This window comes from Equus quagga, chromosome 4 (assembly GCF_021613505.1).
Source record: "Equus quagga isolate Etosha38 chromosome 4, UCLA_HA_Equagga_1.0, whole genome shotgun sequence".
Lineage (NCBI taxonomy): Eukaryota > Metazoa > Chordata > Mammalia > Perissodactyla > Equidae > Equus > Equus quagga.
The window spans coordinates 72,143,296-72,287,474 of NC_060270.1; the positions used below are offsets into that span (position 1 = coordinate 72,143,296).

Genomic DNA, 144,179 nt, shown 5'->3' on the forward strand with positions numbered 1-144,179 from the left:
TCCCACCAGGCAGGTGGCAAGAGGCAGGCAGTGGGGTCCAGGATTGCACTCTGCATAAAAAGTTCAGCATTCAGCAGAAGTCTATTCTCACAGCACCCTTTCCAGTCACCACAAGAAGAAGCTGCACAGTGAGCTGGGCAACAGGACTTGAGTAAGTTTGTGGAGACCCCTACAATGACAATTCGCATGTCATCATTCTTCCCTTGGCCTTTGGAGGGAGCTCCAACGCTTCCTATAAAGATTCATTCTTTCCATACACACCAAATCTCTTCTGAGTGCTGGGTACAGCTGCAATCCCACCGTCCAGTAGGCAGCGGGGGTGACAGACACATGCACAGATCATTTAAATTCCATGCACCTGGGCAGTCTTTTGAGAGACACATGTGGCATATCATGGGAACTCAGAGGAGGGGTCAGCTCTGTGTCCATCGTAGGGAGGGATTTCTTGTCCTCACCTTCTAGAGTTTGTACACCAAGTCCTTGTTCCCTCCACACAATAGAAATTTCCCTGTTTATTGAGCAGATGCTGGGTGCCAGGCACTTTATACATCTGAGCACCTGTGATTTCATTCAATCCTGGTAACAATTCCCTTTCTGGTTGAGTAAATGGAGTCTCAACGAGGTTAAGTAGTAAGTGGTAGAGCCAGGATTTGAATCCAGGCCTATTGACACTGAAGTCCATCCCATACTTTAAGCATTCTGCCCTACGGCTCCCTCCCTGGGGGCTGCACACTTTGCTCATCAGGCCTCTGCCTGCCTTCCTTCCTCCAGACCTGGGCTCACCCCACCCCAGGGACAATTACACCATCTTTCTGCCTGTCCCTCTGAGAAGCATAGGTGGCTCTCTGTACTGTCGCCAGCCCTACTCTGCCTTCCTGTGCAATAGTGGGTAGGTCTGCCCATCCCCTTCCCGGGGTGCTGGCAGTCAGCTCTCCTTGTGACAGCCCAGACCGCTCCTACTGCAGATGTTTCATGGCTACTGTCACCTGCACAGCTTTAGGCTGGGTTTTCTCCCACCTCCAATACCGCCTTCCACCTCTCACACAAATTGTACTCAATGTAATGTCTGCCTTGATTTCTGCCTTCTCCACAGTCATAGCTTCCTGGCTCATAGGGACCTCTGCCTTTGAATTATCTATTGCCTCCATTGCTGGAACACTAATTAATTGAATTCCATATGTTGCCCCAAGACATCTCTCTTCTATAATACTTTATTCTAGTGCAGTTATCACATATGTGACAGCCTTTCTTACTTTAGCAAGACTGGAACTATATCCAAATTTTAATACGCTTGAAATGTAAGATGTAATTAGAGTAAAACTTTATTTTTTGTCTCTAATAGTGCTTTTTTGTTTTTGTTACTTTGAAAAATATTAACTTTATTGAGGTATAATTTAATACAATGCCCCATTTTAAATGTATATTTTGATGAGTTTTGACAAATTTATATAACCATGTTAGATCACCACATCAAGATAGAGGACATTTATATCACCTTAAAGAATTCCCTGTCTCCTTTCTCAGTCAGTTCCTCACCTCCTTCCCAGCCTCAGGCAATCACTGATCTGGACGCTGACACTAGAGGCTAGATTTGTTTTTTCTAGAGTTTCGTATATGTGAAATATAAAGTATACACTCTTGTGTCTGACTTCTTTCATTTAACATATATTTTTGATGTTCATTTGTGTCTCAGTAGTTCTATCTTATTGCTAAATCATAGTTTCACTATATTAATACACCACAATTTGCTTCTCCATTCTCCTGTTATGGACATCGAGTTGTTTCTTGGCTGTTGAAAATAAAGCTGCTATAAACATTTGTGTACTAGATTTTGTATGGACATCTATTTTCGTTTGTCTTTAGTCAATACCTAAAGAGAGGAATTGGTTGGTTATATGGTAAAGGTTTATTTTACTTTATAAGAAAATACCAAATTATTAAGTGAATGCACCATTTTACATTCCCAGCAGCATGTATGAGAGTTCCAGTTGCTCCGCATTTTCTCCAATACTTAATAGTGTCAGTCTTTTTAATATGAGCAATTTTAGTGGATATGTAATGGTATTTCATTGTGGTTTTAACTTGCATCTCTCTGATGGCTAATGGTGTCAAGCATCTTTTCTTGTGTTTTTGGCCTTTTGTATATCTTCTTTTGTGAAGTGACTGTTCAAATCTTTTGCTCATTTTTAGAAATTGGTAGTTTTTCTTCTTTTTATTGAGTTGTAAGAACTCTCTGTATATTCTAGATACAAGTTATTTGTCACATAAACATATTATTGATATCTTTTTCCCAGTCTAGGTTTGCCCTTTCATTTTCTTGTGTCTTTGAGAAAGTAAAGTTTTTAATTCTGACGAAGTACAATTTATCAATTTTTTTCTTGTATACTTTGTGCTTTGTATACTTTTACCTGTATACTTTGTGTGTACTTGTGCTTTTTTTGTCCTTTGGTGATAAATCTTTGCTTACCCCAAGGCTTCAAATATTTTCTCTTATGTTTTCCTCTAGTAGTTTTATAGAGTTTTACCTTTTATATTTGGGTCTATGATCCATTTTGAGTTAATTTTATATATGGTATGAATAAGGGACAGATTTAATTTTTTTCCACGTGGGTATACAGTTGTTTCAGCTTCATTTGTTAAAAAGTCTAGCCTTTTATCCATTGAATTATTTTGAAAGCATTGTCAAAAATCAATTGACTAATAAGGCTACAGTAATCATGATGGTGTGGTATTAGGGAATGAAGAGGCAAGTAGAATAATAGAACAGAATAGAGCCCAGAAATAGAGCCACACAAATAGCCAATTGATCTTTGACAAAGGATCAAAGACAATTCAACGGAGAAAGTGTAGTCTTTTCAACAGATGGTGCTGGAACTACTGAATATCCACATGCCCCCCGCCCCAAATTATTCTAGACAATGACCTTACATTTTTCACAAAAATTAGCTCAAAATGGGGGCCAGCCCAGTGGCATAGTGGTTAAGTTCATGCACTCTGCTTTGGCAGCCTGGAGTTAGCGGTTTTGGATCCCAGGCATGGACTTACACACCTCTCATCAAGCCACATTGTGGTGGCATCCCATATACAAAAAATAGAGGAAGATTGACATAGGTGTTAGCTCAGGGCCAATCTTCCTCAAGCAAAAAGAGGAAGATTGGCATAGCTGTTAGCTCAGGATCAATCTTCCTCACTGAAACAAACAAAAACTTAACTCAAAATGGGTCATAGACCTAAATGTAGAATGCAAAGCTATAAAACTCCTAGAAGATAACATAGGACAAAATCTAGGAAATCTTGGATTTGGTGATGACTTTTTAGATACAAAATCAAAAGCACAATCCAGGAAAGAAAATTTGAAATGTCTGCTTTGTAAAAGACACTATAAAGAGAATGCAAAGACAAGCTACCAACTGGCAGAAAGTATTTGCAAAATACATATCTGATAAAGGAATTTTATTGAAACTATACAAAAAACTCTTATAACTCAACAATAAGAAAACAAATGTACTGATGCCAATACTATACACACTATTTCCCCAATTAAAAAGTGTGAAAAAATTTGAACAGTTACCTCACCAAAGAAGGTAAGCAGATGACAAATAAATATATGAAAAGAGCCTCAACATCATATGTCATTACAGAACTGAAAATTAAAACAAGAAGATACAACAACATGCCTATTAGAATGGCAAAAATCCAAAACACCAACAAAACCAAATGCTGGCAAGGATGTGGAGCAATAGGAACTCTCATTCCTTGCTGGTGGGAATGCAAAATGGTACAGCCACTTTGGAAAACAGTTTGGCAATTTCTTACAAAACTAAAGATAGTCCTATCATAAATCCAGCAATTACCCTCCTTAGTATTTACCCAAATGAGGTGAAAACTAGGGTTCACACAAAAACCTGCACATGGATCTTTATTCATAATTTATTTATAATTAGCAAAACATGGAAGCAACCAAGATATCCTTTAGTAGGTGAGTGGATAAACTGTGGTAAAGTTATATAATGGAGCATTATTCAGCAATAAAACGAAAGAAGCTATCAAGCTGGGAAGATATGGAGGAGCATTAAATGCGTATTGCTAAGTGAAAGAAGCCAGTCTGAAAAGGCTACATACTGAATTATCCCAACTATATGACATTCTGGAAGGGGCAAAATAATAGAGACAGTGGAAAGGTCAGTGATTGACAGGGAGGAGGGAGGGATGACTAGTTGGGTCCCAGGATCTTTTTAGGGCTGTGAAACCCTATTGTATGATACTGCAATGATGGATGCACGACATTATACATTTGGCAAAATCCGTGGAACCATACCATACCAAGCATGAACCTTAATGTAAACTATGGACTTTAGTTAATAATAGTGTGTCGTTATTGGTTCATCAGTTGTAACAAGTGTATCATACTAATGTAAGATGTTAATAATAGGGGAAAATGGGGCCTAGTGTGTGGAGGGAAAGGGATAGGTGCAAGATCTTTGTACTTTCTGTGTAATTTTTCCATAACCTAAAAGTGCTCTAAAAATAAAAGTCTATTAAAAATTAAATAATCTATTAAAAGGATCATACACCATGATCCAATGGGACTTCTTCCAGGGATGCAAGGATGGTTCAACATACACAACTCAATCAATGTGATAAATCACGTTAATAAAGTGAGGATAAAAGTCACATGATCACTTCAATAGATGCAGAAAAAGTATTTGACAAAATTCAACATCCATTTATAATAAAATTCTCAACAAAGTGGATATAGAGAGAATGTACCTCAATATAATAAAGGTCATATATGACAAGCCCACAGCAAACATCATACTCAATGACACAAAGCTTGGAGCTTTTCCTCTAAGATCGGGAATGAGACAAGGATGCCCACTGTCACCACTTTTAGTCAACATAGTATTGGAAGCCCTAGCAGTCGCAATTAGGCAAGAAAAAGAAATAAACGGCATCCAAATCAGAAAGGAAGAAGTAAAACTGTCACTAACTGCAGATGACATGATATTATATATAGGAAACCCTAAAAAATCCACCAAAAAACTGTTAGAACTAATTAACAAATTCAGTAAAGTTGCAGGATACAAAACCAATATACAAAAATCAGTTGCATTTCTATACACTAATAATGAGCTAGCAGAAAGAGAAATTAAGAAAACAGTCCCATTTGCAACTGCATCAAGAAGAATAAGATATCTATGAATAAATTTAACCAAGGAGGTGAAAGACTTGTACACTGAAAACTATAAGAAATTGAGGAAAGAAATTGAAGCAGGCACAAATGAATGGAAAGATATTCCATGCTCATGGATCAAAATAATTAATATGGTTAAAATGTTTATATTACCCAAAGCAATCTGTGGATTCAATGAAATCCCTATGAAAATTCCAACGGCATTTTTCACAGAAATAGAACAATTAAAAAATTTGTATGGAACCACAAAAGACCCTGACTAGCCAAATCAATCTTGAGGAAAAAAAACAAATCAAAAACAAAGCTGAAAGCATCATGCTTGCTGATTTCAAACTATATTACAAAACTCTAGTAATCAAAACAGTGTGGTATTGGCATAAAAAAAAGACACGTAGATCAATGAAACAGACTAGACATCCCAGAAATAAACCCATGCATATATGGTCAATTAATTTACAACAAAAGAGGTAAGAATATACAATAGGGAAAGGACAGTCTCTTCAGTAAATGGTGTTTGGAAAACTGGACAGCCACATGCAAAAGAATGAAACTGGGCCACTGTCTTACATTGTACACAAAAAACTAACTCAAAATAGATTAAAGACTTGAAATTCAGACCTGAAACCATAAAACTCCCACAAGAAAACATAGGCAGTAAGCTCCTTCACATTGATCTTGGCAATGATTTTTCAGATTTGACACCAAAAGCAAAGGCAACAAAAGTGAAAATAACCAAATGGGAATATATCAAACTAAAAAGCTTTTGTTCTGCACAGCAAAGGAAATCACCAACAAACTGAAAAGGCAACCTAATGAATGAGAGAAAATATTTGCAAATCATATATCCAATAAGGAGTTAATGTCCAAAATAAGTATAGAATGGATACAACTCAATAGCAAAATGACCCAAACAATCTGATTAAAAAATGGGTAGAGGGAGAGTGATGTCAGCATGATAATGGAGTGAGCTGTTTCCTTAGTCTCTTCGCCCTAAGTTACAACCAAACAGATATTCATTAACCAAGAGAGGATTCCCTACAAAGCACAGTAGGACATCTGAAAGATCCATGCAGCCATATATCTGAAGGTGGGGGGACTGCATTCCTAGGAAGCAGGGGAAGGAGGTGAGTGGACCCCCTCCCCCTCCCCAGAGGCAGCGATCTAGGTCGTGGGTCCTAACACAGCAGCCCACACGTGACTGTAAGAGGAGGCAGGGGAACAGGCAGGGCTGCACACAAACGCTTTCACTTTCGGAGTTGCAGTTCAGCCTATGGGAATGCTCCACACTGAGTGGCACAGCTTAGCCACTGCATAGGCACCCCCTCCAAGGGCAGCAGCCCAGGTGAACCACCTGTGAGCACAGAGTGTGCCTGCACACCAACTCAGCTGGTCCCCAGCAGTTCTGCACCAGAGCGCACGTGCATGCATGTGTGACCCACCAAGCAGCTAAGGCCAGTGGGCAAACACAGATAAGTCCTATCAGAACAGCTTCCAGCAGATGTAGTGGGTTTAGAAAACATAGCTCTTGCCCCGCTGGATGTGGCAGGTGGAATCAGCAACCTGACACTACCACTATGTGCCAGCAAAGGATCACCTCATCAAACACCATGAAGAACTACATTAACAATCCAGAGAAGTAAAATGACAACTCTCCAGAAACCAATCCTGAACTCACAGAAATTTACAAACTAAATGACAGAGAATTCAAAATAGTTGTCATAAAGAAGCTCAACAAGTTACAAGAAAACTCAGAAAGATAGTTCAATAAACCCAGGAATAAAATTAATGAGAAGAAGGAATTCTTCGCCAAAGAGATTGAAACTCTAAGAAAACAAACAGAAATTCTGTAGATGAAGAACTCAATGAATGGGATAAAAAACATTTTAGAAACTGTAAAAAGTAGAGCTTATATTGTGGAGGACATAATTAGTAATTCAGAGGACAGAAATATAGGAATGCTTCAGGTGGAGGAGAGAGAACTAAAACTTTAAAAAAATGAAGAAACTCTTCAAGAAATACCTGACTCAATTAGGAAATGCAACTTAAGGATGATGGGTATTCCAGAGGGGGAGAAAGGAGCAGAGAGCTTGTTCAATGAAATGACAGCTGAGAACTCTCCAAACCTGGGGAAGGAACTGGACTCACAAGTATACGAAGCCAATAGAACTCCTAATTACATCAATGCAAACAGACCTCCAAAGCACATAATAGTAAAACTGGCAAAAGTCAGTGACAAAGAATAAATATTAAAGTCAGCAAGGAAGAAGAGAATAATCTACAATGGAACTCCTATCAGACTTTCAGCATGTTTCTCAGCAGAAACCTTACAGGATGGAGAGATTTGAATGATATATTCAAAACACTGAAGACAAAGACTTTCATCCAAGAATACTCTATCCAGTGAAACTATCCTTCAAATACAGTGGAGAAATAAAAGCTTTCCCAGATAAACAAAAGCTGAGGGATTTCATCACCACCAGCCTCCCTTACAAGAAATGACCAAGGATGCCTTCATACCTGCAACAAAAAGGCAAAGGTTTACAAAGCCTTGAGCAATGACATAAATAGACAAAATCAGGAAATTGCAGCTCTCTATCAGAATAGGTTAGCAAACAATTATAAAAGATAAAGGGAAGGAAAGCATCAAAAATAAGTATAAACACTTCATTTTAATCACAAATTCACAACAAAAAACAGAATAATTTTTGACAACAATAACTTAGAAGTGGGTAGAGGAAAAGGATGGAACCTGCTTAGGCTAATGGAGACAAGAGGCTATCAGAAAATGGACTATCTCATCTATGAGATCTTTAAACAAACCTCACAATAACCACTAAACAAAAAATCAGAGCAGGGACATAAATAAAGAGAAAACTGAGAAAACCATCACAGAAAACCACCAACCTGAAATGGCAGTCATAAATACAAGGGAAGAGAACAAATACAGAACAACCAGAAAACAAGAGCTAAAATGGCAGTGTTAAGGCCTCATATATCAATAATCACTCTAAATTTAAATGGATTGAATTCTCCAATTGAAAGACAGTGACTCGATGGATTAAAAAACAAGATCCAACAAAATACTGCCTCCAGGGAACACATCTCAACTCTAAAGACAAACATAGGCTCAGAGTGAAGGGATGGAGAATGATACTCCAAACAAATGGCAAGCAAAAGAAAGCAACTATTGCTTTACTTATATTATGCAAAGCAGACTTCAAGATAAAAAGGCAATGAGAGACAAGAGGGGCAGCATATAATGATAAAATGGACAATCCACCAAGAAAACACAACACTTACGAATGTATATTCACCTAACACAAGAGCACCAACGTATATAAAACAACTATTAACAGACCTAAAGTGAGAGATTAACAGAAACACAATAATAGTAGGGGACCTCAACACCCCACTTATGTCAATGGATAAATCATCCAGACAGAAAGTCAACAAGGAAATAGTGGATTTAAATGAAACGCTTGAGCAGATGGACTTAATAGATATATATAGAACATTCCGTCCAAAAAACAGCAGAATATACATTCTTCTCAAGTGCACATGGAACATTTTCAAAGGTAGACTGTATATTTGGAAACAAGGCAAGCCTCAATAAATTTAAGAAGATTGAAATCATTTCAAGCATCTTTTTTGACCACAATGCTATGAAACTGGAAATCAACTACAAGACAAAAGCTGAGAAAGTCACAACTATGTAGAGACTAAACAACATGCTATTGAACAACTATTGGATCAATGAAGAAATTAAAGGAGAAATCAAAAAATATCTGAGGGGCTGGCCCTGTGACAGAGTGGTTAAGTTCACGCGTCCACTACTGCTACGGCAGCCTGGGGTTTTGCTGGTTCGGATCCTGGGCGCAGACATGGCACCACTCATCAGATCACGCTGAAGCGGCATCCCACGTGCCATAACCAGAAGGGCCCACAACTAAAAAATATACAACTATGTACTGGGGGGATTTGGGGAGAAAAAGCAGAAAGGAAAAAAAAAAAGATTGGCAACAGTTGTTAGCTCAGGTGCTAATCTTTAAAAAAAAAAAACCTGGAGACAAATGAAAATGAAAATTCATCATAACAACATGTATGGGATACAGCAAAAGCAGTTCTAAGAGTGAAATTCATAGCAACACAGGCCTGCCTCAACAAACAAGAAAAATCTCAAATAAGTGATCTTAAACTACACCTAATAGAACTAGAAAAAGAAGAATAAACCATGCCCAAAGTCAGCAGAAGGAGGTAAATAATAAAAATTAGAGCAGGAATAAATTTAAGGGCATTCAGACACAGACGCTGGCAGATGCCATTGGAGTTCTTCCCCTGGCCTGTTAGTTCAGGGATCTGCCCCACCCACTAGAGCACCAATTTAATCCAGCTCAGCCAGGGCAGGCAGCCCATCCTAGGGACTGGCCCCACCCAACAGAAGCCCTCAGTCAACTCATATGCCTGCATAGGCAGGGGGCCCAGAACCTCCGCAGCCAGGGGAATGGGTCCACCTCTACAGGGCAGAGTGTGCTTGAGGGGTGGGCCTGCATAGGTGGAGTATGTGGGGCCTCTGCAGCCAGGCGACTGGGTCTGCTTCAGTGGGTCAGGGCATGCACATGGGGCAGGACTGTGTTGATGTGGTGAGTGGCCCTGTGGGCAGTGGGGCTTGTCAGCTGCAGCAGTCTCATGCTTCTCAAACAGCCACATAGTAATATTAAACCTGAAGTGAGTTTGCTCACCTGTCATGCAGCAAGCCAATCTCTGACACCTGGTATAATGGAAGAAAGTAGGACTTTTATTGCAAAGTGCTGAGCAAGGAGAATGGGCAAGTAATGCTGTAATCCCAAACTCCCTGAAAGCTACAAACAAGGGTTTTTATTTGGGGTTTTAGGTAGGGGAGGGGGAGCATATTGTCTTGGGGGCTGAAGTTCTAAGGGTCCTCTGCACAGGCATGACTGTTCATTCTATGTGTTGCATGTGGTGGCTTTTTAGTCTTTGATGTCTAAAGTTTACAATAAGTCATTTTAGCTTCCCAATGTTCCTGCAGGATGCTTATTTAGGCAGGGGGCTGTCAGCAAGTTGCTGTCTTGTCAGCAGTCCTCCTGGTGTTCTGCAAGGCAAGCTCAGAAACTTTGGTTATTTTGTTTCCCACATTAACCTTGTGGGTACAAGGCACAGTTTCACCATAAGCCAGGGAATTTTTAACTACTTCATCCTCAGTTTCAATAGGGGATCTGCCCCCACCTTCCAAAGCCTGAAATAATTGGGTGCTCCCATGCCTGGGGATGGTCCCACTCAGGTGCACTGCTAAGAGAACTGACAACAGCCTTGCAAGCTGGAGGCCTACAGGAATTGTAAGCCCCTGAGCCTAACAACCAGCCATACTGAAGGCCTACTCACTTAACAGAAAAACTGCAACAGGAATGTGCTATTAGGCCTTGCAGCAAACTGTGCTAGGGCTCCCCACACCTGATAAAGTGACTGAAGGGACCATAGCAGCCACAGGCAGCTGAGCATTACAACCAACTGGCCAGGGGACAACTGAGCCTCCCTGGGTACCTGCAGCAAGATCAACCCTGCCACAACAGAAGGACACATGAAGCCCTCACAGGGGGCACTCCTGAACATTTGGAACTGGTGATGAGAGAGAAGCACATTGCTGGGCCTCATAAGGCATCTCTTACATAAGGCTTTTCCAAGACTGAGAGACATAGCTGATCTACCTAATGTATAGATATAAACACAGAGAAAGAGACAAAATGAGGAGAAAAAGGAATACATTCCAAGTAAGAGAACAAGACAAATCCTCAGAAAAAGAATTAAATGAAATAGAGATAAACAATCTACTTGACAAAGAGTACCATCTAATAGTCATAAGGATGCTCACTGATCTTGGGAGAAGAATGGATGAGTGAGAACTTCAACAAAGAGTTGGAAAATATTAAAAAGGACAAAGAAGAAATGAAGAATACAATACTTGAAATGAAAAATTCACTAGAGGGACTCAATAGCAGTGTAGATGATACAGAATAATGGATCAGCCAGCTGGACAAAGGGCTAGAGGGAATCACCCAAGCTGAACAGATAAAAGAAAAAAGAATTAAAAAGAATGAGAACAGTCTTAGGAACCTCTGGGCAACATCAAGAGCACTAATATCCATATTATAGGTGTCCCAGAGTGAGAAGAGAGAGCCAAAGGGGCAGATAACCTATTTGAAGAAATAATAGCTGAAAACTTTTTTAACCTAAGGAAGGAAAAAGATATCCACATACAGGAGGCACAGAGAGTGCCAAACAAAATAAACCCAAAGAGGCCCATACCAAGACACATTATAATTAAAATGTCAAATATTAAAGATAAAGAGAGAATCCTAAAAGCTGCAAAAGAAAGGCAACAAGTTACACACAAAGGAAACCTCATAATGCTATCAGCTGACTTCTCACCAGAAACCTTACAGGCTAGAAGGGAGTGGCATGATATATTTAAAGTACTGAAAGGAAAAAACCTACAGCCAAGAATACTCTACCCAGCAAGATTATCGTTCAGAAAGGAAGGAGAGATAAAGAGTTTACCAGAAAAGCAAAAACTAAAGGAGTTTATCACCAAGAAACTAGCCTTACAAGAAATGCTAAAGGGATTTAAGTGGAAAAGGAAAGACCACAAACAGGAATAAGAACCTTATCAAAAAACAAAAGCAAAACAAAACAAAAACAAATCACTGGTAAATCACTGGTAAAGGCAAATATACAGTAAAGGTAGCAGATCAATGACCTATGGAGCTAATATGAAGGTCAAAAGACAAAAGTACTAAAATGATCTATTTCCATGATAAGAGGGTAACAGATGCACATGCACAAAAAAGAGCTCAGCTATGATATCAAAAACATAAAATGTGGGAGGAGGAGAGCAAAAGAGTAGAGCTTTTAGAAAGAGGTCGAACTTAAGGGAACATCAACTTAATATAGATTGCTATATACATAGCTTGTTATATATGAATCTCATGGTAACCACAAACCAGAAAGGTATAATAAATACACAAAAATTAAGAGAAAGGAACCCAAACATAATACTAAAGAAATCCATCAAATCACAAGGGAAGAGAGCAAGAGAAGAAGAAAGGAAGAAAGAAGTACTAGAACACCCAGAAAAAAGTAACACAATGGCAACAGGTACATTCTTATCAATGGCTACTTTAAATGTCAATGCACTAAATGCTCCAATCAAAAGGCATAGGGTGTCTGATTGGATAAAAAAACAAGACCCATATATATGCTGCATACAAGAGACACACTTCAGACCTAAAGTCACTCAGAGATTGAAAGCGAAGGGATAAAAATACTCCATGCTAATGGCAATGAAAAGAAAGCTTGGGTAGCAATACTTACATCAGACAAAATAGATTTTAAAACAAAAACTGTAACAAGAGACAAATAAGGGCGCTACATAATTATAAAGGGAACAACTGAGGAAGAGGATATAACACTTGTAAATACGCACCCAACATAGGAACACCTAAATATAGAAAGCAATTATTAACAGACATAAAAGGAGAAATAGACAGCAACACAGTAATAGTAGGGGACTTTAACACTCCACTTACACCAATGGATAGATCATCCAAACAGAAGATCAATAAGGAAACATTGGCCTTAAATGATATATTAGACCAGATGGTCTTAGTAGATATATACAGAACATTCCATCCAAAAACTGCTGAATACACAGTCTTTTCAAATGCCCATGGAACATTCTCCAGCATGGATCACATATTAGGCCACAAGACAAGCCTCAATAAATTTAAGAAGATTGAAATAATGCCAAGTATCTTTTCTGACCACAACAGTATTAAACTAGAAATCAACTATAGAAAGAAAATCAGAAAAGCCACAAATATGTGGAGACTAAACAAAATGCTGCTGAACAATGATTGGGTTAATGAAGAAATCAAAGGAGAAATAAAAAAATACCTCTAGACAAATGAAAGTGAAAGTACAACATGCCAAAATTTATGGGATAGAGCAAAAGCAGTTCTAAAAAGAGAACTTTATAGCAATACAGGCCTCCCTCAACAAACAAGAAAAATCGCAAATAAACAATCTAACAGTGCACCTAAAGGAACTGGAAAAAGAAGAACAACCAAAGCCCAAAATCAGTAGAAGGAAGGAATAATAAAAATCAGAGCAGAAATAAATGGAATAGAGACTAAAAAAAACAGTAGAAAAAAATCAATGAAACTAAGAGCTCGTTCTTTGAAAAGATAAACAAAATTGACAAAGCTTTAGATAGACCCCCCAGGAAAAAAAGAAAGTAAGCTCTAATCAATAAAATCAGAAATGAAAGAGGAGAAATTACAATGGACATCTATCTCAGAAATACAAAATATTATAAGAGAATACTCCAAAAAGCTATATGCTAACAAATTGGATAATCTAGAAGAAATGGATAAATTCTTAGAATCATACAATCTTCCAAAACTGAATCAAGAAGAAATAGAGAATTTGAAGAAACCAATCACAGGTAAGGAGATCAAAACAGTAATCAAAAACCTCAGGAAAAATAAAAGTCCAGGACCAGACAGCTTCCCTGGTGAATTCTACCAAACATTCAAAGAAGACTTAATACCTATCCTTCTCAAACTCTTCCAAAAAATTGAAGAGGAAGGAAAGCTTCCTAACTCATTCAATGAAGCCAACATTACCCTGATAGCAACCAGACAAGGACGATACAAAAAAAGAAAATTACAGGCCAATATTACTGATGAACATCAACGCAAAAATCCTGAACACAATACTAACGAATCAAATATAACAATACATTACAAGGATCATACACCATGATCAAGTAGGAACTATTCCAGGGATGCTGGGATGGTTCAACATCCACAAATCAATCAATGTGGTACAACATATTAACAAAATGAAGAATAAAAATCACATTATCATCTCGATAGATGCAGAGAAAGCATTTGACAAGATACAGCATCCACTTATGATAAAAACTCCAAATAAAGCGGGTATAGAAAGAGGTCGGCCCTGTGGCCAAGTGGTTAAGTTCGCTTGCTCCACTGTGGCAGCCGAGGGTTTTGCTGGTTTGGATCCTGGGTGTGGACATGGCACCACTCAGCAAGCCATGCTGAGGCGGCATCCCACGTGCCACAACTAGAAGGACCTACAACTAAAAATATACAACTATGTACCGGGGGGCTTTGGGGAGAAAAAGGAAAAATAAAAAATCTTTAAAAAAAATGGGTATAGAAGGAAAGTACTTCAACATAATAAAGGCCATATATAACAAACCCACACTAATATCATTCTCAATGGAGAAAAACTGAAGATATCCCTCTAAGAATAGGAACCCGACAAGGATGTCCACTGTCACCACTCTTATTTATCATAGTATTAGACATTAGTATTATTTATCATAGTATTAGAAGTCCTAGCCAGAGTAATCAGGCAAGAAAAGGAAATAAAAGGGATCCAAATTGGAAAGGAAGAAGTGAAACTGTCACTATTTGCAGATGACATAATTTTATATATAGAAAACCCTAAAGAATCCACTAAAAAGCTTTTAGAAATAATAAATGAATACAGTCAATTTGCAGGACACAAAATCAATGTACAAAAATCAGTTGTGTTTCTATACACTAACAACGAGGTAGAAGAAAGAGAAATTAAGAATACAATCACATTTATAATTGCAAAAAGAAAAGAATAAAATATCCAGGAATAAACTTAACCAAAGAAGTGAAAGATCTGTATTCTGAAAACTATAAAACATTGTTGAAAGAAATTGAAGAAGACACAAAGAAATGGAAAGATATTCTGTGCTCTTGGATTGGAAGAATTAACATAGGTAAAGCGTCCATACTTCCTAAAGCAGTCTATAGATTCAATGCAATCCCTATCAAACTTCCAACAACACTTTTCACAAAAGTAGAACAAAGAATCCTAAAATTTATATGGAACAACAAAAGACCCCAAATAGTCAAAGGAATACTGAGAAAAAGAACAAAGCTGGAGGTATCACACTCCATGATTTCAAAATATACTACAAAGCTACAGTAATCAAATAGCATAGCACTGGCACAAAAACAGACACACAGATCAATGGAACAGAATCGAGAGCCCAGAAATAAACCCACACATCTACAGACAGCTGATTTTTGACAAAAGAGCCAAGAACATACAATGGAAACAGCAAAGTCTCTTCAATAAATGATGTTAGGAAAACTGGACAGCCACACACAAAAGAATGAAAGGAGACCATTATCTTATACCATACACAAAAGTTAACTCAAACTGGATTAACGACTTGAAAGTAAGACCTGAAACCATAAAACTCCTGGAAGAAAATATAGGCAGTACACTCTTTGACCTCAGTCTTAGCAACATCTTTTTGAATACTATGTCTACTCAGGCAAAGGAGACAAAAGAAAAAGCAAACAAATGGGACTACGTCAGACTAAAAAGCTTCTCCAAGGCAAAGGAAACTATAAACAAAACGAAAAGACAACCATCAACTGGGAGAAAATATTTGCAAATCATATATCCAACAACGGATTAATTTCCAAAATACTGAAAGAGCTCACACAACTCAGCAACAGAAAAAACAAAGAACCCAATCAAAAAATGGGCAGAGGATATCAACAGACATTTTTCCAAAGAAGATATACAGATGGCCAACAGGCATCGTCACTCACCATAATATTTGTGAATTCATCCATATTGTTGCATGAGGTTTTAGTTTGACCATTCATGACTGTATATTATTCCATTGTGTGAATATTCCATATTATTTATCTATTCTCCTGATGATGGACATTTGCGTTGTTTCCAGTTTTTGGCTATTATGAATAGTGCTATTATGGGCATTTTTGGACAAGTCTTTTCGGGAACATGTGTATGTGTTTCAGTTGGGTATATACTCAGGAATTGAATTGCTGGGCTACAGGCTATACATATGTACAAAGTATTTGAGCTGAAATGTTTGTGCGGATGGAACACCAGCAGTGTGCGAGAGTTCTGGTTGTTCTACATCCTTGCCAACTTTTGACATTTTTTTCTTTCTTATTTTTGCCATTCTGGTGGCTGTTTACTTGTATCATACTGTGATTTAAAATTTCCCTCATGACTAATGAGGTTGAGCACCTTTTCATGTGTTTATTGGACATTTGGGTAACCTCTGCGAGAGGCTGAAGTCTTTTGCTCATTTTCTCATTGGGTGATCTGTCTTTTTACTATCAATTTGTAGAAGTTCTTTATATATTCTAGATATGAGAATTTTGTAGGGTAGATGTATTGCAAGCATATTTTCCCACTCTGTGGCTTGCCTTTGCCCTCTCTTAATGGTGTTTCCTACTATTTTAAATTCTGTTTAATGGAAAAGTTTTTCCTTTGTCCCTGAGTGAAAACTTGGTTTCCACAGCCCCTATTGTTTGCCAGTTTCCTCCTACATAATGAAGAGTCCTTAAATGGAGTGAAAGAAGCCCACACAAAGATTCACCTATATGAAGTTGTAGAACAGGAAAAACTATCCTAGACAAAAATGAGAGTAGTGTCACCTCTGGGAATGTGACGACAGATATTGACTGGGAAGGAGCATGAAGGAACTTGCTGGATTGGTGATCTGGTTCCATACTTTGATAGGGATCTGAGTTGTACAAGTATATGCATTTGTTAAAACATCAAATGGTACATTTACAGTTTTTGTATTTTATTGTATATAAATTTTATCCCAAAGTAATAATAAAACTGACTGTAAACGAATGTTGAACTCTAGTTAATAGTATACACACTAAAGTATTTAGGGGGAAGCGTACTGACGTCTGCAACTTACTTTGAAATGCACCAAAAAATAATTCAGGTTGTTGGATTCAGGTAGATGGATACATGGCGTGGAATCGAAAAAAGATGGAATCTCTCATGTTAAGGCCCTAAAATGGAGCCGGGCAGACACGAAGAGGAGAGGAACAAGTTCTTCCTTCAGGATGAACTCTTGAACTATTAGATCCTGAGCTGCATGTGGATGTCTTCTCATGGATGATGAGATTATCGAGACAGAAACTTCATTTCCAAGGGCGATAAGATTCTTGGGATAGAGACCTCGTTCCTGTCAAGGTCATCTTCTACGTTCCTAAATTTAAAGGCTTGTTTCAACAGACCCTCACCCCATGACTGTCTCGCACCTGGAATTTGTTAAGAGAGCTTCCTTTCCCTTTTTTCTCTTCGCCCTCCTTAGCCATGACTATAAAGCCTTCCTTCTCCCTTTCGGCGGCACACAGTTCAGGGGCTACTTGAATTTGTGTTTTTCCCAGTCTGCAACCCCAACAAACCCCAAGTAAACGTCTTTTTGTTGAAGTCTATCAGAGTCTACCCCATATTCGGTCGACAATGGATTGCTGTCTGATAAAGCAACTAGAGTGAAATGCTCAGGTACAATCTATGTAGCCGACACATGGGTATCCTCTGTAGAAGTCTTTCCACTTTTCTGTATATTTAAAAGGCTTCATAGCAAAATGGACAGAAAGAAATAAAGAAGTTGAAAGACCTCAAAGTCCTTTAAAGTTTGATGTGGCTGAAATAATAGTCTGTTTTGGTCCAGGCCAGCTTTTCTTGCTCTGCAGTCTCCTGCTTCTGCAGCTCCCCGCTTCCTCTCTGTGCCCCACGGTTCTGTCCTGTGGCTGTCTGAGTTGGACAGTGGCTTCCTTCCTCAAGGCCCCAATGCCAGTCCCTCTGCCCCCGCAAGAGCTCAGGTTCCTTTGTAGGCATTTGAGTCTTGATTGTGTGTGTGTGCGTGTGTGCGTGTGTGCATGTGTGGTTCAGGGAGGGTTGCTTCCTCACATACTGCCTGTAGTGAGAAAATCTTGGCGTTTGGTGTGCCCTTGCGGCACAGCCCCACTCAGCACGCCTGCTGCCTCCAGGGACTTCCTGGTTAACCATTTAACACACACGACCTTGGTTAATGGAAAACATCTGGCCCGCTTCCTGGCCGAATTAGACTTTGGAGAGAAGAGCGGGGATGGAGAAAGAAAAAAGTCTGTGAGGAGAGCTCCAAAGTCTAACAGGAAGAAACACAGACAATCAGAAATTATGCACGATTGTGCAAGATGGCCGAGACACACACACACACACACAAACACACACACAGATCGCCTCTGAAAGACCCTGGAGAAGAAAACTGTCAAATCTTCTTCACTTTCAAGGGAAGCTCAAACTGAAAGACATCATTTTTTACCTACCAAATTATAAAAACAAAACAATTTTTTAAATGATAATACTCAATGCTGGGAAGGATGTGATGATGCAAGGTCTCTTTTATGCATTACCAGTAGGAGCTGTTTATGGAAATAATTTAACAATATGTATAAAAGATCATATATATTGCATCAATGTTATATCAAGGATATGTCATTCTAAAGGCGAAAAATCAAAATGTTTTCAAAGATCTACAAATAAAGATGCTAAACAAGTTATAATAATAATAAAAATTGGTATTGCCTATCAGGGTAGTAATTAAATTATAGTTCAACAATGTGATGCAAATATTATGCAGACATTTTTCATGATATACTTTTGCTACTGACGCGTAAGTGACTGGTGACCCACAAGGGGGTCCTTTTGCCGTGAGCGGCTGGCCGGCTGGCCACTAACAGAACGTGATCAGATTCACAACAGCAGAGCAGAAACTGTACTTGTTGACCCACGGGTGGAGGAGGCAGAGCTCGTGCTCTCAAAGACCTTCTCCCCAAAGCAAAAGGGAGCAGGGTTCTTATGGGATGTGAAGGGGGAGGGATCTCCACGTCATTGCTTGGGGCAGGGGCATTTGGGGCATGCGCAGATTTTCCCTTCTTGCACACAGCACCTTTTGCGCATGTTTCCTTTTGCATATGGCACCCCATTGCCGTCTTGGACCTTTCTGGTTTGGACCAATTTTGTGGTTTGGCCATCTGGTAATGTTCTGCCTTGGTTCCTATAAGCAAGCACAACTTCAAAACAAAGCATTAGATTTGGAAAATGTTTGAGGGACTTCTCTGGTTGACAAGTCTATGGCAAGAAGTGATGCTATGTGACTTGCGACGTTAGGTTATAAAAGGTGATACAGATTCTGCCTGAATCTCTTGGGACACTCACTCAGGGAACTCAGCCACCATGCTGTGAGGAAGACCAAGCCACATGGAGAGCCATGTGTAGGTATTCTGGTGGACAGCCAGCATCAACCACCAGAGACTTGAGTGAGGAAGCTCTGAGATGCCTCCATCCCCACCATGGTCTAGCTGCAACCCCACGAGCCATCTTGAACAAGAGACAACCAGCTGAGCCCAGTCAAGCTTAGAACCATAAGAATAATGAAATAATTGTTATTTTAAGCCACTGATTTTGGGGGTATCTTGTTACACAGCAACAGAAAACTTTTTTCTTCCAGTGTCCAAATAAAACCTCAGGGAAGAGCTAGTCCATTGAGTCACATGCCCATCCGTGGAAAATCACTATGACCCAAAGAATGGAGTTCTGTGACCTAGGCTGTCATCTGCCCACTCCAACTAACCCCTTCCCCTGTTAACGATATCCCAATTTTACCTGGGTTGACAATGTACCCAGTCTCTCTCGTAACTCGACACGGCTACGTGCTTAAATTCTGGCCAAAGAGGCATCAGCAGAGATGTGTGTGGTTCTTTAGGGATGGATCCTGTATTAGTTTCCTGTAATCCTGCATATTCTTCTGCTGCTGTGACAAATTACCACAAATTTAGTAGCTTACAACAACACACATACACACAAATTTATTGTCTTACCGTTCTGGCTGTCAGAAGTCTGACAAGGATCTCACCAGGCTAAAGCCAAGGTGTCAGGAGGGCTTTCTTACTTCTGGAGGATCTAGGGGAGAATCTCTTGCCTTTTCCAGTTTCTAGAAGCTGCCGTATGCTTGGCTCATGACCCCTCCCTCCATCTTCAAAGCCAGTATTCCAGTTGAGTCTTTCTTACATTGTATCACTCTGAGATTCTTCTCCTAGCCTCTTCCACATTTAAGGACCCTTGTGATTACATTGGGCTCACCTGGATAATCCAGAATAATCTCCCAATTTTAAGGTCAGCTCAGTAGCAACTTTACTTCCATGTGCAACCTTAATTCCTCTGTGCCATGTAATCTCACATAGCCACAGGTTCTGGGGATCAGGACATGGACATCTTTGGGATGCCATTATTCTGCCTGCCACAGATCCTTAGAAGGGAAAGAGTGACGTTTTGTCTTTTCTGCTGGAATGGACTCATGATCCGTCCACTTCTGGGATGAGGTATCATGGTTGGCAGCCTACCAGAACCATCTTTTGGCAGTTGTTCAAATCAAAGAGGAATTGGTACCAGTAAATTCAGGAGAAAGGATGCTGGACAGACAAAAATGTCTGATGTCTATTACAAATGTCTAGTACAATAATGCTGCATGACCAATACCACCAAGACTCTGGAACTTACAACAATGTTTATTCATCAATGTCGTCATCCAGGTCTTCAGTTGATGGTTCTGCCAGGCTTGTTTGGGATCAACTGGATTTGACTTTAGGTTGTGGATTAGGTTCAGGTATCTCTGCCTGTCTCTCATCCACCTGGGACAGCTGTTCCTCAGGAATATTGTTCTCATGGCAGATGGCAGAAGCACAAGAGGGCAAGCCAACCCAAGAAAGTGCATTTATAGCTCTTGTTTGCATCATGTCTGATCACATTTCATTGGCCAAAGCAAGTCGTGTGACCAAACCCAGTATCAGTGGGGTAGAGATGAGCACCCCGCCCATTCTAGTAGGAGGGTCTTCAAAGAGATACAGCAAAGGGTACAGATATACAATTCCATTACAGGGAGGATGTAAAGGGTTGGCAACAATCATCCAATTTATCACAGTGGCATAAACCCAGCGACTTCCCACACCTATGGGAGAGCTTTCCAGAGATTCTTCTTCATGCCTATTTGACCTGGAGGAGTACTGAAGTGATCTTCTTCTCCTTTTAATTAAAAAAAATCTTTAAAACATATAGAAAAGTGCAGACACTAATGTAACATATATAGAAATATGTGTTCACAACCCAAATTTAAAAAAATTTTCTTACTCAAAAGAATCCCACAGATTCATGTCCTATTCTTTTTCTACTCCTGGAACATCAAATTTTTGAGGCCCTCAGGTAATTATAAATGTCATAGTTTCTGTTCCAGAATCCTGGGTCCCATACAGCAGGATTTTATCTGCCTTACGTTCTATGGACACAGTCCTGACTGATCACCGTACCTGTATCACTTAGCAATTACATTTGGCTGTGAGTAATAGAGCCCTGAAAAAAGGTGGTTTAACACACAAGGGGCTCTCCTCTTACAGAAAGAAGTCTGCAGGTAGGCAGCTCAGGGATCATTTGATACTTCTTCAGAGTCATCAGGAATCAGGATCCTTCTATCTTTCTCTTTCCATCCTCAAGTTCTCTTCATGGTTCAGAATGGCTGCTGGAGCTCCCTCTGTCATGTCTGCTTATGTGTCCGTTTTCTCCCTCATCACTCCGTGTGCCTTCTTCAGAAATTAGGGACTTGATTGGAGAGGATGACCTTTGTAGACCAAGGCGAATGTCCTTTGGTCAAGGGCATTAGTGGTGGAGCTTCGTTTGTGACTTAGAAGTTCCCAGCTCCCAAATCTAGTCCCTTTTCTAGATTATTGTTCTCAATTTTTCTCTTGCTCCCTATAACAGAATTATATATCCATGTCCTTTGCCATGAAACTCCATTCCCATTGGAATAGGCTGAGTGAACATCCCTGCCCTGTGGATTTTGGGCTTGGCCATGAGACTTATTTTGATTAACAAAATGTGAGCAAATACAACTCAAGCAGGGTCTTTGAACGTGCTTGCATGTTTTGGTTTGGCCTCTTGAACTTTCTGCAATCTTCCAGGAGAATAACATGCCTCAGATAGCTGCTGGTTTAAGAATGAGGAGATATGTGAAACAGACCTGAACCCAAACTCCAACCTGGAGTCAAGCTCAGCAGATCTCAGGGAAGTCCATCAGGGCCATAGCTGAACTACAGACCCATGGGTGAGAAATACATGCTCATTTTTATAAGGCAGAGTTTTGCAGATTATTTGTTACAGAGCATCATAATAGCAAAAAACTGACTAATACACTCACCAGGCCGGTCCACTTAGGAGAAAGAGTTAAGGATATTGTTTTATACTCTTTGTGTTGAAAATGACAAGAGTGAGACAATCCCACTCATATCACTTTGAAAAGGGAATGTATCAGCTTATTTATGAAAAACTCAGGGGTGGATCTGGCATGTTGTACAGCTCAGTCCAGAATGCAGATGATATGGCAGAGTTTGAATTTCTTTCTCTCTATCCCTTGCCCCTGCTTCTCTTTGAATATTGGCATCATTCTTTACTGTGGCAAAAACCTTCTTCCATGCTGCTGGGAAAGATGACAGCAAGCAGCTCCAGCTTATGATGTCCCTATAACTAGAGATTCCAGAGGATGGGTGGACTTTCCCCTGAGGTCTGAGCAATCAAGGTGCTCCACGCCCCTGGCCATGGGACTGGTTCAGAAACGGTTAGGCAACGCAAGCACTCATTCTTCCTTAGGATTTTCATGCTGGACCCTCAGGAAAAATAACCTCTCTTATACTCTAGGGTTCTGAAGGGCTAATTCCTCAGGAATAGGGGTGGGGGAGTTATTCCTCAAAAGAAGGGATGAGGGTCCAAGCACAATGAGCACAAAGGATGTACAATTTAAGATTGGGGAAAAGTCTGGGCTACCTCAACCAGAACCTCTCAAATCTTAAAGCACTAAAAAGATGAAATCATTCTTTATTCATTCAAAACTCCTCTGTTGATTAATAATAGCTATCATGTGTTCATTTTCTTTTTGTGTATTAGGCATTTATTCAATCCTCACACACTTCTGCAACATGGAGATTGTCCCTGTTTTATAGACAAAAAATCTGGGGCTCAGAGAACATGAGAAATTTCCTCAAGGTCACAAACAACGAAAGGGGGCATGCTGTGATTCAAGTTCAAATCTACTTGCAAAGCCCATCCCCTTTCTACCGCAACACACCGCCTGATGAACTAACTGCCCTCAGGGCCACACTCAGGCAAAATGGTGTCGAGGGCAGAGGTAATCCACCCTAGCCCCACTTTGCAGTCCCCCCTTTCTTTTGGCATATCTCCCATCAGATGCTGATACCCTGGTGCTGGTGAGCAATTTCTTGGCGTGGTCACCTCGGCAGCAAGCTGAACTCTAGCTTGCTCGTGATTTACATTAAAACTGTGCTCACTCCCATGCTTTGAAGGCCTCTGATCTCTAACAGAGATGAACGCAATGAAGTATTTACAAGAGAGCCCTTCAGGTAATGGCATCACATCATCCTTGATGAAGACCTTCGGGGTCTTACTTCTAAAGAAGGACTCCTGGTGGAAGGGACCAGCCCATTGGCAGCCAGACAAGGGTCAGCGTATTAGTCTCCGGGGGTGATGGCCACAAACCACATAAACTGGTTATTATAAACTGGTTTAAGTTATTAAAACCACAGAAATTTATTCTCCAACAATTCTGGATGCCATAAGTCCAGATTCAAGCTATTGGCCTGCAGGGTTGCTTCCTTCTGGGGACGCTGAGGGAGAATTGTTCCATGCCTCTCTCCTTAGCTTCCAGTGTTGCTGACAACCCCTGGGCATTCCTTGGCTTGTAGCTGCATCACCCCAATCTCTGCCTCTATCTTCACATGGCCTTTTTCTCTGTGTGTCTCGTGTCTCGAATTTTCCTCTGCTCTCTCTTATGGCGACACCAGTCATTGGATTAGGGCCCACCCCAAATCCAGGATGATTTTATTTCAAGATCCTCATCTTAACTACATCTGTAAAGATCCGACCTCCACAGAAGGTCGTATTCACAGGCATGGTGTGTGCGGGGAGTTAGGATTTGGGCATATCTTTCTGGGGGACACAATTCAACCCACTACGCTGGGGTATTTTGGGGCCCCATAATCACACCCTTAGGCTACTTGAGACCACCTCCCCTAAGTGCAGAGTCCTGTGCTTGTTTGATATCGCACCAACTTCCCTGCAGAGGCTTTGTGGGGCTATCTTCACAGCCACATAAAGAAGAAAACATTTGCAGTCTGGACTTAGGCTCTTCACTACTTAGCAAGGATACTTATCAAAAACCATAAAACATAAGAAAAAGATGGGAGTTGACCAATTCCTGGTCTTCCAGGGTATCCACGGCAGGGGGGTATTGCAAAGCAGGGGGATTATCTGTTGCAGTAGTTCAGAGAGGGCATCCCAGGGCAACGCTATTGTGCTGAATGTGACCTCCTGTCCGTTTAGGCCAGGATGGCGTCTGAGCTACCTTTAAACCCCAGGGTCCTGAAGGGGCTTTGCTTATTTTTTGGTCTGTTCTTAGCTATCCCATGTCCTTTCCAAAGAGAGGTCTTCGGCAATCACACAAATATTATAAATAAGGGAAGAAACATTCTGATCCTCTCTTCCCTGGGAGCTGCCAAGGGCAGGTGTGTTGTCTGGCCTGGACCCAGGTCCCAAAGGCACAGCTCTGCCAAACCCCTCCTCTGTTGGTTATTTCTCTTGGCTCATCCTCAACTCCAAACACCTGTAATTTAATTTTAAACACCTTTAATCATCTGGCTGCTTAAACCACCCCCTCACAACTTCCCAGCCTGACTCCCATCAAGCCAGCCCCCTCGGGGGTCTTTTGTTTCTTCTCCTCTGGCTTTCCTTCCTATCTACATGGGACCTTCTGTTCAGCCCCATTTTATTGATAAAGAGACTGAGGAATACAGAAGTGACATAACTTGCCCCATGTCTATGTAACTTGGGCAGTGGCTGAGCCAAGGTCCTCAACTTGCGATCCAGTGGCCTTTCCCCCAAGATTTCTGGTCCCTGATCTATATAGCACTGGATCCTGGAACTACTTCAGTGTGGGGAGAACATCCTGGAGCAACCCAAACTTACTTGTGTGGTTGACCCCCAAATTATTGGAGCCCTGCCAAGGTGGGGAGCAGCGCTTTGTGGTCCCTGGCCAGGACTGGTCCAGACGGTGGGGAGGGCAATACTGAGGGTGAGGATGCACGCTAGGAAAGCCCTCCAGGCTGCCGGCAAGTTGCTGTTTGCTCAGCATTGTGCGAAGCACTTTACCCATTTTATCAGCTCGTTTTTCAGATGAAGGAAGTGTGACTCCAGGAAGACAGGCAATCTAGCACCTGAGAGTCTGAAGTGGTATCCACAGGTAAGTCTCTCACCAAAGGCAGAGTGGAGCTAAGAAGTACCACAGGGGAGGTGTGGGCACCTCCCCGAGGAGAGAGTGGAGACTGGTGTCTCACCCTGCTCCCCACTGTCTATCTCATTTGACACCCCTGGGCCATACATGGGCCTCTGCAGAAGCCACAGGAGCAGGCACAGTCCCTAAGGCTGTGGTGACATGTCTTCAGAACACCACGTTATTTTCTGAGAAACTGGTACCACTACTTTACGGTGAGTGGGGCAGGCCCATCCCAAACTTGGGAGAGCCTCAGAATCACCTGAGTACAGCTCATCTGTGCCCTACTCTAGCCTTGGAGATGTGACCTGCTTTCCTAAGCCACTCATCAGAAAGGAGTTACACAGCAGGTAGGGGATTTCACAGCATCTTGCGCTAGCCCAGCAAGACGGGAGTCAGCCTCATCATCGCACTGACGGTGGAGATGCAGAGCTGAGTGGCAGCCAGTGGTCACGAGAGGGAACGTGACGGAAGGGGATGATCAGGGCCTTCCTGGTAAGAGAGCCCTGGGTTGGGATCCACTCATATCACCTGAGCCTTCATTTCCTCATTTGAATAGTGGGCACAGTAAACCCCATGACACAGCATTGAGGTGTAGTCTCCACCTCAAAGCACTGTGGGTATTAAATTTGAGAACCGAAGCAAAGAACCTGAGTGGCAGCCTGGCCCTGCAGGTGCTCAGCAAATGACAGCCAATAATTGGGGACCATACCAGTGGTGGGGCATATGGGCCTCGGATCCAAGTCCTTTCACTCCTAGACAGTGGTTCTCTCCCATCCAAAGGAGAAGAAATACTGAGTGGTCAAGAGACAATCTTAGCACAGTGTAACTGCAGATGGCCAGACTACACTACCTTTGTCAGGGTTTCCTTACGTTGAGGCCCCTTCTTCTCCGATTCTGGCAGCAGCTAGGCAGTGACATGGTGCCTGAGCACACGTCTGCCAGGCCCTGGCTCTTTCACACGCTAGAAATAGGGCAGAATAGCTGGCAGGCACTTCTCTCATCCAAACCCTTTCCAGTGGTACCAAAGGAGTGAGAATTTGTTCCTGGACTAGGTCCTTGACTCCTTGCAAGGTATTTTCCCAGAGACAAGAATTAGTTTAAAAGTAGGTGAGAGAAAAATTCCTGAGAAAGGGCCACACAGTGGCACTGACTCTATGCCAGGAGCCTCTCACACAGCCTGGCTTAAAGCTCACCACCACCCTCAGGGTAGGTGTGCTAGGCCGACCGTGGAGCCAGGTCTGTTTGGATAAGAACCATGCCTTGGACTCCATTTAAGTTGTTTTCCCTTTGACATATTTCTGAAAGAGCCAATAAGTGAGCAAAGATGATCCAAATATGGGTACAGATAAGTGGCTATGGCTCCCCACTGCCTTCCTTGGGGCTCATAGGTGCCGGTGAGTTCCATGGTCTTGGCAGCCTGGGTGGAGTGGAGCCAGGTGGGAGGATGGCAGGAATGTGGGCTCCCTGCCTCGTATGCCCTCAGTCACATCAGCACCCAGGAAAGAATAACTCCCACATAAACGATGCTGCTACTCAGGAAGTCACCTCATCTGGGCCACATGTCTGGGTTTTGGACCTTGACCCCATTGCTTTGTTGGAGCAACTTGCCCTGTCTCCACCTAAGCTGCCGGGCCTGGTTTTCCATGAGCAGGCTGGGCTGGAACTAGAGGAATTCTCCACAGCTGTTGATACAACAGTCAGACCGACTGTCTGAATGCCTGCCATGTCTCCTGCTCGGCAGCGCCCCATCACCTGTGGTCAAATTCTGTACTTTTCAACTGCATTATCAAGACTATCCACTACCTAGTCCCATTTCACAATGAAGGTACGCCACATCCCAGCCACACCAGAGAGTTGCCCTCCCTGCTGTTCCTGTTTCTCCACTACAGCGCTGGCACACCAGCGAGGCCTTGGGTGGTACAGGCATCTGAACCTGGGAGAGCTGGGCCTGAATGCTGGGTCTTAGTTTATCACTGCTGAGTGATCTTGGGTTTTAAGTCACTGTACATCTCAGGCCTCACTCTTCTTCCAGGTGAGGCCAAACTATGTCTAAGACCAGGGCAGAGGCTTTGGAGGGAAGAACCGAGAGCTGCCTGGCCTCAGAGAGCTTCTCTTTAATTCCTTTCAGCCTCAGCATCCTTACCTGCAAAACAGGAAAACTACCACCTTCCTTGCAGGACTGTGGAAGGGACTGAAGGGGAACACCTGGCAGGGAGGGTCTTGACAGCTGTCTTTTTTCTTTCTTACATTTCAACACCCTACACCTCCAGGGTCAAGCTCCAGCCTTTCTTCTCTGCAGCCTCAACCCCTTGCCCTCCTCGGCCCTCATCTCCCTTCTGCCTGCTGAGCACTCACGCCCCCCACTCATTTTTGCTCACCCAGCTGCCTGGGGCCAAGCTTTCACTGCATCTCTGGGAATCCCCAAGGCAGACGCACATTTCCTCCTGAGTGGGGCTTCTACCCTTGCTCATTTGCTCTGGAACCATGGACTGGTTGGATCTCAGACAGACCTCAAACACCTGTCAACCCTGCCTTCCTCAGAGCAGGAGGCCAGCGATGTCCCCCACAGAGGGTTGGCAGTACCTGCAGACTGAAGTCTCAGCCGGCCTGCCTGACTGGGGGCTGGAATTGGGAAGAAAAAGGAGGTGGGAAAGGCCACGTCTATAATTCTTTTCCTCTCCACAAGAGGTGAGCTCCAGGACTAGAGCAGGTGGGACCACCTGCCTCACACTCCAGTGGAATATAGAGGAGGGTAAGTTCAAACACTTCCAGACGAAATCTTCAGAAAAAGGAAGTGAGGAAGAGAGACTGGAACAGAGTAAGTTATTTCAAGAACCCAGATTACTAAAGACTTAAAGTAACAAAGGTACTTTTAATTGATCTAGAGATAAAAACTACTGAGCAAAGATCAGTAACCATTTCAGTAATCTGTTAGAGCCATATCCTGGACAGTCTTGAGGAACTGGGTTAACTGGTTATTTGCATTATTTCACGTCATCCACAGTATTACAAAAACAAGGCATTTTATCAGTTTAGATGATACGCGTGGCTGGCAGCCAAATCCAGTCCCTTATATTCCATATTTTTTCTTAAGGTCTTCTACTTTGTTGATGTAAGCTTTCATGGCATCTTCCTTGGAAGTTCCTGTAAGGAACCGACAAGATTACTTGTCAGAGAGGCAGCATGGTAGAAAAGCAGCATACTTTAGAGCCCTGGACAGCCCCCGTTTAAGGCTCCAAGGCTCAGTTCCTCATCTGTAAAGTGGGGGTTCTACTACCTACACCTCACGGACCTGGCCAGGATTCGACTTGAAGTACTCAAGGAGCCGGGCCCACAGTGAATGCTCCATAAAGCACTGAACCCATGTGAGTGCAGCTGTCCCAAGGCCTGTCGCTGGCCCCCTGGCCACATGAGTCCTTCACTGTCATGAGTGAGTGGTCAGCCTGAGCCTTGGGAAAAAGGTTGAGCAGTCCAGACAGGCAGGAAAGCCCAACATGGGGAGCCACAGTGACTTTACTGGTCCTGCTGACTCTCAGGGTTGGCTTTGACCTATCACATATTTCTCTGTGGGGCTCTTATCTCCCAGAGCTGTAAAGCTGGCAGTGAAAAAGCAAAGCCACACACCCTCTTCTCCCCAGACAGAAGCTCTGAGATAATTTTTGAGACCTCTGAGTAAAAGCAGCTGGCTTTTGGAGGAGGAGGAGACAAAGTTTTGCCTTCTTGTTGCAGTACGCAGGACACTGACTATATCCCTCAGCGACAGGAACACCCAGGTTCCTGGATTCCACGGAGGACAGGGACTCACTGGGAATCGGAGCACGTTCTGAAGCTCTGGGGAGTCCACAGGGCCTGAGGGTGCCATGGAAATGCCCAATGAAAACAGACAGCCAGACCGGCATTCCTGTTCTAGTTACTCGCAAATCCTAGGAGTATATTTATTGTATTCTGGCCCTTTTTGAATTCAAGGGTTTCTCATTTGCAGGAAGACAGAGGGCTTATTCAGAAACTAGCTAGCGAGAACACAAAAGCTGGGAGGCACTTTCCTGCCAACTTTTGGGTCTTGCTGCTGCAGGTGGCACGTGATTAAGCTGGCATTGGGATACTTCTTGGCTGCTGTTGCTTAGCATATAATAGCTCCATTCACCGAGGCTACGACGTGCCAGCAGCTCGCCATGCATTAGCTCATTCCTTTCTTTTATGTGCCTTTCTGGCTGGAAGGGAACTGGGGAGGGCTGCCTGGGCTAGCGGCAAGTGCCTGGCCTTGGCGGGGAGAGGAAGGTGTGGGCAGGAAACTACCCCTTATTCTGAATACATATAAAGCCTACACCAACTACGTCGCTTTCCAATCTGTTTTTCAGTGGCTTGGTCTCCAGCTGCTCCTCTCCAGATGATACCACTGCTGAGAGGTGGTGCTATTGGAAAAGGCATAAATGGTATTAGGAGAAAAAGTAGGTGGCCCAGTTTTTTTCCATTCTGGCCCAGGTCAAGTTGGTTTCTAGCATGTGCCTCATTCACTTTGTTTTCTCTCCCCATCCCTTATACTCCTTAAAGAAAAGAATTTCATTACTAGGCTTTACAAACTTGGGAAACTGATTAGAACGATTACCTTTCAGTGCATTCCAGGCATCCCATTTGGCCTTGCCTTTGAGGTCCAACATCCCAGGCCGTTCTTAAACAAGACAAGGAAAGACATTAGATCTGCTTCAGGTTCCAGTGGAGAACTTGATCAGCTTTCCTGTCATGAAAGGCATCCTTTATTATCTCTATTCCTTCTACGCCCTGTCATGGAGTTAAATGGATCTAGTACAGTGCACAGAAATCCAAACAATCTCTAGAGAAAACAGGAGGAAGACTGTTCTCATTACCAGATAGTCTTTGTCTTACAAGTTAACGCCAAAATTTCTCCTTTTAAAAACTGTACTGTAATTTTTTTAAACAAGTGTTATCCATTCACATGATTATCCATTCACATCAATTAAAATTCAAATGCTACAAAGAAGAATACTCCAAAGTTCCCCTTTCACCCTGCTCTCAGCCACCCAATTTCTCTCCCTCACACACTACTGTTAGCCGTTTTCTGGGTGTCCTTTTCTGTGAACGGTCTGTTCACATCATTTCCCCATTTTCTACCAGACTGTTTGTCGATCTGTGGTTGATCTGTGGGAGGTTTTTTCTGAAGGCAAGCTTTCTTTAAGTTAGACCATGATTTTATGCATATAGAGCTGTTATCAGCTGCACTTGGCGAAACACACCCGCTGCTTCCCTGCCCACCTATCTCCCTGCCGCGCTGAGAACAAAGCCAAGGGGAGCGGTCACGGTGCCCACTGTGTCTGAGAAACATCAAGTCCCCCAAAAGTGCTTTCAGGGAAGCATTCCCAGGGACCCCCTAGAGAAACCGCCCCTGCAGAGTCATCCTCAGAACCCAGGAGCAGCACACCCCAACAGCCCTTTCTGCGACGATGGAAAGGTACATTGGCACTGTCCAACTCAGGGGCCACTTGTCACTCGTGGCAACTGAGCCCTCGAAATGTGGCTTGTGCGATTGAGGACTGAACTGTGGGTTTTACTTCATTTTAACTATTTTTACTTTAAATGTAGATAGCCGCACGTGGCTGGTGGCTGCTGTACTGGACACTTCAGCCCTAGTGAGCTGACACCTCCCTGATCAGGAAGGGACAGGTTCCCAAGGGGGTCTATCAATACCCATGTGGAAGCAGGGCAGAGGCCAGTCTCTGCGAAAATTGTGTTGGGCAGAAAGGCATCTCAGCCCCTCTGGTCACCCCCACTTCATCGCTCCTCCTCCTCCCTGGGAGGACACAGTTTATAAACCCAGTGTGAAACTTACCTTTGCCAGAAGACCTTTCCCAACTATGCCCTCCCTGTGAACTTATTTAATATTGCCTATAATCCTTATCTCTGGCCACCATCTCCTGCTTCCGGCTGGCTGGCAGCCAGCCCACCGGCTCCACCCTCTACCCCAAATGCACTCGAATTTGGAGCCAGGTTCACTCTCCTGAACAGGGGCAGAGGTGACCTCCTTCTATGCTGCCATGGCCACCACCTCTGAGGCCTTGCATAGACTGCATCGTGCTGTTGCCTCAGTATACACCCGAATCTCCGGGACTTAGTGGCAGAATGAAATCTGTCCAAGGCAGGAAAGATTGTATTACAGGATACGGTAGTCCAAACCACGGCTTCAAAATCTGTACCAAGATTTTCCCACAGGGAAAAAACGTTCATCAGGAACTGTTGTCAGCAAAAATGCTTCTGACCTGCCCCAGGAAGCCAGCTGTTTCTCTGCTCCTGACATTAGGCTTGGCCGGGCTGCCAAGTGCTGCGACTTTGATCCTGTCCATCTGGGGCAGAAGCAGTATGGTTCAACAAAGCTACTACTGAGCTGAGAGCTTGGAGCAAGTCTCTTCCAAGCTGGGGTCTCTCCTTCTTCCCAAGTAGATGGGAAATGCTGGTGACAGTCATTAAAGTCCCTCCAAAACTAGGATTTGAATTCTGCCATTTGAGCAACAAACCAAGGATGCTAAGCCTGCTTTCATGAGTAGGGGCCCTCCCAATCTCGTCTCAGCTTACCTGTATTTACGTCACCCACGGTCGCTTGTTTGTAGTGGCTGTAGATGAACAGCATTTCATCGTCTGCCGGCTTGGTCTTGAGGTTCTTAACCTCCTCAGCAGCTCTGTCAAACTCAGCCTAAATGGGAGGGAGGGGAGAGGACTCAACAGAGCTCAGTAACGCAGATGGAGGGGTTGGAAAGGCAGCACTCCCCCTGCAATGCAGGTGAGGAAAAGCAATGTGTCTCCCCTCACCTCCTCAACAGGACAACTAGAAAGATTCTGCAAAACAAGGAGGGGAAGCACACCCATTCACTCATCATGGACAACTATGTATTGGGCACTCTCACTATACCAGGGATCAGTGAGAAATACAGGGAACAAATGGTCATCAGGAAATACAGTGTGGAGGGAGGCAGGCGAAGATTGCCTGCAGTGGGCATACATTTCACTGGAAAAGACCGGGGTCCCAGTAAAGCCCTGACCTGTGGATAGGGCAGGCACAGCGCGTGTGAAACAGCTGAGAAGGAGACAGGGCATGAATGTAAGCGGCCAGAGCCCGCTGGTCCCCTCCCTCTGGGGCCAGGGCGTCCAGCGCTGACCTTTGTCCCAGTGCTGCAATGGAGGGAGGGGAGAGGAGCCAGGATCGCCCCACATAGCTGGGTCTCAGAGAAGCGTCTACATTAGAGGGATGGGGAAGGCCTCTGAATTACCTCTCCCCAGGCTGCGACCCTCCCCTTCCCGCACGCCGGAGACTTAGCCGGAACTTCCCCTGACCTCCAAGCTCTCAGCCATGGCCTCCTCGATTCTCCACTCTGCATGACGCCCCTAGTCCTGCCCTGTCCTTCCGGATGGGGGCCTCGGTCCCCTTGCTCCTTCAATCCATGCAACCCTCTACCTCCCATTTTCTACCTAGGACCCTCGCCTTCGACCCGTCTTCCTGCTTCACGGCGAAGTCCACTCATGGGCAACTTTCCAGCAGTTGAGGGTGGGTATTGGTTTTGGGCGTCCAAAACCGGAAAATTCCGCTCACAGGCTCTGTCCAGAGTCAGGGCTGGGCATGGGTCCAGGAGGAACTGCAGAACTGGGGAGGGAAACCCGCGGGGTTCTGTCTGTTGGATGATCCCCACACTGGCCTCCCCCCGCTGCACCTTCGCTGCCAGGCCGGGCACGCAATATACCTGAGACATGCCGGCGGGGTTGCAAGGATTCCGGGAAGCGCGCGGAGGCGGCAGAACTAGAAGCCGTGACACCAGACTCAACTGGCAGCGCCTTTAGAGGCACAACCGCAGGCCTCCCCAGCTCCGCCCGGACGAGTGCCGGGCAGCCAATCAGAAGTCGGCTCTGCGCTGGGGGCGTGCCCAGTCTGTGCCGCGCCCCCAGCCTTGCCCGAACCCGCGTGTGTCTGGTCGCGCACGCGCAGGGAGGAGCCGAAGGGGACGCCGGGAGCAGGTGCGGACCGCGGAAGTAGGGCGCCTTTGGTTGTGAAGCGTGGGAGGGCTGTTCGGTCCGAGCGGGGTGTGGTCCCCGGCGGCTGTGCGGGGTGGCCCGCCAGACGAAAGAGGGGGCGCGGAGGCTGAAGAGCAGGGGCTTTTAAATTTCTTTCATTAAATCTTGCGCTCGGCGTGGAGAGGCCGGAAGTTGGGCCTCTGGACAAGTAACCTCAGCCCTGGGGATGGCGAGTGAGTCCCGCTCGCTCACGGGTCTGGAGGAGGCCCCCGGGGGATGCTCTCCGGAGAGCTGCGCAGCGATGGAAAGCAGGGCCGGTCCCCAGGAGGGCGAAGCCCAGGCCTCTTTCTCTGAGCTCTTGGCGTGTTCTGCCACGTGCCTGTGGCCCTACTTTGCAGTCCTGTAGTGAAGCTTCGTGTCTGTGGTGCACTTCTCCTTCTGGTGCATTGAAGGCGGGGACAGTGTCTTATTTGTCTTGACTTCACACACTTGGCCCAGACCAGGTGCCCAGCAAGCATCTGTTAAATGAATGACTCTTTCCTTCATCACACATGCTTACTGAACTCTCGTCAAGTAGCTTGCACTGTGCTAGACCCTAGGGATACGGCAGTGAACAAAACAGATAAATCCCTGCATTCCTGGAACTTATATGGGGAAAACAGTTAGTAGAATAAGTTAAATAGGAAGTTGGTTAGAGGGATAGAGAGTTGGAAGTTTATAGTTTCATGATGAGGGGTGGAGGGTTAAGGGACGGTACCATTTGAGAAAGCCCCTCAAAGAAGGGAGGGAGGATTACAGGCAGAAAGTTAATGTAAAGGTGTGAGCAGGGAGTGAGGGAAAGAGCAGAAAGAGAGGAGGCTGGAGGGTTAGGAAGGTGGCGGGCTGGCTGGACGATGCAGAGCTGGGCCTTTGTAGGGACTTTGACTTTTATTCTGAGGGAGAAGGGAAGTGTCAGAGGGTTTTGAGCGTCAGAGGGTTGGCAAGGTTGTTAACACAGGCTGATGCTCTCCGTGGGAACAGAAGGGAGCAGCACAGGTGGATGAAGAGTTTGAGGGTGATGCCAAAGAGACTAAAGGGAGAATTTTCTGGTAGTGGTTACAGAGGAGCTGGGTGAAGGGTTCGCCGGGTGGGATCCCGGGTGTGGACATGGCACCGCTTGGCAAAAGCCATGCTGTGATAGGCGTCCCACGTAGAAAGTAGAGAAAGATGGGCACGGATGTTAGCTCAGGGCCAGTCTTCCTCAGCAAAAAGAGGAAGATTGGCGTGCCGGGGTCCCGCCCCGGCGGAGTCCAGGTTCCTGAGGGATGGACGGCGTCGGCGCAATGACTGAGGGGGAAATAAGGGGGACGTGAGACTTGGGTTGGTGTTAGCAAGTCCGACTTTACTGTGCACAAGTGTCGTTTATATATTTTTCAGGATTAGTACAGAAATAGTTCTACAAATATTCTCAGAGAGATAAGGAAGTGAAAAACGAGCACAAGAATATTTATTAGCATTCTATTCTATAGAGCATAAGGTTAATGGTAGTCTTCTCTGCAATTAACTAGTGTTTGTTGTCTCTAAGCTAAAGGAGATAGGTACCTAGGCGTCTGTTGTGATTCATGGTAAAGTTAAATCAAAGAGAGAAGGTCCAGGCCTCCGGACAGGACAGCAGTCTGTCTGGTTACATCCTGGTGGAGCCATCCCTGCCTCCCTCAATCATTTATGCCATTAGTGTAGATGGTTAATGGGAACAAAAGGCGACTCCAGGGTGTCTTATCCCCAGGGCTATCTGCATTCTCAGCGGGCAGTTAAACATCTTTACATTTTTGCACCCTTTAGGGGGTGAAAGCATTCCTTTGTCTTTTAGATTGTGGAGCTAACAGTCCCTTAAGCACACTGCCTGAGAAAGTATCATATTGTTAGTAAAGTAAAGGGCTGAAAAGCTAAGCTAAACTGTATATCTTCAAGAATAAAAAAGAGAAATAAGTATACACATAACCTTGATAGAAAGCATGCATATAATTCAGAAAATATCAGGGGTGTCGGCCGGCCATTCTTCACCGAGGGGCATTCTTGCGCCCCTCGGCCCTTCTACTCATCAATTATTTATTATTTATTGCTTTTAGGAGAAAACCTCTATAACATTTTAACAGAAAGCAGAAGGTCAAGAATAATATGTAGATACTTCTTGATCATCCAATTAACCAGCAAACTTAGAAGGACGATGCATATATATTTAGACAAAGAACTGGAGGGAGAAGGAAACATTAACCAGACAGAGGCCATAAACCTAATTCGACATCTTATCTGGGCAGGATTCCTTTCTGATTGTCTCAAATGGGACTGTGTGCTCCTCCAATAATTAACTGAAAAATATCTTGAAAGTTACCTGCAGGTGGTCACATTCTCTTACGATATCTAATTTTCCCAGGAGGTAGCCCCTCCCAAGCAGCCACCCAAAGGAGTGAAAACTGGAGGTTAAGAAAGGAAAAGGAATGAAGGGCAATTAGAAGCAGCACAGGTTTCAGAACTATGCGAGGGGCTGGCCGGTTATTCTTCACCAAGGGGCGACCCTGCACCCCTCGGCGTTAATCGGCTGGACCCTGTCAAACAGCCGATCAAATGATGTAGCCATGGCTCCCAGCATTGGCGGTAGTTAGCTCAGGGCTAATCTTCCTCAAAAAAAAAAAAAAATCGTTCCTCTCCAGTTCCTATTTGTGACAAGAGAACTGAACTACAAATCCTGCCCCCAGTTTACAGCGTAAGTATTTAGAAAGAAACGCCAGGTGGAAGCTTCCAGACATAACCTCCTAACTTAATATAGGTCAGGCTTTATGAAATATTTGGGAAGAGGTGGAGATGCAGTAGCAGAGAACAAATCTAGAGTCTTCAGTTTGAATAATTTTGTCTGAGAAAGCAAAGCCAAACAAGTTAACAAAAATCTTGGAGTGAAATTTGGGGAAATTACATTTGAAGTGTAAGGAATGGAGGTTTCTTCCAAAATGACAGTTCAGAGCTATTTTTCCCTCTGAGGCCTGGATGAAGCCTGGATCCATTTTTGCTCCATTATGGTGCTTACAGCTTTCTTGATGGAAATTCAGATTATTGCCTCTGTGGGTCAGGTTTGTAAGGAAATGTGTCTCCCAGTCAGCAGGTTTGAACATTAGGTTATCATGTTTGGCACATTTGAAAACATTAGGTACCTGTGATAATGTAATTTTCTTATATTCCTCAAAGATTAGTTGGGGTGATTGAGTTTTGATTGGCGTTAAATGTAGAAGGCAACGATAGTGTTTGAAAGTAGCTTGGCAGTCTCCAGTTTAAGTGGGGTTGATTTGTTGGTTGCTTGTTTGGAATATACTCCACTTTCCTAAAAAAAAAAAAAATTCCTCTTACTGTGTTTAGGCCCCGGTGAGTCTACAGAAGTTGCTTAAAGATACTGAAGTGAGGAACTAGTAAGGACGGTGGATCCCAAGGAGCAGGCTGCTAAGTGATTTGACAAAGAGGAGAAGGAAGTGTTTTTCCTTGTTACAGGGCCTACCCTGGGCCAAGTTTCAAAATAGCTGAAGGCGTGCTCTGTGGTCTACCTCCTGCTTCCTTTCCTCACTTCTCAGTGATGTCGTTTGGTCATCTGCACCTGTGGAAAAGCCTACCACTTACCACTTCTGCTCTGGGGAGTTGGAGTGGAGTCCAGCTTTTAACATAAGGAGATGGTACAAGCCAGCATCTGGGACTTAATTTGTAAAAGTAAATTTTAGAATATATTTGGGGTCAATAAATTATATGAATTTTTTATTCTGTATTTTGATGGAACCAGATGGGAAATTGCACTTGATACCCCGAGAAAGTGCAAGTTCCTCAGCTCTGTTTATATCCTTGTTAGCAACTGTCATCCTTTGTAATTATTTTGTTTACAATGACTTCGATTTTAATTTACTCTCCTACTGTCTGAGCCCCCTCACCTACATAAGCTGGCGAGGATCAGAGTCGCTTTGTATGGTCGGTGCTCTGTCTCCAAGCTCCTGGCAGTTCTTAGGCCCTCAACAAATTGTGGTAAATGCACAGAGTACTTTTCACTCTAGGAAGTGTATTCCTTCCAATTAGCTGTGAACTTGGAAACCAGCTATTTTTATTAGAACTGAATGTGAAACTGTGGGCTTGAGTAAAGTAGATGAAGTCTGGTGCAAGGACCGTGTAATCTCTGTCCCACTCCCAGCCTTGGAAGCAGAACACTTGAAATGTTGAGGGAAGACAGGGAACATGATGAGCCAACCAGTCAGCCTGCTCGACCCTGCCAAGAAGTAGAGAGTCTGCTGTCGTTACTGCAGCTTGCCCTGACGTCCTGGGGACACCGGTTTTGACTACTCACAGGTTTCACTTGCTAGGTCTCAGCGTAAAGCCAGACGGGCAAGACAGATTAACAGAGATGAAAACAGTTCTTGCCCTGTGGGTGTGAATAGTAGTCTAATACCAGGTTTCTTCGTGTAAACGAAAGCTTCAATTTCTAAAAGTAAGCTAATCATTTAAAAATGGACTACAGTTACAGTAAAGCCTTACGAGAAGGCAAGGATTAGAATATTCACAAACGATGAATGACTTTCATTCAGTGCTTTTCTTTTTCCTGTTTCTTGGAATGTGACTCCTGAGGCCTGGCTCCAGCAAAGCTGGGAGGAGACTAGTGTGTTTTAAAGGGAAAGATGCTCTTGGGAAATGCGTCTGGGTTGGGAGTGGGGAGAGGCAGACAGAGAGGGTCAGGACTGATAGGAGGGGATAAGGATGCAGCATAGCTTCTCTCTCCTTTCCCTTTCTTTTTTTTCTTTCTTTTCTTCTCTGTTGTCTCTTCCTTTTCTCATGGCACAACTGTAGTGAGAGGAGGCCTGGCAGCTGGAGGTCTAACCAGCCCCTCCCCTCTGCCATTCTCTTCCTTTGAGTGTTCATATGCGGAGGGATCTTGGCAAGTTGGGCTTGAGAGAAGAGTGAGTGTGTGTGTGTGTGTGTATGGATCCCATGTTTGTGTGTATGATTCCCTCCCCCTCGTGTTTCTGCCCAGTCACATTTGGGAGGGTCGGTTGGGCTGAGGTGAAACCCAGAGACCAGGGCTTGGGAGCAGGGGGTTCTGGCAGGGAAGTGCCCTCTGCTATGCATAAGTTGATCATATATTTGTCAGGTGCTACCTATATTCTGTTTAGAAATACTTAGGATTATGGGCAGGAATAATGAAGCACCTTACAAGGATAACTTGAGTTTAGAATGGTAGTTCCTGTTCAAGGTCATTAGAAGTATAAACTTTCTTCTAAATCTATGTTGTCTTCTTCATCTTTGCCTATTTCCCTTGCCCCTAGTTGCACATGATGAGCACTTGGTAAATGCTTTGGAACTAGGTTGTTAAGAGATAAATTTTCTTTCTTTCTTTCTTTTTTTTTTTTTTGAGGAAGATTAGCCCTGAGCTAACATCTGCTGCCAATCCTCCTCTTTTTGCTGAGGAAGACTGGCCCTGAGCTAACATCCATGCCCATCTTCCTCTGCTTTCTATGTGGGATGCCTACCACAGCGTGGCTTGACAAGCAGTGTGTAGGTCTGCACCCGGGATCCAAACTGGTGATCCCTGGGCCGCCAAAGTGGAATGTACGAACTTAACCGCTGCGCCAACAGGCTGGCCCCATGAGATGAGTTTTCTAGTGAGCTCTTGTATTGCCTGTCAATGACAAAATTAGAAATATTAAAATCTGATGACAGATGGGTTGGCTGGTAATTCCTTTGGAGACAATGCCGTTTTAAACTTTGTTTTTATTTTGAGATAATGCCAGTTAAAAGAAAACTTCTAATTTTTATTTTGAGATAATTGTAGATTCACGTGCAGTTGTTAAATAATACAGAGATACCTAGTTTCTCCCAATAGTAACATCCTGCAAAACCATAATACATAACACAGTCAGTAAGATCCAAACATTATTTAAGATATGGACTATTTCTATCACGAAGGATCACTTATATTGCCCTGTGACAGCCGCAGCCGCTTCCCTCCTGCCCTACCCCATCCTTAGCCCCTGGCAACCAGGAATTTGTTTTCTAGTTCTATAATTTTATCATTTCAAGAATGCTTTACAAGTGAAATCATGTAATTTGTAACCTTTTGGGATTGGGTTTTTCACTCACCATAATTCTCTGGTGATTTGTCGAGGTTGTTGTGTGTACTAAGGGTTCGCTTGTTTTTATTGCTGAGTAATATTCCATCATATGGATGAACCAGTTTGATTAACCATTCACCTGTTGAAGGACATCTGTGTGGTTTCTAATTTTTGGCTGTTACCAATAAATCTACCACTAGTCACTCATGTACAGATTTTTGTGTGAACATATGTTTTCATTTTTCTGGGATAAATGCCCAAGAGTACAATTCTGGGCCATATTGCAGTTCCATGTTTGGTTTAGTAAGAAACTGCGTTGTGACTACCATTTTTATATTCCTACCAGCAATGAATGAAAGATCCAGTTTCCCCACATCTTGCAGCATTTGGTGTTATCTTTATTTTTTAGGCATTTTGATAGATGTGCAATTATTGTGGTTTTAATTTGCATTCCCTAACGGCTAATGATGTTAAACATCATTTCATGTGCTTATTTGCCATCTGTATATTTCTTCTGTGAAATATCTCTTCATATCTTTTGCATGTTTTAATTGGATTTTTTTTCCCTGTTAAGTTTTGAGAGTTCTTTGTGTGTTCTACATACTAGTCCTTTGTTGAATATGTGGTTTGCAAATATTCCAGTTTTTAGCTTGACTTTCATCCTTTTAAGAGAGTCTTTCACAGAGTGTAAGTTTTTAATTTTGATGCAATCCAGCTTGTCAGTTTTTCCTTTTATGGATCGCTCTTTTGGGGTCAAGTTTAGTACCTTTTTGCCTAGCTCTAGATGCTGAAGATTTTCTCTCTTTTTTCTTTTTTGGAGTTTTATCGTTTTGCATTTTACAATTAACATAATCCATTTTGAGTTAATTTTTGTATAAAGTGTAAGATTTAGGTTGAGGTTCACATTTTTTTTTTGTTTTTTGCCCCGGATGTCCAATTGCTCCAGCAACGTTTGTTGAAAAGATATCTTTCCTCTATTGAACTGCTTTTGCACCTTTGTCAGCAATTTGTTGGAAATACTTAAGTGGTCTTTTTCTGGGTTCTCTCTGTTCTATTGATCTGTGCATTTATTTCTCCTCCAATCCCACACAGTCCTGATTACTGTAGCTATAGAATACGTCTTGAAATTGGGTAAACTGACTCCTCCTCTTTTTTCTCCTTTTTCAGAATTGTTTTAGCTGTTCTAGTGTCTTCACCTTTCCATATAAATTTTAGAATAATTGTGTCTATATTTACAAAATAATCTTGCTGTGTTTTTGATAGGAATTGTGTTAAACTCGTATATCAATTTGGGGAGAATTGATGTTTTTTATTATGTTGTTTTCCAATTTGCTGACACAGTGTGTTTCTCCATTTATTTTGATTTTATTTGATTTGTTTGATGAGCAGTTTGTAATTTTCAGCATGTAAGTTCTGTGCATGTTTTGTTAGATTTACACCTAAATATTTCAGTTTTTGAGTGATTGCAGATGATACTGTATTTTTAATTGTGTGTATGTGCTCATTGCTAGTATATAGAAATACAGTTGGTTTTTGTATGTTTGTTTTCTACCCTGTGACTTTGCTGAACTCACTTATCCTAGATTTTTGCTTTTTGTAGATTCCTTGGGATTTTCTGTGTAGATAATAATGTTATCTGCAAATAGGGACAGTTTCATTTCTGGTTCATGTGCCGTTTATTTCCTTTTCTTGCCTCATTGCATTGGCTGGTACTTCCAGCACTGTGTTGACTAAGAGTGTTGATGAGAATGGATATCCTTGCCTTGTTCCTTTTCTTGGGGGTGGGGGGTGGGCATTCAGTCTTTCACCATTAGGTGTAATGTTAGCTATAGATTTTGTGATAGATTCCCTTTATCTAGTTGAGGAAGTTCCCTTTTATTCCTATTTTTCTGAGAGTTCTTGTCATGAATGGATGTTGAAATTTGTTAGGTGCTTTTTCTGCCTTGATTGATATGATTATGTGATTTTTCTTCTTTAGCCTGTTAATATGGTAGATTACATTGATCGCTTTTCAAATATTGGATTAGTCGTTTCCCTGGAAGAAGCCCCACTTGGTCATGATGTATATTTCTTTGCATATATTGCTGAATTCTGTTTGCTAATATTTTAAGGATGTTTATATCTATATTTATAAGGGATGTTGGCCTGTAGTTTTCTTTTTCTTTTAGATTGTCTTTGTCTTGTTTGTTAATGGAAATACTAGCTTCATAAAATGAATTAGGGAATATTCCCTCCTCTTCTGTTTTCTGGAAGAGATTGTGTGAATTGCTTTGTAGAATTCTCCAATGAAACCTTCTGGGCCTGGAAGATTTCTTCTTTGGGAGTGTTTAAGTTATGAATTCAATTTCCTTAATAGTTATAGGGCCATTCAAATTATCTATTTCATATTGGGTGAGTGGTGATAGTTTGTGTTTTTCGTGTTTTTCAAGACATTGGTCCATTTTATCTAAGTTGTGCAGTTTGCATATGTAGATTTGTTCATAGTATTCCTTTTTATCCTCATGATGTGTGCAGAGTCTGTGATGATATCCTCTGTTTCTTTCCTGATATTGGTCATTTGCTTTTTTCCCCTGTTTCTTTGCCAGTCTTGTGCAAGGTTTGTCAATTTTTTTGATCTTTCCAAACAACCAGCTCTTGTTTTTCATTGATTTTTCTCTCTGTTGTCTTTCTGTTTTCAATTGTATGATTTCTGTTCTTTATTATCTTTTTCCTTCTACCTGCTTTGGGTCTGTTTTGCTCTTCTTTTTCTGGGTTCTTGAGGTGGGAGCTTAGATTATTGATTTGGGATTTTTCTCTTTTTTAACGTATGCATTTAGTGCTATAAATTTCCCTCTTAGCCCTGCTTTAAATGTGTTGCTCAAATTTTATGTTTTGCTTTCATTTTCATTCAGTTCAGTGTATTTTTAGATTTACTTTGAGACTTCCTCTTTGACCCAGAGATTGTTTAGCACTCTCTTGCCTAATTTCCAAGTGTTTGGAGATTTTCCTATTATCTTTCTGTTTTTGACTTCTAATTTGATTCTGCTGAGGTCAGAGAACACACTCTGTATCATTTCACTTGTTCAATTTGTTGTGGTTTTTTCCCTGTGGCCCAGGATATGGTCTTATTGGCGTATGTTTTGGGCACTTGAAGAGAAGGTGTATTCTGTGCTGTCAGTGCAGTGCTCTACAGATAGCCATTACATCCTGTTGGTTGATGTTATTGTTGAGTTCTTCTTTGTCCTTGTTGCTCTTCTGTCTAGTTATTCTATCAGTTGTTGAGAAAGCGTGTTGAGCTCTCCAACCATAATTGTGGCTTTATCCCTTTCTCCTTTCAGTTCTCTCAGTTTTTGCTTCACATATTTAACAGCTTTGTTATTTGCATACACATTTAGGATTGCTGTATCCTGTCGGTGGATTGACCCTGTTGGTCCAAACTTCCGTCTTTTATCATTTTCTTTCTACTTAGACTTCCTTTATCCATTCTGTTAGGGTAGGTATGCTGGTAACAAATTCTCTTAGTTTTCCTTCTTCTGAGAATGCCTTGACTTCTCCTTCATTTCTGAAGAATATTTTCATGGGGCATGGGATTCTGGGTTGACACTTCTTTTTTTTCAGCCCTTGAAAAATGTTGTGCCACTCCCTTTTGGCTTCCATGATTTGTGATGAAAAACCCACTGTCGTTTGAAATGTTTTTCCCCTATAGGTATTATTTTTTTCTCTCTGGCTGCTTTCAAGATTTTTTCTGTCTTTAGTGTGCATAAGTTTGATTATGATGTGTTTTGGAGTGTATTTCTTTAGGTTTGTACTGTTTGGGGTTCACTTAACTTCTTGAGTCTGTAGGGTTATATCTTTTACCAAATTTGGGAAGTTTTCAGCCATTACTTTTTTAGCCCTGCCCTTTACCCTGTACGTTTGGAACTCTGACAAAGGAATATTATAGTCCCACAGGTTCTGAGGCTCTGTTCATTTATTTTTTTCTTAAGTCTGTTTTCTCCATTGTTCAGATTGGGTAATTTCTATTGTTTTATCTTCCGGTTCACTGATTCTTTCCCTTGTTCCCTCTATTCTGCTGTTGGGCCCATTCACTGAGTTTATAAAATTGCAGTTATTGTATTTTTCAGTTCTGAAATTTCCATTTAGTTCTTTATAACTTCCATTTCTTTTATTAGACCTTTTAATTTTTCATTTGTTTCAAGCATATTTGTAATTGCTTTTTGAAGCATTTTCATGATGTCTGCTTTAAAACCTTGGTCATATTATTCGAACTTTTCTGTCATCTTGGTCTTGGCATCAGTTGATTTTCTTTTTTTATTCAGGTTCCTGAATCAGATTCCTGATTCAGTCCTTGTTGACACCTGAGGTGAGGGTAGGAGTTGTGACTCCCCACAAGGCCTCCAAGGGATACCTCTCTGTATGGGAGGGGTAGGAGTGCCTCATTACTGCTCCCTACGTGTCTTCTGCAGATACTGGAGGGGAGGTGGAGGTTGGCAGTCCAGAGTCAGGCAGACAGGAAGGGCCGAGGAGCAGCAGGCTGAACCCCACAGACACCAGCTGAAGCTGGTTCCAGGCGGTGGTCAGCAGAGAGGATCCAGGGGGAGGCAGAGCAGTTGGAGACCCTGCTGCAGTTTGGAGTCTCTGGGCTCAGGGAAGGCCATGTCCTTCTAGAGGGCTTCTAACTGATTAAGTCAGGCCCACCTAGGACAATTTCTCTTTTAATTAACTTAAGGTCAGCTGATGATGAATTTAATTACGTCTGCAAAATGTATAAGCTTCAAAATGGTTACTGCCCCCTTCTGTTCTCTAACTCTATGGAGAGAATATACCTTGTGGCCCAGTGTAATGAGAAGCATACTGGAAAGGACATTCTGGGGACTGTAGTTCAGCCTGGCCATGCTGACACATCACAAAGCCATCTCAGGAACACACTGTCTCCAGTACCTAAAGAGTCCAACAAGGTGCTGGGCTGCCTTTTGGTGGTGGGAGGCTGAAGAGACAGCTGTTGTTCCTTGATGGCCAAAGGGAGTGGGGGTTATGAGTCCACCTACAGAGTCCCAAGAAACTTTACTTGGCGAGTAGACCCCTGGATTCTGCTGGTGGAGGTGTGATAACAGCATATTCAAGACCTTTGAGACTGAGATTTCTGACTTGCCAACCAACAGGACATCTTTCATGTATTGAAAACTTTAGACATCAGAGGGTAGGGGCACTTGCATGAAATCCTGACCTACCCAGTGCTGACAAATGGCTGGGGGGCTTGTCCTGCTAACATTTCTCTACCTGTAACCCCTTCCTGATGGGGGAGAATCTCCTCTGGCACTATGGGCAGGGGAGTATAAATAATATGTCACTTATACATTCAGATGCAGAAACAACCAACAATACTTTGAATTGCCCTGAAGGACCTCACCCATTAGATCACATTAGTTTTCCTTCCCCACTGTGAATCTAGGTCCAAACCCCATTAGCTGAATCTGAGTACCTCCTTACCACACACGGGTGGGTAGGTGCCGGAGTCCAGCTCCAGCAGAGTCCAGGTTCCTGAGGGAGAGACGGAGTCGGCGCAGTGAAGGAGGGGACGTGAGACTTGAGTCGGTGCAATCAAGTCCGTCTTTACTGTGCACAAGTGTCGTTTTTATATTTTTCAATATTAGTACAGAAATAGCTCTACAAATATTCTCAGAGAGATAAGGAAGTACAAAGCAAGTCTGTCTTACTGGTTTTCACAGCGTTTTTATATCTTTTTTAGCAGGGGATAAATATAGCAGTACAGATGTTCTTGCAGAGTAAACCACAAAGCATTCATTGATAAGTATAATCTTACAGGGAACAGAGTTAACTTTTAGGGGGGGAGAGGTTAACTATCTTTTCCTGCACAAAAGCGACTTCAGCAATTAAGAAAAGACTTCTATAATGTTTTGCCAGACACATGAGGGGAATAATATATTTTTCAATAACTAACATATGGAGGAAAATTCTAATTAACTACCGAGGAAGAAGTATATCTATGCTTATCAGGGAAACTGGAGGAAGAGCAAAACATCAACCAGAAGGAGGCAGCTGCTTTGATCCAGATATTCTCTTTAGTATGAACCCCTCGTTAGGGAGGAAAGTTCTCCCACTGTCTATGTGCGTCAGGGGGAACTTGCCCCTTGCTATGTGCAGGTGGTCACATATTTTTCTCAGTACCAACCCCGCGATGGGAGCATGCTTTTTTCTCTAAAGCGGCCATCTGGAAAAATTACAGCATGAGTAGGAAAATGGGGTATAAGACAAAGAGAAGAAAAACAAGTTTTTAAAGTTCAGCGTAGCTTGGGGGAAGGCCGGCTTTTCATTTTCTTGCGGAGGGCTGCCCTGCACCCCTCGGCTCTTCTCGATCGGCTGGACCCTGTCAAACAGCCGATCAAACGCTGCCTCGGCCCCCGGCAGGTAGGGTGATGACTTGGGTGCCTGTGTCCACAGAGCCGTAATAGTTTGAGTTCCTCCTGTCTCTGAAGTTCCCCAGTGTGCTTGGGTGCATAAGGCCTTCACTCCCTCTTGAGGACCAAGAAACCTTGGTTCACCTCTAATTATCCTTCTTAAAGCAGATGTCAGAGAAGAGGGTGAGGGGAGGGGTCAGGGGGCATGGAGCGGGGAGAACAGCTCTGTGCCAGTAAGCAAGGCACACTTAACTTTTAGTTTCAAGTGTCCTGGTGGCTTTTCATGGCTCAACTTAATGAACTTTTTGGTCACCCAAAGCTCTAGATCCTCGTTGCTGACATAACTTGTTTTAGCTCTGCGGACTCCCTTACTCAACAGCTGTAGTCACATTGCCTCTCATCTGGGGCCATGGGGCTAGCTGCCTCATTGTCACAGTAACATCCCTTCCACCTCCCACCGCAGGGAGAGTGAGCAATAACCATAGTACATTTGGGCAGCTTGTTTCAGTCCTACCGTTGCTGCTTATCCTCAAAGGTTAATTAACCCTTACTCCCCCAAACCCACCACTTGGACAAGAACTTTTGCTACTGGATCCCAGGGAATCTTCTTACATCCCCTAAACCCGTGGGACCTTTGTCTTTTCTGTTCCAGAAAGCCCTGTCTCTGCCAGCATCCCATTTTTGTCACCAACAACTGTCAAGAACTGTGAAGAGTCTGAGATTTTGTCTTACTTGAAAGCTGACAAGTCAGCCTGTCGTGGTTTACTGGACTCTGGCAGAAGACATAGCACTCCTGGGTCAGAGACAGAGGACTGTATTACAGCACAGCCAAAAGGATGAGCTTCATGTCTGTGTCAACTCCTCTTGCCCCATAAGTCCCACAGGGGCAGTACAGAGTGACCCAGATGGATGCTGCCCATGCAGTGTGTTTGTGTCACAGCTGAAGAGCCCTGAGTTTAGGTAATCCCAATCTGGATGCTGGCAGAAGACATGAGACTCTTGGGTCAGAGACAAAGGACTACATTATAGCATAGTCAACAGCCTGAGCTTCATGTTTGTGTCAGTTGCTCTTGCCCCATAAGTCCGCAGCTGTGGAACCCTGAGTTTAGGTAATCCAAATGTTTTATAAAGGGCTGTGAGCAAAGCTGCCCAACCTTAGCCCAGAGGGAGTCTTTATATTTATTAAACAGGAGAGTAAGCAAACCTGCCCTCTAGTCTGGAGGGAGATCATATCTGTCTTCCCAGGCTGTTTGCTGTACACACATCCTTGAAAAGATAGTTCAGAGCGAAAGCAGCCAGTGCCTCTGCTCATAAGTCATGCAGAAGGACAAGAGACCCATGGAGAATTGTCTTCCAACACACCGTACAAGGATTAATATTCTCACTGGTGATTGTGAATCAAGAAAAATAGAATTTATAGTCAGTAAATCGAATTTATACCATGTTTAAGAAGGAAAGCGTATGAAATATTCTTTCCAAATGGTTAAGTCTCTAACCCTTTGGAAAACTCAACTGTCCAGAATAGTTAGAGCTCTCAGAGTCTTACCTACCTTGAGTAGAGAAAACAAATTATGACTTTGTGTATTTGCCCCAAAATGAAGGTCACAAAGACAGGTCTGTGGGATTGTGGGTGTTGATTTGTCAGTGGGTGGTGCATTCAAGGTGAATAGCAATCAACGGTTTATTTATTAGAATTGACTATGGCTCTTCCTCAGGAAAGGCCAGCTGCTGATGTCATTATGTAATGAAGCAGTTACAGAAGTCACACTTGTGAGGGTGTCAGAGTTAGCTAATGTTTATTTTGCATCTCCTGTGTTATCTAAATACCTAGGGTGGAAGACTGTTTTTTTAACCTATCTAAAAATGGTTGAGGTCAAAGATTTTAAAATCATTCATAAGTTAATACATTGAAAATGTCTTCCTCAAAAGTTTTATGTCAGTGAAAGAAGAATAAACTGATTTTCTAATATATGTAATAGGGCTTTGATTTGAATTATGTAACTAAACATTTGGAAGAGAAAGGCCAACAGGTTTTCAAATGTTTATTTAATCCTTACATGGTCCTAGTCTATAAATGTATACTCAGTTGAAAAAATTTAAAGCAAATTCCTGTTAACTTTTTTTCTTTTAATTATAATGACCAGTTTTTGGTATTTCGTTTTTACCGAGATTTACTTTCAACATAGAATTTTGTTCTCTATCTAAAAGTTTTTAAAAAAATATTATGCTTTTGAAGTAGGCCAGAATAAAGTGGAATTATCATTTCACTTTTAGTCATAGTCTTTAAATGTGACCTGATTGTAATTTGTCATTCTTATGAAGTTTAGTTAAATTGTAATTTTGTATGAAGTTAGTAATTTTCTGAGGTTAAGTTCTCTTTGAAAGGTAAACATGTATCCTTCATCTACTCAGCAGTATGCTAGGCGCTCAGTGTTTCCAAGAAGAGTAATAAAAAGAATGTAAGTTTTTCACCTTCCCGCTTTTTTGGGTAAAATGACATATTCAGATGCTAGTTAGCAGTAGATAGGATTATCTACTCCCAAATCATTAAGGTGCAATTTTAGAATCATTTGCACAGTCAGTGATTTGTGTCTTAGCGGAACTCTTCTTTTTCCTACTTTTAAACACGATCATCTATATCAGTTTAGTTTCCGCACATAAGAGAACAATAAGCTGTATTTTTTGTCCTCTTTTTATTGATTTGTTTCAAAAGGAAGGCAAATGGACTCTTTGCCATGTAATATTAGTTCCTAAACATATAGGAAAATTAAGCATTTAGTGTAATATACACATATAAATTTTGTGTGTGGTTAGAACATTGCTTTTTTGAAAGTTGTGCCTTTTTTCATATGGGTAAGACAAGCTTTAAAGAAAACCTGATATATGACGTTTTGATTTTATAGTACTTAAATTTAGGGAGGAGATATAACGTTACAAAATATTTTAGTTGTTCAAAATGATTGATCCTGGGAGTCCGTTAAATTTCAGGTCACATCTACCACTTCTCGGAAGCCTGCCTCTTGCAGGAAGGAAGGCCAGCTGGCCCTGTGGTTATAGAATCTTCTCCGTCTTAACTGCCCAGTGTCGAGTGCTTTTCTACACCTAAAGCTTCTAATCCTTAGGTTATTTGGATTCCATTCTTTTGCAAGAGGATCAAGAGCACGCTTTCTTCAAATACTGGAAGGTACATGTACTTTTTCTTTGGTAATACAGTCAATCCTCATTATTTGCAGATTCTGCATTTGCGAATTTGCCTGCTCACTGAAATTTATCTGTAACCCCTAAAGCAATCTCAGGGCACTTTCTCAGTCATTCCCCGACATGTGCAGAGCAGTGAAAAATTTGAATCAACAAAGTTCACGTTCTCAGCTGCGGTCAAACAAGACGACTTGCTGCCTTCTTGTTTCAGCTCTCAGACTGTAAACACGTGTCCGGTTTGTGCTCTGTTTGGTACCACGCTTTCCACATTTTTGTGCTTTTTGTTGGTGATTTCCCTGTTTAAGACAGCCCCCAAGCGCAGTGCTGAAGTTCTGTCTCGTTTTCCTAAGTGCACGAAGGCTGTGTGTGCCTTATGGAGAAAATACGTGTTTAGATAAGCTTTGCTCAGGTTTGACTTATAATGCTGTTGGCTGTGAGTTCAGTGTTAATGAATCAACAATACGTATTAAACAAGGTGTCTTTAAACAGAAACACACATAAACAAGGTTATGTATTGATCGGCTGATGAAAATGTTGTGAACAGAGGCACCAGAGGCTCACCAGAACCTAACCCTGTATTTCCCCAGGAGCAGTGGCTCAGTGTTCACAACCACTTTGTAAACCACATCCTCTTTGAATAACCAGAATCAGCTGTAGTTATTTTTTGTGTGTTTGTGAGGAAGATTGGCCCTGAGCTAACATCTGTTGCCAATCTTCCTCTTTTTTTTCTCATTAAAGCCCCAGTACATAGTTGCACATCCTAGTTGTAAGTCTTTCTAGTTCTTCTGTGTGTGATACCACCACAGCATGGCTTGACGAGCCAGGATCCAAACTGGCAAACCCTGGGTCGCTGAAGCAGAGCGTGTGAAATTAACCACTGCACACGCCACTGCCCTGGCCCCTGTACTTTTTTTTTTGAGCTGATAAAGATCAATCTAAAGTCAATAGTCGAGTATTTTGTGCGTATCGTGATGCTGGGCTCTGAGCTTTTATGTGCTGTGCCTGTTTTCCACCTCAGGAGCTCACCCCAGCTGGTTTACAGCTCTCTGGCTGGGAACTTTGCCATGGGGGGAGGAACCACTTGAGAAGGAGAGCAGTTGGGCCCTCAGGGAACCTAGCATGCAGCTTGTCTTGGCTTTCCTTGACCATTCCTTGCTGAATTTCCACCTTCCCTGTTCACCCTGCTGGAGCCTGGTCCAGAAAAAGCAGCCCCGACCTGCCCTGTAAGTTCAAGAATTCTGGTCCAGAGGAGGGGCGCTGGGCTGCACCCATTCTTGGCTCTGGTGATACAGTAGTTACCTGTCAGGGACCTGGGAGCTCCATGTGAGGAGGTTCCTACATGGATTTTGTGTTTGTTTTGTTTATTTGTTTTTAAGAGTCTTGGTTTGCTTTGGATTTGGATTTTTCTTCAGTATCCCAAACCAGCTGAGTAAGGTACCAGCCAGAACAGGTTTTTTAGGCAGGCAGGTTTACAGACCTTCCCAAGCCCTCGGCACTGTTGCTTTACAAATCCCCACCCTATATCATGTAAAATGTATTAAAATGTACCCATAGCCTATAGTAAATCTAACATATGTAATTATGAATAGAGTTGGGTTGCTGTTGAAATGTTATGTGTTGTAGATATTTAATTAAATATTAATTTTGATTTAAAAAAATTTCCATATTCTGGAGCAGTAAGGTTTTTTTTCAGCTCTCACCCGTTTTCGTGGGCCCTGGAAAAGCTCATGGACCCTAGGCGCTATGGCTCTAGTGCAGGATGGAGGTGTCAGTGTGTCCTTAGGAAAGGGAGGAATTCTGGTTTTCCTGAGCCCTTCAGCTGCTCTTGAGCTCTGCAGACGTTGATGGGGGCTGTGATGTGCCTCATGCCACACGTGTTGCTGGGTCTACAAAAATAAACCATGCAGCATTCTTTCCCTCAAGGGGCTTGCAAGCTAGACCCCTTAAACAGATGACTTCAGTATGGCATTCAATCTGATGGCCCCTTCAATGTGACGGAGGGACCCTTAGCTGAGCCTGGGGCAGAGGACGAGCTGACCTCAAAGGTGTCTTGGAGCCGATGGCCCTGGCTGAGTTTTGGGGGATGCCTACGTGGTAAGGCGAAGAGGCAAGGGGCAGAGGGAGTTTGGAGAAAAGCCTGGGGTGGAAGGGTGTGGCAGAGGCTTGGAAACAGCATGAGTTGTGTGGGAAACAGTGGGCTGTAATTGCCGCTGGAGTGATATGTGCAAGGTGGATTGTTGTGGTGATAGATGTTGTAAGAGAGGCAGGGAGAGGCTGAGTATGGAAGCCCTTTTGTGCAACCTTAGACGTGTTTAGACTCATTCTGGGATGTGACCTGCTTCTGGTGCCCCTGACGGCTGAATACTTTTTGGATTTATTTGGAATAGCTAAATTTCTAACTCTCTTTGTCCTTTACAGTATTTGGTATGTTCTGTATTGTTTGCATTTGCTCAGTTATCTTTTTTCTTAAAAGAAATGGAAATAACTTAGTTTTAAAAGTAACACATACATCACAAAAGTGCAAATATAAGTGTACAGGGAAATAGCCTAATTTAAAAACACATAATCATTATTAAAACATTGAGCAAGGAAGGGGCGGAGCAAAATGGCAGGGTGAGCTGACCCAGGATTCTCTCCCCTCCAAAATACAACAAAGGATTGGAAAAACTGAATTTCAGAAAATAAACTTAATGCCAGCACGTTAGAGACCTACAATACCAAGAAAGCGGAGATCATAAACCCTACTTACAGCCTCGGAGGCGCTGGAATGGTAGGAGAGAACATCGCTCCCTCCCCTAGAGTCTGTGATCGCTGACGCACGGGTCCGGAAGGAGCGGGGGAGGGGCCACACGACCAGGGATCATCCAGGACTCCTGCCGCTGATTCAGTGGAAACCCGCTGATGGGGGCGGAAAGCTTCCGTCCACAGGGACCCCATAAACCCACGGCCGCGGGAGACCAGAGAACAGAAATGATCTGAATCCAGACCGGTGCGTGAGAATAGCAGCTCCTCCCTCCCTGCAAAGCCAGTGGGCGCAGCCATCTTGCCCCGAAGGCGAAGAGCTAACACGCTGCTCTCGATCCCCATCTAGTGGCGACAGGCTGTAACTGCAACGGAATTCTACCACCATGAGAAAAAACCACTCCTCTACCATCCAGCAATTTATAAAAGCCTCAGACCAGAAGGAAAACGATAAAAACACAGAATTAAGTCCTGAGGACTTGGAATTAGGTAAACTAAGTGATAACGAGTTCAGAGCAGCTATAATCAAAAAACTCAATGAGGTAGAGAGAAAGATAGAGAAACAAGCCGAGTTCTAGAGTTACTTCACAAAAGAGATTGAAATCATAAAGAAGAATCAAACAGAATTACTAGAGGTGAAAAACACAATGGACCAGATAAAACAGAATATGGATTCCCTGAATGCCCGTGTAGACACCATAGAAGAGCAAATTAACATAATTGAAGATAGACAGGCTAAATGGCTCCAGATAGAGGAAGAAAGAGAACTAAGAATTTAAAAAAAAATGAGGAAAATCTCCGAGAATAATGGATTCAATGAGGAGTAAGAACATAAGGATCATAGGAATTCCCGAGAATGTGGAAAAGGAAAATGGAGCAGAAAGTGTACTTAATGAAATTATTGAAGAGAACTTCCCAAATCTAGGGATTGACGGAGAAATGTGTGTAGAGGAGGGTTTCAGATCTCCTAGATTTGTCAATGTAAAAAGACCTACTGCAAGGCACATAGTAGTAAAATTGGCAAAAAGGAAAGATAAGGAAAGAATACTCAGGGAAGTAAGAAAAAAAAAGAGAATAACCTATAAAGGAACCCCTATCAGACTGTCAGCGGATTTCTCTACAGAAACCTTACAAGCTAGGAGAGAATGGAGTGACATATTCGAAGCTTTAAAAGATAAAAATCTTCAGCCAAGAATACTCTATCCAGCAAGAATTTCCTTCAGATATGAGGGAGAAATTGAATCTTTTCCAGACAAACAAAAGTTAAGGGAATTTGTAACTAAAAGCCCTCCACTACAAGAAATCCTTAAGAAGGCTCTCATACCTGAAAAAAGAAAAAAGGGAGAAAGGGGACACAATCCACAGACTAGGGAGACCGATGGATAGAACCAGAACAGGATAGCAAATATTCAACTATAGCATTAGGGTAAAAATAAGGAAACTACCAAAACAAGGACGATCTTAGCACTCTAACTACAAATTCATAAGACGAGTTCGAATAAGAAATGAAAATAATTATTTAGGAGGGGAAGAGCAAAGGGTCTAAATCAGTATTGGTCAAGTGAGTAAGAGACCACCAGAGAATAGATCTATATTATACACGAGATTCTAAATACAAACTTCAAGATAGACACTAAAATAAAGTACAGAACAGAGTCACAAATCATAAATAAGGAAAAATATGAGAAACCCAGCATAAGAAATTGCAGTATTAAATGGGTAGTCTAAAGCACACAGGAAAAGAAACACAGGAAAACAAGATAATAAGTGACAGATTGACAGCATTAAGTCCACATGCATCAATAATCACTCTCAATGTGAACAGATTGAACTCTCCAATAAAAAGACACAGAGTGGCAAAATGGATTAGAGAACAAGATCCAACAATTTGTTGCCTCCAGGAAACACACCTCAGCCCCAAGGACAAACACAGGCTCAGGGTGAAGGGGTGGAGGACAATACTTCAAGCAAATAGCAAGGAAAAAAAGGCAGGTGTTGCAATTCTCATATCAGACCAGGTGGATTTCAGAATAAGACAGGTAAAGAGAGAGACAGAAGGACAATATATAATGATCAAAGGAACACTTCATCAAGAAGAAATAACGCTTATAAATATCTATGCACCCAACACAGGAGCACCAAGATTCATAAAGCAACTATTAACAGACCTAAAGGAAGATGTTAAAAACAACACAATAATAGTAGGGGACCTCAACACCCCACTCACATCAATTGACAGATCTTCCAGACAGAAAATCAACAAGAAAATAGTGGAGCTAAATGAAAACCTAAAACAATTGGACTTAATAGACATATATAGATCACTTCACCCTAAAAGAGCTGAATACACATTCTTCTCAAGTGCACATGGAACATTCTCAAGGATAGACCATATGTTGGGAAACAAGGCAAGCCTCTACAAATTTAAAAAAATTGAAATAATAACAAGCATCTTCTCAGATCATAGTGCTATAAGGCTAGAAATTAATTACAAGAAAAAAGCTGAGAAAGGCACAAAGATGTGGTGACAAAACAACACACTACTGAACAAGCAATGGATCATTGAAGAAATTAAAGAAGAAATCAAAAAATACCTGGAAACAAATGAAAATGATAGCATGCCATACCAACTCATATGGGATACAGCAAAAGCTGTATTCAGAGGAAAATTCATCGCAATACAGGCACATCTTAACAAACAAGAAAAATCCCAAATAAGCAATCTTAAACTACACCTAACTGAACTAGAGAAAAAAGAACAAATGAAGCCCAAAGTCAGCAGAAGGAGAGAAATAATAAAAATCAGAGCAGAAATAAATACTATTGAAACGAAAAAGGCAGTAGAAAGGATCAATGAAACAAAGAGCTGGTTTTTTGAGAAGATAAATAAAATTGACAAACCCCTAGCCAGACTTACAAAGGAAAAAAGGGAGAAAGCTCAAATAAACAAAATCAGAAATGAAAGAGGAGAAATAACAACAGACTCTGCCTAAATACAACGGATTATAAGAGAATACTACAAAAAACTATATGCCAACAGAATGGATAACCTAGAGGAAATGGATAAATTCTTGGACTCCTACAATCTCCCAAAGCTCACTCAAGAAGAAGCAGACAATTTGAGCAGACCAATCACAAGGAAAGAGATTGAAACAGCAATCAAAAATATCCCAAAGAATAAAACCCCAGGACCAGATGGCTTTCCTGGGGAATTCTCCCAAACTTTCAGAGAGGATTTAATACCCATGCTTTTCAAGCTATTCCAAAAAATTAGGGAAGATGGAACACTTCCTAACACAATCTATGAGGCCAACATCAGGCTGATACCGAAACCAGACAAGGACACCACAAAAAAAGAGAACTACAGGCCAATATCACTGATGAACATAGATGCAAAAATTCTAAACAAAATTTTGGCAACCAGAATTCAGCAATTCATCAAAAGGATCATACATCATGATCATGTGGGATTCATACCAGGGACACAGGGATGGTTCAACATCCGCAAATCAATCAACGTGATACACCACATCAACAAACTGAGGAATAAAAACCACATGATCATCTCAATAGATGCAGAGAAGGCATTTGACAAGATCCAACAGCCATTTATGATAAAAACTCTGAACAAAATGGGCATAGAAGGAAACTACCTCAACATAATAAAGGCCATATATGACAAACCCATAGCCAACATCATACTCAATGGGCAAAAACTGAACGCCATCCTCCTGAAAACAGGAACGAGACAAGGATGCCCTCTATCACCACTCTTATTCAACATAGTACTGGAGGTCCTGGCCAGAGCAATCAGGCAAGAAAAAGGAATAAAAGGAATCCAAATAGGGAGGGAAGAAGTAAACTCTCACTGTTTGCAGACGACATGATCTTATATAGAGAAAACCCCAAAGAATCCATTGGAAAACTGTTAGAAGTAATCAGCAACTACAGCAAAGTTGCAGGGTATAAAATCAATTTACATAAATCAGTAGCATTTCTATACTCCAATAATGAACTAACAGAAAAAGAACTCAAGAACACAATGCCATTCACAATCGCAACAAAAAGAATAAAATACCTTGGGGTAAATTTAACTAAGGAAGTGAAGGACCTATATAATGAAAATTACAAGGCCTTTCTGAGAGAATTGGATGACGACATAAGGAGATGGAAAGACATTCCATGTACATGGATTGGAAGAATAAACATAGTTATAATGTCCGTTCTACCTAAAGCAATCTACAGATTCAACGCCATCCCAATCGGAATCTCAATGACATTCTTTACAGAATTAGAACAAAGAATCCTAAAATTCTTATGGGGCAACAAAAGACCCCGAAGTGCTGAAGCAATCGTGAGAAAAAAGAACAAAACGGGAGGCATCACAATCCCTGACTTCAAAACATACTACAAAGCTACAGTAATCAAAACAGCATGGTTCTGGTACAAAAACAGGTGCACAGATCAATGCAACAGAATTGAAAGCCCAGAAATAAAACCTCACATCTACAGACAGCTTATTTTTGACAATGGAGCTGAGGGCATACAATGGAGAAAAGAAAGTCTTTTCAACAAATGGTGCTGGGAAAACTGGAAAGCCACATGTAAAAGAATGAAAATTGACCATTCTTTTTCACCATTCACCAAAATAAACTCAAAATGGATCAAAGACCTAAAGGTGAGACCTGAAACCATAAGGCTTCTAGAAGAAAACGTAGGCAGTACACTCTTTGACATCAGTATTAAAAGGATCTTTTCGGACACCATGCCTTCTCAGAGAAGGGAAACAATAGGAAGAATAAGCAAATGGGACTTCATCAGACTAAAGAGCTTCTTCAAGGCAAAGGAAAACAGGATTGAAACAGAAAAACAACCCACTAACTGGGAAAAAATATTTGCAAGTCATATATCTGACAAAGGCTTAATATCCATAATATATAAAGAACTCTCACAACTCAACAACAAAACATCAAACAACCCAATCAAAAAATGGGCTGGAGACATGAACAGACATTTCTCCAAAGAAGATATACTGATGGCCAATAGGCACATGAAAAGATGCTCATCATCGCTGATCATCAGGGAAATGCAAATCAAAACTACACTAAGATATCACCTTACACCCATTAGAATGACAAAAATATCTAAAACTAATAGTAACAAATGTTGGAGAGGTTGCGGAGAAAAAGGAACCCTCATACACTGCTGGTGGGAATGCAAACTGGTGCAGCCACTATGGAAAACAGTATGGAGCTTCCTCAAAATCTTAAAAATAGAACTACCATACTATCCAGCCATCCCACTACTGGGTATTTATCCAAAGAGCTTGAAGTCAGCAATCCCAAAAGTCCTATGTACCCCAATGTTCACTGCAGCATTATTTACAATAGCCAAGACGTGGAAGCAACCTAAGTGCCCAGCAACAGACGAATGGATAAAGAAGATGTGGTACATATATACAATGGAATACTACTCAGCTGCAAAACAGAACAAAATCATTCCCTTTGCAATAGCGTGGATGGACCTTGAGGGAATTATGTTAAGTGAAATAAGCCAGCCAGAGAAGGATAATCTGTGTATGACTCCACTCATATGAGGAATTTAAAACTATGGACTAAGAACAGTTTAGTGGATACGAGGGGAAAGGTGGGGTGGGGGGTGGGCACAAAGGGTGAAGTGGTGCACCTACAACATGACTGACAAACATTAATGTACAACTGAAATTTCACAAGATTGTAACCTATCATTAACTCAATAAAAAAAACAAATAACAAATTAACAAAAACAAGAACATCAAGCAATATTAGAAATATATACAACAGCTAACAGTCTCTTGGATTTCTACCATTCAGGGATAGCCACGGTCAACATTTCAGTAAACGTTCTCTCTGGACACCTCTCTGTGCTTATGGAGATACTGATCACCTGCGATTTTCTAAGTTGTATTTTCATTCACTTATATGTCATAGCCATCTTTCAAAGTTAGTATCCATGTATCCATATCATGCTTTAATGGCTGCAGGGGATTTTTTTTTGAGGAAGATTAGCCCTGTGCTAACATCTGTGCCCATCTGCCTTTACTTTATATGTGGGATGGCTGCCACAGCATGGCTTCATAAGCGGTGCATAGGTCCCTGCCTGGGATCTTAACTGGCGAACCCTGCGCTGCGAAAGCAGAGCGCACGAACTTAACTGCTGTGCCAGTGGGCCGGCCTCTGGCTGCAGGGGGTTTTATTTTATGGTGTGATATAGTTTACTTAATCAGCTCTTCCATGACGGACATTTAGGTGGATTCTAGTTTTTGTGAACTATTAGAAACACTTCAAGAAAAAAAAGTCTTCCTTGAATGTACGTCTTTGTGCACTTATCTTCTCTTAACATGTTTTTATTATGAAAAATTTTAAGCGTGTACAAAAATAGAAGGGTATGATGAGGTCCCGTATACACCCAGTTTCAGCAGGTAACAACATTCTACCGTTCTTTTCTTTTTATCTTCATCTTGTAATTGTTTTTCTTCTGCCAGGGTATTTGAATGCAAATGCCAGTCATCATATCATTTCACCTTTGTATACGTTGGTCTTTTAAGATAGGGACTCAAAAACATATTGAAGAAACAGAATTAACATTAAATTCCTAATGCATCTAATATGATGCAAGTCAGGGTCCATAGAAGGTCTAAATGTTGCATTTGTTGATATGTCTCTTTTAAGTCTCCTTTAATTTATAATCTTCCCCTCTTCTTTATTTTTCATGGTATTTATTTGTTGAAGAAATCAAGTCATTTATTCAATAGATTCTTCCACACTCTGAACTTGGCTGATGGCCTCCTTGTGGTGCCATTTGACCTGTTGCTCCACGCGCTGACATAGCCCATAAACTGGGGGTTAGATCTGGAGGCTTGATTCATTCGTTGAGGTTGATTGGTAAGTTAAGGTGTTGTCAGCCCCTCATGTATCCCAAAGTTTCTAAAATTTCCCATCAATCTTTTACCTAATGACCCCCTTATGATCAGTGCTTACATTCGTTATTTCATTAGGGTTTTCAAAATGACGATTTTTAGCAACTTTTTTTTTTATTAATGTTATGATAGATTACAATCTTGTGAGATTTCAGTTGTACATTTTTGTTAGTCATGTTGTGGGTACACCACTTCCCCCTTCGTGCCCTCCCCCCACCCCCCCTTTTTCCTGGTAACCACCGATCGGATCTCCTTATCAATATACTAACTTCCACCTATGAGTGGAGTCATATAGAGTTCGTCTTTCTCTGACTGGCTTATTTCGCTTAACATAATACCCTCGAGGTCCATCCACGTTGCTGTGAATGGGCCAATTTTGTCTTTTTTTATGGCTGAGTAGTATTCCATTGTGTATATATACCACATCTTCTTTATCCAATCATCAGTTTCTGGGCATGTAGGCTGGTTCCACGTCTTGGCTATTGTAGATAATGCTGCGATGAACATAGGGGTGCGAGGGACTCTTGGGATTTCTGATTTCAGGTTCTTAGGATAGATACCCAGTAATGGGATGGCTGGGTCATACGGTATTTCTATTTTTAACTTTTTGAGAAATCTCCATACTGTTTTCCATAGTGGCTGTACCAGTTTGCATTCCCACCAACAGTGTATGAGGGTTCCTTTTTCTCCACAACCTCTGCAACATTTGTCGCTCTTGGTTTTGGATGTTTTTGCCAATCTAACGGGTGTAAGGTGATATCTTAGTGTAGTTTTAATTTGCATTTCCCTGATGATTAGCGATGATGAACATCTTTTCATGTGTCTATTGGCCGTATTCATATCTTCTTTTGAGAAATGTCTGTTCATGTCCTCTGCCCATTTTTTGATCGGGTTGTTTGTTTTTTTGTTGTTAAGCAGTATGAGTTCTTTGTATATTATGGAGATTAACCCTTTGTCGGATAAGTGGCTTGTAAATATTTTTTCCCAATTAGTGAGCTGTTTTTTTGTTTCAATCCTGTTTTCCCTTGCCTTGAAGAAGCTCTTTAGTCTGATGAAGTCCCATTTGTTTATTCTTTCTATTGTTTCCCTCAACTGAGGAGTTATAGTGTCCGAAAAGATTCTTTTGAAACTGATGTCAAAGAGTGTACTGCCTATATTCTCTTCCAGAAGACTTATTGTTTCAGGCCTAATCTTTAGGTGTTTGATCCATTTTGAATTTATTTTGGTGTGTGGTGAAAAAGAATGGTCAATTTTCAATCTTTTGCATGTGGCTGTCCAGTTTTCCCAGCACCATTTGTTGAAGAGACTTTCTTTTCTCCATTGTAGGCCCTCTGCTCCTTTGTCGAAGATTAGCTGTCCATAGATGTGTGGTTTTATCTCTGGGCTTTCAATTCTGTTCCATTGATCTGTGGACCTGTTTTTGTACCAGTACCATGCTGTTTTGATCACTGTAGCTTTGTAGTATGTTTTGAAATCGGGGATTGTGATTCCGCCGGCTTTGTTTTTCTTGCTCAGGATTGCTTTACCAATTCGTGGTATTTTGTTGCCCCATATGAATTTTAGGATTGTTTGTTCAATTTCCGTGAAGAATGTTCTTGGGATTCTGATTGGGATAGCATTGAATCTGTAGATTGCTTTAGGTAGTATGGACATTTTAACTATGTTTATTCTTCCAATCCATGTGCATGGAATGTTTTTCCATCTCTTTATGTCGTCGTCAATTTCTAAAAATATGGAACGCTTCACGAATTTGCGTGTCATCCTTGCGCAGGGGCCATGCTAATCTTCTCTGTATCGTTCCAATTTTAGTATATGTGCTGCCGAAGCGAGCACTTTAGCAACTTTTTATTTTGAGATAATTGTAGATTCACGTGCATTTGTAAGAAATAATACAGAGAGATCCTTTGTGCCCTTCACCGAGTTTCTCCCAGTGGTAGTGTCTTGCTCGAGTATAGTCCAGTATCACAACCAATTGATAGAAGGAATTGATGTTGATACAGTCCATGGACTGTGTTCAGATTGCACTAGTTTTACATGCACTTGTGAGTGTTTGCTTGCATGCACACATGTATTTAGTTCTGTGCACTTTCATCACGTGTTGATAAATGTGCATTAACACCACAGTCAAGAATCAGAACATTTCCATCACAAGGATCTCTCATGCGACCCTTTTATGGCCACAGCCACCCCCTTCCCCACCTCCTCTCTAACCCCAGCCACACTAATCTGTTCTCCATTTTGATAATTTTGTCATTACAAGATTAACATATAAATGGAATTCCACAGTATTAACCTTTTGAGATTGGCTTTTAAATTCAGCTTAATTCCCTTGAGATCCATCAAAGTTGTTATGTCTATTAATAGTTTATTCCTTTTTATTACTGAGTACTATTTCATGATATGGATATACCACAGTTTGTTTAACCATTCATGTATTGAAGGACATTTGGGTTTCCAGTTTTTGGGTATTACACATGCGTATGCTATGAGCAGTCATATATTGGTTTTGTGTGAATGTAAGTTTTTAGTTCTCTGGCTTAAATGTCCAAGAATGCAATTGCTAGGTCATATGATAAGTACATTTTTAGTTTTGTAAGAAACTGCCATATTATTTTCTAGTGTGACCATACCATTTTGCATTCCCACCAGCAATGAATAAGAGATCTGAGTTCTCCACACCCTCACCAACATTTGGTGTTGTCACTGTTTTATTTTAGCCATTCTGATAGGTATGTAAATCACGATTTTTAAATTCTATCAATTCTTTCAGTGCTTTTTAGCTGTAATTTTTCCATAAAGAAGAACTTTTCTTCATCAGCTATTTGGTAATCTTGAAATATAGTTTGTATAAGAAAATCATAAAATATTTGATTATGGGTTTCTCATTTCAATGCCCCCTCCCCACCACCTTGGTAAGCCAATTTTCAGAAAAACAAGTAAGTGCCCTGTTACCTTCCAGAGTGACTAATTGGCTTTTTCAGAGTATCATTATGAACTCACGGATTTTTAAAATATTTGATGCAATTATCTTCTCAGGGTAAATGATTGGAAGAGAAATTACCATGTCAATGGGTAGGCAAATTTAGAATTTTGATACAGATTACCTCACTCCCCTCTGGAAAGACTGTACCATTTTATGTTCTTAGCAGTAGTGTATAAAAATATTTATTTCTCCACATCCTTGCCAACACTGGTTTCACCCAATTTTTAATTTTTACCAGTCTGATGGCAAAGTTGATATCTTACTGTTTCTGTTAGCAGTTCTTTATAAAGTTGGTCATCTTTTCACATTATTGACTTTGACTTTTTAAAAATTCGCCAATTGCCTGTAAATTACGTCTACCCACATTTCTATTAGGCTATTTGTCTTCTTTTACATTTTCACGTTGTTTATACCTATCAACATTTTCCTTGATGGTTGCTGATTTTTATTTGCTTAGAAAGGTCTTTCCTACATTGAGATTATAAAAATACACACCCTTTTTTGCAGTGCCTCTCTATGATTTTCCAGTTAAATTTAAATGTTTGGTCCATATGGTTTATTTTTATATAAGGATGAGGTAACAGTCTAGCATTACATTTTGCCAAATGTCTGACCAGTTTTCCCAATGCCATTTATTAAATAAACTGTCTTTTCCCCACTAATGTGAAATGCCACTTTTATCTTATACTAAATTCTCTAATCTTGAGTCTATTTCTGAGTTTCCTGTTGTGTTCTGCTGATTTGTCAGTTTATTCCTGCTTCAGTATCACAGCTTAAATTAACTAGTTTGATTGTCCTTTAAATTTTGTTACTGGATTTTGTAAATATATGAAAATCACTCAAGCTGATTCATGTATTTCTACTATACGTCTGACTGTTGCTTTGTAATGTATTTTAATAGGTGGTGCTCTTTTTTCTTTTTTTATGACTTTGCTGACTAAGCTCACAAATGTATTCTTCCAAATGGATTTTAGAAATATTTGTGACAACTGTCCCAAACCATTCTCTTATATTTTGATTGGGATTTTATTCAATTTGTAGATTAATTTAAGGAGAATTGATTTCTTTACAACTTTGAGCCTTTGTAGTTAAGTACATGGTCATTTCATTTATTCAAATCTTTTTTCAGGTCCTTGAATATTTTTTATTAATTTATCCCGAAATTTTTGTTTTTGGCTTCTCTGTCCCTTCATTTGAAGAATGCCTTTTAAACTTGATCAGATTTACTTTTGTTGTCTGTGTCTGAGGAAGATTGGCCCTGAGCTACCATCCGTCTCAGTCTGCCTCTGTTTTGTATGTGGGATGCCACCGCAGCGTGGCTTGATGAGCAGTGTGTAGGTCTGCTCCTGGGATCCGAACCTGAGAACTCCGGGCCTGCCAAAGCAGAGTGTGCGAACCTAACCACTATGCCACCAGGCCAGCCCCCAGATTCACCTTTTTTAAGTAGGTCAAACCTTCTGGGAAAATGTCACATTTATAATCTACAGTATTGGCTTTCTAAGCTGTCTCTTTAGGGTGTTCGTCTACCTAGACTAACCAGCTGTCTTTCCCACAGCCCTTAAGGCAAATTAGATAATGATTTCATTCCCATAGTAGCTATTATTGTTTAGTTATTGAGTATAAATTATAACAAATTTCTGATGAAGATGACAATACCTTGTTGACCAAAATTAGATATTAATGCAAATTTGGAATTTTAAATTGAAAACTTCGACTATTTAAGTACAACATTTGGGCAGCATTTTGTTAAGTGAAAAAAACAAACCTGCAATTGTAAAACAGTTTCATGATGCATGCATATCCCAGCCTGCTTGGCCTCCTTGGTTAGGTCATTTATATGATTCATTTCATGCACTTGGGATTCTGGTATCTTAATTTGCTACCTACGTGAGCTGTCTTTATACCCAGACCTGTTTTATCGCAAGCAGACCATTGATAAAAGGAGTCACTGTTTATTGAGGTTTACTGTGTGAGATCCAACGATACGTTGCGGCTAAGAGGTAGAATTGATGTTTCATCTGATGTTGCTGTTGACAGATACTGATCTGTCTAGCTCTGAACTTTGGGGCCTTGGGCTGCCTGAGGGGGCTTTCCCAGCATGTGGGTGTGTGTGGGTGTGTGTGGAGGACTCCTTTGCGGTTTTGGGGGTTAGGTGAGAGGAGAAAGAAGTGGTTATAATTTTAACAAACCTGTTAACACTGCTTCTGAAATACACAAGTCTTATAATATTCCTTTCTCAAGAGGTGTTCTTTATTAAGTACCTCAGGATATTTTAAATTGTAATTTTGTAGATGTCTGGTGAACTGCTGCTACTTAGTAGATTCTGGGATCAGGATTTTTGGGGCAATGTAAACCAAATTTAATAAGAAATAGTATAATAGCTAATATTAGAATTATCAAAAGATTTGTTAATTTAAGTTCCTTAACCACTAAACAAGATTATAATGCGAATTCTTACCTTATTTTAGAGGGAAAACATTATTTTCAGTTTTTAAGAACCACTCATTTAATTATAAGCAGTAAGCTAATTATAATTACAAATTATTTTATGCATTAAAACAGCTTGAACCTTTGCTTTTCATACGTAATGTGCTATATATTCTCTTAAACTTAGTAAAATATTGGTGTAAGCATTCTGTGGTTCAGAGAGACATCCTAGGCCAAATTGGTGTGGCTTGTTTTGTATATGATAAAATATTCCAGATGTACTAAAAGGCATAAAGAATAATATACCATCCATATACCTAACATTCTGCTTAAGACATAAAATGTTCCCAATATAATTGAAGCGCCTGTGGACTTCTTCCTAATTACGTAATCCTTCCTTTGCCTCCGAGATAACAATGAAATCTCTTTTTAAAAATAGTAAAAGCTACCCTTTTGAACTTTGTATAATTGATAGTGTGCTCTGATCCTTTGGCAGCTTGCTTTTGTTCCTTCACTGTAATGTTTCTGCGATTCTTCCACGTTGGTGGGCATAGTTCGAGTCCATTCATTCTGGCTGCTTGTACTAGTCATTGTATGAGTACGCCATCACTTACTTATCCGTTCTCCTGTTGATGGACATTTAGTTCTTTCCAGTTTTTACAATTAAAAATGTTACTATTAATGTTCTTTTGCAGTTCTCCCTGTGCACATATGTGAGAAATTCCCCAGGGTACCTACCTATGATTGAAGTTGCTGGATCAACAGGTATGTGGATCTTTACCAAATATTTGCAGATTGTCTCCAAAAGTAGTACCTGTTTGGATGCCCACCTTCACTGATTAAATTCTTGTTGTTCTATACTTGCCAACACTAGATATTGTCAGACTTTTAATTTGTCAGTTTGGTGAGTGATCTATCTCGTTGTTATTTTGAATTTCTCTGATTACTAGTAAAGTTGGACATCTTATGTTTACTAGTATTACAGGAATTTTTTCCTAGTACTTATTGTATATTATGGCCGAAAGTTGTATGCAAAGTTGAAAGCATAAAGTAGTTACTACCAGATAGAAATGTACCATAATTGTATCTTTAAAACAGTGGCAACTATGTAGATTTTTTTGGAGGAAATAATTTGGGGTGATTTTCTGGAGGTGACAGAGCTTTGGCTTTGGAATTAAATTGATGCTTAAATCCTGGCTCCATTATTTGTCAGCTTGACAACCTTGGGCAATTTGTACAATCTCTCCGAGTTTGTTTCATCATCCTTAAAATGAATATACTACCTCATGATTTGCTGATAGAATTAATGGAGGTAAATATTAACCCCTGGCACATAGGACTAGTACATAGTTTTAGGATGAAATAAACATGCTCGAAGTAAACAATGGGATGAAAGATGGATAATACCATGGCATATAATTAAATCAATCCTGAAATTTCACAGCATTTGTGAGATTACACTTCGACCCGTTGGATAGTTGACTCTAATATAAACATAATTCATCTAGGGCCAGGTGAGGAGACCACTGGCCTGGCAGATCCGGAGCGGTCAGGTATATGCCATGAGTCTGTGTTTGGCAGCCCGCCCCCCATGTCACTTGTGTTCCTCTCCTGTGCCCTGTCAATTTTCTGCCAGTCAGAACATCAGTGACTGTGACAAAGCTGTCTGGGATCACAGTGAATAGGTGGAAGTAACGTTGGGAACCTTGTGGATGCCCGGGAATCTGGCCTAGGTTTGCGGACTGTCAGTAACCGTACAGTGTGGGAGAGATGGGCTGCTTGCCAGAGCGCTGATGAGGTAAATGCAGGCTCGTAGATAATTGTGAGTTAATGTCATTTAGACTGTTTTCATGTCCCTTGCCACAGGAGTTTCTTCACATGGCTTCCGAAGTGACCGTTACAGTTCGCCTCATTCGTTCATTCGAGCATCGCAATTTCAGACCTGTAGTGTATCACGGAGTTAATTTGGATCAAACTATAAAGGAGTTTATAGTATTTCTAAAGCAAGGTATGAGACATCTTAGTCATTTTGTTTTATTAGTATTTTGAAAAAATTGTTGACTATAACATTGATAGTAATCTTTTAAAAATACTTTGAAAGATATCAGTCTAGGTTTTAAGCGGATGCTAGGCTAGTTCCTGTTCTGAGCCTTGGCATCAGCAGAAGTATCTTGCCAAGGCTCATTTCGCAATGTGTGCGCTCTCATCAGGGATTGTTGCCATCATGTTTGGCTTCTCCTTTGTTTTTTTTAGTTAAAAAATTGTAAGGTCTGTGTTTGCTTGTCACGGGCTTATGTATTTGGAGGTTGATTAATGAGGGAGTGTAGTGTAGCTAATTGTGGTACCCAGCGGAGCACAGAGGGGGCCTCGTGAGTCCTGTGGCAGGGAGGTGGCAGGCCTCTGTCTGTACAGCCAGGAAATCATGAGAGCTGTTGGTCATTGCGGTCACAGAAATGACAGCCAGACTAACTGGTGGTAGTTACCATTTTGAGCTTAAAATACGGTAGGCATGAAGTTAGTCTTCATTTTGATAAGTCCTTGATGGGTTTCTAACCTTTGTTTTTTGTTTTTTTTAAAAAAAATTGGATAAATTTGACATGTAACATTGTATAAATTTAAGGTTTACATTGTGTTACTTTGATACCTGTATATGCATTTTATTTCATTTATGATATGGTTGCCATTGTAAGGATATTTATATTACATACTCATAGTACAATATTACTATCCATGTTCAATAAACTGTGCATTAAATCTCTATGGCTATTTTAGTCCTGGTTACAAGGTTATACCCTTAAATATCATCAGTCTTATCTCCCCAACCCCCTTGACCTCTGTTCTTAATTATTGAAGTGTCCCGATCATCAACATTTGATGAAACATGTAGAATAAGCTTTTATTATTTTAATTGAAGTGTAATTTATGTATGGTATAATGTATAGATCGTAGTGTACAGTTCCATGAGTTTTGTCAGATTTATCACTTTATATCCAAGTTAATTTTTTTTACTTTGATCCTATAATTTCAGACACAGAGAAGTTGCAGAAACAAACAAAAGAATTCCTGGGTGCTCTTTACACAGATTCCCCAAATGTCACCATTTTGTTCCATTTGTTTTATCCCCTCCTCCACTCTCCTTCTCCCTCCTTCTCTTCCCTGTTTCTTCTTTTCCTCTCCTTACCCCCGCCTCCCATTTTTTACTTTCTGAACCATTTAGAAGTATGTTACTGACATGATGATTCCCCTCTACCTCTAAATATTTTCACGGTGTATTCCCTAAATAAGGAATTCTCTTATATAATCACAGTACAATGATGAAAATCAGGAACTTAACATTGAAACAGTACTATTATCTAATTTACAGACCTCATTGAGATTTTAATTGTCCCAATAAGGTCTTTTATGACTAAAGAAAATCCAAGGTCATATGTTATATTCAGTTTCTTTAATCTGAAATTAATTTCTTTAATCTGGACTCTTTTATTGTATTTCATCACGTTGGCAGTTTTTAATAGTACAGGCTAATTATTTTGTAGAATGCTTCTCCGTTGGGTTTTTCTGATGTTTTCTCACCATCAGATTTAGGTTATGCTTTCTGGCAGAGCAATCATAGACATGATGCTGACTTCTCAGTGCGTCACATCAGGAGGTATGTGCTGTCGACTAGCCCCACTACTGGCGAGGGTAAATTTGATCAGTTGGTTAAGGGAGTGTCTGCCAGGTTTCTCCACTGTAAATTTTAGTTGTAATTGAAAAGTAACTTGTAGGAGTGTATATTGAGACTATATGAATATCCTGTTACTTCTCAAACTTTCACCCACTAGTTTAGCATTCTTTGATGATTTTTTTTTTTTTTTTGGTCACACAAAGCAAAGTATATTTGCAGCAAATAGGAGACCATGCAGACTCATTTCCAGAGTCGTGGTTCTCCAGAAACACGGGAAGCAGGTCCTTTTATTTCAGATGGGGAATGAATATTTAAAAGAGAAGGTTTGTCATCACAGGTAGAGTGGGTGTTAGCTGGTGCAGGCACAGTCTGAAAACACGCACTCTCACGCACATTGTGTGTTATGCTAATAAGGCCTAGGGTCCTCTTTGGGTGGAGATTATAGTATTAAGATGAGGAAAAGGGCATTTTCTGATCATCTTCAGGTCATCTGTGCAGGGACTGCCCTTGCAGTGGGGCTCAATCTGGTTCCTGCTGGTTGATGCTGGTATCTCTTCCTGACATAGCTCTGAAAAACAACCTTCTAGTAACTTCCTCCTTCTTGGCTACTGTTGACGACTTGTTACCTGGTTACTGAAGTAGGGAGGAAAACTAGCTCTTTCCTCTAGGCTTCTAAGTTCTCCAGTGCAGCCCCTGGTAGGGGCTGGGTGAATTTCGCTGAGAGGTGAGAGCTCCCCGGAGACCGAGGTATTGGTGGCAGCCATTATTGTGACCTAGTACCTCTTTGATGATTCTTGCCTGAATCAATTATGATGATGATGATTGGCAAATGGTGATTATCCTTATTGCAATGATGGAATTTTTCTGTTAGTTGTTTTTCTACAGTAAGCAATTTATTTAATTATTTAATTAAATTTAATCATTTGTTTATATCACTGTGGGCTCATGGGTTCTTACTTTATTCAAAGGATTATAATTCTTTACTATCATTATTTATTTTGATGCTCCAGTCAGCCCCATTTTGGCCAGTGGTAGCCCCTTCAATCTGGCTTGTGTCCTTTTAACATGTGTCCTTCATTCTTTGAGGACCTCCTTTTCGGTACAACAAGATGTTCCAGACTTGTCCTGGTCTTTCCCTGCCCGAGCCCTGGGATCAGCCATTTCTCTGAGGAGCTCAGATTCCCTTACTGGAGAGTGGTATTGAGAAACCAAGATCTTGGTGTGTAGATGTGCAATGTAAGTGTGTATAGCTAGCTTTTTAAAATGTAGTGAATTCTTGACATTTTACTTCCTGATTGACTTTGTAAATTTTCTAAACTCTTCTCCCTCACCTTTTGTCTTCTCTAATTTTGGGTAGTTTTACTGCTCAGTATTACCTGAGCAAGGAGTAGGCGAGGTCTCTCGACCCATAGAGAAGACAGACAAGTCAGTCTACTTGGTGGTGACTATACAAGGTCTCATGCGAACATAATTATTCCTTACAGTAACTATAGGCTTACACGCAGAGTATCTGTTTTTATTGCTGTGTCCTTAATTGTTGGGAGATTGAGAGCTGGTCCTAAGATATCACCAATTACAGAGTGTCCTGCTTTTGAAAGGATATCACAAAAGCATATTCAAATTTGGAAATAAAAACAAATCCCTACATTTTTATTTTAAAACCTTCGTGTGTATTATGAGTTACAGTGTTTCTTAGTGTAGCTACAGTAAGTGCTATGACGTCCTCGGTACAGTGCAGCATAGGCTCTTCCTAAAGTCCTTGAGAATCAGATGCAATCTTCAAGCGGCTACAGTTGGGGGGGGGAGATGTATTGTCCCCTGCCCCCATGAGTCCTTTTCTTCCCGGGTACCGTGGAGTGCCCTCCCCATTGGAGCAGTGGTATGGATCCCAGCTAGATGCTCAGCCCTGCCTGCTCACACCCTTCACCTGTGTCAGTAATAATATAAGCACTACTCGTTTCCATTGTACACGTGGGAAATGTGTTCCACTGACATAAAGGTGAGCTTTTGGGGTACAGACTTTTTAGAGTTCTGGGCTCTGTGCCCAAGCCTATCTTTGTCATCTAATTTGAGGTACTGTGGAACTCTGAAAGGTTGGTGAATGAAGGTGAATTCATATTTACCTTTTATGAATTGTGTACGCAACAAAGACCAAATAGTTTATTACAGAGGAATTTTCGAAGTAATATTAATAATAATAGCGAACATTACTATGTGTCGGGTACTGTGCTAAGAACCAGATTATCTCATTTCATCCTCACAGCATCCCTCTAAATTATGACCTATTATTATCCACATTTTACAGATGAAGAACTAAGGAACAGAGAGGTTAAGAAACTTGCCTGAGATGACTTGGCTAATAAAGGACAAAACTGCAGTTCAACCCAGGCAGTTTAACCACATGATATGTACTCCTTTTTTTTTTTTTCTTTTTAAAGATTTTCTTTTTCCCAAAGATTTTATTCTCCCAAAGCCCCCCGGTACATAGTTTTGTATTTTTAGTTGTGGATCCTTCTAGTTGTGACACGTGGGATGCCGCCTCAGCATGGCATGATGAGCAGTGCCGTGTCCTTGCCCAGGATTCGAGCTGGCGAAACCCTGGGGCGCTGAAGTGGAGCATGTGAACTTAACCACTTGGCCACGGGGCTGGCCCCTGATGTGTACTCTTAAACACCACACTTGATTGCCTCTTTGTTCTTCTCTACGGCCTCACTTGCTTAAGTAGGGTCTCTGAAATAAACGGATTCACTCAGTGTCAAAAGGGCCTTTGAATTCAGTTCATCTTGCTCTAGTGTTTTCAACACTGAAAGTTAGAAGGATGGTTTGACATTGTAGCATGGTGAATTTTGGACATAGACAGAAATGGTCATTGTGATGAATGATCTTTGGGGGTTATTTTAGATGCCTTCTTGCCTGTCTAATTGTTCTTTTCTTATCGTAGTCTCTTCTTTTTTTAAAGATTTTATTTTTTCCCTTTTTCTCCCCAAAGCCCCCCGGCACACAGCTGTATATTCCTCGTTGTGGGTCCCTCCAGCCGTGGCACGTGGGACGCCGCCCCAGCGTGGTCCGATGAGCAGTGCCATGTCCGCGCCCAGGATTTGAACCAACGAAACACTGGGCCGCCTGCAGCGGAGCGCGCGAACTTAACCACTCGGCCACGGGGCCAGCCCCAGATCGTAGTCTCTTTTTACCACCCATAGCTTAACCTAGTCACCTGCCATAATCGTGTTTCTCCCTCAGCCAAGAAACTTTGGTTAAATTTGATTCATTCTCCATTGAGAATCACTATACCACAACATCATGCCATTAAAACCTAAACATGTACAAATATAGTAAACTCATATATTTATAAATATAATAAATATACAAGATTATATATAAATATGATAAATAAATGAAATAAACCTATTGTTAAAATTGAATGGATGTTAATCAGATATTCTCATCACAGAGGTACCCTATATATATACTACCTTATATAGATGATTTTCTAGATTTAGACCAGTATACAAACCAGTTGTCGAGATAATATAAGACATTTTAATTCTTCTTTGATTTGGAAGCATTTCAATACTTTGTAATACTTCAGATCTTGCCTCTGAATGTAAAATCATTTCACCTATGAAAAAGAAGAAAGCTATGGAGGTTTTGTCCAACCTTCCAATTCAGAATTCCTTCTTTATACCCTGGTATTCCTGGTGATACGTTTCTTTGTAAAGCAGTCTATTCTGTTGGGTGAATGCTAGAATAGTTAGAAATATTTTCTTTGTATCTTTTTTATCTTTATATCTAATGCTCCCCTCCACCGTTTCCCCTATTATTAGCATCTTACATTATGTGCTACATTTGTTGCAATTAATGAACCAATATTGATGCATTATTAACTAAAGTCCATAATTTATTCAGATTTCCTTAGTTTTTACCAAATGTCTTTTTTCTGTTCCAGGATCCCTTCTAGGATACCACATTACATTTAGTTGTCATATCTCCTTCTCCTGTGGTCTGTGACAGTTTCTAAGATTTTCCCTATTTGATGACTTTGACAGTTTTGAGGAATATTAGGCCTATTGTAGGATGTGCCTCTATTGGAATTTATGTGATGCTTTTCTCATGATTAGACTGAGGTTGTAGGTGTTTGAGAGGAAGATCACAAAGATAAAGTGTCACTTTTATTACATCATATCAAGGGTACATACTTTGTACATGATTTATGATTGTTGATGCCGACCTTAATCATTTGGCTTGAAGTAGTGTTAGGTTTCTCCACTGTAAAGTTACTCTTTTTTGTCTCCCTTTTCATACTATACTCTTTGGAGGGAAGTTACTACGAACAGTTCACAGTTAAGGAGCGGGGAATTATGTACCCCCCTCCTTTAGGGTGGAGTATCTACATCATTTCTTTGGACTTCTTCTGCATCGGAGATTTTATTTATATTGTTGTTCACTTGTTCTAGATTTGGCCATTGGGAACTCTTTTGGTTGATTTCTGTGCCTCTTTGGCATATATCATCTGTCTGTGTGTCTGTGTGTGTGGGTGTGTGTGTGTGTTGAGCACTTTCTTACTTTATGGTGCTATAAGATGCTCTGGGCTCATCTTGTATATTTCCTGTCTCAGTTCTAGAATTAGCCATTTCTCCAAGGAGCCCTGGTTTATTTTATTGGTGAATGGTATTAGAAACCAATTTCTGGGTGCTAGGTGAGCTCGTTACTACTAGGGTGTCATTTCTTTTAGGCTCTCTCAGCTGACAAAGCAAAGAAATGTATCAACCCGTGTATATACCCACATCCATAAATATTTTTGTATTACCATGTGTATATATATATGTTAAACATGAGTTCTCACTGATGTTTCCAACTCTAATCCGTTACCACATGGATCATTCTAGTTTTCTCCCTTGCTGGTCTATACATTCCCACTCCGACAGTGAGCAACCTGGCTTCCATCATCTGCCATCCATTTACTTGTTTGATTCCAGTATACAGTCCTGTGTTGCTCAACAATGCGATATGTTCTGAGAAATGCATCGTTAGGTGATTTCATTATTGTTTGAACATCACAGAATATACTTACACAAACCTAGATGGTATAGCCTACTACACACCTAGGCTATATGATAGTAATCTTACAGGACTGTCCCATAAGATTAGTACCATATGTGGCCTGTTGTTGACCGAAACGTTGTTATGCGGTGCATGACTGTCCGTGTAGCAGTATCAGAGTTGTTAATCTGTACCTTGTGGGAAGCAACTAGATACTAGTTAGATACTAACTAGAGGACAGTGCTTTTGTGCAGTTCCTTTTGCCTTAGTTTTACAAAATCTATTCAGTGCCAATGTCATTTAGGTCAGCACCTGTTCTTCTCCCCTCTTCAGTGAGGTGGTTTCGTACATCTGTAATACAGCTAGATTCTCTTGTCACCACCTGCATTCTTTCCTGGGATACCCTGTTCTTCTAAACATTTGTTTTTGTTTTTGGCGCTGCATATACTAAGGTTCATTCTTCGTGCTGTAAAGTTCTGTGAGTTTTGACAAATGAATAATGTCATGTCACGATCATTACAGTGTTGTACAGAATAGTTTCACTGCCCTAAAAATTCCCTGTGCACCACCTCTTCATCCCCCGCCCCATCCCCTGGCAACCACTGGCCTCTTTACTGTCTCTATAGTTTTGCCTTTTCCAGAACATTGTATAATTGGAATCACACAATATGTAGCCTTTTCAGACTGGCTTCTTCACTTAGAAACATGCACTTAAGGTTCCTCTGTGTCTTTTCAAGGTAAGTCAGTCTTCTTAGTCTCCTGTAATCTGGAACAGTCTCCCACCTTCTTTTGTCTTTCATCTTTTATTGTAGTGATTTTTTAAAGAAAAATCTAGGTCAGGGTTTTATAGAGTGTCCTACAATCTGAGTTGGTCTGGTTGTTTTCTCATAATTGGATTCAGGTTAAACATTTTGGCAGGAATACCGTGTAGGTTGCAGGTCAACAAACTACGACCTGTGGGCTAATCTGACCTGCCACCTGTTTTGTAAATAAAGTCTACTGGAATACAGCCACACCACTTGTATACATATCATATGTAGTGCTTTTGCGCTTCAATGGCAGAGTTACATAGTTGTGACAGAGGCTGTATGGCTCATAAAGCCTGAAATGTTTACTAGCTGACCTTTACAAAGATAGTGTGCTGACTCCTGATGGAGGGGATGCCTCCTCAGTACATCATATCAGGAAGCACATGGTGTCACTTTGTTCCATTATTGGTAATGTAGATTTAAGTCATTTGGTTAAGGCACCATCCACCAGATTTCTCTGCTGTAAAAGTATCTTTCTAATTAATAAGTAATGTATGCGCGATAAACATTGAGACCATTTGTGTATCTTGTTTTCAATGGTTTTAGCATTTATTGATGATTTTTACCTGAATCATTCGTGTTGCAAAATTGGAATTTTTCTTCCTCTATGATTCCTTCTACATTTATTATCTGGATTCTTCTGTAAAGAAGCACTCCCCTGGTACCCCTCTTTTACAAAAAGGAACAGGATAATTTTGCAGTAGCACATTCTCACCTTATCACAAAGGGACTATTCCTTCAACACAGTGTTGAGGCACTGCTCTGTTGTTTGTACTACAAAATGTACTGTAGATTCTTCAGTTTAAAATACGTAACTCTGCAAATTTAAAACACAAAATAATATCTATTTTCTGTGGCTGCGACTTCTGGAATGAGAGTGTAACAACAAAGAGGGTATACACATTTGAGGATGGTTAGTGGTTACCTCTAGGCGGGGGGGTAATGGGACTAGAGAAAGACAGAGAGCTCAACTGTATCCATGTTGTTTTATTTAATAAGAAAATAGTAAATGATCTGAAGCAGTTATGACAATATGTTAACATTTGTTCATTTGGTTGGTGAGTTAAATGAATTTTATGTTCTTCATACTTTTTTATGTTTAGATTATTTCATAATTAAAGTAAAAAGCATCTTGATATAGCTTAACCTTGGAATCTGACTGTAATATCTGACATGACCTCTTATCAGGTTATTATGTTGGCAGGTTGTTCTGATTAATGTCAGGTCTTTGGTGGTATTGACCACACAGATTAGTCATTGAATGAGTCAATTTCTTTTTTTCTCTTAGGTATTTGTGCTTTCCTAAAAGTCTTCAAGTGTAGACCCAGCATCTAAAAATAAGCTGTAAATTGTACCCCTTCTATTTTTAGAGCCTTTATTATGAGGTGAAGAATTATTTTATTGCCCATTGATATTTAATAATTTTCCAGACTTTATTGATTTTTATATTGAAATGTGTGTTTTAACATTTCAGACTCCTTTGTGGCATCCTAATTGCCAACAGTATATTTATTAAGTTGCCTTATTTTTCTAATCATTAATTTTTCTATGGATGCCTTTTACAGAGACCTGAATGAATGAGTAAAGTTAGTGGTTACCTTCTTGTGAACTTTCCAATAATAGAATATTAAATTGGTTTTTGCTGAATGCTGCAATCCTGAATTCTTCTGTGAAAGTTCATTAGGTCCCACAGTTAAGTTCAAAGATGGAGAAACATAAAATGAAAGGAAAGCTCTGTGCAAAGTGGGAAATAATTTCCAGAATATAATAGATTTGCTATAGACTTTTGCTTTTTGCCAAGGGGGAATAGCAGGGACTGGACTTCTACCTGAAACAACTAAAAAACTATGCAAAATACATGAAACAATCTTTTGCAAATATTGGACATCAGGCAGCACAAGACAGTGGTTCCCAGGATAAGGGAAACAAACAAGATGACCCCTACAATTGTGCCACCTTACTGCCTGGAGAGAGTCTGTAGGCCACAGAGCAGGGAGTAGGAATCAGGCAGAGCCTGGGGAGTTCCACGGTTTTAGGAGTCAGAGCTGGCAGTCTTGAGCGGAGCCTGGAGAGTTCATAGGGCAGAGAACTGGAATGGAGAGAGCTGTACAAAGAGAGGGCTCTGAAGATCTTCAGTGTCTTGAAGATTTGGAGACGTGAGTCTTCAGTAGAATATGATCAGCACAAGTGTGTAAGGAAACTACTGGAGGCCAGGTAAAGAACCATCAGAAGGTAGCAGAAAGCAAAATGCTCAGAGCTCATACAGGCTTGGAGATAGTTTTTATTCACACCAGCCAGAATGGAAACCTTGTAATTCACAGGTTGTTGGGTAGAGTGTCTAGAAGGGTGTTTCTGCAATACTAGGGTGAAATTAACCCTAAATTCTTTACCTAACAAAGCTCAAAAGCAAGACTCAAAAGGTTCTATTTCCAAGTAATTTAACAAAGCTGAGGATGTTTGTAGGAATATAAAAATATCTAGCACACAACAAGATAAAATTTACAATGCCTTGCATCAAATCAGAACTTACCAGGCATGCAAAGAAGCAAGAAAATATGACCTGTAATTAGGAGAGAAATCAATCAATTGAAACCAACCCAGAAATGCTGCAGATGATAGAATTAGTAGACAAGGACAATTAAAATAGTTGTTATAACTGTATTGCAAATGTTCAAGCAGGTAGAGAAAGATTGAACATGTTAGAGATGGAAGATACTTTTTTAAAAGACCCAAATTGAACTAGAAATGAAAAATACAATGTCTGAGATGGGTATACACTGGATAGGATTAACATGCAGATCAGATGGGGCAGAAGAAAAGATTACTAAACTTGAAAACATGGCAACAAAAACAATCTGAAATAAAGTGTGGAGAGGAAAAGGACTGAAAGAAAAATAAACAGAGCGCAGGGAAGTATGGAGCAACTTCCACTAGCCAAATATACATGTAATTGGAGGCCATGAGGAGAGGCGCTGGGATGGGAGGACAGAAGACATCCCTGAAGAAATAATGGTTGAAATTTTTACAAATGTGATGAAAACTATAAACTCACATATCCAGCAGTTCAACAAATCTCAGGCAAGAGAAACATGAAGAAAGCTACATCAAAGCATACCATAATGGAATTGCTTACAACTGGGAATAAAGAGAAAATCTTAAAAACAGCCAGAGAGAAGAGGACACGTTACAGAGAGAAGAACAAAGATGAAAATGACAACAGACTTCTCATCGGAATCAACGCATGCCAGAAGATAGTGGAATAACATCTTTAAAGTATTGAAAGAAAAAAGTTAACCTAGGATTCTAGTCCCATCTTTTAGAAATGAAGGCAAAATACAGACTTTTTCAGACATACGAAAGCTGAAAGAGCCCATTGCCAGGAGACCTTCTTCCAACTGAAGGAAAATGATACCGGGTGGAAATCTGGAAGCACACGAAGACGTGAAGAGTGCTGGGAATGCTAAACATGGGGAAATATAAAACTTTTTTTTTACTTTAAAAATATTTTTAAAAAGCTATTTGACCATTTAAAAAAATAAGTGTGTTGTGGGTTTATGGAAAATATAGGACAGCAATAGCACAAAGGCCAGGAGGGGAGAAACGGAAGCTTGCTGGTGTAGGTTTCTTTCACTGTATGTGAAGTGTTAGAGTATCACTGAGAGGTAGACTTACAAAGCTGTTCACTACAGACCTTAAAGCAACCACACACACAGTCTCTCTCATACACACACCCTAAAGGCTACAGACAATAAGCCGACAAAAGAGAGAAAATGGAATCATAAAAAATTGTCAAGTAGTCAACCGAAAAGAAGGGAAAAGAGGATATATAGAACAGATGGATAAATGAAAAACAAATGACAAAGTGGTAGATTTAAACCCAACCATATCAATAATCACATTAAATGTAAATGGTCTAGGGGCTGGCCCTGTGGCCGAGTGGTTAAGTTTGTGCACTCCGCTTCCATGGCCCAGGGTTCGCCAGTTTAGATCCTGGGCATGGACCTACACAGCACCCATCAAGCCATGCTGTGGTGGCATCCTATGTAGAAGAACTAGAATGACCTACAACTAGGATATATAAACTATGTTCTGGGGCTTTGGGGAGGAAAAAAAAGAATATTGGCAAGAGATGTTAGCTTAGGGCCAATCTTCCTCACCAAAAAAAAAAAAAAGAAGAAGAAAAGAAAAGTAAATGGTCTAAACACCCCAATTAAAAGACAAATAGATAAGAGGAAGTCCCATTTATATGTTGCCTACAAGAAATACACTTTAAAGATAAAAAACAGTTAAAGGTAATAGGATGAAAAAGTTATACCATGCTAATACTAATCTAAAGAAAGCTGAACTGACTATATTAATATCAGATAAAGTAGATTTCAGAATAAGAAATTTATTGCTAGGGATAAAGATCATTTTATAATGATAAAGTCATCAATTAAAAGGACACTGATTCTAAATATTTATGCACATAACAACAAAGCTTCAAACTACATGAAGTAAAGCTGATAAAACTACAAGGAGAAATAGATGAATCTGTAATTATTATGGGAGATTTTAACACACTTCTCTCAATAATTGATGGAACAAGTAGACAGAAAATCAGTAAGGATGTAGAAAACTTGAACAACACCGTCAATGTAAATTGACCAAATTGACATTTAGAGAACACTCTGCTGGACAGAAGAATACACATTCGAGTGCACGTAGAACATTTACCAAGAGACCATATTCGGAGCCATAAAACAAGTCTTGATACATTTAAAAGAATTCAAATCATGTATTTTTTATTTTTTTTTACCACAGTGGATTAGAAATCAGTAACAGAAGTATCTCTGGAAAATCCCCAAATATTTGGAAACAAAATAACACACTTCTAAATAAGCTACGGGTAAAAGCAGAGATCAAAAGGGAAAGTGTTTTGAACTGAATGAAAACTGAATACACAACTTTCCAAAATTTGTGGGAGGCAGGTAAAACAGTACTTAGAGGAAAATCTGTGGTACTAAAAATGCCTAAAGTAAAAAAGAGAAGAGGTCTCAAATCAATGATTTCAGCCTTTATGTTAAGAAACTAGGAAAAGAACAGCAAATTAACCCCAAAGTAAGTAGAATAAAAGTAATAATAAAGATCACACCAGAAAATAGAAAAGCCATAGAAAAAATCAATAACAGCCAAAGCTGCTCATTCTTTGAGGTTAGTAAAATTGATAAACCCCTGCCGGACTGGTCAGGACAAAAAAAAGAGAAGACACAAGTTATCGGTATCAGGAGTAAGAGTTGTTACATCACTACAGATTCTCTATAGATGTTAAAAGAATAATAAAGGAATATTTTGAATGACGTGAAGCCATAAATATGTTATCCCAGGTAAGCAGACAAATTCCTTGAAAGCCCCAAACTACCAATACTCACTGAAGAAGAAACAGATAACCTGAATAATTCTGTATTTTAAAATGAACTTAATTAAAATACATTTCAACAAAGAAAACTGCAGTCCCAGATGGCTTCATTAGTAAATTCTGCCATACATTTGAGGAAGTAATAATCCCAATTCTACAGAAACTCTTCCAGAAAATTAAAGAGGAAGGAATATTTATCAGCTCCCGCTGAGATCATCTCTACCCTGATACCAAAACCAGAGAAAGTACTTAGAAGAAAGACAAAGCTACTGACCAGTCTCCTTCCTACACAGAGATGTAAAAGTTCTTAACCAAATTTTATCAAATCAAATCCAACAATATCTAAAAAGGAATAATAGGTCATGACCATGTGGGTTATCCTGGGAATACCAGGATGGTTTACCATTCAAGGCAGTGTAATTCATTAATAGTTTAAGAAGGGAAAACCATATGATTATTTCAATAGATGAAGACAAAATCCAGCATCCACTCCTGTTGGAAACTCTTGGCAAACTAGGAATGGAAGAGAACTTTCTCTACTTGATTAAGGATTATTATGAAAACCTAACACCCAACATCATATTTAATGGTGAAAGACTGTGCTTTCCTCCTAAGATTAGGAACCGGGCAGGGATGTCTGCTCAGGATCACTTCTATTCAACATTGTGCTGGAGCTTCTAGTCACTTCATTAAGGCAAAAAAAAGAAATGAAAAGCATCCGTATTAGAAAGGAGGAAGTAAAGCCGTCATTATTCACAGATGACATGATTATGTAGACAATCCGATGGAATCTGTAAAAACACTATTAGAAGTAATAAGCTGAGCTTAGCAAGGTTATAGGGTACAAGATCAATATACTAAAATCAATTGTGTTATTAGCAATATACAGTTAGAAACAAAAAAATTAATAATCACTTCAAAAATATGAAACGGGATACATTTGATAGATGTTTAAGACTTTTGCATTGAAAACTCAAAAACATCACTGAGAGGAACTTTTAAAAATACTGAATAAATGGAGAAATATACTGTGTTCATGGATTAGAAAACTCAATATTAACATGCCATGTTGCCTTAAAATGATGTCTAGATTCCATCCCAATCAAAATCTCAGCAGGCTTTTTCTTTTTCCCCTTCAGGTTAATATAAAACTTATTTCTAAAGTTTAGAAGTAAGTTATTCTAACTTATCCTAAAATTTATAAGGAAAGTCAAAAGACCTATAGCCCAAATAACTCACAAAAAGAAGGAAAAATGTTGGAGGAATTATACTATCTGATTTCATGTCTTACTACTATAAAGCTACACCAATCAAGTTAGCGTGTGTGGTATTGATATAGAAGTTGACATATATATTAGTCGAAAACAGTCCAGAAATAGACCTAGACATATGTGTTCCATTGATTTTTGGCCAAGGCATTTTTGGGGGAAGAGGTGATCTTTCCAAAAATGATGCTGGACCAATTAGATGCAAATAAATGAACCTCAACTCTTGCCTCCTACCGTATAAAAAAATAACTCAAAATTGGTCAAGACCCAAATGTGAAAGCTGGAACTAGAAAACTTCTGAAAGAAAACATAGGAGAAAATCTTAGAGACTTTTATTTTGGTAAAATTTTCTTAAATACAGCACAATGAGCACCAACCATAAAAGAAAAAAAATTAGTAGGACTTCATTAAAATTAAAAACTTTTGCTTTTCAAAATATACTGTTAAGAAAATAAAAAGGCAAACTATAGACTTGGAGAAAATATTGTAAAACATATATCCAACAAGGGACTTGATTCTAGAATAATGACTTCAAAAACCCAAACTCTTACAACTCAATAATGACATACAACCCAATTAAAAAGTGGGCAAAAGATTTGAACAGATACTTCACCAGGGAAGATATATGGATGGCAAATAAACACATTCAATGAGACTCGTCATCACTAGCTTTTGGTGAAATGCAAATTAAAACCATAATGAGAGCAAAATACGCTCACTAAAATGGCTAAACTTGAAAAGTTTTATTAATTAAAAACCAAATTTTGGCTGGGATGTGGAAGAAGTGGAACTCTTGTATGTTTCTAGTGGGAATGTGAAAAGGTACCACTTTGAAAGATGGTTTGGCAATTTCTTGGAGAGTTAAATACATGCACACCGTCCAATCCAGCTGTTCCACTTCTAGGTGAAAGTGTGTGTCCACGTATGCGTGCTCATAGCCTTATTTGTAGTAGTGCAAAATGGGAAATGACCTTTTTCATTAGGAGGTGTTCGTTCTTTTTCTCTTCCTCTTCAAGCATTTTTATTTGTATTTCCACTAAAGCTCTCATCTCACGATAACATGTTTAATGTCTGATCCAGCTGCTTTAGTCCTGCCCTTCTCAGTGCTGCAGAGTGCGAGTCAGGAGTGCTGGATTCCAGTCCCAGCTCTTGACGCTGGGCTCACCGATTGCCTTCTTGGGACTTCAGTGTTCTTAACTGCTGACGGAAGGGGTTAAATTATATGTATTCATTCATGAATATTTCTGAGTCCCCGCCATGTGCTAGGCACTCTTTCAGGTATTGGCAACACAATGAAGAAAATAGGCTGTGGTCCCTGCCCTCGTGGAACCAGTATTTATTAATCCATTATGTGCCAGACACTGTCCTAGGCTTTGGGAAGACAAGCTATAGTGTCTTAATCTCAAGAAATTTATGAATTGGTAGGGAAGAGAGACCAGAATCAATAGAGAAAACCATAATTGTAAAAAATGTTATGAAGGAAACAGTACAGGGGGAGACCTTTCTGCAGAGGGGACACTTGAGCTGAGATCTAAAGGAAGAGAGAGAACAGGGGCTCTTGTTGGTCTCTGTCATCATCTCTTCTCTCAGAAGTCTAGCTTGAACCTAAGACAGTGATTTGATTTCTTCGACTGTTGGCATCTCTAAATGATAGCAGCTTCATGGAGCCATCTTCACCTCACGCCTCTCTTCAGGGGCTTTCCATGTCTGGTTTAGGAAATATAAATGGCAATAAGTTAAACGGATTTAATTCTCCTTTCTGATGTTTAATTAATACTTTTTTGGCCCATCTTTCATAAGTGAATGAGAAACAAAAAGGATCAAATGAACGTGCCCTGGTAAACCTAAGCCAGAGGTTTCACTTGGGGTTTGGGCTGGCAGATCTGCACTCCAGAGAGGTTTCCTTTGGCGTGTGGTGTTTTCAAAGTCAGAAAATTTCACCAAACCCCCAGACTTTTCAGCATTTATATTTAAATCTTTAGGTGACCAATTAGAACTGAGCGGCAGCAGCCCCTTTAATGGGGTGCATACTCTCAGATCTCACAGCCCCCTCCCGTTTGACCTGCTTCACTCACTCACTTATGTCACCTGGCTGGCTCCCCGTGAATTGTTTGTCTGAGCATCATCTCAGGAGGTTTTTGTTTTGTGTTTAAACATTATGCCTGGCACGAGTCTGCTGCGAGCCTGATCTACTAGTACTGGGCTGGGTGATTCTAATGTGCAGCAGGTGAGAACCACACTCTAAGACCTCAGCCCTGGCTGTGAACACACCTTGTTACAGGATTCACGCGGGAGCACGCACGAGCGTGCGCTGTCAAGAGTGGGGCCTTGTCCTGGTACCTTCTTATTTACCCTGTCCCTGGATAGTAGGCACTTGAAATGCTTGTAACATAAATGAATAAGTTATATTTTAATTTTGGTGTATATTTGACCTCTAAAAAGCAAATGTATTTAAAAAAACACGTTTCCTAGTTCAGCTGTGTGGGTTTCTTCCCCCTGAATTCAATAGATAACACAGTCGTCTGGTTTTAAAATCAAAATATAAGGAGGAATACAGTGAAAAGTCTCCCTCCTACTTCGGCTCTCTGTCTGACCAGGGCACCCTGTTTCCTCCCATGAAAGTATAAGCAAATGCAAACATAGGTTCTTGTTTTTCCCCCTTTTTACTCAAAAGGTAGCTTACTAAAAACAATGTTCTGCTTTCTGCCTTCTTTACCCTTGACAAGTCTTAAAGATCTTAGCGTATTAGTAGAGAGATTCCTCCTCCTCTTTTTGGTTGTTTTACAGTTGGAAAATATGTTTCCTTGTTTGGGCATATTATAGTTTATTTAACAAGTACCCCCGCTGAAGGACATTTGGGGTTTTCTAAGCATTTGCTATTGCAAGTAATTTTACGGGTAGTACCCTTGTACGTATGGCCTTTCACACATACACACAAGAGTTTGCAAGGTATATCTCTATGATAAATTCTCCAAGAGGAATTGTTAGGTCAAAGGGTATATGTAATTTTGATATATATTACCAAATTGCCCTCTGTAAGGCTTGTGGCATCAGATATTATTAATTAAAACTAATACTGGTATTTGGAACACTGTTTTAAAGAGAATATTTACTCTGATTTTGTTTTGTTTTCTTTGCTGAGTTAGAGTAGTCACATTGTAGGTTATCTGAATTTTGGTAAGAGTGATAAGATGGTTCTAGATCATTGGTTTCCACTACTGACCCAAACACCCTCAAAGGGTTCTCAGGTTCATATGCTAAACGAACAACAGCTGTGTAGAAAAGAGTGTCTCACACATGTGTGCTCTGTTTCAAGTGTATATAGATGCTAATGTATTTAATAAAATGCCGAATCATTTAATAGTGTTCCTGAATTCTTGGTTGAGCTCGTAGCAGCTCCACATCTTATCAGCGGTTCTGTTGTTTTAGATGTCCCTTGGATTTTGATGGCATGTTAGCTGCATTTTGTGTCTCATCAGTTTTTTCAAAGCAGCTTAGTCTGCAGGTATAACAGAACCAAAAGACTATGCATATACTACGAGTGTCTATTTGAATATTTTGTAATAAAGTAACCTTTCTCTTATAGATATCCCTTTAAGGACCAGCCTGCCACCACCATTCAGAAATTATAAATATGGTAACCAATTTTTCTTATTCTTTTAAGACATATATTAATATAATTTCACATTACTTTTATGTTGATATGAATTTAAATTTGGTTTTCAAAATGAGTTTACTACCTGTAAATAAAATCCAATATGGAAGTTTATGTAGAAATATAAGAATTGTAGTCTATCGTTAAAGTAAATTGTAATAGTGTAGAGAAGTGGCCTATTGGTGAGGAACAGCATATTTGGCAAACTGTGTCTAAAATGAATTTCTTTGCCAGGTAATCAGAAAAGGAGAAGTGATTAAAGACTAGGAATTGAAAGAAGAGATTTAACATTTTAAATGCCAGTAACTTGAGCACATTATATAGTAATTTTATATGTTGCAATTGTTGATTTTAAAATGTACTAATAAGGGGGCTGGCCCCGTGGCCGAGTGGTTAAGTTTGTGCTCTCCGCTGCAGGCGGCCCAGTGTTTCGTTGGTTCGAATCCTGGGCGCAGACATGGCACCGTTCATCAGACCACGCTGAGGTGGCGTCCCACATGCCACAACTGGAAGGACCCACAACTAAAATATACAACTATGTACCAGGGGGCTTTGGGGAGAAAAAGGAAATAAAATAAAATAAAATGTACTTAACAAGGCAAGAAGCTAGGTTTCATTATTTGTTATAAAGATGGTATAGTTACTAACCTTCAGCATAGTGACACTCAGCAAACTGAGACTTCCCTTGAGAATTATCATGCACTTAACAAATATTTCTGTTAATTGGTGCAGACATTTTAAGGTATAAATTTTTTATTACCTTACCGTAGATCGTCTTTTGGAGTGGCTTTTAATTCTGTTCCCGTTTGGTAGAGCAACTTATGACCTGAAATACTTTGAAATCACAGTCTTCCCCGTGTGTATGCATTTTAATATCCAGAGCCTAATTGTGAGGTCATCAGGGGTAGTCAAGCAGAAGCTGAAGGCGCTGAGTGAAAAGTACTTTGCTTTATTGGACTTAAAGAATTTACATACTAAATATTGAATAAGAGAAAGGAATTAAAAGCATGATTAAGTAAATATGAAACTTCTCAATTTTGGCTTTATGGCTTTCAAAGTATAATGACTTGAAACAGAACCTTAAACTTGAATCAACCTACAGATGCCATTTCCAATTAAAATAGTTACAAATGGTTTGCCTTTTGGCATGGTGTGTTTGTGTATTCAACCTTATGTTCCTTGTAACCTATTTTGAAAGATAAGTTTTAGATCATGAAAGCACCAGAATATCTGACTGCTAATCGTCTTGGCAGTAATGTACCTTTTATATTATTCCAACTTATTAACACCTTTTTCTCCTAGTATTTCTATACTATTCAGATGAATTGACAGAAAAAATGAATACATTTATCTGTGAAGAAATTTGAGAACCAGTGGGTTTGGACTTCAAGTGACTCTGTGTTTGGCTCTTTAATAATCTTCTGCTTTGTGTTCAACAAGAAAGGCTGAGGTGTTTTGTCCTGTGGTAGTGGTCCCTGCTCTGTGGGAACACAGCACACGACTGTTGGGGGGTGGGAAGGGTACCAAGTCAAAATTCAGTTTTGCTAGTTGCTGTCTCTGTGCCCTGGGGTAGCGGGCTGGCTCTCTTGGGCAGGCCACCTGGAGTCTGAGATTTCTCAGAGCCCCTCCTCGCAGTTAATTGGTGTCTACGTCTATTACTGATTTACTCTGACCAGACTGTGTGGGAGGCTGTCTTATTTTTAAATCCTTATCACCTATGCATTGTGCGTGTGTTGTGTGGTGCAAGGCTCTTAATCCTATTCGTTTCATAAGGCTGTGTAAGATTAGATTAAACAATGCGTGTGTGAACACGTTAAACACTACACCAATGTAAGATGATATTTTTATTTTTATGAGGTTACTTTCCTCAAGGAATTTGCATTAAGGAAACAATACCCACAGATGTTGTTTCTGTTAATAATGAAGTTTTTTTTAAAGAAGTAAAAACAAGTGAAAGAGATTATTGAACAAAGAAAGGGGCGTTAATACCACACCTTTTGCTAGCTTATCATTTGGTTAGCTTATCATTTCTCTTTTCTTACCCTCTTCCCAGTTTCTGTTGGAGAGAAAAATTGGGTGAAAATTTCTGTTCAAAGCATTTCTTCTTCTGCCAAAAAATGTGCCCATCTTATTGTGGGGTTGCAGAACCTTTTAGAGCAAAGGTATTTCTAATTTCAAGACTCATTAGCAATATATATAGAACAGGATTAACATTTGGTAGGGTCAAACTACATTTTGCAGGTTGACTCTAACAGACTTTAAGCAAAGTCTTTTTGTTAAAAAACACCCTACTATTGGCTTCTCTAACTTGTCTCCAATCATAAACTAGTATCTATTTATAATGAGAAAATGAATGTAAAGGTCAGTCGGAATGATAGGTAATACAAAAGTCACTTTTGTTTATTTTCTTGTGTACATTGTAAGCTTATTTTTAGTAGTAATTGTAGCATATTTATGTTCCTAACATGCCTATTTCACTTAGGTTAGATTTATTTTTATTTCTTAACAATGCATAGTTATAGTCCTAGGATTAGGCTGACCTTACTTAAAAATTACAGTGGATGATGGAAAGTTGACTATCTAAAATAATGGGTAATTCAGAGTGCTAGTTCTTAACTGGGATAGGTGCCCTGTTCTTCTGTATTGTTAGAACATAGTTGAATCAAGGTCTGTTGTTTAAATAGATCCTTTCATTTCATTTCACTCTTAGAATTCCTCACTGAAGCTAACGGCATGATTGATAGAAATGAATTTTAGTTGAAGGTTAATAGTTTATTCAGATATCATAATACATGTAGTCATAATATGTTAATTAAATGATTAAGTAAAACTGAGTGAAGATTTGGAAGCTTTCTGAATTTCAACCTGTTGAATATTCTATTATGTAACTAAGACCTGATTGTTGCAGAGTTAGAATTTTACCCAACGTGGAGAAATTACTGACCAGAAAAGCACAGTTAGCCTGACTTCAAGATAAACAGATTGAGGAGTGAAGGAGGGACTGACTAGTAACGCAGATCGGATGGTGTGAGCTGGTGCACTATTTGAAAACCAGCAGGCAGATTTGGGGATTCTTGCCCAGATTACCAGTGATCCTTGATAGTGTTTGAATTCTGAGAGTAGTAACAACTTGTCATTTTGATCATTTGATCTCCTGTCAGTGTAACTATTGAGAAATTAGTAGAGTTTTGAACTGCTTTTGTTAATATCTGCCTGAATTTAAGACATTTAAAAATTTTTTTTTTTTATTTTTTCCTTTTTCTCCCCAAAGCCCCCCGGTACATAGTTGTATATTCTTCGTTGTGGGTCCTTCTAGTTATGGCATGTGGGACGCAGCCTCAGCGTGGTTTGATGAGCAGTACCATGTCCGCGCCCAGGATTCGAACCAATGAAACACTGGGCCGCCTGCAGCGGAGCCTGCGAACTTAACCACTCGGCCACGGGGCCAGCCCCTAAGACATTTTTTACATTATTTGCTAATCACAGCCTGTGGGAACTCCAAAAGACAGGGCAGTGTAATGTGGTTCACTTGTCTTCTGTTCTGAGGGGAAATGTGCTGAGTTGACTTCAGGTTATGGCACCTACACAATTGTGTGTCAGAGATGAAGGCTTTAAATATCTTTATACAGTTATCTTTAATTTTAATGATATGCAAAAGTAGTTTTTCTTTTACTGTATACTAGATTCCTAAGTGAACCTGGTCATAAGGCAGGGACTTAAATTTCTCAATTTCATAGCCACGCCCCCATCTCACTAATTATTTGAAATGAAGTTTTAGAATAATCTTTGTAAAAAGACATCTTGTTTTTTTCTTTCAGATAAACTAAAGATTATTCATCAAGCACATAAATCAAAGGTATGTTTCATATGTACAGTATCTGGAACATAGCAAGTAATCAATGTTGGTTGACTTAGTGGATAAATGAATAAACACATGTACTTCTAAAGTATTTTCCATTATAATAGCATTTTTTATTTCGTAGGTACCCTTTCTACAGCCTTCTTTTTCCATTAAAGAAAAAATTCTGAGTCATATCTGTTAGTAATAGATCCTTTAATAAAGTGTTAATTTAAAAAAAAGCATACATGTTATATATCAAACAAATATTTAACATAAAATAAACATAAAACTTGTAAAGTACATTCAGGTTACATGTAAAGGAAGCCACTTATTACCTGGCAATCCACTCTCTTTGATTTTCTTAATTCTGTACCAGAAGAAAAGAGCCAAAAGCAGATAAAAAAATCTTCTTGTTCTGGCTGGACTCTTTGTGTGTGTAAGAGAAGGCCCAGCACTGTGGCTCTTGGTAAGAAACCTCCTAGTTCCACAGAGGGCATGGCCTGCAATTCTAATGTCATCTTGTCCCAAAGAGAACTGTTTGTTTATGTGTTTATCATGTGTTTACATTTCTGTCTTCTTGCTTTCTGAGAGTAATGTTTTTGTGAAGCCACAATCAAAGGTCAGCTTCTCAGACAGACATACTAGAGTGGTCTTTTCTTCTTGAATCTCAGTGATCTTGTATAGACTCCTCATTAAAGCAGTAATCTTACTCTATTATACAAACTACTCAAGGACAAGGGACCGTATCTTAGTCTTCCCGTCTCCAATACCTAGCACAATGCCTCATTCATAGGGATGGTTCCATACAATTTTTGAATGAAGTGTTTATTTATGAATTCACTTAATTTCATTCTCTTCTCTAGTCATAGATGCCCTCCATAAACTCAATCAGCTTTCAAATAAATGTATACCAGGGATTACAAGAAACAGGCGTGAGGGTATGTCTGTTGGCTGTGAATTAGTAACTTAAAAAAATTGTTTTTTTCCTGTAGCTGGAAACAGCCCATGTTTATTCTCTTATAGTTCTGGAGGCCAGAATTCCAAAATCAGTTTCACTGGGCTGAAATTGAGGCGTTGGCAAGGCTGCTTCTTCCCAGTAACTTCGTTGTTTTATACCAAGGATTGTATATACAAATTTGACAATGTCCATCGTCAGATGCCTTACATTTAGTGCTCACGTGTGTCTGAGGCTGTGGTGTGGAGTCTGCACTTCGTGTGGATGCTAGAGGTCCCTCCACTGTATCTGACCAGACTCCATACACTTTGTCTTTTGCGGACCAGAAGTGTTTACAACCTTGTCTCTAAACTGTGGGGAATAAGAAGCTTGGTCTTATTGTAGAGGGGGGAAAATGTATATAAATATAAAATAAAGCTAAAAGGAAACAATGTGCTCTTTGAAAAGGTTGTCAAATAGAGTGTGTCTGTCATTCTCAATTCATTGTTGCATTTTTACATTGTTGGGCTTGTTCATATGCTCATGTTTCCTAAAAGGAATAATTAGTAGATTATTTATCCTAATGAAGATCTAGTTCATAATATTCAAATAATCAATTTTATGACATTTTTAAAAATCAGTAAGTTTTCGTCCTATAGTTGGAAATATATTAGAATTGTTTCTTATATTTAAAACACGTTCCATCCTGGTATGTTAGAGTTATAAAATTAGGGCTTATTTTTCCAGTTGAACAATGTATTTATTTAAGGAGGGGTTCCGAAAACAAATTAAGTCACTTAGAATGTTTCTGGAATCTGCCTTATAAACTTTTATCTAACCATAACCATTCTGGTTAAGTACAGACTAGGTATCTTGGGAATGATTCTTCAAGTTTCCTCTTCAACTTTTATAAAGAAAAGGATCAATGTATTTTTACTGATACAATTCTAAAACTTCAGAAAAACTTCACCTACATGTGCTCATTTGCGCCTTGTCCAGCTCTCACATATTTTTCTACTTTCGCCATCTGCATTCTGTTCCCTGTGTGCAGGGCCTATAAGCATCACTGGCCTAGCCTGTCACTTTTCCAATCCAGCTGTAATTTTAATCTCCTTCCTCAGCCAAAGAGAGAGACTTCCAAAGAAATCCTGTGTCTTAAAGAACTTGTTCACAAAAGGCATTTTCCCCATTTCCCCAATTTTCTAGGTTTACAGACTTTCTTAATTACAATTATCAGGTGTCTACAGAAATTTCTTCCCGTCATCATGACAAAAAGGCTGTCTGGATACCTTCCCACCAGAGCCTCCTGTTTAGACTATGAGCCCAGTGTTTGTTGAATGAATGAATCAACAGTATAGGGCAAATAATTACCATAATATGATTTATGGTTATCAAGAAAATGTCTTTGTGTGTATATTATGGATTGTAATCAGTATGCTATTTGTAGAGTCAGAATAATTCCTATTAAAATGATTTGAAATAAAAACTCTAATTTCTATCTGCTATTTTATGAGTTTGGAAACCAGATAGCTATACTTGTTAAAAGTTTATGAAAGGAAACAATCATACCCTGGAATAACCTTATAGGAAATGTGCAATATCTTTAAGAAGAAAATTTTGAAATGCTAGTGAAGATATTCAGTTGTCCAGACTCATCAAATGAACTCTTAAGATCTGTGCATTTTATTTGTGTGATATTCTACCTCAATTAGACAAAAAATAAAACATGCGATTGAAGGACTTAAAAATGGAAATGCTTAGGATATTTTGGATGGGAACATGCAGCAGCATGAAAATGTCAGTTCTATTTTAGGTAATTTGCAAATTTAATGCTACCTCAATAAAAGAATAACCAGAATTGTGTATATATACATATGAATATAAACTAAGGAGAGTTGGTTATAAACCTAATATGCAAAAAATAAATAATGAAGAATAGTCAGGAAAAAGAAGAGAATGAGAGTGACTAGTCCTAGCATCTATGAGACATACTATAAAACTTTAGTAATTAAAAATAGTGTGGTACTGTCATGTGAACTGTTAGTTCAGTGGCACAGAATTAAAAGTCCAAACATAGACCCAAATATATATGGGAATTTAGTGTGTAGTAAATATGGCATTTCAACTCTATGGAGAAAATATGGAGGATTCAATAAATGGTATTGGGACAACTGGTGGACATCTGGAAAACAGTTAACTTGAATCCATATCCTTTTCTTTATGCCCAAATAAATACCCATTGGATTAGTGACTTAAATGTGAAAATGAAACCTATAGGTGAGGAAAGAGATTGAGTGTGAGTGGATAGTTTGTTCAGGCCAGGTGATGGTGACATGGAGGGTTCATTGTACTCTTCTGTATACATTGTATGTTTGTGATTCCCATAATTCAAAGTTTAAAAAAAATGAAACTAATAAAAATATTTGAAGAAAATATGGACTTTTAGAAGTAATCATAGAGTGAAGGCTTTTTTAAGTATGATAGAAAACCCAGGAACCATAAAAGATTGATACATTTTACTTTGTTAATTTATCCAACAAACATTCAGCACCTTCTAATAAGAAAACACTCTAAGAAAAATCAAAGAACAAATGAAAACTGGAGGAAAATTTTCTAACATATTACAGAAAAGGCCTAGTTTTCTTAGCATATAATGATACTCTACAATTTTATTTTAAAAATGAACCTACAAGTCCATTAAAAAACAAAGTAATCACAACTTTACTCATAATAAAATGAATACAAATTAAGAATACACTTAACCTATATCTATTAGGTTGGCAAAGATCAGAAGGTGTTTTTTTTTTTTAAAGCTTCAGTGCATGATCGTGTATCCTACTTGTTAGTTTTTAGTTCTCTATGTGAGCCGCCACCGCCACAGTATGACGACTGAGAGATGGGTGGTGTGGTTCCATTACCGGGAAGCGAACCTGGGCTGTGGTGGTGAGAGCCCTGAACCTTAACCACTAGAGCACCGGGGCCGGCTCCGAAAGTGTTAATGATACACCGTGTCAGCGAGGGTGTGGGAAACAGGTACTCTCAGTGATTGGTAGCATTAGCCTAAATTGGAACCACTTCTCTGCAAAGTAATTTGGCAAGAATTGTCAAAATACAAGTCACATGTGCTTTCTGACCCACCAATTCTACTTCTAGGAATTTATCTTACAGATAAAACTTGTATCTATGCAAAATGATATACGTACAAGGATATCAGTTACAGGATTGTTTATGATAGCGAGATTGGAAACGACCTAAATGTCTATCCACAGGGACTGAGAGAGAGGGAGGGAGGGCGAGAGGGAGAGAAGGGGAGAGAGAGAGTGTGTGTGTGTCCTTTCAATGGAACATGCTGCAGCTGTCGTAAATTATGAAGCAGCTCTTATACTAATTTTGAATGATTTTAAGAGAAAGAAGATGTTAGAACACAGCAGATAATATGCTGCTGTTTGTGTGAAAAAGTCTACGTGCACATCTTTGCCTGCGTGTCCACGTACAGAGGTGGTCTCTGGAAGGAGACACAAGAATCAGTGCAAGTTCTCTGGAGGAGAACTAGGGAGCTGGTGGATAGGGGTGGGAGGAGACTTCTCTCCCTCCCTCCATATGTACTTGGAGAATTTTGTATCATGAGTATGTATTACCTATTCTAAAATGAGTTTTTTTCCCTTTTAATCTGTGTGCTCTGGAGCTCAAGCCCCTGTGCTCTCCAGGGGGTGAAGTTGTGACCCGTGGAGCGTGGCTTCTGGGCCGTCTGTTTTGGCCCAGAGAGGCCTTTCTGCTGCCTCTTCCTCTCAGCCTTATTCTAGCTAACCAGCTGTGTTCTGGTTGATAAGTGGTACTGTGTGCCCAACTAGTGGTCACCTCCATGGGCTGTTTAGGGGCAGATATCATCTCAGAATTCTCTCCTGTAGTTATAATGTTTAACTGGATTTGTAGATATCGTTGGAGAGCAAACTCATCCACCCCCAACCCTGAGAAATGTTACGGTTAATATGATCAGTGCTTATTAGATGGGCAAGGTTTTCAGAGATGTGGACTGTTGGCCATTGATGTAAACTTGCTTCTCTTGGAAGTCAGACTGGCAGAGCTTGGACCTCAGTCCCGTGGCTGACCAGCCGTGTACTCTGGGCCTATATATTAACCTCTCTGATGTCTCCTGGAATGTTGTGAGAATGAGATGAGACGATGATGCTGGTGAGGACGACAACAACAGACCAGTGACAACTAATGTGGAGAATGCTTGCTACGCGACTCACGCTGTGCTGTGGGTCTTACATGCTTCATCTCATGTCATCCTCGCCACAAGGCACTAGAGAAGATGCATTCTTTCCCCCCTTTTTCACAGCGGAGGAAAGTGAGTCTAAGAAAGGCTGTGTGTTTGTTGAGAACACACAGTTGGCATTGGTGGAGCCTGGATTTTCACCCAGATCGAGCTCCAAGGCTCTGAGCTGTAGCCCTGTCTCCCCAGTGCCTTACATAGTGTGTGCACCTAGGAGGTACTCTGTCCACTTTGCTCCTTACAGTAATGGGAGTAGAATGTGACTCAGATTATTGCTCTGACCCACAGTAACAATTCTGTCTTTGAGAAATCTTGCCAAAGATGAAATACCTGTAAGTACTGATAAACTGCAGATTTTCTTTCTTTCTAGACTAATGAACTTGTGTTGAGTTTGGAAGACGACGACAGACTCCTGTTGAAAGAAGACGGCACTCTGCAAGCAGCTGGAATCGGTGAGAAAGAGCGCCGGGCGGTGCTGGAGGGGGCTCTTGCCTTCCCGGGCTGTGTGGGGACGCCTGGCTGATTATATTTGGATAACTCAGTGCAGAGTAAATGCTACCCTTGGCACTCTTTACACCTCCTGATAATTATTCCGAGGACGAGGATGAGAATGATGTACATTCAGATCATTTGACTGAGGGCAGTGGATATCTGCTCTCCAAATGCTCGCAATGCAAATAGTTCTTCTAAGAAGGTGTGCTCAGAATTCTGCTGAGGGTTATTTTAAGTGATTGACAGGTTATTACTCACTTAATAACCTACTTACTCTTATCAGCATCATTTGAACTGATGGTTTGAGAGAAACGGACCTGGTAGAACTAATGTGGAATAATGAAGTGAGATGTTGTTTGTCTAACACGCAGCGTGCTTTCTGATAGTCATCCAAATCACTCAGGGCCGACCCAGTCATGGAATTTCAAATAGGAGCCTAGTGTGTGCGGTTGAGAACTTGCCCGATTTAGCCTTTCAACCTGGAATATACATGTAGTAGTTCTGTTTTAAAGAAGTGCTTTGTGACACATTGTGTGACCATTAGATGTCACTCTAATTCTACTTATATGTGCACCTAAAGATGATCTGGCAAGAGGAGTGAGGATTTTAAGAGAAGTATGAGCAGGTGAAGGCATTGTACCTCTGACACATGTTTGTGGTCAGTGACTCTAATGAAATCACACAAGCACGTTTATAATTGTTTGTCTGCACTGGTTAAGGAGCACTCTAAGTGAGGCCCGTATTCGAAAGGCTTCAATGTTTTGGACAGATGTTCTGTTGAGTTATTTTAGTCTCATATGTCAGGAATTCACTTTTGAATGACACATGAGGCTTAAAGTCTGTTTCTGACATATCTTCCAATTTAAATAGGATTTTAAATAACACGTTTTGAAATCTTAGACTTTGTTTTCTGTGTTTGTCTACACCATTTGCTAGATTTGGTGTCTTTCCATATTATGAATACATAAGATTGATTGCTATTATTTGAAAAAACAGTTGTTATTGTGGCACTTATTTCTTCAGATGCTATTATATTATTATAGCAGGTGGCACCTGTGTTACTGAGGCAAGTGGCAACTGGAAGCTAGCCCTGCTTGTTGTTGAAGCATAAAAATATAATGAATGTAACAGACTGGTATTGATTGTAGGAATTGACAGACAGCTCCATGGGAAAGACCAGAAAATCCAAAAACAAACTAAAAAAGTAAGATTTTGCAGTATAATAAAGTTTTGACATCTCAAATAAGTGGGAAAAGTATGAGTTAGCCAGAAAATGATGTCAGGTCCATTGCCAAAGCATGCAGGAAAATAAAATTTAAATTCTTATCGCAATTTTTATTCTAAAATAAATTCTAGTTGGATTAAATGTCATAATGGAAAAAATTTTTTAAAAAACGTTGCTCAACTGTTTCGTAATCTTGGGGAAGAGAAGAGCTCGCTAAGCATGACCTTGAAGGCAGAGCCATCAAGTGGGGAGGAGTGATAGATCTGACCACATAAAAACTAAAAAATTGTGAACAGAGTTAAAGGAGAAGCAATGAACTATGAAAAACAATTGCAGCATATATGACAAGTAAAAAGTTATTAGCCTGACATTATAAAGAGCTCTTATAATCAGTGTGAAAAAGATAAACAAGAAATTCTACTGGTAGAAGAAATAGGTAACATATGAAAAATAGTTCAGCCTTATTAGAATGAGAGAATGCATATGAAAATAGAAGCTATTTTATGTCGTATATTAGTCTGGTGGTTAAGAGTTAGAGACTGGGGGCCGGCCTCGTGGCATAGTGGTTAAAGTCCAGCGTGCTCTGCTTTGGCAGCCTGGATTCGCGGGTTCAGATCCCAGGTGCAGACCTACACCACTTGTCAGACGTGCTGTGGTGGCGACCCACATACAAAATAGAGGAGGGGTGGCATAGATGTTAGCTCAGAGCTAAGCTTCCTCAAGCAATAAAAAAAAAAAAAGAGGAAGATTGGGAACAGATGTTAGCTCAGGGCCAATCTTCCTCAGCAAAAAAAGAATTAGAGACTGGAGTCAGAGAGCTTGAGTTCACAGCCTGATTCTGCCACTTACTCTCTGGGTGACCTTGGACAAGCAGTAATTATAAGACTAGCAGACATGCAGAGAAGTGGTTTGCACCCAAGGCAGTGTTGGGAGATGGGTACTCTCTTGTACTACTGTGGGAATGTTTGTGATCTCTAACTTTCTGTAGGTCAGTTTGACCAGTAAGACTTTCACAAACTTAACTTTCTGTCATGTCTATTACCAACCAACAGGAGTGTGCTTCCCCAAGCTCTGTGACTCCCCTGAGGTTGTGATATGCCTCAGAGGGGTGGCGGGGTCTCTCTCGCCTTCTCTGTCTGGGAATCACTGATGTAGAGCTTTATCTATCGAATGGAAATAGAATATATTCTGTGAACTAGGTTTTAACCATTTAAACCATTATTGTTTAAAATGTACATATTTACATGTCTGTATGTGCATATGGAGAAAAGATCATATACCGAAATTACAGAAATGGTTTCTCTGGGTGGTGGCATTGCCAGCAATTGATTTTTCCTTTCTCCTCCATATTATGTAATTGCTTTTGTAATTTAAATTATAGAGTTTACATGTATCACTTGTAAATTAAGGAACCAATTTTAAAGAATGAACTTCTAAAGTTGGAGAAAATTGAATGAAGGCTCTACATTTTACTTGCTTCATGACCTTCTGTAAGCCGTTTATCCTCTCTGAACTTATATTTTGATTTCTGTAAAACAAAACAAATAATTAAGCCTGTTTTGGAGGGTTGTCGGAAAGGCTGAGTAAAAGAATGGATATGGAGGCGTCTGGAGCAATGCGTGTAAAAACCTCAAAGATACTTCTTTCATTTGGAAACCATTTGGAGAAGGCAATGGGCAGCTGTTTGAATTTAATTAAATAATGAGTTGGTTTAATTGTCATTAATTTCAGACTTATGTAATGACCACCTATAAAGGTGAGAATCCAATCCCTCTTTTGTTGTCCTTGTTTTAAGGCCAGAGGTCTTGGATCAGAATCAGAGCCTTTTCACGGGTTCTCCAGTAGAACTTCAAACTGCCCCCGGCCTTGGCAAGCCCGCAGCCCTGGTCAAGGGCCCCTTCAGTCCCTGCCAGGAGCATGTCCTCTCCTGCATGTGCCTTGTTGTTGCCTAGAGCAATGTTGGCCGTACCCTGGAGAACAAGCCACAGTTACACGCGGGGAAGGAGGTCGTGGTCCTTGGAGAGCAACAAAAAATTCTAAGTGGGAGCAGAGTTGTGAAAGATGATACTTGAAGTGTGTGATTTTTCTAGAGAATTTTCCCTCCCTTCGTGCTGTGTCTGGTTAGGTTTTTTAAGAGGTTTAAGAGAAAAATTCTAAGTCATCACTCTCTCCCTTTTTATCACTTGATCTTGCTGTAGAGTTGTCACTCTGCTGTCACAGCCGGTTGCCATGGGAATAATGCCAATGTAACAAATTTATCATTATGACTTTTCTGCAAAATTCATGAAAGGAAAAGAAAGATTGTGAGGGGGAAGTTAGGTGAACGAACTTGTTTGAAGATTTCTTTTCTCACAGAGCAATTCTCTGGTTCCTTCCCTGACCTCTTATCTGCATTGCAGATCCCAATTGTGTATTCTCCGCCTGACGAGGGGGAAGTTTTTGCTTGCGGACTTGCTGCTAAAACACATAAGTCAAAAGATTTGGTTTGTGGAGGGAAGAAGCAGGCTTTACCTAGAATTGTTATTTATGATTTAAAGATTCTTACCTTGTTATTAACAATTGTAGTTTTATGGACTAATTCCCCTAAGTAATAAATTGGCATGTAAGGTTTTTGGCGATACTTTCTGTCTTTCATTTTGCTACATTCTACTACTGTTATCTTTTGAATCCTCTCTGGTTTAGGAGAGAAATTGTGGCAGGGGAACTCTTCTAAAGCCAGCTGTGTTTTGTTGGAAATATTTTAAAATAAGATAGAGTGGGCCAAACTGTAAGTGCTTATCTGAGGGAAGAGTTCGCGTCTAGCCAGGTGCTGTAATAAGTCCAAAACTCCTTTGTGGTTTGTTTTCATTTTGTGCGTCACTCCTGTCGTCTGTCCAGGACTAGAACTCTGCCTCTGTGCCCAGCACCTTTTGGTTATCTCGGATGGACAGCTAATATTGGAGGCTTCTCCGGCTCTCACTTCTTTATCAGGATCGTGTTTGATTTGTGTTTGCTTGAAGTTCGGGTCACCTTCCCATTCTTTTTGTGGGTAGTAATATCTTAGGGCACACATGCTCTCCTCCTTTGACGGCATGTTAAGGTGGCTGTCCTTCACCTTAACACAGAAACAGCCATAGTCCGGTCCTCAGTGAAGTAGGGAATTTGGGGGTCCAGAGCAAGGGGTCAGAATGAACCTCCCCTAGATTGCTCCTCCCTTTTCACCCTCCCCTCGCTGTGGTTGGAAATCACAGTGTTCATCCTGTCAAAGGTCAGATTTATTTCACTGTTTGTTTTCTTCAAACTGGAGTTTGAAATCTCTGCCAACTGATCTAAAACAGACATTTGAAGCAAATATGAAATAAACAGCACAGAAGTTGGGGCTCTTCACTGGATTGTTGACCTCCTTTGGCAAAAACTCAGAAACAGAGCTCAGCTGTGAGCGCAGTTTTGAATGATTTGTGGATTAGGATTCTGTGAAACTTGAAGGGATAGGATACACTCCTGGACCAGGAGAGAGGGTGAAACATTGTCCTTTTGGTCTCAAATTGCTGCAGAAGCCACACCTTGACCTGCCCGTACTTTTTTTTTTTTAAAGGAAGATTAGCCCTGAGCCAACTGCTGCCAGTCCTCCTCTTTTTGCTGAGGAAGATTGGCCCTGAGCTAACATCTGTGCCCATCTTCCTCCACTTTATATGTGGGACGCCTACCACAGCATGGCTTGCCAAGCGGTGTCATGTCCATACCCGGGATCCCGGCCAACCCCGGGCCTCCGAAGCGGAACGTACACATTTAACTGCTACACCACTGGGCTGGCCCCTACCTGCCCGTACTTTTATTGCCAATAACCTGCGATTATCATCACATACAGCCTACCCTGGTCCTTCATTACCTGTACCACAAAGTCAGCACACAGGTCTCATCTACTTTCTCAGACGACAGTTGCTGGACCATACACTACTTTCGTGCTGAGTAGTATGAGACTAGGTACTCAGAAACTACGCAGTAAATCTTTGTCCATAGGTGAGTTTACTGAGATAAGTTCATGGAGGAGTTAGTTAATTTAATTACACTTAATTTTTCTTAAGATTTTACATTTGATTTTTTTTCTTATATTCTTTTACTTAAAGTCATTATTATTAATTTCCTGTTGAAGGTGTGTGTGTGTGTATGACCCATTTGGAAACATTATAAAATTATTAATTACATATCCAGAGTTCGAATGTCTGGCTTGTGTTCATTTCATTAAACTTGTAAGGCAGTATTAAAATGATCCACAGATGTATTTGGAGGGCTCTTACTTGATTTCATTTGACAGTAAGACAAAGGGATGAACTGGCAATGTATTTATTGGATTTTAGATTGCACATTCATTTCAGATTCGCATGCCAAGGCACTGTGCACCTGAGTGCACGGCCGCCTGCAGCACATTTAATTTAAAATCAGGTGCCCTAGGGGACCGGCACACGGTAGACTTCCTGAGGGTTCTTCCGGAGCCATTTTAAATAGAATTGGGGAAGCAAGAAGTGAAGGGATAATGATGAAAAGAATGATTATGTAGAGGTCTTGAAAATCTTTCATAATTCGTTTTCACTTTAATTGGCAAGTAAATTTGCAGTGTAAGGACATGAAATCATTCTCTCCAACATTTTCAACAGTCTTACAGACTTTAAAATCATCGTCTTCTATTTCTGTTTGAGGACCACAGTACTGAAGTTTAAAATCCATTTTATGTCTTTAAGTGCTCAGGATGACTTTTAATTTATATGTTGTTTTCCAATTTGTTAAGGGTGAAAAATTTTATCAACCCAGCGTATTTGAGTCTAACCCATTTGTCAATCTAGTTTTCTTGAAAAAATGCATTTGTCTGAAAATAAAATCTTTACCTTAGATGATCTGCTTTTGAGCCTGTATAATGAGAGATGGCATAAATACTTTACATAAATAATGGATTGATCGATCAGTTAATTAGACCCAAGAGAACCTATATGACTGACAAAGCGTTTTTGTTTTGACCTTTCTTTACATCAGCTTATTCTGAACCTATTATTACCGTACTGAAGAGCTGTATGATGTATTAGTTTCTCAAAAGGGGTGCAGATAAATGTCAACTGCAGTAAGTGGACATTCTAATTACAGTTCGCCTGTATGGAGCCAACTGCCGTGTGGGCAAAGCATCATGTGAAGGTCTGTATGTAAATAGCACATCTGCAGAAAACGCGGCATCGTGATTATTAAGAACAGTGCTTTTGCTCCTTCTCCATTAGGAGGATGATTAGAGTCACTTGCAAATTATATAGGTCTACCTTAGGGCTTGCTTCCCTTCAGAAAAGGAGCTTTTTATATAGAGGACAGATCTCAAAATATCTCCTCTTTGAATATTGAATTTTTTGTAGCCCCCTTTGCAGCATTTTATTGACTCCAAGTGTGGAGCCTCTTAGCCGTTCTTTTAAATGCTATTTTCTTGTAAAATTTAACCGTCCCTTAACTTACCGTTTGCCTGGGGTGCATGTGCTTACAGCCCCTCCTCACTGATGCCTAGTTCCTCCTGCTGTGTCTCGCCCCTCCACCCCCAGGCTCACTGTGACAGGAGTTTGCAATCTGATTTTCATCAAGGTAATCCTCATTTAATCTTAAAGATGTAGTAGGACTGGAATGAGGATCTGAGACCATGGGTGATTTTATTTTCTTCTTTCAACATTTCTGTATTTTCTCTAATGAGCACGGGTAATTTTTGATTGAGAAACATTAAATTTGGTATTCTTCAAACCAGCAAAAACATTTTTAATGAAATGTCATGCTGAGCTCTTTCATTCTTTTGTGATAAATTCCAGTGATGAGATGAGCGTTGTAGACCAAGAGACCGGTGGTAATTCTTGGCATCCTCCCTTATCCTATTTATTTGGCTTGAAGAATTTTGCTTGTCTGTTTTTAGAGGATATGTTAATTGAGTGATCAGTATTCATTACAAATAATCTTGTCTGTTTTCTTGTCGAGATTCTGCAGGCCCTTTTGCTCTTTCAGTAAACGCTAAACAGACTGTATTAACTTCTGGTTTAATTTAAAAAACGAATGTGCAACTTGTTGGCGCAACACCTTAAAGAATTGCATGTTTAATAATTGGAAGGCTTTCCATCAGATTTGTCTCCAGTCTGAATTAATAATGTTGCTGACTTATTGTTTTAGAAGACGGAGTCCTTGACCTGCTAGGTTGAAAGCATTGTGACTGCTCTGAACCTTTGTGGGTCCTGTAGCTGTGCCATGTCCCCTGTGAATAATTAGAGGTATTTGAAGGTATTGCGGTGGAAGCCAATTTGTGTCTTTCGCTTTGCATATTGTTGAAGCCTCATGAATTAATCATAAGCAGGCAAAAAATTAACTTCTTCAGACACATATTTTGATGGGTCATGAGGGAGAATGTAAAGTGATCTGTAAAATATTCTACTGATCCTCTAAGTATTAAATTATTATACCTACAGGCTAATTTCAGAGAAGAAAAGAGTTTTTTCTCCTCCTTCAGTAACTGAGTAGCAAATTTGAAAAAAATACAGGTTTGTTATTTTCTAGGACTGTTAGGAAGAGTGTACATGAGCAATTTTATGATTTCCTGAAAACCAGATTCTTGTGTTAATTCTTGTTTTTAATTTCTTTCGCTATTTTTCTTTTCACTTTTAAGTTATTTGAATTCTAGGTTCTTATAACGACAACTCATACTTCTTGTTGATTTGGTGAAATGTGAAACCAGACAAATGACTCATCTTTCTCACTTTAGGCGTCTAAAGCACTGAATCAAATATGGACTTCCATACTTGCTTAAAAGCTAGTTTTACATTAAAATTTTTTTCCCCTTTCTGCTTTTCTTTTTTTCAGCCAATGAAACTGAAATTGCATTCTTCTGTGAAGAAGATTATAAGAACTTCAAAGCTAATCCCGTTTCATCCTGGTGAAAACCTCACGAGGCTTCCTTTTTGCATACCTATATTAAGCTCTTTATTCCACTAGTGAGTTTTGAAATTGACAAATAAACCTAAAAAATTAATCCCAGACTCTGCTATTTGAGCTAAAATCTGTGGTGTTTTTTCTCTCTGCAGGGGTCATTTTTTCTTTCTTTCTTATTGTAAAATAATATACTTATTAGAAGAACATTTGATGTTTTTTAAATGAAAGAAAGTTATTCAAAAATCATCATGGAATATTGGTTCTTTAGTCATAATTTGTTTTCCTGAGATTAAGGGTTACTTTGATGGCTTGTATATTGGGTTCTTTAAAAAGATGATAAGACTAAGGTCATTCTGTTTATTCTGTATTTTTTCCATAGTTTCTAATTAGAGCCACTGTTACTCTCTTCAGCTAGCAGAGATCTTAAGGGTCTCTTATGACCATCAGTTCCATCTTTTCGCTCACAGTGATACACACCACTATACGTGAAATTGAATTGTGTATATTTTAGGGAAGTTTTCTGATGTAAGAGGGTTTCTTCTTTTCATATTTCAGCCTACACAAATAACATTGCTGAAATGTCTTTGTCTGAGCTGTGTTTCCTGACCTCAGGAGCAAACTATAATAGAACCAAACTCATTTATTTGGAGAGAGAAGGTAGCAAGCTGTTTGCTCTTCTGGAACAAAATTGTTCATTGAGACCAAATCTAAGACATGGAAGATACATTGTTTCAAAATAATGTAATACTTCTGGTTCCTAATAATGGCTGACTATCAGTGCTGAAGAGTAGTAGTTTCAGAGGGTTCTCTCAGCCAGCGTGTACCTAATCCGAATTCCTAGAGGGGTTAATTTGCTCTAGAATTACTCCATGAACCCTTAAAATTGCCAGTAGGGCAAAATGGTTCCAATATGGTAAAGGTTAACTTAAGAAAACTCATTCTTTTTAAAAAATCAACTTTCACAATCTAGTTAACATAATCCGAAGATACTCTGCTTTGTTGAAAGATTTAATAGAGGCTTATTAAAAACAAATTTTATTTTATTCCTTGTATCATTCATTAAACAAAGTACTGAATGCACAAATGACCCAGGAGTTAATAAAGAATAAAATAAGACACACTTTTTGCCTCAGTGAGTAGCGAAAGATATATAAGCAAGTAATTTTAATATAATAGCAGTGACAACTGCTATGGAGGCATTGATGATGGGGTAATTAATTCTGTGTGGGATTAATTTTTATTTTAAAAGAAGTACCAGTTGCGCTTTGTCTTAAAAGATTGCATAGGAGTTTCTGCTTAGTAGAAAATAAAGGAAAGGCTTTTAGGAAGAGGGAATAGCAGATGTAAAGGCAAAGTACTGTGAAAAAGCTGAAGGTTTTCAATAGAAAGTACAAGTATCAATGTCCTGGAGTGTAACACACTTGGAATAGAGTGGAGGAAGATAAGGCCAGAAGGGAGGTTGAGCTGGGCCTTACAAGTCGTGCTAAGGAGTTGGAACTTTAGCGGGTAGTGGGAGCCAGTGGAAAGATTTGAATCTGGTAAATGACGTGGTTAGATTTGTATCTCAGAAAACGAGCTTGGCAGCAGTGTCCAGACGGCAGAAAGACCAGAAGACGCTCGTCACAGACCAGGTGAAGACTGGAAGGCCTGAGCTAGGGCACAACAGAGGAGAGCAGACCTTGGGAGAGTGGTACCATTTGGTCATGCAGTAGATGGCAAGCACTGTGTTAGGTACCTTACATATATTATCTCATTTCGTTTTTATCTCGGCTCTTCAGTCTTGATTGTATCATATCTATTTATAGATGAGGAAATTGGGGCCCAGAGAGGTAAAGTAATTTACTCAAGGCAATGCAGTAATGTGCAATGTGATTGGAGCTGGGTCTGTCTTAAAATCCTGACCCATTCCGTCCTCTGGCCTCCCAGTAGAGGAGTGAGGTGGAAGGACCAGTAGGAGTTTTGGAACTTGGTGAATGGCCGGGTGTAGACGGTGGAGGAGAAGGCGGTGTGGAGACTTCAGTGATTCTTGCTGGAGTGAGTGACTGGATGGATGGCGACAGCATTAAGTCAAATAAGGAATTTAATAAGTGGAAGAACAGGTTAAAGCATATTCCATCTGTTCATTTTGCAGACATTCAATTTACACACTTTTTTAAGTAAAATTAAGTATATGTACCTGTAAATTTTCTTTTCAATAAATAATGCAAAAACATATATGTATAATCCTTTATTTGGTGTATTTATTTTCTGTATTAGAAAGTTACATATAGGCTTTTCCCCCCCTTACAAACAGATGTAAAAATCAAAAATAGAAATATATTATGACTAAAAAGGACTTTTACCAGGCATAGATGATGGGTTCAAAACTATAGAAAACATAGTGTAATTCACAAAATCTGTGGATTGAAGGAGAAAGAAATTATGCTTGTCAATAGGTACCAAAAAGCATTTGATGATATACAACTCTATGCATGAATAAAAGCTAGGAATAGAACAGAATGCTCTTAACTTGTTGAAGGTTGCCTACAGAAAAGCTACTTAATGGAGAAGTGTTTAAGCAAACCTATTAGATATAAAAAGGACAAGGATGACCACTATTCCCAGTACTATTCAGAATTGTTATGCAGGTCATATTGTAGCCAATACAATAAGAAAAGGAATAAGAACCACAGATATTGGAAAGAAAGAGGCAAAACATTCGTTTGCAGACAATATGAATGTAAGAGAATCAACTGACAAGTTACGAAAACTAATAAGACTTTAGGAGTGCTTGATAATGAGTCTAAAATGAAATGTGCACAAAAGCAATAAAATGTTACTAGAGGATATAAAAGACCTAAATAAAGAGAGAGAGAGAGAGAGAGAGATTACATGTTCAAAGATGGAAGTTTTGGTATATTTCAGATGTAGATTTTTACCTAATCTGTAATTTAGTGCAACCTCAATCAAAATCCCAAAGGATTTATATTGGAATTTGACAAATTGATTTTAAGATTCATTTGGAAAAGTAAATGTGCAAGAATAGCCAAGATCAATTTGGAAAAACAGTGGGAGAGATTGCCTACCAGGTATCAAAATGCATTTTAAAGCTGTAGTAATTAACACAACTTGGTAGTGATACAGACATAGACCAAAAAAAATCAGTAGACTAGAATACAGTATAGAAAATGACTAATGTATATGGAAACTTAGTATATAAGAAAGGTAGTATTTGCAATCAGTGGAGAAAAGAAGGATGTTTAGCAGCTGGCTAGGCATTACAAAATGATTAAGGGCCCTATTTCCTACATTCACTAAAATTTCATATGAATTATATAAACATGAAAAACAAGATGATGAGCTTATTAGAAAAAAATATAGATTATATTTATGACCTTGGGGTGGAGAAGCCCTTCTTAAAACACAAAATGCAAATGCCATAATTTACTAAATTTGGCATATCTATGTGAAAAACTGCATTCCAAAAAAAAATCATAAAGGTTGAAAGACAAAGACTGGGAGAAACTACTTGCACTTATAAAGTAGACAAAGGATTAGTTTCCAGAATATATGAAGAACTCTTACAGGTCATTGAGAAAAGGACAAACGTACAACAGAAAAATGGATATATTTTATACAGAAGAAATTCATAAAAAAGGAAACATATGACTTATAAACATGTGAAAAGCTGCACATCCTGTTATTCAAGGAAATTAACACAACAGGGTACTGTTTGCATTCTTCAAGTTGGCAAAAAGTAAAGCGTTTTGTAATAAGTATTGGCATGTATGCCTACACTGCCAATGGGAGTATACATTCGTGTACTTAGGCAAGTAGTCTGGTGTGGTATCTGTTAAAATAACAAATGTGCATATTGTATTGACCCAGTTCCACTTCTTTGCATGTATCCCAAAGAAACCCTCTCCTGCCTGCAGAAGGAGGCGTTTATAAGGGGATTCACTACAGTGTTACTTATAATAGAAAAACACTGTAAACCACCTAAGTGATGTCAGTAGGAGATTAGCTAAATAAAGTGTGGTATATCTGTATTCTGGATTACTGCTTCATCTAATACAATGAGGGGCATCCATATTATTTACTGACATGGGACGGTCTTTGGGACGTCTTGATAGGATGAAATTGCAGAGGGACTCATAAACTGTGAGGTCATTTATTTTTTAAAAAAGCACAAAATGATAATATAGTGTGTATGTATGTTTACATGAATGTACACATCATATACATGTATGTGTACATATACACGAAAGAATATACACCAAATCGATAGCATTGATTACTCTGGGGTGGGGACTAGGATTAGAAGGTGAAGGTGGTAAAAAGCCTTATCTGTAATATTTAACTTAACTAGGAGAAAATTAGTAAAAACTAATGCATGTATAGAAATTAAAAGAAGCAGGAAAAAAAACCATCAGGCAATTGGCATTAACATTTTGGCACATTCCATCTGGGTTATTTTTTCTACATTTTTTAATGTTTCTGATCTTTTTGGTGTGTTTTAAGTTATACAAGTAATATTTGCCTGTTAAAAACGACCAACTTGAAGGTAGAAAAGTAAAAATCCCCTTCTTCAAGGGTGACTCCTTTGCGTAGCTTAGAGTTATACTTTCAGTGTTTTTTCTTTTTTTCTGTGAATATATCATTATTTAAACAGGCATTTTAAAGCATTATCACTTGCTGTATTTTGAAACTTTACCATTCTCTTAAATATGGTCGAGAAGTCTCATTTTCTTTTTGAATCGGCACTATGTGCCAGATGCTGCCTGTGCTTCATATAGTATCTCATTTAAGTCCCTGAGTTGGATAGAGATGTGAATAGCCCCACGTACATTAAATGGAGAAGATAATGTCCACCTCACAGAGTTTTGGGGATCTAGTGAGACATGCCTGCAGGGCACTTGGTAGACAGGGCCCAGCCTGAAGCAAGTGCTCATTAAATGTCTTGTGATGCTTATTATGAGCAGCGCAGCAGCAGCAGCGACTTCATTTGGGAAGCGAGAACCCTGACACTCTCAGATACTAAGCCTCTTGCCCAAGGCCTAAAATTTGAGAAGCCAAAGGGCAGGTTTCTTCTGGCTTCACGTCACACGTTCTGCCGCTCCTGAAAACAAGGGTGTCAGGCCCTTGGAGGAACATGGTAGGAAGCTTGTCAACCATAGGCCAACAGTGTCCCACTTTTGTAGGTTGGCACCCCTTCTACATGCATCTTTGCCTGTCTCAGTTGAAGAGAACTTGCTGTCTCTTCTTGGGCCAAAGAAACATAGAGGCCTTAGCGCCACTAAATAGCCAAGCCTAGTTTTATGTGAGTTTGAGGAGCTTGTTGCCATGGTGGAGGTGTTTTATTTCCCTTTTTTCCTGCCTGTTCCAGACACATGCCGGGGAGGTGATGATGCTCTTGCCTGTAGGAAACCCAGAGAGCTGGCCTGCCCTGGGCCCGTTTGGAAAACTGCGCCTGCTGGCTGAGGAGAGGACGGGAGGGAAGAGTGAGGCTTTCCCACGTCCTGCACATGGAGCAGGCAGGCGGGAGTCCAAGATTACTGAACCACATCTCCAGTGGGCAGAGGAGTCCAAGTAGGACTGTGTCCGAGGAACTGGGCTCTTCTGTTTTTCATCGTGTGTGCATGTGTACACGTGTGGGGGGGGGGTGCACGTGTGTGTGTGTTGGGGGAAGGGCTCTGACTATTGGTTACCCTTCATTTTATTCTTGAAAACTCTCGTGATTAATCAGATTAGCAAAGGTAGTTGAAGTAATTTACTTAATTGGTTTGGGCTTCATATTTTGAACTCCACCACCAAGACAGTGGGGGTGGGTCTCTGCAGGCCTGGGAAGTACCCATCTCTCACGTTGAAACCACAGCATAAAGCCCATTGCCACTCCTGCCCTTCCACTCTGCACCTCCAGCATTTAGGGGAGGTGAGGATGTGGTGGAGGAGAGCACAGCGTTTGTCATTCCTTTCCATCAAAGGTGATACATTTATTCAGTGACTCAGACCTGAGGCCAGTTCCCCCATCCACACAGGTGCATTTTGGGTTGTAATGCTAACATCGACTTTGGATAACGGCCTTTGGAGACTCATTTTTTGATCGTTAGGCAGTGAGAGGATCATCTCACGTGTAATGATTTAGAGGAAACACACAGGATGTGTGTCACACTGCTGTGCAGTGTGGGTTTTAGAGAGCGGTGACCCTGCTCCGTTCTGTGCCACTGGCACTTCACGTGAGTATGCAGTAAATAATGTTCATAGGCGGGGAGATTTAAGATGGAGGAAATCACTTCAGTCCCAGATGATGTCATATGACTTTAGAAATAGGTGAAGGCAGGCCATTCTGGGAATGCTGCCTTAGAGACTCAAGCTTCTAGTTTTAGCCTCAGTCTTCTGAAGTCCAATACATGGGAAAAATGCCACCACCAACAAGGATAGTCTTGTGGTCACTCAAAGCAGTGACCAGAGTTCTCTTAAGGCTCTGATTCTCTGACAGGACTGAGGTAAGTGGTAAGGACGAGGATTGTGAGGGGTCCTCCGCCCCCCTCCCACCCCGTTTCTCACTTGGTGAGAAAGGAGAGCCACAAAGATCAAGAGCTGTCATCTTCAATCCTCTCAGTGTTAAATTCTGTTTAGCAAAAAACAAATCTCATTTAATTTCCTAATCTTTGCCCTTCCTTGTCCCTCTAACCCCAGCTTTGCACCCTATGCCATCAGACTACACATTGCCTGCCTCCCCACCCTCTCGTTGCAGACACCCGCAGGCCCACATGCTACTCCCCCGTTCCTTGACCATCTTAGCTCCTGCTCACTGTCGCTGTCTCCATTTCAGCTCCGTCGTAATTCAGTTCTTTAGACACAGACAAGCCTTCAGTACCACAGGCCTCTCAGGTCACTGACCAGCTTGACTGCACCATCCTTATCATCTGCTCTGTCTCAGCCACTTGCTCCTACAGTCACACCTTAGCCATAGGTGTTGTCAGTAACCACACTCTAGTCCACAACATAATCTCAGTATCATGCCTCCCATTCTCTGACCGCTGCCTCCTGTCTTTCCATTTCTCTCCTTCTGGTGTCGCCCTCCAGCAATTCTTCAACCCCACCCAACCTGCAGTAAATGGACCCTACCATCTTTTCACTATCCTCCCCCCTAATTAAGATTCTCCAGTCCCCCATTGTCATTCCTTTGTACACACCCTCATTTCTCTTACGACCCACACCCCTCCAGGTTTAGTTCCACTCTCTGCCTTCTCCACATCTGCCCTGGAATAGCTGTACATGGCCGGATAAACATATGTTGGCTGATAAAGTGTTAATTCACGACTGTGAAGGTCGAGTGTGCTCCTATCTCTGCGGTTCCACACTTCCCTAGTTCCTTCGCTCTCCGTGCTCCCAATCCTCACACCTCCTCTCCTCCTCACTCTGAGCTGCCACGCTTGCTTCCTGCGTCACAGAAAATAGAGGCCATCAGAAGATGGCTTGCTCATGTCCCCCGGCCTCATAGCTGTGCCGGGTACCCTGCCTGCCCTCCTGTGACGGTGGTGAACTAGCTGTGCTCCTTTCTAAGTCCTACCTGTGTGTCCGTCCCACTGTCTCTCAAGCACCTGTGAGCAGCACCGCAGCGCTTGTCCTCCCTCTCTCTGGCATCGTCACATCGGCCCCCTTCACCAGGTCACTCCCACCAGCATGTAAACATGCTGTCATGTCTCCCACCTTGACCCTCCCACAACACTTCTCCCATTTTCCCTTTACAACAAGATTCCTTAACAGTAATCCACAGCCACCTGTTTCCACTCTCTCTCCTCTCGTTTTCTCTTGAACTGTCTCTGGTTGGACTTCCATCCCCATCGTTCTACTGAAGCAGCTCTGGTCAAGGTCAACAATGGCTCTTCTGTTGGCAGAGAATAAGATTTTCTGTCTTCAAATTAACTTAGCAGCATTTGGCACATGGAATCAACTGACACCCTCCTTGCAAACACTTCCTTCACTTGGTTTCCTGGCGCTCCACTGGCCACTGGTCCTCCTTTCCTTTGCTGGTCCTTCCTTATCTCCTGAAGCTTTCAACATTGGAACGCCCAGGGCTCAGTCCTCTGACTTCTCTAATTACATCTACTCTCTCCATGACCTCTTGCATCTCACAGCTTTAAATAACAACTAGATGCTATGGAGTCCCAATTTTATGCCACAGTCCAAATCTCTCTCATGAATCCCACGCTTGTATATCTAACTGGCTACTCGACATCTCCATTAAGGTGTTTAACAGGTGTCACCTAATAGATACCTGAGACTTTAACATGTTAGAAACTGAGCTTCTGAGCTTTCTCCCTAAACCTGGTCTCTCTTTAGTCTTCCCTACCAAAGGAAAGAATTCTAGCTGTCCATTTGTTCAGGCCAAACATTTTGGCATCATTTCTCTTTTCCCTCTTATACCCCACATCCAGTCCATCAGCCAGTCCTGTTTGCTCCATCTTCAAAATATATCCAGTGTCCAGCCTCATCTCACCTCTTTCATTACTATCACCTGGTCCAAGATACCGCTATCCATCACCTGGATTATTGCAGTTGCCTTCTAACTGGGCTCCCTCTCCTCCCACTCCTACCCCACTACAATTCTCCACCCAGCAGCCAGAGTGATTCTTCTAGAACATAAGTCAGATCCTGTCATGCCTCAGCTTAAGACCTTCGCTCAGAGAAAAAGCCAATTTTCTGCTGAGGCTTACAGGATCTTACATGATCAGCCTCTCCCACCTCTGTGAGCTCATCTAGCATCTGTCCCCACTCTGCAGTTAGCCACCTGGCTACGGGTCTCATCCTGGTGCATGTCAAACAGACTCACACCCCAGGGCCTTTGCACTTGCTCTTCCCTCTGCTTGCAATGCCTTTTCTCGGAGTTATTTGTGGCATTGTCTCCTCATTTCTGTCAGGTGTCCGCTCAAATGCCGTTAAAGAAAGCCTCCTCGCTCACCCTACATAAAATAGCAAATGCCTGCCCCCTGCAGCACACCCTGTCCTTCTAACTCTACTTAAAAATATATTGTTCTGGTCTATCTCCTGCTATTAGAATGTCCCCAGTATATAAAACAGTCCCTGACACTTAATAGGCCAGCAGAAATATTTCTTGAATGAATGCATGACTCTGAGATTGTATTTGAATTTTAAAGCAAAACTTTACAGATTCTTGAAGCTCATCTCAAAGCGAAGTAGACCCATGAAGATTGGATAAACTCTAGAAGCTTCTTTCCTTGAAGAATGGTCATCCAGATTTATACCCTGATGTAGCCTGGGCTCTGGAGAAATTGGCCAGCAGTCCTGGATGCGTGTGTGTTTCAAACGGAACTGAGGACACAAGATGAGAAATATTAACACTCAGTTTGTTTTCATCGGTCTGAACCTAGTTGCCGCTGCACCTGCTTTTTTATGCAGCTGACAGTTCCTCTCCGCCTTGCAGCTCCTGCGTATGCCCGGAGGCCACCCTGCGCCGCCTGTGGGGGCTTTTTTTACCAGCTGGAAAAACGCCGTGGTGGTTATTCACCATCGGCAAGATCAGTGTCTTAGATTGTCATTTGTTTCTGTTTGAACTGTCCCTGGGAAGCTGAGGAGAAATCTGAACAGTGGATTCTACAGCTGTACAAGTTACAGCAGGATTTTTTTTTTTCCCTCTTGCCTTAAAGCAAAGTTGCTTGTTTTAAAAGTGACCTAGAAGTGAACTCATGGTGACATTTAAAATTAGACAAATTGAAAAAGGCAAATGGGGCACTTTTGCATGTTCTGGAATTATTTGTCTTTCAGTGTTTGCTTTAAGCAAGCCCGATGAGGAGAGAGGAGCGTTGGCTTTGAAGGCAGACAGCCCTGGGTGACAGCAGCGGTGTCACCAGCTTGGAGGTGTGACCTTGAGCAAGCTGCTCAGCCTCTCTGGGTCTCAGTTTCTTCTCCCGTTGAGTGGGGACATTAACACTGACCTCTCAGACTTGCCCTGAGGCTTCAGTAGGATGACGTGGCTCGGTGCCTGGCACACACATACTGTATTTGGGGGAGAGCTGGCACGGTGCTATTTCACGAAGAAGACTGTTCCTCCTATTACACAGAGGGAACATTTAGACACAGACGAGGGGCTGTCCCACATCAAGCGGTGGGCAGCAGAGCCAGGCCCTGCCTTCCAGTCAGGTGTTTCTCACTGCGTGCCAGTTCTCTCTCCCCAACCTGTCGGCTCCAACCACACAGCCCAGCAGTATTCCTGGAAACCAGGGAAGGACTCCATTTTCATTTTCCAAGAATCCTTCCCTTCCCATCCCCTTTCCTGGTGCAACTGACTCTTAGCAATTACCTGCCACATGTTTCTTGTACATGTCCTCTTTCTTCCGGTTGGAATTGTTCCCAATTAGGACTGAGCTAATTAACAATAGCAGAACAATTTAAATTTCCTTTTTGTAAGAATAAGGCCCTCCCTTTTTCTATTCTCTGGGCATAATTTGATTAAAACGGGAGCGGGGGTGGGGGCGGTAGAATAAATGGATACAGAGGTGGACACAGAGGTTGTTCAAACAAATAGAATCTTTGGGAAGAGAAATCTTGCCAAGGCAGATTTTGCAGGTAGAATTTTCTAGACACCTGCCCAGGCTTCTCTCCCGGTGCTGATTAATGCCGACCGTTAATCTGGGGATCTTGCAGAGCAGCTCTTCCTCCAATATAACACCTTTCCAGCTGTTTTAGCCAATACTCATTACACAGACTAGAAGGCCAGGCAGCAGGTGGAGTCGAGGGACGTCTGCTCTGGACTTGGTCCCGTCTGCCTACTGTCTGCCACCAGGTGTCAGCAGAGCCTGCCTGGGCCTCCAAGAGCGAGGGCGGAGAGGGCCGGGCGTCTGTCGGTGACTGTGCTTAGTGGGTAGGCTTGTCCATCTGTCACGTCAGCCTTGGAGGCCGTTAGCTGACAGTCAAAGCGTTCAGCCTGTCAATGGTACAGAATGTTGTACTTGTGTTCAAAAGCGATCGTGTGGTTGCTGCTGCCTAAAATTTTGATTTACTTCAAAAGCCGGTGCCTAATTATTTCAAAGCCAATACCTAACTTTAATCAGACCTCTGTAATCTTACTTATTTCTAAAATGAATACCAGTAACGTGTTAACGCTTTGGAAAATGCCCCTTCTTCTTTGTAGCTTCTTTTTTTTTTTCTCCAAGATTGACACCTGAGCTAACAACTGTTGCCAATCTTATTTTCTTTTTCTTTCTGCATTTTCTCCCCAAATCCCCCCAGTATATAGTTGTATATTTTTTGTTGTTGTTGTGGGTCCTTCTAGTTGTGGCACATGGGACGCCGCTTCAGCGTGGCCTGATCTGTGGTGCCATGTCTGCACCCAGGATCTGAACCAGTGAAACCCTGAGCCGCCGAAGCGGAGCGCAGGAACTTAACCACTCGGCCACGGAGCCGGCCCCTGTCGCTTCTTTAAAGCTAAGGATTGACAGGTGGCAAGCAACTGTTACCAGAGCCTTTGTTAAAAGCTTCCAAGGGTACAGTATTTTCTGCAATGTCTTTTGTTTGGCTGAGGTGATAGTTAAACAAACTGCTTCTTAAACCACTGATAGTAGAGAATACATTCTGCTAGGGGAAGGGCTGGGAAGCTATTCCTTGCACGGAAAAGGCGAGCCGTAAAGCAGTGCCTACAGCTTTGGGAGCCAAGAGTGACTCCTGCCCCAGGGACACGGGGACTGTCTTGCACCAGGAGGTATCTCTGCCCTTCTGAGGGCTGGAAATTCCCATATGTGATTCAACGAGGCCATTAACTCTTTGAATGTTTACAAAAAACCTTGTGTTTGTTTCAGGATTATTTTAAAAATTAAGAAATACAGCTTCAAGTAGTGAACCTGAATTAAAAATCCGTCTGCTTTGGTGCAGGACTACCTCCGTGGGTTCTCCGCACGGTTCAGCTCAGGTCTGGTCGACAGAAGAAAACTATTTGGGCAGAGGGCTGAGTTGGTGCTAGGAGCAGAGCTGAGAGGAGGGCTGAGGTGGCAGGGTGTCTTTACAGCTTTGGGGATTCTGTTGTCTAATTTCAGTCCCCAGTCCTGTCAGTGTCACTGAGCTGTTGCGTGCACGCACCACAGCTGGTAGTTGCTTCCAGACTAAGGTGCTGAGGAGAGACTTGGTCAAGTGGAAGATGAAACATGGAAGCTGGAAAGGAGAGAGGAGAATCCTGAGAAGGCCTATTTGAGATAGGAGCTCTTTCAACCCCTCCCCAGCTCTCCCTTTGCCAAATGCTTATGGCCCTGGGCTGAATGGACGCTCCTGACCTAGTGAGCATTCTGCGGTCATAAGTCTCCCACGTTCACCGAAATGTGTTGAGTCCTGTTGATGAGGATTATTTTGGGCTGGTTACTTTTAAAAGCTGCAGACGGGAAGGAGACTCTGAAAAGTAGAATTTGCTTGCCCTTTGTTAAGAAATATTTGCATTTGTAAGGGAGGTCTCCATCTGTGGGGGTGTCTCCCTCTCTGCACCAGGAAGAGGGGGGGATGACCTTATCTCTAGAAACTCTTAATGGGGAAGGCAAGGGCATCCTGACTTAATCTGGTCTGATTCTTATCTAAAGTTATAGGGCCACCCAATAACCAGACCCCACCTGCACTGATGCCATTTTCACGACTTTTTTAACCTATTCTTTCCTTTGTCTTGTAAAGAGATAACTCACATACCTATGTTTTAAATTTAGCCCTACCCTCAACCCATGTTTGCAGCAGCTCTTCCGGTCCATGGGTCCTGTCCCCATGCTATTCCACACTATTCTCTGAATAAAAGAGCACTACTGCCAGACCTTGAGAGTCCAAGAAATCTTTCTTTCCACTCCTTGGCTTGCCGAGCCTGCATCACTGTTATACAAAGGTCCTGGCAACTGGCCTTCCTCAGGGTCTCCAGATCAGAGGGACAGAGCAGCTGACTGAGACAGGAATATGTGCCTGCCTCTCTGTCTTCTGCCCTCCTCTCATTCTAGGCTAGTTGGGCTCTTTGGTGTCCTAGCCCAGAGGCCCTTGAAGGTTGAAAGCAGAGGAGCTTGAAGACAGATTCCTTCAGCCTCTGCTGAGAGCCTTAGCGGGTCAGGCAGATTTTGCTAGACGGCTTGAAGTGGAGGGGAGTGGGGGATGGGGAGGGGGCTGGAGAGATGCCCCAAGGCGGAGGGGATGGAGGCCTTGCAGGTGTGAGTTCCAGGGGGAGGTCTGACCTCAGAGGGAAAGAGCTGCCCTTCCTTGCTTTCCTCTACTCCCGGTTTCTGGAATCCTTTATCATTTTCTTTCTTGTTTCACTCACTTGTTGGGCTGTAGCATGACCTCTAGTTTGTTGTTGGGGCTGTGGGGTTGATTCTGACTCCCAGCGCCCCTGTGGACAGCAGAGCGGAACCCTGCCTGGTCTTTCTGCGCCATCCTCTCCCTTTCCTGCGCTCTATCAGACAATGCTCTGCTGCTGTTCACAGGGTTTTCATGGCCAATTTTTTGGAAGTGGGTGACCAGGTCCTTCTTCCTAGTCTGTCTGAGTCTAGAAGCTCTGCTGAACCCTGTCCACCATGGGTGGCCCTGCTGATATTTAATATACGGGTGGCATGGCTTTCAGCATCAGAGCAACATGCAGCTGCCACAGTACGACAACTGACTGGTGAGTGGTGTGGTTCTGTGACCAGGAAATGAACCCATGCCATGGTGATGAGAGCCCCAGATCTTAACCGCTAGACCACCAGTAGCCTCTCGCAGTTTCCTAAAAGTGGGTGCATAGACGATACATGCTTTAGAATGTTTGAAAACGTCTTTATTTTTCTCTCAGATGCTGTTGGTGGGTATTAAAGTCTAGGCTGAAAACACCTCTGTTCAGAATTTTGAAGGCACTGTCCCATTGCCGTTTGGCTTACAGGAAGCTGTTGAAAGGGCCATTCTAATTCTTATTTCTTTGTATGGAAACTGTTTTCTCTCTTTAAAAGCTTTCAGGACACTCTCTCTATCCCAGGTGTGCTGAATCTCACAACTTTGTGCTTTGGTGAGGGGGTGCTTTAAATCTTTGGGCTGGGTATTCGGTGGACCCTTTTAATCTGGAAACCCCTGTCTTTCAGTGTGGGGAGATTTTCTCGTATAGGTTGATCGTTTCTTTCGTCTCTGTTCTCTCTGACATTCCTAGAGGCCAGAAATGAGATTCCTGGATTTTTCCTCTAAGTCCTTAATCTTTTGTCTTCTGGTTTTCTTTTTTGGGAAACTTACTAAGCTTTATCTTCTTTTTTTTCTATTGATTTTTAAATATTTCTGCTATCACATTTTCAATTTCTAGTTCTCTGTTTCTTTTCTACAGTATCCTTTTCTTAGGGGTGTAATGTATTCTCTTTTCTCTCTAAAGACGTTAGTTGCAGTTTTACTTAAATGTTTTATTCCACTCCTCACATTGTCTCTGGTTCCTCCGGGTTCCTTTTCCCAGTTTGCTCTGGTTTCCTTCTTACATGGTAGAGGCATTTCTCACGTCTGTCCATTTATATTGAAGCTCAAGGTGCTAAAAAGCTCCTATGAGCGCTCTAAGCTTGGGTGGGACCTGCTTCTCCACGGAGCTCCAGGTGCCAGAGTCCAAGAGGAAACCTCCAGTCTCCTGCCTGGGAATGGCGCGTGACTCCCGGGATTCAGAAGGGGAAGAAGCCGGCATCTTGGTCAGCCCTCTCCCCAGCACTTCAGCTGCAGCTTCCTCAGCTCCATCTGGGCAATTCCTACCCCTCCATCCACTTTCCATCTTCAGAAATGGGATGAACTCGCTTGTCCCTGATGTCTTCTCTCCTGGTCCCGCTATCTTCATGGGCTTGCAGTGATATTATCCTTTTACTCTTATTTTCGAGGGGTTTCCAGAGGAGGTGATATAATGAATGTGGGCAGTCTACCACGTTTAACTGGAGGTCTGCTTGCCTTCTTGCTTCCTTCCTTCTTTCCTTTTAAAAAAATTGAAGTATAATCTGTAGTGTACAGTTCTATGAGTTGTGACAAATGTGTAACCTACATTCCAATCTCTATCTTTACAGAACACGTTCATCATTCCAGAAATTTCCTTCATGGCCCTTTTCAGTTCCCTCCCTGCCTCTCTGCCATCAACAGCCACTGTTCTGATTTCTGTCACCCTAGATGAATTTAGGGCCCTTATTTTTGAATGTCTGAGGGGAATATACATGCGGTCCAAATCACTCTCCCAAGTTAACTGACTCAAGAACAAGTTTATTGTTACAAGAAATCGGAATTTAAGTGAGAGCCACGCTATTTTATATATATAAAAAATAAACACAGAATTTTGTACAAATCTAGCCTCCTTCTTCAGGAGGGAAGAAGGTTTATCGTTTCCTGGAAAGGCTTTTGAGGAAATCAGTTTTCTCCATAACCAACAGAACTTTGTATCACGTACTTAGTTGAAAACTCAAGTAATCAAAAAAGATCCTTGATGTCTTTGAACAGACACTGTGTTCCCTTTGGATCTTCAAGGTCATCCTCCCCGTTGTCCTTCTGAGCAAAAAACTGAGATTTCCCTTGTTTTCAAATGTATATCTGACCTCTTATCAAAACATATATGATTGGCCATCCTCTCTGATACCTTCTGAAGTGTGTGCACGTGTGGGCACAGGCCCTCACGGCAAGGGTGGCGGTGAGGGGTGGACCTTGGGTGGCGCTGTGTGCATAGAGGGAACCTGCAATGTGTTAAGAACTGTGTGCTGGTTGCCTGGCTTCTCGCTGGTGGCTGCTCCCTTCATATAAACCCTCCATGAATGACAAAAGCCATATTTAAAAATGCCAGGTCTGAGTAGCTTTCCCACAGCAAGGTTCAGCAACCTTGCAGGACAAGCCAGGCCATCAGAAGGGAGATGGGGCCCGGTGCAATGACAGCTGGCGCTCAGTGAGGGCACACCCTGGGCCGGCCGCACTCAAGCACTGACATAGGGTCACCCCACTAGTAAGGGGCGCAGCTGGAGTTTCGAGCCTGCTCATAACCAACTCTCACACTGTCTTGTAAAGGAGGCAAGGGGCACTCTAAGGGTAAAAGGGAGGATCCTTATACTCACCGAGTGTCTTAGAAAACATTTCCTAATTGTAGTGAGTGAGTGCTTTTCCCTTTCACTCCTTTCTGATACCTCCTCAAGATGAGTCAGCTCAGACTTCCTGGAATTAACATCTCCTAAGAGCACCCTTGCTTTTCTTTCCACTGCTTCGGCCCTGTTTGGGCCCTCATCATTTCTCATCTTGCCCATCGAGACAGTGTCCCATCTGGTGTCCTTACGGCAGACTCTCATCCATCGAGTCCATCTGTCACACTGGCCGTTGGAGTGATCTCTTAAAAATGCCAGTCTGACTATGTCCCTCCCCATTTAAAACCCCCCGATGGGTCCTTCAGGATAAAGTGCTCACTCTAGCATGGTGTTGGGAACTTCTTGGTTTAATCTCTAACCACATCTCCAACCTTTCTCTGATTTTAATTTGGCGCCTTCCTCCTCTCTCCCACAGCCCTCCTCGCTCCCCTTTGCCCATTCCCTCTGGACACACCATGCGGTCACATACGTCAGGTTTCTCACACTGTTCTCTGGAATCTTCCACCCTCTCTCCACTAGACCAGTGTCCATCTTGGGAGACAAGAATCAAGGATCACCTGGTCTCTAAGATCTTCTCTGACCCACCCCTCCCACCACCTCCTGGCCAGTAGACTTGGCTATGCTCTCCTTTGGGTCCTCACCATGTCCTGGCCAGTCTATTACAGTAATTATTACATGCTGTGGCCTTGCTTTTTATATGTTGATCTTCCCCACAAGATGGGGCTCTGCCCGAGTGTGGGGAACGGGTCTTATTCACTGTTGCAGCTCCACTGCCCGGCACATAGCAGGATTTAATAAGTGTATAGATCGATTTATTTATGTAGGAATGAATGGATTCACTTTCCCTAGTCATCATATACTCTTCTAAAAGTCACTAGACTTTCTGGAACTTATATTACAGAATTCACATACCAGCAGTAATATCCAGATAACTCAGCCTATGCCAAAATTGCCTTGGAGATTATCTGTGCCTCCCAGCTAGGACCACAATTTCTGCTTCTTTTATATTCTCTCCATGCCCTGATGCAGCATGGGATGGGCACTACCTATTTAAAATGTATTTGTTGATTTCAGGTGGCGAGGTGTTGGGGGTGGGATACGAAAGGCAGAAAATGTGGTCCCGCAACTGAGGCCCTGCCAGAGAAAAAGGGAGCTAGGACAGATCCGGGGGAGAAAAAGCCCCACTAAAACCAACTGTCAAGACTTTCCTCCAAAGTCCCCAAAGATGTCTGCACACATCCCCGGAGCAGCCCTTCCGAGCCACATGACCCTGAAGGTCTTCCTTCACCGTGTGATTTGTTGCAGGAGAAATAAGGGAGGCATTTCGAAGCAGTGAAGGTCACTTTGTTCTGAGACTACGGCACTCTATCATGTTAAGTAAAATGTCAGTTGATAGTTATTGTGTCATTCTTCTCAAATGATTTTATGCACAGTAGATAATTTTATTATATATATGTATATAGAGAGGAGTTGGATTTGATTAAATTACTGATTTTTAAGAAATTGGTAAGAACATGAAAACAAATGTGTATCCTTTGTTTAAGGAAACCTGAGGAGGGAATTCTAAGATAGCGATGGTTGGCCAGGACAGTGGTGGGCTTTTTCCTGTGAACGCCCTTGTCTGATCTTCTGCACGAGCCTGGGACATAGATATCGTGTCCTCTCCTTATGGATGAGTAAACCAAAGCTCCGACACATTAATTTGCCTGAGGTCTCTACAGCCAATGTTGCAGAGTGTAGGCTCCAAACTTTAGAGGTCGTTCACATTATGCTACCTATAGATATTCAAATCTAAATTCATTCACGTGAAATTCGGGGTTAAATCCGTTAGAAATTTGTCAACCATGAGTTTCTGTTGGCAATACCCATAGTATATCGATTCCTTTTTATTTTTTATCTATGTACACGTATTTAAGTTTTAAACCTGAAAAATATTTTCACTGCTAGATTGGGGGGATAAAAGGATGCACAGTATAGAAAATAAACACAGGCTGATGTACCTCAGTATTTCCACGTAGGAGCAGCATGAGGACACCTGGAATAGTATTTCAGGTGCAGGTAATTTGACAATGTATACCTAAATCGATATTACACAAACCCAATGACCCATCGAGGCCTCTTTGGGTATTCTGGGGGCACAGTGACATACTATTTAAGAGCAGAGGCTCTGGGGTCCATATGACTGTGGCCAGTTTACTTTGAGCCCCATTTCTCTCATCTGTAAAATTAGGCTAATAGTGTCTACCGCATGGTATTGATTAAATATCAGGATGTGTGTCAAGTGCTTAGCACACTGCCTGTCCACCGTATGGCTCAGTGAGGGGCAGGTGGCTCTCGTCAGTGGCTGGATACACACACTCCTTGGCATCAGTTAGCAAGGTGCACTCTCCTTGTTAGGAAGATTGAGAGGACTGAATTGAAGATTGAGAGAGCCAAGAAACTGAAGTTGGCTGCTGGCTAATCATGGAAGGCTTCTGGGAACCCTAGTGTTTGGAAGGAAAAAAGACGGGGCTTAGAGCAGGCATGAGCATGATGTCTGAAACCATTTTCACGTCATGGGTGAGCGCAACGAAAAGCTGGATCCTACCAAGAGGCCAACGCCGAGTGTCTTGGTTGTGCTCCCGAATGTCTGGTCATTTCATCACACAGTCGAATAGGGCTGTATTCTGGACTTTCTGTGCAGTCTCAGAGTCCAAGATTCAGTCCTATCATCAAAGCCCAATTTCTGATTTTGGGATTTGATAATGGGCGCCTAGAAGTGGAAAAATCCTCCGATCTCAGTCTTTACATTTAATTTAAATTTAAATAAAATTTTAAGTTTTATATTGTAAAATAGAAATGGGACAAGGAGAAGAGAAAGGGGAGAAATAGGAGCTGATGGGAGGAGTGCAAGAAGGACCGAGGGAGGAGGAAGTCAGAACCAATGCACACCCTGGGTTGGACGCCCAGGAGTGTCGGGAGAGGGCTTGCAGCACTGGGGGGCAAGCACGTTACATGAACCAAAGACCCAGAGGGCAGGGAGGATACCAATAGAGGCTGCGGGGTGCGGAGCCCCTGCGCACCCCCTGGTCCCCCTTGCCCCTGCCCTTGGTGCCACCACTGGCATCCAGCCTGAAGTCTTGAGGGAGATGTCGTCAGCATCTCTCAGGGATCCTGGGCCTCCTGCCAAGGGCCCGGTAGAGAGATTTCCCCAGTTGAGAGGGGGCCTACCCGAACCACGCTCCACCTCAAATGGCCCAGTTAATTATTCCTGACACTCACCTAAGGTGTTCAGCTTTCACGGCTCCTCCACAAGGAGAGAACCTCGGAAGTGGACTCTCTTTCGGAGGGACTTAGAAGAATTCCCCCAAGGGCAAGAATGTGGTTTCCTATCTCAGCCCTGAGGTTTTAAAAGAGTGAAATGAGAGTGTTTTGTGATTCTGGGCTTCATGCTTTCACCCTATTCCCCATTTCATCACACCCCTCAGTGCTATGAAATTTGGATTATTTTTTAATCTTCCCTTCCCATTTTTGTTGTTCTGGTATTGAACTGATTATGCAGAACTGTGTGTTGATGTCACTGTGGCACCTTTCCTCCAGGGACGGAGCTGTGCTTTCTGAATATCCCCCTGTATCCTCTCCTGGAGGGAGGCTGCACCAGGGTGCTCACCCCATCCATCAGGGCCCGCCAGGACTGACACTTTACAGCCGGTGGTAACCTGGGCCACCCAGAACAGGAGGTTTCGAGGTGCCAAGATCTCAAATCCATTGCCCACTCCTCTAGCCATCCGTCTAGGTGACACGGGTGGTTAAAAGAATAAATACATGAAGATGAAGCCAGCTCTGCCTGCGAAAGAGAATAGAAGGCAAGTTGGCTGCAGGCTGTCACCTGGAATCACCTACTGGGATGTGCTGAGTCACCCCGAGACAAAGGACAGAGAGGAGGCTTGGTGAGTGACAGGCCCCCCTGCAGTGCCTTGTACAACAAAGAAGCTTCAATTCAAAGTGAAAACAGATTCTCTGCACCAGAGCCAACCTCTCAGTGTAAGATATTTCGCTCTCCACTCAGGGATGTTTGTGATAAATAGATCGACCCAGGAATGCCTCCTTCCATTTTTCATTTATAACTTCAACTCTGGACACCTCACTTTCCCAAGTTTTTACATCATCATGGCCTTTCCAGAACTTTCCAGAGCATGTACAGTTTATTCCTAGTGTATCTGGGGAAGACTTCTGTGGTAGCACAGTAAGAAAGTTACTTGTTTCCCTTCTCTTCCCGATCTGCTGTTTCAGTGGAGGAGGAGACCTCGGTTTGGTGTTAACACATCCTTATGATTTCCTCAGCCTCATTCCCTCCTGTCTATTGCATATATATATATATATATATATATTTTTTTTTTTTTTTTGGTGAGGAAGATTGGCCCTGAGCTAACATCTGTGCCGATCTTCCTCTATTTTTTATATGTGGGATGCCGCCAGAGCATGGGTCGATGAGCAGTGTATAGGTCTGCACCTGGAATCCCGAACTGGGGAACCCCAGGCCACAGAAGCAGAGGTCGCAAATTTAACCCGTACACCACTGGGCCAGCCCCTGTTCTGTATTTTTAAAGACAGACCAGGGCCACTCCACTAAGCATTTGAGCAGGTAAACATGTAGCTAGAATTTAATAACACTATTTTGTTTTTATTTATTTTAAGGTTTTATTTGTTTTAAGGCTTTATGGCAAGTAATACCGGTTTTCCATTAACGTTAGAGGTGCTTATTTAGCAAACGCTTAACATAGCACTTACTCTGTGGAAGGCCTGTTTCAAACGCATCACAAAGAGAAAGTCCTAGGATTCTCATAACATAATCATAAACCTCTGTGATAACAACTATAATCACCCTCGTTTTATAGATGGGGAAACCGAGGCACGAGTGGGTTAAATGAGGTTAGGAAGTGGCAGAAGCAGCGGTTGAAACTGGGGCAGCTTGGCTCCAGCCTTTGTGTTCTTAACCTCTGTGCCGTGCTGCCTCTCCAGAAGGAACACTTGAAAAATGAACGTATTCAAGGAAAGAAGTGAGTTGTTTAAAGAAAACATTGATATAAGAAAAATAGGGTTCACACACTGTTGGAAACAGCAGAAATTGTGAAGGTGAGCTAAAAGGAGTGCAGCTGGTGGCTACCCTGGCCTGCAGAATGAAGAAGGGGCAGCGGGTTAAACAGGACCCCAGACACAGTACACCCCACCCAAAGGGTCCCGGAGCTGCAGATGGAAGTTCTTGCAGGTTGATTCTGTACTAGAGACACCTTGTAGGAGGAACATGTTTGTAGTAATATGGACGTGCACGCCCCGCACGCTGCTGTTTTTCCTGTCCCGGATTGAGACACAGCGTTATCTTTACCGTTCCTTATCTTCTGTAACGTGTATTGTCTCTTTTAATTTTCACGACAGCCCATGGAGTGGTTTTCATCCCCACTCCCCAGGATAAGCTGGGGAATTTGTCCGGGCCCCTCCCGGGGTGACAGGGCGGAGCTATGCCGGGAGCTCAGCCCAGGCTGCTCCTGAAACCCAGCAAGTCTTAAACCAAGGCGGTACTGTCAGTGACTTGTTGAAAAGTGAGCTCAGTCTTCTCGCATTCTCTTCCAAAAAAGAAAATGTTGGGTCCAAACGGGACTCTGGGCCACGATTCCGAGACTCTTGGATTTAAATAATAAATAATTTAAATTTTAGAGGTTGATTTGGATTTGCCAGCTCTTTATGTCACCAAGGAAGGACATTAAAAACAAATCCATACTTCCCTAAATAGCAACAAAGTCCATGTATCTGCGTGTGTGCGTGTGCAAACGTGTGTGTGTGGGCATGTATGTATGTATATGTATCCTATGTGTATTTTTTTTCTTTTGGGGGAAGATTAGCCCTGTGCTAACATCTGCCGCCAATCTTCCTCTTTTTGCTGAGGAAGACTGGCCCTGAGCTAACATCCATGCCCATCTTCCTCTACTTTATATGTGGGACACCTACCACAGGATGGCATGCCAAGCGGTGCCATGTCTACACACAGGATACGAACCAGCGAACCCTGGGCCACCAAAGAGAAACATGCAAAGTTAACCACTGCACCACAGGGCTGGCCCCTGTATACTATATATTTTTAAAAACAAATGAAAACTTCTTCATGGAACCAAATTGGCAGTGTTGGGGAGCCACTGTCTGGAGTGCCTGTCTGCTATTTCTGCCGTCTCCTGTTGGCTGCTTAATTATCTTAATTTTAAAATTATCTCCTTCAAGTGTTACCAAGAAGGTATCTCCCAGTTATCCTGAAACTGACTCTTCTGATTGTGGACTGTCCTAGCTCTTACTTTCTGCAGGTTTTTAAAAAGCTCCTTCACACCCAGCACCATCTCCAGTGACACAATAAGTCCTAGGAGGCTGTGAGCTACAGGAGGGCGGCTGCAGTGTCTGTCTTGTTCCCTGCCCTGTCCTGGAACCTAGCACAGTGCTGGCATATAGTAGACACACAGTAACTGTTTGTTGAGTGACTGAATGAATGAACGAATGGCTGATGAAAGGGAGAATTACATTTTGAATTCTTTGTGTGCAGATCTGAATAACTCAATATATGACATATTTGTAAATTACGGTGCATAATAATGAGAGGTACACTGTTAACCCACCAAACAACTTAAGAAAAAAGCCTGAGTGTGCCTCCGCTCTCATTCTCCTTGCTTTCCTCAAAATAAAAACCATCCTGAATTTTGGGTTTATCAGTCCCTTGCTTTTTAAATGTGTAGTTTTAAAAATCACGTATGTACGTATTCCGTGCTAAATTTTGTGTTTACCACCCTTGCTTTCTTAAAGTAGTTTTTAAAATCACATATGTATGTATCTCTAAACACTGTATTGTTTGGTTTTTGCCTGGTTTCTGAAGTTTATAAAAATGTACCATACAGCTTATTATTTTTTCCTACTTGCTTTTTTCGCTCCATATTATGTTTCTAGATTTTACTGGAACAAGACGTGGTTTATTTTCCTTGCTGACTAATAAATAGGCCATCATCTGAACAGTACAATTTATTCATGCTTTTTCCTGTCAATGGGATTTGGGTTGTTTCCACTTTGGGGCAATTATGAACAATCCTGCTATGAACATTCTTCTTAAAAACAATTTTAGTTGTTAAAGTAACATCAGATACACACATACACACTTGCACACGTATATATAGCATAAGAAAAAATGAAAAGTTAATGAATTAAAAAGTGAACACCTTTAAACACCCCATGGAAAGGAGACCAGCTCTGACCCCGTCCGCCCGCCACGCTGCCTTTCCGGAGCACATCACCCGCCTCCTCCAGCCTGACTTCCGTCTGATCGCCTCTTTTACTTTCCTTTGCGTAGTATCACCAATTCCAAAACTACCACTCAGCTGTGCCTGTCTTTCACATCTCCTTTCATCTGTAGGCTCCCACTCCACCTCCCCTCCTTCCTCCCGCCATTTTGAAATATTAGGCGACAGTTTGCACCTGTGCGTTTCCCTGACCTGCTTTTATTGTCTGCAGGGATGTTACTCTCCTTACTTTTTCCTTGAATAACGGTGTGGGATTTGACTTCAATCCTTTTCTGTTACTTATGTGTACATGAGATTAGATTTCCGGGACTTTCACACAGGAGGTCTAACTGAAGAGTGGTTCTGATGTCACAACTTCACAGCGCCCTCTCTGCTGTTTTTGTTAAGTAGTAAAGAACTATGGCACCTCACTTAGACATCTTCTGACTCTGTTCTGTACTTTTATGGGGAGCCTCTTTTTTTCTTTTCTCTCTTTTCCTGACCTGCTCCATTTGGATTCTCTTCCAGCAGTTACTCCTCAGTTGGGGTTCGTCCTGGATGGGAGCCTGGGCTGGTCAGTTCTGAGGGTTTCCTAGGCCGGGTCCGCCCCTTGTCCCCAGCTGCTGGCGGAGTACGCAGATCCCTCCTGGCGACGGGCGCCCTTCTCCGCTTGGCCCGCTGGCTTTTCCGTGACTCACTGTCGTTATCTGGGGTCCTTAGGTTTGTGAGGAGGGCCATTACTCCCTCCAGCTTCCTCTGACACAGCGGCGGCGGCTGCAGGTCTCGTGGGTGTGTCTCCATCCACTGGGGTTTCAGGGTTTGTGGGATCTTGTCATCTAGTTTGTCGCAGTCATTGCCCGTGGGGTTTTAGTTTGCAATCCTGGCTGCTGTGTGTATCCTTCTGCGGGATTTGGAGAGATTAAACAGTTACACCAGCACGACTGCTGCTCCCCAGAATCCCCATGAATATGGTTATCCACGTTTACTGTGGTACACCTACAAGAATTTTTCTAAGTGTACTGAAGGGAGAAATTACAGGTTCTCAGGGCAAATATCTGACATGACAAGATAGTGCTAAGTTGTTTTCTAAAGATGTTGTATGGGGGCTGCCCGCGGCCAAGTGGTTAAGTTTGCACGCTCCGCTTTGGCAGCCCAGGGTCTCGCCAGTTCGGATCCTGGGCATGCGCATGGCACCACTCATCGAGCCATGCTGAGGTGGCGTCCCACACGGCACAACCAGAGGCACTCACAACTAGAATATACAACTGTGTACTGGGGGGCTTTGGGGAGAAGAAGAAAAAAGGAAACACTTGTTAGCTCAGGTGCCAATCTTTAAAAAAAATAAATAAAGATGGATCAATTTATGCTGTCAGCAGCAGAATACAGAAGTCCCCATTGATCCGGATGCTTGCCAATATTTGGTATTGTCTGACTTCTTGATTTTCCCTATCTGCTAGATGAAAATAGTTATCTTTTTGTTGTCTTCATTTGAGTTTCGCTGAACCCTAATGAGGTCAAACACCTTTTCATAGGTTTATTTTTTCCCTATATAGTCTATTCTATGAATTGCCTCTTCATGTCTTTTGTCCAGGGTTCCTTTGGGTTGTCATTTTTTTTAAATTGATTTTAGTTCTTGCAAAGTATATTTTCTGTTTTTATTTTACATTATTTATGGTGGATTTTGATGAACAGTTCTTAATATTTTTACTGAGGTAGAATTCATACAATTTGAAATTCACCATTTTAACATGTCCAATTCAGTGGCTTTAGAACTTTTACTATAGTTGAATATATCATTGTTTTCTATTATGCTTAGTGCCTTTTGTGTCTTGTTAAAGAATCTTTCTCTGCCTCTGTCATAAACATGTTCTATATTTTCTCCTATAAGTATTAAAATTTTACCTTTGAAAATTGAGTCTTTATCTGGAATTATGTTTAGTAACTGGTGTGGGTGGGATTCAGTTTTTCCCCATATGTTTAACCAATTATCCAGGCACCATTTATTGATTATTACCTCCTTTTTCCCAGTAATCTGCAATGCCACTTCTGTCATGTCATATTTCATTGACTCAAAGAAGCCATCTGTGTAAGATGTAACTTTATTTTGGTGCAGCTAAAAGAGAAAAATTACTGTCGATTAAAAGATGACATAATGCTTTCTTATCACTTAACATGTTAATTTTATATTTAATTGAAAAGTATTTTCATCATATATCACTCTTATAAATCCACATAAGGAAAATATATGTGAATTAAATTGGTTAAGTTGTTCCTGAAATTTCTTCACATTCACTTCTGCATCACTTCCTTTTAATTGGGATATAATTCCCATACTATAAAATTTACCCCTTAAAGAGTACAATCCAGTGGTCTTTAGCACATTACAGGGTTGTGTGACTATCACTAATGTCCAATTCCAGAACATTTTCATCACCCTGAAAAGAAACCTTGTACCTATTAGCAGTCATTCCTTGTTCCCACTCCCCTCAGCCCATGACAGCCACTAATTTGCTTTCTGTCTATGGGTTTGCCTACTCTGGACATTTAATATAAGAGGAATCATACAATATGAGGCCTTTTGCATCTGGATTCTTTCACTTAGCATAATGTTTTTAAGGTTCATCCATGTTGTAACATGTATCAGTACTTCATTCCTTTTCATGGCTGAATAATATTCCATTGTGTGGATATACCACATTTTGTTTATTCACTTATCAGTTGATGGACATTTTGGGTGATTTCTACTTTTTTGCTATTATGAATAATGCTGCTATGAATATTCATATACCAATTTTTGTATAAACATATGTTTTCAATTCTGTTGGGTATATACCTAGGAGTAGAATTGCTGGGCCATATGGTAACTCTGTGTTGAACTTTTTGAGGTATCACCAAACTGTTTTCCAAAGTGGCTGCCACATTTTACATTCCAGCAATGTATGAGGGTTCCAATTTCTTCATCTTCACCAACAAAGATGTTGTGTTCATTTGATTGTAGCCATCCTAATGGGTGTGAAATGGTATCTCATTTTGATTTTGATTTGCTTTTCTGCAATAACTAATGATGTTGAGCATCTTTTCATGTGCTTCTTGGCTATTTGCATATCTTCTTTGGATAAATGTCTATTCGGATCCTTTTCCCATTAAAAAAAATTGGGTTGTCTTTTTATTGTTGAGTCATAAGAGTTCTTTATATATTCTGGATACAAGTTCCTCATCAGATAAATGAGTTGCAAATACGTTCTCCCATTCTGTGCATTGTCTTTTCACTTCTTGGTGGTGTCCTTTGAAGCAGAAAACCTTTTAATTTTGATGAATTTCAATTAGTCTATTTTGTCTTTTTGTGCTTGTGCTTTACATGCCATATCTAAGAAACCATTGCCTAATTCACGGTCAGGAAGATTCACATCCATGTTTTGTTCTAATAGTTTTATAGTTTTAGCTCTTACATTTAGGTCTTTGATCCATTTGAGTGAGTTTTTATATATGGTGTGAGTTAGAGGTCCCACTTTTTTCTTTTGCATGTGGATATGTGGACATCCAGTCCCAGCACCATTTGTTGAAAAGACTATTCTTTTGCCATTCAGTGGGCACCCTTGTTGAAAATCAATTGACCATATGTGTATGGGTTTATTTCTGGACTCTACATTCTATTTCATTGATCTGTGTGTCTATCCTTAGGCCAGTCTTGTTTACTATAGCTTTGTAGTAAGATTTGAAATTGGGAAGTGTCAGTCCTTCAATTTTGTTCTTTTTCAAAACTGTTTTGGCTATTCCGTGTCCTTTGCGTTTCCATATGAATTTTAGCATATGCTTGTCAATTTCTTTAAAAAAAAAAGGCCAGATAGAATATTGATAGAGAGTGCACTGAATCTGTAGATTAATTTTAGGAATATTGCCATCTTAAGAATATTAAGTCTTCCATCCATGAAGATGTGGCGTCTTTCTGCTTCTTTGGGTCTTCTTTCATTTCTTTCAATGACGTTTTATAGTTTTCAGTGTATTTCAGTGTACTCACACCTTTTTGATAAATTTATTCTTAAGTATTTTAACCTTTTTGATAGTATTATTAATGGAATTCTTTTAATTTTATTTTTGTATTGTATTTTAATTTCATTTTTGTATTGTTTATTGCTGGGATATAGAAGTACAACTGATTTTTATATATTGATCTTGTATCCTGTAACCTTGCTGAATTCATTTACCAGCTCTAATTTTTCAGTGGGTTCCTTAGGATTTTCTATATACAAGATCATGTCATCTGTAAACAGAGATAGTTTCACTTCTTCCTTTCCAATCTGGATGCTTTTTATTTCTGTTCTTGCCTAATTGACCCGCATAGAACTCCAGTACAGCGTCGGTGAGAGCAGACATCCTTGTCTTCCTCCTGATCTTGGGAGAGAAGCACCCAGTCTTTCACCATTAATTATGTTAGCTTTGGGTTTTCAGAGATGCCCTTTATCAGGTTGAGGAAGTTCTCTTCTATTCCTAATTTTTAGTGTGTGTTTATCATGAAAGGGTGTTTAGTTTGTTTGTTTTTTTTTTAAGATTGGCACCTGAGCTAACAGCTGTTGTCAATCTTTTTTTTTTTTCCTGCTTTTTTCTCACCAAATCCCCCCCCCCAGTACATAGTTGCATATTTTAGTTGTGGGTCCTTCTAGTCATGGCATGTGGGACGCCACCTCAGTGTGACCTGACGAGCGGTACCACTTCCGCGCCCAGGATCCGAACCGGTGAAACCCTCAGCTGCCAAAGTGGAGCTCGCGAACTTAACCACTTGGCCATGGGGCCGGCCCCCAGGGTATCGGGTTTTGCCATATGCTTTTTTTTTGCATCTAGTGAGATAATTATGTGATTTTTCTCTCTCTCTCTTCTTTTTAGATTAGACAAAAGAGGAATTTATTGGAAGGATATAGAGGTGTGTCATATAGTCAAACCCTGGGAGGTTCAGAGGAGCAGCTGGGACTTAGGAAAAGTCCAATGAAGGACTTGAAAACCACTGGAATTCTCACCATCCTTTTCTCTGTTTCTGTCTGTATATCTTTCACTGCACATGCACCAGAGAAGGACCAACTCTGCCCTCTCTAAAATTCAAAAACTCTGGGGAAAGGTCATTGGCTGGCCATCTGGATCAGATCCCATCCTAGACCAGTCAGCTGTGGCCAGAAAGGTGGGGTCTATAAGCACATGGCAGCTTCCATGACCCCACATGGCTGGAGGGTGGCAGAGGAGGAGCATTTTATAAAAGAAAGGGGGTTACTACTCCCAGAAGAATGCAGGGTGCTGGGCAGACACAGGAGAGCCTTCCTCCTCAAGCTGAAATTCTGGCGGCTAAGACCAGTATAGGGGTCTCCAGGGGCAAGCAGGGCAAGATGTTACTCAAGGCCAGAGGGTCAGGATGAAAGAGAAAAATAAGTTTCAAGATGAAACCAGGGGCCAATCTGCTTTAACTGTACTCAGTTAGTTGTCTGTTTGCAAAAGCAGGTAGATAATGCATTACTAAAGCCGACCCTACAGAGAACATCTCTGACGCTTGGTCACCACGGTTACAGGTGCTTACGTTTTTCAGGAACTGAGAGCGGACTCCTTGTCCAGTTCAGGCTAGTTAAGACCACTGACTCATCAACTGAGCCTGCATGGATGACCAATAGGTGACCCTTTGACATCAGGGGGCCAAAAACTCCACCCTAAGATCATGCTAACGTCACCATTTTGTGAACGTGTCCTATGAAAAGCCATGGAGCTTGACTACACTTGTGCTGATCATCAATCACCTGACTTCTCCTCACCTCCAATCATCTATCCCCACTCTTCAGACATTCCTGCTCCCTTATCCAATAAATATCCCCAATCCCCATTTTCAGAGAGGCAGATCTGAGATTTGTTCTCCTGTCTCTTCACCTAGCTGCCTTGTGAATAAACCCTTTCTCTGACACAAACTTGTTGTCTTAGTGATCGTGCAGCAGAAAAAACGAACCTGGTTTGGTAACAAGGAGAACTTTCAAGAAGTTGGCTGCCTGGCCACAAAAGGATACCACTGAGCAAATTGCTCCAAAAATTCTGTATACTTAACCATTTTTTCACCAATACATCTGAAAGTGTGCAATAAATTAATAGCTATGTAAAAGATTTTAATCTGCTTTGTGTATTTTATTTTTCCTCCTTTTACTAGGGCATGTTTTAGACTTTTACTTTGAGCTGGGAGGTGAAATAGTAGGGAGATTTGGGTAAGTAGGGAGGAGCCAGCTAGGCCCTCAGCTGCCAGCCATTTGAGTCCTGGGTCTTCCTTTTCTTTCCTTCCTTTTTTTTTTTTTTCAGGTGTACATCATTATAGAGTCTTGTGTAGATTACATCATGTTCACCACCCAAAGACTAATTACAATCCATTGCCATGAACGTGTGCCTAATCACCCCTTTTGCCTCCTCCCCCTTCCCTCCCCTCAGGTAACTACCAATCCAGTCTCTGTTGCTATGTGTTTGTTTGTCATTGCTTTTATCTTCTGCTTATGAGTGAGATCATACAGTATTTGACTTTCTCCCTCTGACTTATTTCACTCAGCATAATACCCTCAAGGTCCATCCATGTTGTCAAACATGGCCAGATTTCATCATTTCTTATGGCTGAGTAGTATTCCATTGTGTATATATACCACATCTCCTTTATTCATTCATACTCTGATGGACACCTAGGTTGCTTCCAAGTGTTGGCTATTGTCAATAATGCTGCAGTGAACATAGGGGTGCATATATATTTATGCATTCATGTTTTGATATTCTTTGGATAAATACCCAGCAGTGAAATAGCTGGATCGTATGGTAGTTCTATTCTTAATTTTTTGAGGAATCTCCATACTGTTTTCCATAGTGTGACTGCAGCAGTTTGCACTCCCACCAGCAGTGTATGAGAGTTCCCGCCACTCCATATCCTTTCTAACACTTATTGTTTCCAGTCTTGTTAATTATAGCCATTCTGATGGGAGTGAGGTGATATCTCATTGTAGTTTTGATTTGCATTTCCCTGATAGTTAATGATGTTGAACGTCTTTTCATGTGCCTGTTGGTCATCTGTATATCTTCTTTGGTGAAATGTCTATTCAGATCTTTTGCCCATTTTTAAAATTGGGTTGTTAGGTTTTTTGTTGTTGAGATGTATGAGTTTTTTATATATTTTAGATATTAACCCTTTATCAGATATTTGCTTTGCAAATATCTTCTCCCAACTGTTAGGCTGTCTTTTTGTTTCATTGATGATTTCCTTGGCTGTGCAGAAGCTTGTTAGTTTGATGTAGTCCCATTTGTTTATTTTTTCTATTGTTTCTCTTGTCCACTAAGTCATGGTACTTGAAAATATGCTGCTAAGACCCATGTCAAAGAGCGTACTGCCTATGTTCCCTTCTAGAAGTTTCATGGTTTCAGGTCTTACATTTAAGTCTTTAATCCATTTTGAGTTAATTTTTGTGCATGGTGTAAGATAATTGTCTACGTTCATTCTTTTGCATGTGGCTGTCCAGTTTTCCCAACACCATTTTTTGAAGAGACTTTGCTTTCTCTGTTGTATGTTCTTGGCTCTCTTGTAAAAAGTTAGCTGTCCATAGATGTGTGGGTTTATTTCTGGGCTCTCTCAATTCTGTTCCATTGATCTGTGTGTCTGTTTTTGTGCTAGTACCATGCTGTTTTGGTTACTATAGCTTTGTACTATATTTTGAGATCAGGGATTGTGATACCTCCAGCTTTGTTCTTTTTTCTCAGGATTCCTTTGGCTATTTGGGGTCTTTTGTTGTTGCATATAAATTTTATGATTCTTTGTTCTATTTTTGTGAAAAATGTCATTGGAACTTTGATAGGGATTGCATTGAATATGTAGATTGCTTTAGGAAGTATGGACATTTTAACTATGTTAATTCTTCCAATCCAAGAGCACAGAATAGCTTTCCATTTCTGTGTGTCTTCTTCGTTTTATAGTTTTCAGTGTACAGGTTTTTCACCTCTTTAGTTAAGTTTATTTCTAGGTATTTTATTCTTTTTGTTGCAATTACAGTTGGAACTGTATTCTTAATTTCCCTTTCTGCTACTTCGTTGTTAGTGTATAGAAACACAACTGATTTTTGTATGTTGATTTTGTATCCTGCAACTTTACTGTATTCATTTATTGTTTCTAAAAGTTTTTTTGTGGTTTCTCTGGGGTTTTCTCTATATAAAATCATGTCATCTGCAAATAGTGACAGTTTCATTTCTTGCTTTCCAATTTGGATCCCTTTTATTTCTTTTTCTTGTCTGATTGCCCTAGCTAGGACTTCCAATACTATGTTAAATAAGAGAGGTGACAGTGGGCATCCTTGTCTGGTTCATGTTCTTAGAGAGATAGCTGATTTTTGTCATTTATTCTATTAATATGGTGTATTGCATTGATTTATGCACTTGGTCATGATGTATAACATTTTTATATCTTACTGGATTCAATTTTCTAGTATTTTATTGAGGATTGTTTGTGTCTACATTCTTAAAAGATACTGGTCTGTAGTTTTCTTTCCTTGTGATGTCTTTGTCTGGTTTTGATATCTGAGTATTACTGGCGGTATAGAATGAGTTAGGAAGTATATTAGTTTGCTAGGCTGCTGTAACAAAGTACTACAAACTGGGTGGTCTAAACAATAGAAATTTATTGTTTCATAGCCTCATTCTGGAGGCTAGAAGTCCAAAATCAAGGTGGCAGCAGGGCTGGTTCCTTCTGAGGGCTGTGAAGGGAAGATCTATTCTGGGCCTTTCTCCTGGGCTTGTAGCTGACCATCTACTCCCTCTGTCTCTTCACATCATCTTCCTTCTATGTGGTATCTGTGTCCCAATTTCTCCTTTTTATAAGGACACAAGTCATATTGGATTAGGGCTCACCCTAATGACCTTACTTTAACTTATTACCTCTGCAAAGACCCTGTTTCCAACTAAGGTCACATTCTGAGGTATTGAGGGGTTAGAACTTCAATATGTGATTTTGAGGGGGACACAATTCAACCCATAAAGGAAGTGTTCTCATATTTTCTATATCTTGGAAGAGTTTGTGCAAGATTATTAATTTTTCTTTAAACATTAGGTAGAATGCACTAGTGAAGACTCCTTGTCTGGGGCTTTTCTTCAGAGGAAGTTTTTTGATCACTAACTTAATCTTTTTATTTACTATAGGTCTGTTCAGATTTTCTGTTTATTCTTGACTTGGTGTCAGTAGTTTGTGACTTTCTAGGAATTTTTCCTACAAGGCTATCTAATTTGTTGGCATACAATTGCTCATAGTATTCCCTTATAATTCCTTTTATTTCTGTATGGTCAGTAGTAATGTCCCCTCTTTCATTTCTGATTTTAGTAATTTAAGGCTTCTCTCTGGTTTTTGTAAATCAGTATAGGTTTCTCAATTTTGTTGATATTTTCAAAGAACCAACTTTTGGTTTTGTTGATTATCTCTATAGTTTTTCTATTCTCTACTTCATTTATTTTCACTCCAGTGTCTTATTTCCTTCCTTCTGCTTTTCTTGGGTTTTGTTTGCTCTTGCTTTTCTAGTTTCTTCAGGTCATTGATTTGAGATCTTTCTTCTTTTAAATATAAGTATTTACAGCTATAGTTTTCCTCTAAGCACTGCTTTAGCTGTATTCTATAAGCTTTGGTATGTTGTGTTTTTGTCATTCATCTCAAAATATTTTCTAATTTCCCTTGTTATTTCTTCTTTGACCCATTGATCTGTTGTTTAATTTCCACATATTTGTGAATTCCCAAAATTCATTTCTGTTATTGATTTCTAACTTCATTCCACGGTGGTTGGAGAACATACTTTGTATGATTTCAGTCTTTTAAAATTTATTGGAATTGGTTTTATAGCCTAGCGTATGGTCTATCTTGGAGAACGTTCCATGTAAACGTGAGAGGAATGTGCTGTCTTTCTGTTGTTTGATGGAGTGTTCTAGAGATGTGTGTTAAGTCTACTTGGTTTATCGTATTTTTCAAATCTTCAGTTTCCTTGTTGATCTTTTGTCACGTTTTTCTCCCCATCATTGAAAACGGACTATTGAAATCTCCAACTCTTATTGTTGAGTTGTCTGTTTCTCAGTTTAATTCTGACAGTTTTTATTTCATGTATTTTTGGAGTCTGTTGTTAGGTGCACAAACGTTTATAACTGTTACAGATTATTTGATAGGTTGACACCTTTATTGTTATAAAAAGCTGTCTCCAGTAACAAATTTTGTCTTAACGTCTCTTTGTCTTTTATTATATAGTCATTCCAGTTCTCTTTTGGTTACTGTTTGCATAGTATATCTTTTCCCATCCTTTTACTTTCAACCTGTTTGTGACTTTGAATCTAAAGTGTGTCTCTTGCAGCCAACAGATAGTTGGGTCATGTAAAAACAAAATCCATTCTGCCAATCCTTACCTTTTAATTGGAATGTTAAATCTTTTTACATTTAATGTAATTACTGATAAGGCAGGATTTATATCTGCCATTTTGCTATTTGTCTTCTATATATCTTCTTTTTTGTTTCCCAATTTCTCCATTATTTCTTTCTTTTGTGTTAAATAGACATTTTCTAGTGTGCCATTTCAATTCCTTTGTCGTGTCTTTTCCTATATACTTTAAGTTATTTTCTTACTGGTTGTCTTGGGAATTATAATTAACGTATTTACCAACCACAATTTAGTTTGGGTTAATACCACCTTAATTTCAGTATTATATAAAACTTTACTCCTATATACTCCATTCTATCCTCCCTCCTTTGTACCATGTGTACCAATTACATCATTATATAGCGTGTGCCCATCAACACATATATAATCAACAAGATATATAATTATTGCTTTATGTGTTGTCTTTTAAATCAGACAGGAGAGTTACAAATAAAAAACACATTTATATATTTACCTCTGTAGTTACCTTTATTGATGTTATTTCTTCATGTAGATTTGAGTTGGTGTCTGGTGTCCTTGTAAGTGAGCTTGAGGAACTTCCTGTAGTATATCTCGGAGGGCAGGTCTGTAGTGATGAATTCTCTCAGTTTTTGTTCACCTGTGAATGTCTTCATACTTGGACATTTTTATAATGGGTATTTTGAAGTCTTTTTCTGTGAAATCTGATATCTGGTCATTTCCACAGGCAGTTTCTGTCACCTCTTTTTTTCCATGGTGTGTGGGTTCTATTTTCCTGTTACTTACATGCCTCATAAATTTTTTTATTAGAAACTGGACATTTTAGGGGCCAGCCCAGTGGTGTAGTGGTTAAGTTTGGTGCGCTCCACTTCAGTGGCCCAAGTTCGCGGGTTCGGATCCTGGCTGTGGACCTCCACCAGTCATCAAGCCATGCTGTGGCAGTGTCCCATATACAAAATAGGGGAGGATGGGCACAGATGTTAGCTCAGGGTCACTCTTCCTCATAAAAAGAAAGAAAAGAAACTGGACATTTTAGATAATAAATTGTAGCAACTCTGGGTACTGGCCCCACCCCCCACCAGGATTTCTTTTTGTTTGCTTGTTTGTTTTGTAGTGACTGGCAGATTCTTTCAGTGATGTGGATCCCCTCCCTCTCAGACAGTGTTACATCTCTGCTGTTGCTCCTCAAGGAAGCCCAATTTGGGTATGACAATTAGGATAACAACGGTATTGGCAGGGCTCTCTTTCTTTCTTGCCCTGACCACACCCAGCTGTTAAACTCACTAATTACCAGCTGATTGTTCTATTGTTTCCAGCAATGCCCTGGGGCATAAACCATTCAACAAACCAATCCAATCAGAGCCTAGCTCCTTTGAAGGAAGAGTTTCTGAGATCTCTGTTTGAGGATCTTCTGACCCCAAGAGGGTTCCTCCCAGCTGTTTTATTCCATGTTCTATTATGTAAACTAGCCGGCCTATAGTCTAGGCTGTGCTTTCTTAAAAATCCATGAATCTCCTCCCCGGTTGCCTTTCACCTGAACCTCCACAGTTCTTGACAGTGGCCTCAGGTTTAAACTTCTGCATGCTCTGTTGAAAATGAAGCCAGTTCCTTTGGGAAGAGATTAGGAACCATCTATTTTATAGCCTGTTCCTCTGCCCAGGCAAAATCCCTGAGCTAGGGCTCTAGAGCTTGGGGTGGGGACAATGACAAGCCTCTGTCTGAGTCACACCCTTGCTCTAGGAGCTGAGCAGTGGTGGCAGCAGCCTGAAGTCCCTTTGGCTTGCCTCTTCTGGCATGGAACCACCGCCTCATGGGCTGGGGAAGGGTGATTGGGGCGCCAGTATTCTCAGCATGCTGTACCCCCAGGGAGAGCCTCTATTTCAGAGGAGGGGGCTAAGCAGCAGAAGGGAGTCTCCCTTCCAACAACACTTGCTTGGAATCAGCTTCAGCAATAGGCAGCAGGAGGCAAGATGAGAAACGCTGAAATCCTGCTTCTCCCAGCAAGAAAGCCCTTCAGCTGGTACCTTGGGGAGGGGTAGCCCTGTGTTCTTGGCTGAAACAGTCTGGGTTCTTCACCTCACTGAGCTGGGAAGGGGAGGGAAGGAGTGGTCTTGGTTCAAATACCACACGCTCTTGCTTTTCTTACCAATTTGGGGGGGTAGATTTTCTTAAATCTGTGTTTCTTCATTTGCTATTTGCCTTTAGCACCATTTCTAGAGGCTTTAAATGTTTGTTTCAAAAATAGTTCTCACCAGTTTCACTGGGGAGTAGGTCAGGGGAGCTCCTCACACTGTCATACTGGAAGTTGATCTCCTTCTTCTTCATCTTTCAAGAATAGTTTTGTTGGACATAGAATTCTTGGTTAACTGTCTTTACCCCTTAGCACTTTAAATACAACATCTTTCTGCCTTCTAGCCTCCATGGTTGTCTTAGTCAGCTCAGGCTTCCATAACAAATACCATAGACTGGGTGCCAGAAACAACAGAAATTTATTTTCTTATAATTCTAGAGGCTGGACCTTTGGCTTTGTCGATCCTCTCTACTGATCTTTGAGTCCTTTTCTTTTCTTTTTTGCTGAGGAAGATTTGCCCTGAGCTAACATCTGCTGCCAATCTTCCTTTTTCTGTATGTGAGCTGCCGCCACAGCATGGCCACTGACAGATGAGTGTTGTACGTCTGCGCCCAGGAACTGAACCAGGGCTGCTGAAGCAGAGTGCGCCAAACTTAACCACTAGGCCACTGGGGCTGGCCCCTGATCTTTGTTTTCTATTTCACTAGTTTCTGCTCTTACATTTAGTATATCTTTCTTTTTACTTTTTCTGGGTTAGATTCTTAGTGAATTAATTCCAGTTGAGACTACTGACTTCCTTCTAAGTAATATTTTTGCTGCATCCTCAAGTATTTAGATATGGAGATACTTCATTACCATTCAGTTTTAAATTTTTGAAAAATTTCTATTATAACATCCTCTTTGATTAACAATTTATTTAGAAATGTATATTTTAAATTTCAAAATGTATGAGCATTTAAAATATAGCCTTTTGTTCTTGATTTCTAACTTTTTTGCACCAAGTTTAGAGAATTTATCCCGTGTGATATTTATTCTTTGCAATTTGTTGAGATTTGCTCAGGTCTAATATGTTTTCAATTTGCTTTCTTGAGAAGAATATAATTTCCCTATTTCTTATGATATCAAGTTTGTTGTGTTATTACACACACACACACATAATTTTTTGTTTGTTGCAATCTCCCAGTATGATGATGGATTTGCCCACATTTCTTTCTTTTCTTTTGCTTTATGTATTTTGAAGCTATATTATTAAATGAATACGATTCTAGATATTTAAATCTTCCTTTTATTATTATATAGTGACTTATAATGTACTTTGTCATAAAGCATACTTTATAGACAATAATTTAGCACCTCAACTCTCATTTGGTTTGTTTTTGCCTAACACATCTTTTACTATACCTTTATTTTTAGTCTTCAGGTACGCCACTTATAAATAGCATATAACTATATTAAAAAATCCAGTCTGGCAATCTCTATCTTTTAACTCAAGAGTTTAATCCATTTGTATTTGTTGTGATTATTGATAAATGTGGATTTGTTTCTAACATCTACTGTTTGTTTTCAATTTGTCCTGCCATTCAATGCTGTTTTTCTCTTTTCTTGCTTTTCAAGAATTGCAATTTTTGTTTGGTTGCTTTCTTATTTCATTTTTCCCCTCCTGAGGATTTGGACGTTATATTTTTAGCTTTTTAGTGGTTTCCCTTGACATTTTTCCAGGCTTACTTAATTAAATCTAAATTAGTCCATAATTTATCCCTACCCCAGATACAAGAGTCTCAAAACATTTTAACTCTATCAACTTATATGCCATTTTTGTCCAATCTTCTAGTGTGTCATTTAAAAAAAAACATAAATAGGCATTATTATTTTTATTTATAGACAAGGTATGTTTAGATTTACCTACATGGTCACTATTTCTTTGCTCACCATTCCTTCTTGTTTTTTGGAACCCCCTCTGGGATGATTTTCCTTTTATCTGAAGTGTACTTTATAGAAGCTCTTTGGATAAGAACTATTGGTAAACTCTCTAAATTTTTGTATATTTGCAATATCCTTATTTTACTTTATTGAAAATTGGTTTTGCTGGATTTACAATTTTAAGCTAACAATTATTTCTGCTCTGCACTTTCAAGATATTAGACCAGTATTTTCTGATTTCCAGTGATATTGTTAGATCTGTTATAATTTCACAATTGTAGGTGATTTGCCATTTTTTCCTGGCTGCTTTTAAGAGCTTCTTAGTGTGTCTAAGTTTGGTTTTATTTTTTAAATTTGGTTTCCTGCTTGGTGTCATGCATTGCACTTTGTGCTTTTTTGGATTTCAGTTTTTCATTACTTTTGAAAAACCCTCAGCCTTTATCTCTTTAAAATTTGCCTTTATACAATTTTTTCTTTTTGGAACTCCAGTTATTTATATGTTAGACTTTTTCACTTTAACCTTTATCTCTTTTAACCTCTCTTTTATGTTTTATATCCAATTTTCTCTTGTTTTGCATTCTGGGTAATTTCTTCAGCTTCATTTTAGAATTCACTAATTTTCTCCAGTCTGCCGTTAAATCCTCAGATTAGGTTTGTTTCCAATAATTTTTCATTTCTGAAGGTTCTATTTTTTTATCATGCCTGATCCTTTCATAGTGTCTTATTGCTGACTTATTTTGTGACTCTATTTTGTAATTCTTTAGATCCAGTATATCATTCTATGTTTGATAATTCTATTAAGTCCTTAGGAGTCGTGTTTGTGCTGATTCTCACCTATGGTTTGTTGACCCTAGCTACTGAGCTTCTATTTGGGTTGATCTGAATTGAGGGTGCTTTTCTCCAGAAAGAACTTGACTTTGCTTTTGCTGGGAACCCAGGAGAGCATTGTTTTGCTTGTTTGTTTTTGTGTGCATGTGTGCTCCCATTTATTTTCTGCCCTGGTGATTTCCCTTACCTCCTGAGAGCTCAGCAGTGCATTAAAAAGTATGTCTTTTGTCCAGGAACTATTTGCTTTGTAGCACGAAGGCTCTTCAGGAAGTGAAACCCCTAATGAATTCTCTAGTTAGGGAATAGCTTTAAGTGCTGGGTAAAATTAGATTTTCAAGAGTAGGCTTTGCATATGATGGAAATTATAGAAATAAGCTAGGTTTCTGTTCCAATAAATGAAATCAACACTCACTAAACAAGGGGTTGATTATCCACTTTATGGGAGGATTGGCAGTGGAGGCCTTTTGGTTGCTAAGTGCATCAAAGGTTCAATTTGTGACTGTTCATTTCTGAACAGAGAAAACAAAAATGAAGCCAAAGCATTCTGAGTAACTATTAGAGATCAAACTGAACTAAGATAAACTATCTGGAATTATTACAGAAACTGGTGGGGGAAAACAGAATTTAACTGAACAAAAATTCCACTTTGCACATTTCCCAGGAAACGCAATTGGTATCTTTCACACTAGACAAAAAATGTTATAAACAAGTTTGTTGTTGTTGTTAACCTACCATGTGTCTCTGGTCAGTTCCCTTTTCACTTTCTCCAACCATTAGTTTTAACCTTTTCCTTTCTCTTCAACCCACAGAGCCAAACTTTCCTCCTTCTCTGTCACTCTCAGCAGACGCCATTGACCATTTTTTTTACAAAGGACGTAGACATCATCAGAAGAGAATTTCCACACCTCACATCACCAAAGCTAGACCTTCCCTTCACTGGCATCTACCCTTTTCTCCTAATTGTAAGACAAGCCGCCCCTCATCCTCACTAAACCACCTGCGCTCCTGGCCTCATCTCTTCCCATATCCTCTAGGACTCTGATTCCCATTCTCTCTCTCTCTCATTCTCTCGCCCCCTCCTTCCCACTGTCTTTCATCTTCAACCACTCCTGTTCATCTTGCTCTTTTCCAGAAACATCTAACGCACGTTCAGGGAAGAACCATGGAAAAAAATAACCAACTCTCCTTCTATCCTCTTATAGCTCTCTAGGTACCACCCCTCTCTCTCCACTTCACAGGCAATCTCAAGAGTTGTCCAGGATTAGTCATCATTTCCTTACTTCTCACTCATTCCCAATCTTTATTTTATTCCCAACACTCCATTGAAATTCTCACCATAAAGTTTCCATATTTCCAAATCCAGTGGAAATTTATTGGTCTCCACCCTACTTGACTTCTCCACCGTATTCAACACTGTTTCAAACACACAGTGTGTGCATGCGTCCACACAAGCATGTGTATGAGCACACACACACACATTCTTTAGCCCTTATTTTTAAAATATGTCATAGAGGGTCAACGATGTTTAGTTGAATATCATTGCATTTGTCTTAAAACCAACTCATTTATTATAAGATTATTACTTATAATAATTACTATTCATTTTTAGAGTTATATATTTTTAGTGTAAATATCTTTATTTCTACTTTAAATTTCAATTAAGACCTTAAGTTGATTTTAAAAACTATATGCATAGGTAGATTTTATTATTTCTGAATTTCATTTTAGGTTAGTAAAAAGAGATTTTCAACATATTTGTTAGGAGAAGTTGGTGCTGGTCTGGTGGGACTGCGTTCTGCTCTACTGGCACCAACTCTCTCTGTGAGGAGACCAGGGACGCGCCCCAGTGCAAGGAGCCTCCGCCCTTCCAAGGGCCCACTTCGTTGCTTTTGGAAAAGAGTCAGCTTGTCAAAGAGCTGAATGATAATTCTTCTCTCTAACTAATACGAGTTATTTTGGTTGCTTCTTAGTTCTTATGTGAGCTACCCGAATAGTGGCTGTTTTTCAACTATTTTATGCTTCTTTTTAAACTTTACTCTCCCAGCGTTAGACGTAGGAGGACACCAAATAGAAAAACAAACCTCCAAGCACAAGGTTTTTTTCTGTTGAAAATCATCTGTAGTGAAGTTGTTTTCTGGCCATGGTTCCTTCTTTAGAAAATCCTTATCATGGGCTCAAAATGGCAAGGCCATCTTTTGGTTATTGTTCCCAAGAACTGGTTTTTAGCCACTAGACTTCCTTCTGCACATGGGTTTCTGGTTTTCTTCCCTACACAGTTAGACAATTCTGGTTGCTTCAGTGGAAGAGCTTGACCGCATGACAGTTGGGTGTTCTCTGAAGAGAGTTCCTGTTTCCTGATGGACTCAGGCCTGACATGCAGCACACCCCGGGGGCATCCTGTGTGGAGCACGGAGGGCAGGGCGGCGGCTCTGGTGAGCGTGAACTCCCTCTGCCTTTAAGAGAACAACGGGGTCGCAGCAGCATTGGCAGTATGCAGAGGCATCCCTCCCAGCACAGCCAGGGAACCAGGGTCGTGGGGAAGATGAATGGGGCAGAGACTGGCGTGGCTGCTTGTGGGCTGTGGACTACAGCACGGCAGAGACGAAGGAAGCCAGCTGAGAGCCCTTGTAACTCAGAGTGTCCGAGGATCAACACCTTCAGTGTCACCTGGGACCTTATTAGAAATGCACAGTCTCGGGCCTCACCTGGACCCGTGAACAAGATCCCTACGTGACTCCCTTGCACATAATAGTTTGAGAAGCCCTGCTGCTCTAACCTACACTCAGGGCTGCAGCTTTCAGACCACAGCACTCCCTCCAGGAAGCCTTCCCCGCCCCTCCGTGGGCCTTGGGTGCTCCTTTCACATGCTCCTGCACTGTGCCACCGGGATCTCACCCGTGTCCTTACTGGCCTATTGCTGTAGGTCTGTACGTCTGCCCCTCCTGTGAGCCGCGCTCTAGCCCAGATCATTCTGCGCTGGCCTTGCACGTTGCCTGACTCAACAAGCTCCAATCAGAAGGCCCATGGAGGCAGTGAAGGAATGGGTGGCCAGGTGATTGACAGAATACAAAGAAAAGCCTGAAATTCACGGAAGGTTAGGTGTTTATTTTCGCTGCTTCTTAGACAAGCTCTACAAGGTAAAAACAAAATACACACTCTTTCAACATGAGCATAGATTTTAAACGTCAACCTCGGACCGCGGCATTTAGGATTTCCAGAGCATGTTGGGTCAGGCACTTTTGTACCCAGAGGCACGTAGAACTTACCAGGCTCTAAGGGAATTTACTCTTGGGGATGCTGTTGCCAGCGGCCGGGTGAGGTAGGGAAGAGCAGCGGCAGACAAAGATCAAAGTCAAGCACACAGCCCACCCTGACTTTCATGAGCTGATTGTCCGATTGGTAGGTGGCCAGGCCCTCTGCTGAACCTGCTTGTGCCCTCCTGTCACCCACCTTGGAATCCTTTCCCTCCTGAGGAGCACCCACAGCAGAAGGTGGGCAGGGAAGGGGAGGGAACACACTGGACTCGGCCATGTGTTGGCATCTTTGGTATGAGGAACCATCTCTGGGCCCAGGGAGGGCCGGAGAAGGAAGGCAGCCAATACTGTCTAGGGTTAGCGATCCTTGGGGGGGGGGGGGGGGGAGATGCCTGTTGCCCAGGTTCTCCCTGCTTCCTATCAGCAGGAAATTGATGGGCCCTCATTTTGCCAAGCAAATGCTGAAACCTCTGCTTCGCCCGCCTCCTTTTCAGTGAGCCTCTGA

General features: G+C 40.9%; 3 protein-coding genes and 1 non-coding gene across 20 annotated transcripts in view; 1 reads left to right on the top strand and 3 right to left on the bottom strand.

Moving 5' to 3' along the window:
* Nucleotides 1-28,348: 28,348 nt before the first annotated feature.
* On the bottom strand, nucleotides 28,349-33,386 carry DBI (diazepam binding inhibitor, acyl-CoA binding protein). Of its 3 annotated transcripts, XM_046658483.1 has the most exons (6): nucleotides 33,242-33,345; nucleotides 32,973-33,144; nucleotides 32,546-32,738; nucleotides 32,082-32,199; nucleotides 30,103-30,165; nucleotides 28,349-28,640 (listed from the first exon to the last, which is right to left on the bottom strand). In XM_046658483.1, exons 2-6 carry the CDS (start codon nucleotides 33,023-33,025, stop codon nucleotides 28,567-28,569), a joined length of 501 nt encoding a protein of 166 aa, XP_046514439.1. In that variant the 5' UTR covers nucleotides 33,026-33,144; nucleotides 33,242-33,345; the 3' UTR covers nucleotides 28,349-28,566. The 3 variants fall into 3 exon arrangements, with proteins under 3 accessions (XP_046514439.1, XP_046514438.1, XP_046514440.1); XM_046658482.1 differs by lacking the exons at nucleotides 32,973-33,144; nucleotides 33,242-33,345 and adding an exon at nucleotides 32,838-32,896; XM_046658484.1 differs by lacking the exons at nucleotides 32,546-32,738; nucleotides 32,973-33,144 and having other exon boundaries at nucleotides 33,242-33,386.
* Nucleotides 33,387-33,472: 86 nt separating this feature from the next.
* C4H2orf76 (chromosome 4 C2orf76 homolog) lies at nucleotides 33,473-101,948 on the top strand. 6 transcript variants are annotated; one of them, XR_006888222.1, is made up of 8 exons: nucleotides 50,288-50,438; nucleotides 65,021-65,090; nucleotides 66,192-66,333; nucleotides 84,094-84,144; nucleotides 87,981-88,018; nucleotides 93,584-93,665; nucleotides 99,938-100,093; nucleotides 101,777-101,948. XR_006888222.1 is itself a non-coding variant. In XM_046658487.1 (7 exons), exons 3-7 carry the CDS (start codon nucleotides 66,204-66,206, stop codon nucleotides 101,851-101,853), a joined length of 378 nt encoding a protein of 125 aa, XP_046514443.1. In that variant the 5' UTR covers nucleotides 33,473-33,512; nucleotides 65,021-65,090; nucleotides 66,192-66,203; the 3' UTR covers nucleotides 101,854-101,948. The 6 variants fall into 6 exon arrangements, 5 of the variants coding, with proteins under 5 accessions (XP_046514443.1, XP_046514444.1, XP_046514446.1 ...); XM_046658487.1 differs by lacking the exons at nucleotides 50,288-50,438; nucleotides 99,938-100,093 and adding an exon at nucleotides 33,473-33,512; XM_046658488.1 differs by lacking the exons at nucleotides 50,288-50,438; nucleotides 99,938-100,093 and adding an exon at nucleotides 49,177-49,201.
* Nucleotides 60,642-60,748, bottom strand: LOC124238759 (U6 spliceosomal RNA). Its single transcript, XR_006888365.1, has one exon. It is a non-coding gene; the product is annotated as a U6 spliceosomal RNA (small nuclear RNA).
* Nucleotides 101,949-141,762: 39,814 nt separating the features above from the next.
* The window catches only part of STEAP3 (STEAP3 metalloreductase), a 49,521-nt gene continuing 47,104 nt past the window's right edge, over nucleotides 141,763-144,179 (bottom strand). For all 10 annotated transcript variants that reach the window (XM_046659673.1, XM_046659675.1, XM_046659679.1 and 7 more), the window contains one exon: nucleotides 141,763-144,179. This exon is cut by the window's right edge and continues 2,119 nt beyond it. The gene's annotated coding sequence lies outside the window, so the exon portion shown is untranslated.

What these genes read in the sequence shown, in the direction of transcription:
- DBI (XM_046658483.1), bottom strand. Translation starts at nt 33,025, where the DNA reads ATGAGTGGACTTCGCCGTGAAGCAGGAAGACGGGTCGAAGGCGAGGGT. An exon ending in TGTGCCTGCCCTATCCACAG is followed by an intron (nt 32,200 to 32,545) that starts GTCAGGGCTTTA and finishes CCTCCCATTTAG; the next exon opens with GCTGAGTTTGACAGAGCTGC. An exon ending in CGTGGGTGACGTAAATACAG is followed by an intron (nt 30,166 to 32,081) that starts GTAAGCTGAGAC and finishes GTCTTGTTTAAG; the next exon opens with AACGGCCTGGGATGTTGGAC.
- C4H2orf76 (XM_046658487.1), top strand. Translation starts at nt 66,204, where the DNA reads ATGGCTTCCGAAGTGACCGTTACAGTTCGCCTCATTCGTTCATTCGAG. An exon ending in ATTCAGAAATTATAAATATG is followed by an intron (nt 84,145 to 87,980) that starts GTAACCAATTTT and finishes TTTTTCTTTCAG; the next exon opens with ATAAACTAAAGATTATTCAT. An exon ending in ATCAAGCACATAAATCAAAG is followed by an intron (nt 88,019 to 93,583) that starts GTATGTTTCATA and finishes CTTTCTTTCTAG; the next exon opens with ACTAATGAACTTGTGTTGAG.